The 144,179-nt window shown below is 46.0% G+C and overlaps 1 protein-coding gene across 2 annotated transcripts; it reads right to left on the bottom strand.

The window, feature by feature from the left end:
• Positions 1 to 59,037: 59,037 nt before the first annotated feature.
• On the bottom strand, positions 59,038 to 97,755 carry MELK (maternal embryonic leucine zipper kinase). Of its 2 annotated transcripts, XM_054032363.1 has the most exons (18): positions 97,664 to 97,755; positions 95,631 to 95,731; positions 95,127 to 95,212; positions 94,528 to 94,644; positions 93,126 to 93,269; positions 92,122 to 92,190; positions 90,883 to 90,975; positions 89,156 to 89,254; positions 83,857 to 83,925; positions 83,252 to 83,350; positions 82,011 to 82,097; positions 79,393 to 79,524; positions 74,723 to 74,866; positions 73,653 to 73,881; positions 69,978 to 70,074; positions 69,328 to 69,496; positions 60,670 to 60,773; positions 59,038 to 59,348 (listed from the first exon to the last, which is right to left on the bottom strand). In XM_054032363.1, exons 2-18 carry the CDS (start codon positions 95,692 to 95,694, stop codon positions 59,171 to 59,173), a joined length of 1,980 nt encoding a protein of 659 aa, XP_053888338.1. In that variant the 5' UTR covers positions 95,695 to 95,731; positions 97,664 to 97,755; the 3' UTR covers positions 59,038 to 59,170. The 2 variants fall into 2 exon arrangements, with proteins under 2 accessions (XP_053888338.1, XP_053888339.1); XM_054032364.1 differs by lacking the exon at positions 95,631 to 95,731.
• Between the last annotated feature and the right edge of the window lie 46,424 nt (positions 97,756 to 144,179).

Here is a 144,179-nt window from a genome sequence, read left to right as displayed (position 1 = left end):
GTTACCCTTTGTCTTTATTCATTGGCCCATTCCGACTTCATCCTCCACTCCCACTTCAGATCCTTTCCTGCTCTCATTGAATGCAGAGGGAGATTGGTAATTGATTTAACGTGCAGCAGGACTGGGGCTGAAATCACTGATTCTGAGGCCTTGTCTACACTGAATCGACCTATATTACGCTACTCCAGTTATGTGAATAACAAAATTTGTACAATTCCATAAAAACAAAAATTACACAAAGCAGTTTTTCCAACTCAAAAATAGGGTCACTTTAAAAAGGAAAATTCATCCAAGAAAAATTATTTTTAAAAAAGAATAAAAAGTTGATCTTTGGACTAGGAAGGAAGAGAAAAGAAAAAGAAGGGAAGAGAGGAGGCAGGGAGGGGCAGAAAGACAGAGAATTATATACAAATGCTAGGAGTTTAAATACTAGGATAGGTAAACTAGATGGCCCTGCATTAAATGAGGATATTGATATAATAGGCGTTGTGGAAACTTGGTGGAATGTGGATAATCAATGGGACACAGTGCTACCAGAGTACAAAATATATAAGAATAACAGACTAGGTTATGCTGGTGGGGGAGAGGCATTACATGTGAAAGAAAGCAGAGAGTCAAACAACATAGAAACCTTAAATGAATCAAATTGTACCATAGAATCTCTGTGGATAGAAATTCCATGCTTGAACAATAAGAGTATAGCAGGAGGAATATACTGCTAATCACCTGACCAGGATGGTGATGGTGCTTGTGAAATGCACAGGGAGATTAGAAGGGCTACAAAGGCAGAAAATACAATACTAATTGGGAATTTCAACTAACCTCATGTTAACTGGGAACATGTCACATCAGGAAGGGATGCAGACATAAAATAGCCACCATAAAATGACTGCTTTTTGGAGCAGCTTATCCTGGAACTACAAGCAGAGAGGCCATTCATGATTTAGTCCTAAAGGAAGCACAGGATCAGGTCCAAGATATGCACAAGGCTGAACAGCTTGGTAATAGCGACCATAATGTAATTAAATTTAACATCCTTGTAGAGGGGAAAATGCCAATAGCATTTAACTTCAAAAAAGGGAACACCACAAAAACAAGGAAGTTAGTTTAAACAGAAATTAAAAGGAACAGTCACAAGGGTGAAATGCCTGCAAACTGCATGGCAAGTATTTAGAAACAGCATAATAGAGGCTCAAACTAAATGTATACCCCCAAATAAAAAAAACAATAAGAGGACCAAAAAAATGCCACTATGACTAAACAGAAAGGTAAAAGAGGTAGTTACAGGCAAAAAGGCATCTTTAAAAATTGGAAGTAAAATCCTAGTGAGCAAAAGAGAAAGGAGCATAAATCCTGGCAAGTCAAGTGTAAAAGTATAATGAAGCAGGCCAAGAAAGAATTTGAAAAGCAATTAGCTAAGGACAAAAAAAATTGCTGTCAGTTTTCGTAAGTGCATCAGAAGCAGGAAGCCCGCCCCACAGTCAGAGTGGCCACTAGATGATCAATGTGATAAGGGAGCACTCAAGGAAGACAAGGCCATTGCGGAGAAACTAAATTAATTCTTTGCATTGGTCTTCACTGCAGAGGATGTGAGGGAAATCCCCACACCTGAGCCATTCTTTTTAGGTGATAAATATGAGGGACTGTCCCAGGTTGAGGTGCCAGTAGAGGAGGTTTTGGAACAAATAGATAAATTAAACAGAAATAAGTCACCATGACCAGATGGTATTCACCCAAGAGTTCTGAAGGAACTTAAATGTGAAATTGCAGAACTACTAACTGGAATGTAACTTATTACTTAAATCAGCCTACAGTGCCAGATGACTGGAAAATAGCTAATGTAACGCTGATTTTTAAAAAAGGTTCTAGAGGCTATCCTGGCAATTATGGGCTGGTAACCCTAACTTCAGTACCAGGGAAATTGGTTGAAACTACAGGAAAGAAAAAAATGATCAGACATATAGATGAAAATGATATGCTGGGGGAAGAGTCAACACGGCTTTTGTAAAGGGAATTCATGCCTCAATAAACTACTAGAATTCTTTGAGGGTGTTAACAAGCACGTAGACATGGGTGATCCAGTGGATATAGCGTACCTGGATGTTCAGAAAGCCTTTGACAAGGTTCCTCACTTGCTTAAAGGCTTTTAAGCAAAGTAACCAGTCATGGGAGAAGAGGGAAGGTTCTCTCATGGATCAGTAACTGGTTAAAAGACAGAAAATAGAGGGTCAAACAAAATAAATGGTTGGTTTTCACAGTGGAGAGAGGTAAATAGCGGAGTCCCCCAAATACCTGTACTGGAACCTGTGCTGTTCAACATATTCATAAATGATCGAAAAGAGGGTAAACAGTGAGGTGGCAAAGTTTGCAGATGATACAAATTTCCAACCGTCTCTCGTAGATGAAAGGATGCCAACAAGGTATGCAAGCACCTCCGGGGGTGGCTTCAAAGGGCTGATAGCCAGAGGAATTCTATTAACATACCCAAAGTTATACACAATCTTACAATAACGCATGAACGACTACATTTTGAACACAATGGATCCCAAAGGCGTTAGACTCGGTTCAGTAAGGTTTGTCCAGGAAATTGCAGGTTATTGTTACCACTGTCACACTGTTTGTCTGGCCCCTGGCACAATGGGGTTCTGGTCTATGCCTAGAGCACCTCGGTGCTGCTCCAATAAATAATAACTAATAACTACTGCACAGTAAATCTGATGGCCCTGATCTTCTGACATCTCGTCACCTCCCCCAAAACTTACAAAGATGTGGGATGTCTATCAGGGAAAGACTAGCCAAAGCATGAACACACAACATAGCATCATTCAGTTAGGTCCTGTCCCTGCTCCCAAGAAAGTTACTGACTGATATAAACTCACTTTGTTCTGTTACCTCTCCCCACCCAATCCCCCACCTCTGACTGTTTCATCCACCTGCTGCATCTTCTCCGACATGCCCAAAAGGACATGTGTGAATATCAGTTTGTGTAGGCTAACTCCCAGTCTCCTACATGGATAGCTTCTTTTTTAACCCCTACTCTGCATGTATTGTAGGGTGGATGCCTATTGGAGAGACTACTCACCTCCTGATGGTCTGCAAATGTTATGACATTCCGAGCTTCAGAGCTTTGGCATCTTGTTAGATTTATTGATGCCTGCATGTGAAATTTATGGTAATGGTGAATGTTACTAACGGCATGGTACAGGAAATATGGACTTCACAATTTATACATTTCTTGCTAACGCTGCAATAGTTTGTGCTGTTCTCCCAGCATTCAAATATCACATGTAAATCCAGGAATGAATCTCTTGACAAATGGAATTGTGAAGTTAAATGTAACAGGCTGGGTTTTTTTTTAATATATAGCTCAGATATGTAAAAAGCAGCCACTGAGGCCTTCACCCTGCAAACTTTTATGCACATGCTTAACTTTATGGACATGAGCAGTCCTGCTGAAGTCAATGAGGCTATTCAAATACATAAAGAGAAGCCTGGACACAAATGGTGGTGCAGGATTGGAGTGTGGGGCGGAGGGGTCTCCTTAAGCCTGTTTCCTATGGGAGGGCCCCCAGTCTGTCCTTCCCCCAGAAGCCACTGCTACCCCCAGTTCTGTGCCCCCACCCAAGAGTCACAATCCCCCCCGCCATCCCGTCTACCCCACAGCCATACAGAGTGTTCCGCATTGCCCTGTGGGACTGACTGGTCACTCTCCTGTGTCAGCCTGGCTCAGTCTTTATAAGCTCCATGCTCAGAACAGGCTCCTCCATCTCACAGCAACGGGCAACACTGTTATAAATTGGATACTCGAGTAGCTCTGTGTTTGACGAGTAGCTGATCGCTCTGAGTCCTGTGTCCTCCAGCACGCGGGAAGGTGGGACATGAGCTCATTTGCTTTGACTGAAGGGATTAAAAAGTTTGAGAACCACTGTTTTAGAGAGATCAGCCACCACCCTCGCACTGACAGCAAGCCTCCCCTGTGCTTATATTGTGGACTGCACCTTTAAAACGACAAAGAATACATGACTTGGCTTCTTTAGGACTATGTACCCATTCACATAAATCTTTATTTGTGGCTAATCTATGAATCAGAGAGATAAGGTGGGCAGTTTTCCATGTAAATTATTAGAGTGCACAGAACCAGCATATGTAGACGCAGAACCTCAGTTATGGGACATATGTTTGTGAAATGCATAACATTGGGGTAAAGGGTCACATTTTGTATACATACACACACTTGGTGCTTCAAAAGGGCCCGTTTCACAAAGCCGAAAACAATTATGAGCCAAATCAGCTGGGACGAAGAATTTAATCAGAAAAATGTGAACGATAATTCAGAATTGTTTAAGAACACTTTACTAAATGTCCAAAAAGCCAGAGTCCCACAACTGAGAAACAAGGCCACATTGTGTGGGTTTTGAGATGATAGCGTGCAGTGAAATTTTCACTTGAATTTACAGATTTTGTCAAACGCAACTAAATTATTCATTGGATCATATAGTGATTTTTATTGCTTGTGACGATAGTGACTTTTTTGGCAGGGAATATGGATTAATCTGACATGTTATTTTGTCAGATTTGTAGCATTGCGCTATTTGACTATTGCCAAATTATACTTGGTGGATCAACCAATGTTTGAGTAGGCTCTCTCCTGGGAGGTATATAAAGGGAACCATCGTGGATAGCTATTTAAAGAAAATGGCTGCATTTTGAATCATAGGATCATAGAAATGCAAGTCATTTAGTCCATCCCCTCATGCTTAGGCAGGATTAAGTGTATCTAATGTAAGATTTGTTGGAGAAAAACAGAGTTCTCACTCTCAGGTTGGGTGCAGCAAGTCAGATACTTTATTATCTCTAGCAATTGCGTGGAGGGAGAGAGCTAAACAGGTCTCTCAAAAGATAAACAATTACAGCAAGCATTTATACTTTTTGTTACAGACAATGATGAGCAACAGTTGCATTTTGTTTATGCATAGGTCATCCTGCTATCTTATTTTTCTCATCTCTATTTAGATGATAGTCTACATTCCATACTTATCTAACACAAGGTCGCAACAACTTCTCACACAGTTCTTTCCCACTCGCCTCACACAATCCTCGCTTCTACAAGTCTCGCGTTATTAGGGTTACAGCTAGCCTGACTCTTGCTCACAGAGGGGACTGTTTGCATTGAAATCCCTTCAAATCCCTGTCAGTTCTTGCTCTACTTCCACAGATTACACCAAGATTCTTTGTGACCATGGGATGTACATGGCGGGAAACCATGTTCTGGCAATAGCGTTCTTTACAACGCATTCTATGGCTGCATCAGTCATTGTGAAAGCCCACTGTAAGGATACTGACTCACCCCTGCGGTGCCCCCTACTGGTTACTCCGGGGAATCAGCTTGTCCAGCATCTGGAGCGCCCTCTGCAGGCCAGTGATCCACCTTGTCCCTACTTCTGGCCCCTGTGTCCCTCCCAGGACCCCGGTGCCCCTTGCTCTGGGTGCTGCCCCGTGGCAGTACCCCACAGATCTGGGTCTCCCCTCCCTGGGGAACCCCCAGGCACTATCCCCACCTTGCCTCAGCACTAGGCCACTGCCAGTCACCAACTAGCCCCCGCTCCCTGGGGCAGACTGCAGTATAGGCCACTCATCACTGGCAAGGAGGGTTTGGGCCTGCTGCCTTGGCCTAGCCCTGGGCTGCTCTCTGCAACCCCCAGTACCTCTTGACCCAGTACTAGGCCGCAGCCTGGGGCTTTCCAGGCTGGAGCTCCCCAGCCTTTCCCCAGCCCTGCTCCACTCAGGTACCCTGTGTCTAGTTCCCTGCAGCCAGGCTCTTCTCTCTCTAAATGCAGAGGGAGACTCTGGCCTGAGCTCCTGGCTCCCTGCCTTTATAGGGCCTGCTGAGGCTGTTTGGGGCATGGCCCCAGCTGCAGCCACTTCCCCTAATCAGCTCAGCCTTCAAGCTGCCTTCTCCCTGGGCTATCTCAGGCCCTTCCAGGCAGGAGCAGGTGTCCACCCTGCTACACCCACTTGTGGTATTGTCAGCAACAAGCTCAAACCTCTTGGAGTAAGTGGCACTATTTAGTCCAGTCGTGTTTAAGATTTCCCTTTGGCTCACGAGGCAGCATTGCCCAACACAAGGAGAAAGATAACGCCACCGCACAACCTTGGCAGGCTTTTCAACAGCCTGAGGGAATGGAGCCATTAATCTTGTTGGATGCTGCAGGAGTCAGAGACGTTCGGATAGGGTATTTTCATTGGTGTTTCTTTTGAAGAATAGGAAGCCCAACATCGGGACCTAGCATTCCAAATGAATCGAGCGATCTTTATGTGATATACTGGGCTTCCCGTTTTTTGGAAAACAATGAATATACATGTTGAGCTTTTGATTACCAAAGAGAAATTGCATAAAATTATATAAGTTGGAGATAAGGTGTATTTTGGAGGGTAAACGTATTTCCGTTCCTTTTAGACATATAGATTCATAGCCTTTAAGGCCACAAGGACCATCATGATCACCTAGTCTGACCTCCAGGCCACAGAACCTCACCCACCCACTCCCTTTGAAGCATGTACACATTGTTTTCTAGGTAGAGGTTCAGTAATGTCTTGTTATTATTTATATGGCAGTTGTGTCTAGAGACGCCAACTGAGACCAGGGCCACATTGTTGCTTAATGCACCACATACACATCGTAAGAGCCAGTCTCTGTCTCAAAGTGTTTACAGCTCAAACAGACAAGGGTGGGAGACAGGAAGTATTATCATCTCTGTTTTATAGATGGGTAATTGACACTCAGAGAGATTACGTGACATGCCAAAGGTCATACACAGTTTGTGGCAGGGCTAGGAATTGAACCTTTTCTTCCAGGCTCCCAGTTACCTGCCTCCACCACAGACCATCCTAGCTCAAGGAGTAAATGTACTTGTCACCATTGAAAGACCGGTGCCAGGAGAACCTCACTAATTCACACTGGCAGCTGATTTAAAATGAACACATTTTGCAAATAAGAGTGAGCAAACAATAAAAGCAAGGCTAAGCCTACTTTGTTCATTTATTTTTTCAGTTTTAGTTTAGCTGTAATTACAGTTGATTAAATAGTTCACAATGAATAACTTATCTGACAAATGTAGCCACTTTCTGTTTGCAGAATCTTTCCTTGAATCTATTTGACGTTAGTCGGTGATATTATTATTTTGCTATTATTTTTAACTAGGGATTGATCATGAACAGACTTCTGTGGCTATTCACTAGTCAAGCTGAGCCGTTTGTTACAATTCGTCAGGTATATAGCAAGGTATCATCTGTTTTGTAGCTGAGTGAGCATGAGGCACTTCTGGCACAAATACTTGCCTGTGCAAATCTCACATTCAGTTTCCAGGCAGGCAAATTGGAACTGAACTTTCTGCAGACATTTGTGCCAGACGGTCTGTGGAAAGTAGGGTGACCAGACAGCAAGTGAGAAAAATCGGGATAGGGGTTGGGGGGTAATAGGAGCCTATATAAGAAAAAGACCCAAAAATCGGGACTGTCCCTATAAAATCGGGACATCTGGTCACCCTAGTGGAAAACAAGCACAGGGAAAGCATCAGCGTGGCTGAAACTAGTTCTTTTAAAAGCCAATGGGAATATTTGCAAGGAAAAACAAATCACTTTCCAGGATTTATGCTAATTTTAATGATTTCTGATAATGCTCTCCAGCACACAATAGTATATTTTGTAAAAACAAAGCTAATACCAGCTCACACGGCTGCATTTTCAGCTGTACATTTTGGTTGAAAAATTGGGAGAGGAATTATGGAGCAAGTAGTTTTGTGAATTGCAACTGGAGTGAGGTTCTGCTGCAGGGCAGGTAGGTCATTAGAGACTAAGACCAGAGTCCTGTGCTGGGCTATTTTTAAAATCCCACTCCCATCCTGCCCTGCAATACCCACTCCTGCTTCTGCATTGTTTCTTGCATTTCTAGCCTGCTCCCAGCTGCAAAAATCTTAGATCCCACAAATCCTGCAAGAGAGATTCCCCCATGCTACTAAATATACACACACACACACACAATTCAGACATAATTTTTAACCACTGAATAAAACAAATCTTGCTTAAACCATTTAAAAAATACCTTCACTCCTGTTATAATAGAGAGTAAATCTCTTTCTATCCCTTGCTTAAATTTAAGCATTAAAACCTTAATTTAAAAAAAGAGAGAAAAACTTGCTTGAAGCGAACTGAAATTCTATTTATGGCAAACTGACGAGAGACTTCGTGTTTTCCCGCAAATGACCTCGGTCTGCGATAGGAGGGTTGCCCACCCAGTCCCACCCGCAACAAAGTACATTTTACCCACTCCTGCTACTATGGCAGCGGGTCTGTGGGTCCCACGGGATCCCAGTCCCGCTGCAGGGCTCTATCTCAGACCCACCAACAATGTGCAGATGCCAGCTACGCTGCAGGCACTGAGAGTGCAACATGCAGTACCACCTGCTGCCACTAGAAGGCTTTAAACGGCTCCAGCCTTTGGGAGCTGCAATCCAGCAGGCTGCCACCAGGGTGCCTGGCCCTACAGCCCATAGACGGCAGGCAGGAGTGCAGAGGCCCCTAGCAGAAATACAGGAGTCTGTGGGCCTATTGCACATAGAGGCACAGAGGGTAGGGCTGTCTGCCTGTGGATATCCACTGTTCCTCCTACGCTCATTGCCTCGGTCCTAATCTGCCTCAGGCAGAGCATTCTCCTTCATTCCTCTGGCAAGGTGTTAGCTCCTACCCTGCTTCTCTTAATGTGCATGATGTATTCCCCATCATGGACTTCCACGTGGTAGGGAAGATACGGTTACCACAAGGCTGCTGGGCTGCAAAGCTTTTCTGTCTTTATCTCTAGTACAGACTTCTCCTACTCGTCAGTACCATCTACTGGGAAAAGTTAGGTAAAGCAATTCGATCGACAGCTCCAAGCCAATGCCTCTCCAGTCAGATTACAGGAGTACTGCAGCACCTGGGAGCTCTAGTCATGGACCCCATCGCGGTCGGTGCTGTACGAACAGAACAAAGAGTATTCTTAAACTGGTAGTTTAGGTCAATCAATCCGGCCATTTTTAAATCCCACTGCACTTGGTGTTGATATAAGAAGTTGCAGGGAAAAGTGCGGCAAATTTGACTCCAGCCAGTGAGGTGTAGAAACAGCCTATTCCTTTAGATAAGTCATTGAATTATTCCAGGTCACACGTCTGGTGGGAAGGGGGAGGACATTTTGCCAATAGCGTGAGACACAGCCAAGCAACTGAAAGAACGGACGGCGAAACTAGAGGATCAGCTCAGAAGAAAACAAAAAGAAAGTGGCCTTCACGTGAAAGAAAATGGGTGGGTGGCACAGTTAATATTTTACAGAATCTGAAAAGAGAGATTAAAAATGGCACCTTCTGTCTCCCCACTTACGCACCCGCTGGTGTGTATTCAAAGTCCTACTTGCTGATTTTAGTGAACAAAGAACTCTGAGCTACATGTTGTACCTGACCCAATGTTTGTACATGGCCTAGCACATGTTGGGAGTTACTATAATGCACAAATACTCATGAAGTAAGTTTGTTTTTACTCCCCTTTGCCCTACAGCTACATCAGAGTGATCTGAACCCTGTTCCTTCTTGTGCACATGTGTCAGAATTGCTTATAGATGCTGTGTCTTCACTGCAGTATTCAACTGATCATAGAGTTAGAAGAGACCTTGGGAGGTCATCTAGTCCAACCCCCTGCTCAAAGGGGGAACTAATCCCCAACTATTTTTTTTTGCCCAAGAACCCATTAAATGACCCTCTCAAGAATTGAACTCTTAACCCTGGGTTTAACAAGCCAATGCTCAAACCACTAAACTATCCCTCCCTTATATGGGGCTCCTGGCCTGACTTCCATTGACAGACCAAAATCTCTAGCTCAAGTGTGCTGGTGCTTTCAGTGCGAGCTAGATGGCCAGGCAGGGGGTGGGTTGAAGCTCCAGTGCTAGTAATGCAGTGGAGATGCAGCTGCAGGCTACATCTGGATTAGCACCAGTTGCCAACTGGAGTGTTGTTTTGCAGTGAAGCCGCTCCCGCTCAAGTGGAGTAACTCCGTGAACTAACTCGAGCCGACTGTTATAGTGAAGACAAGCTGTTAGCTGCAGTCAGTTATACCAGTCCAAACTTACTGGAGTTTCATACGGTCATCTAGAATGGAGAAGTATGGAGATGGGCTTGCAGATGCATCCGTGAGGGTGCAACTTGGCCAGTGAATTTTCATTAATGGTGATGATGGTGCACAAGGTAGGAAAAGCCCACCTTGACTCTTAGCTTCCAGAGTGAGTTTGCAGGGCTGCATTTGATACAGCATTGAAGGGGAGGCCTTAGACATGGACCACTCGGTGCCACATGTCCAGAGTCATTTTTCAGAGGAGAGCCTCGTGCTGAAGTAACTTGGGACATGGTGAATGGAGTGGAGGTGTGCTTGGGATTTTTTTAAACTTGGAAATACCGGAAATATAAAAATCTTTTCTTTCCTCTAGGGCTGACTAGAGAACTGCAGTGGGAGCTCTCTCATTCCTTCATTGAAGGCCTGAGAGTGTTGAATATTTACTGCCTGATTCTGATCTCACTTGCACTGGTAAAGAAAGGGGATTCAGACCCTATAATTTCCCCTCGCTGTTGATCAATGTTCACTTCCTTGGTACCTGAGATGTCATCATACTGCTAGTTCTCCAGTCTTCAGAGAAAAAGAGGGCACACGGAACTTGAAATTTGAATGTAAAAAAAAAAAATTAAACAGAAAAAAAATTCCCCTTTAGAAATCATGAAGAAGCCAGAAAGAACACAAACCCAATGCTTTTCCTTTATAAATTACATTTGTCTCCATACTTCTCCATTCTAGCTGACCATATGAAATAATTGGTTAGTAGATGGATCACTGAAGCTGATGTTTACCCAACGCAGGTGTCTATTTAATTTAGGATGGGGTTTTCACTTAGCTCTGCTCCCATCGAAGTCCAGGAGAATTTGACCACTGATTTCAGAGTTAGGTCAAAGCTGAGGGCTTTTGAAAACCCGACTCTGATTCATTTATTTCGTGTTATTCAAGCATGAGAAAGTACATATCGCTAGCCTGTGCTGCTTATATTGCCTCCTAATCAGTTGTAAGCACAGTACGGTACGTGAGCATATTTTCATTAGTAATGCTGAGATTGTCTGTTGCTGCAATTAACTGTTATTCACCAGGTAGCCCTGTCCCAGAAAGGGAGTTAACGGCAAGATGGTTGGCAAGTTTCCTGGAAGAACTGTGCAGGCACCGTGGTCTTGGGAGACATGCTGCTAACGCTGGTTACAAGCTCCCCTCTTCCCTGGCACACATGGTAGGGAAGGAAGTTCTGAGCTGGGCCACCTGAATAACATCACAGGAGCAGAGACCTAGGGAGGGGTGGAGCCAGGAGAACGTAGCGAAGAAACCCATCCTCAAAATGAACAACGCATTTTACATCAATGAGCATGTTCCACTATCAGGCATAACTGGAGAGGAAGGGAGTGGCACAGAAGAGAGGGGGAATGAAGAGTATTTCAGAGCAATAGACTAAATTAATGCTGCCCTGGTGTATAGGGGGTTGTTGTACTGGAATTTGGTCCCAGGGTATCATGGAATATATGGTTATAATGGGTGAGTTGAGAGACAGAAGATGTCTGTCCCCCGTGCAGCTCTCTTGTTCTTTAAAACCCTGATAGAGATGGGCCACGGATACTGCAGCTCCCGGAGCCGATGATCAGAGCTGGTCGGGAACCGGATTTTCCATTCTGCCAAGAAAGTCAAGATTTTGAAAAAACAAAATCATTCCCAATCATGATGAAAAGCCCACATTTTTCATGAAATGCAATTCCCCCCACAATGCTTCATTCTGATCACATCAAAATGTTTCATTTTAATGTCAACCTGTTACAGGAAAGTTGTTTCAAAATGAAAAAAGAAATCAAAACAAAAAAAAATCCAACTTTTCATTCCAAAAATGTCAAAACAGGATATTGGCATTTTTTGAACTCTTTCCACCTCCCCTCCCCCAACAACGTTGTCAAAAATCGATACAATTTCACCCACACACAAAAAATCTGTTTTGTGGAAATAGCATATTTCAGCAAAAAACCTGTTTTGACTAAAAAAAATTCCAACCACCTTTTCTGATGATAGCTCATAGTCTGACGCACATAGTCTAATTTCAGCTGAAAAATATTATTGCGGTGTGTTCCCAGTCAGAGGTCTCCCCGCCTTTCACACCTATGGTAATATCTTCCTCAGTTTCCCTTCTGGTGAGCCGTAAGCTTTGTCCTGCTTTCATGTAGCCCCTTAACTTTTGCTCAGGGATGGGGGAATAGTGAGGATGAGACTGGAAAAGTTGAGTCCAAGATTTGCACATTTCAGTCCATTAAAGCATTGTGTTTCTTGAAAAGCTATTGAACGCAACGTATTATTATAGGGGTAGCTGGTAGCAACTGCTGTATTTCGGTTGCCTAATGCTTTGCATTAGAAAAGTTTCTTGTGACTTTTTTCTGCAAAGGCAACCGGGAATCTTTCAAACGCTTGCCTCTGCTAACTAAATAACTTCCTTTGTAGGCAGCTTTGTGTGTGTGCGATTACTCTCCGATCTGAGAGAAGATGGAGGGGAACGTAAAGACAGAAGGCAGGTCTACACTACCGGCCTGAATCGGCGGGTAGAAATCGATCTCTCGGGGTTCGAATTATCGTGTCTCGTCAGGCCGTGACAATCGATCCCCGAATCGACGCTTCTACTCCACCAGCGGAGGTGGGAGTAAGCACCGTCGACGGGAAGCCGCGGAGGTCGATTTGCCGCCGTCCTCACAGCGGGGTAAGTCGGCTCCGATACGTCGAATTCAGCTACGCTATTCGCGTAGCTGAATTTGCGTATCTTAAATTGATCCCCCCCCCACTCCCCCGGTAGTGAGGACGTAGCCAGAGAAAGGAACTGTTCAGTGTACCGCCCCTTGCGGCCACACATACTTTAATATTTCATACTTTGGCCCAGAGTTATAAGGGGCTGGGAAACATTTTTTTACCCTCTATTGACTTTAATTAAGCTTACTTTTGGGGCGTACAAGGCTGAAGAGTTTTTTATTGCAATCAAACTTGTTCACCAGACAGGTTTCCCCAAGCTCACCTAGCTGCACTCTGCTACTTAGCTAGTGCCACCATATGAATCTCTGCAATCAAGGCTTCTTCTGGCAAAACCTCCACAAAAGTGAAGGATGGCTTTGCTCAAGTAAGGGCTGATGGGATTGGGCCCTAGCTGTGCAGCTCTCTTTTTCCTTTGGATTTCGCAGCAGAACGCTGTGTGCCAAGTACAGATTTGTTCATGCTCCCTTGTTTTTCCAGCCATTTCTCTGAAGAGTTCTAGAGGCACCATTCTGTGGTGTTTGAACTTGAAATTTGCCAGCAGGACAGTCCTAGAGTCAAGGAAGTGCTTTTTGTGACCCCCCCAGGAAAATCCGGCCCGAGCTGACTGAATTAAAAGCCTTGGAAACTAGTCACCTGCACATGCTCAGTTGAGTTCATCAGAATCTGGCTACTAAAATCTGCAAACATGTCATGTGCACACAGTCATCCAGATCTTCTCCATGCCACAAAGGGTCCCCTGCGTGCCATCTGCATTGGTCATACTCCCAGGCCCCATTCAACCCATGACAGGTGGCTGGAGCAGCATGCCCCTCCTCTCACCCTTTGATCTAGTGAAAATTGCTCATACCCAAACCTAAAGAGGCAGTCAGGTATTCTCCCCATTATACAAATGGGGTAACTGACAAAGTGCATCGATCACTCCTAGCAAAGGATTGAACCTAGGTTGCCCAGAGAATACCACATTTAAGATTGCCTAACTCTTGAGTGCCTAACTTTGCAACCTTAATAATACTCCTTGAACATAATTTATGTATGAAATGTATATATGTGGGGGACAGTGTTAAATTCTCCTTGAGCACATCTTACATAAAGAAGTCACTCAACTGAACCCTTGTTGTTTTTAATTGATTGGTGGGCTGTTTTAGAAAAATGTTTTCAATGAAGATCATTGTTTTCTATGTACTTGGAGACATTAATTGTACTCACGTTCAAATTTATTACAAAGCTCTAAGTTTAAAAAGAAATAGATAAAGCCCTAATTTGACTACCTATTTATTGAATGGTAGAAATCCACATTTCTATTTTGCATTTTGCTAGATTAGACAACCATTGGAATAGTTAAATTTTAACTGTTTTTTTTTATTTTAAAATGTTCAACTATATGAACTGAGTAAATTCCAACTCCTCTGCTTTTCATTTTTGTTTAGCAACATATTTTCCTGCGTTAAAATCTCTCCATGGAGATTCTTTATCATCAGAACAATATTTTTGGTGGTATAAAATGTACAAAACTATGGGGAACTTGTTTCATAGGATTTGTTTCTTTAGAGAAGTTTCTGGCTCACCCAGGTTCTGATTCTGAGGTCAGAGCACTATTTATTCATTTGGAATATACAAATCTTCAGTGATTGTGGAATTTGGTTCTCACCCTTTAAAGAGATTGGTTTTGCTTTTCCTTACAGTGAAGACCAATAAGCCATACATTTCCAAAGGGCCTACTAGAGCGATGAGAGATTTAATTCAGTTTACACTAGACTTCCCCAACAAGCCTGGGTGGATCCCGATCTGAAAGTATCTGCAGTGCATTTACGGGCGCCGTCGTTCACAATGTGTGCCTTGACCTCCATCCGCTTCCCTAAAGGAGAGCTAGTCCCAAATGAGTCTGGTTGTTAAAAACAAGTTTTCTTGGTCAGGGAAAGCATTCCTGATGGTGGCAGAAATACAGGCACGGAGTGGTGCGCTGTGGACATGCTGCACTTTGGACCTCAAGACAGTTCCCCCTCCGACAGGTAACTGATTGGATTAAAAGGCCTGTCTGACAGCATGTCTGTTCAGCCACGCGGACTAATCAACCACCCCAGCCTGCCTGCTAATAAATCCTGCACCAGGGACCATTCCGCTTGATGATCTCTCCTTGGGGAGTTTTTAAGGCTTCTCTCTGAGAAAACTACTCGGAGTCTATTAAAATCGTAGCTCTGCAGTTGTCAGGTAGTCCCGGAGAGTCATGGGAGGTGCCCATCACCCAGGTGGAGGTAGCTATTACATATTCGAGCAAAAAAATAGCGGCTGCTTTGAGAAAACAGAAATTACTACTAGCAAAGCGAATAAAAGGACCTTTGTTACCTGTTCAAGCCTGTCATGTCAGAGGATGAGCCTTAGGAAAAGAAATGTGATACAATCACACACTCGCTCTACACTGGATTCAGTGCTGAAAATGTGTCCCACACCTTTACGGAAAGGATTAAGCAAAGTGTAATTGTTCCTGGGCTGTAACCAGCTCTGGTGTTTGTGCTCTTTGGATGTGTGTGTCACCAGCCAGCTTTCCAGGGTTTTAGGTACCCTATAGCAGCCTCTCCTAGCTCTCTGAATAGAGTCCGTTGGCTACAAGCTTAATAATTCAGTGATATGAGCGTTGGATTTTCCTTGCTAGGGGGACAAACTTCTGCTCTAACCCATCTGGTCGCAATACGCTCCTGAAGGACGTTGCCTGAATAAATTAGAAGCCAGCAATTGTTGGCTGTACAATATCTATACAGGAGATGGATAAATAAATTAAAGTTTTAATTATTATCTCCAATTTGCCATTGGAGAACTAACAGGAGGCAGCCTGAAGAGCCTTGAATATAGCAAGGAGATGAACAAGCTTCCAGGTTGTTTAGCTGCTGTGGATTTCTTCTCGTCCAGGGCATGAAAGGAACATAAAAACCAATTTCCTTTGTTGCTTAAGATAAAAAGTTAATGAATGTTGGTTCCTAGAGTTGCCTGTGAAATATTGTTGTGGGATTTTAGCTTTTGTTTGCAATGGGCTGACTGTAGAGACAACTTCTAAATGTATATCAGGCTTGGGAGAACCTTTAAACATCCTAACATCTAGGGTACTCCAGAAATATTCAAGCAGTTCTAGTGCTCGGCAAACTCACAATGCATTTTGAAGTGACTCAGAAGGCAATCAAATGTGCTTGTCTGATTAGCAAGATTAGATTAGATTTTGTTGCATAAAACCAAAATTATTTAAAACAGACAAGCAGGCATATTGGCTAGACAGTCTCTGCCTCCCCGAGCAAAGATCCCTCAATATCTGCTCCCCCCTCCCCCACCAACCCAACAAACAAAGTTACCTTGGGGGAGGGATAGCTCAGTGGCTTGAGAATTAGTCTGCTAAACCCAGGGTTGTGAGTTCAATCCTTGAAGGGGCCATTTGAGGATTTAGTTGGGGATTGGTCCTGCTTTGAGCAGGGAGTTAAACTAGATGACTTCCTGAGGTCCCTTCCAACCCTAATAATCTATGATTCTATATTGTTCTGCAGCTCTTAAACAGAAAGTGATTTATGAAAAAGTTGGTAATGGAAATTCATTGATGCACTGGGCCGCTATGTGCTCAGATCTAACTTGTTGCACATGGCATTCAGTTCTCAGTTTCATGGAAACGATACTGCTAACGGAGACCTCAGCGGACTCCCAAACAGTGTGCAGAGCAGAGAACCAGCGGTTGGGTTCAGCTACACGACAAGTTTGGTTCCTTATCCAAACTCTATGCTAAGCCTCTTGGAAGGCTGGAAATCTTACGCCAAGGGTGGTTCTTTAGGGAGAGCATCACTTGTCCTTCCACAACCAGGAAGAGCAGCAAACAAATGAAAAAGAACAGGGGGGTGGAGGGTGAGAACAGTCATCTAAATTCTTTTGACTCTCACAGCCGCTCCCACCTCCCTTAGAACTGAGAGGAGGGAAGAGCAAGCCACTTGCCTGTGCGAGTCAGTAAAACCCACTTGGATCCTTTCCCAGCAGGACTTATATGGGCAAACAAAATGGAACACGCTGGCAGCATTTGCCTAAAATATACCATGTATGCATTTGGCAAGGCAAGGATGAACAGACGGATACACAGAAGAACCGCTCTGCTTTCAGTTAATATGGACGGCGAGGAGTTCCTCTTGCTTTGGAGAAAAAGCTAGTAATAGGACAATCCTGGGCAAGCCTTCAAGGGCCACGCTGGCCAGCGTCTTAGTGCTTCTTTCTTGTCATGCCTCCCCTCTCCTGGTCTTCCAGTGATGCCAACCTCACCATTCATTTCCTTCTCCCACTTCTGTCTTTGTGCTGTCTTCTGTGCTTGCCCCAGGCATGGAGTAACCTCCCGCAAACAGAGCACCAGACCCCTCTCCAGAGACTTAACACCTTTCTGCCCCCCACACTGTTTAAAGGGAGCAGACAGAAGGAACGACAGAACTACGGATCCTGGATCTCGCAAGGCCTGTCTCTGTGCCCGTAAGCTCCTCAGTGAGGCTGGTGTCTCATACCAGGCCAAGCAAGTTGTTGGTTTTTCACAATAAACAGACAGTAGTCTTTGCTGTGTGATTGTTTTCAGGCTGCATGGGATTGCAGCCTGATGCTGTAGAATCAACGTTCCCCACCAACCAGGGCAGCCATGTAAGCAAGTGCAACCCAGTTTACTCAGCAAGCAGCCGAGAAGGGCGCCACACGCTGATTTTAAATGCTGCGGAGGCCCGTGAAATCCATTTTCTCCACAAATCGGGACACGTCTGCACTTCGGCAGGCTTGATGCTCTAAGTAGGATCCCATGTCCTCTCATTGTACTGGAGCGAAGAAGAGATCAGATTCAGGGAGTCCGCCACTCTGGAGTTGAAGGAATAACCCTGCACCAGATTAAAGATATGTATTGCATTTGCATCCCCCCTTCCCCCTCCCCCAACTATCTTCCTTACAGGGAGTTTCTCGGTGTTTGGACTCATGTTAACACGGCTAGCAGGCTCTACATCAACTTTAGTCTGCTTGGCAGGGTAGTTCTGCTTCCTTGTGAGCTATCAGAATGGAGCGCATGCTCCGAAAGGGGTCGAATTCACCCTGTCGCTCCATTCGCAGCACACGACAGATCAGAGGTTTCTCTGCTTACCGCACGGTAGGTTACACTGGTTTGCTTTCAAAAGACAAACACTGAACTGACTCCAGACGATGCTTCTCTTGGAATGCAGCTCCCAGCACTGGCGCATACTGAGTCACTGTATGATGCCTTACTCAACAGGTTCATTTACAGTGTTGTAAATATTACAGGCCGGATCATCAGCGGAGGTAAATCCGTTGGTGTCAGTGGAGGTCCACCAACTTACAGCAGCCAAGGAGCTGAGGCTACTTACGCCACCTGCCCACACTTCATATGATGTTGCTGAAGGGGTTTAGATGAATTTATTAACAAAGGCAATCTGAGTACTGTATGGAGACCAGAGTAAAATATAAATCTGGCTAAAATTCCCTTAATAAAACAATCTTGGTCACTCGTCAGCGTTCAGGCTAGACATTTCACCCAGCTCTGCGTAGGAAGGTGTGTATTTAACCAAGTCTGAAATAGGTTAGACTAGCGGATTTCAAGCCATGACCCACAGAGGCCTTCAGACTGTCAGATGAATGAGACACTCTGAAAGCCAAGCAGTGGGGAAATGGGGGTGCAGTGAAGGGAGGTAGGGAGTGAGTTTCGGGGCTTGGCTACACGGCAAGTTACTGCGCGGCAAGCCAAGGTGTGAATCTACAGCGCATCAGGTTGCCATACAGTAACATCCCCCGTGGACTTGGCTCCAGTGCATGGAAGGCCTGGAGGGCTGTAGCCGTGTCGGCACAGGACATGACTGCGTGGTGAGCTGTAGAGTCACACCCCGGCTGCCCCTGCGGTAGCTTGCTGCGTAGACAAGTCCTCGCTCGCTCTCACGCATCGCTGCACACAATGAGACGACTGGGGAAATCACTGTTCTCTGGGAGGTTTGGAAGTACTTTGTTACCTTCGTCCTGCAGCCCTTCTGCCCATGACTCCCACGGATGTCACCGGAAGCGCTGCGTATGAAAGAATCATCAGGCTGAGTGTAACAGGGCCGATAACACACTCCTGGCTAGAGCGGGGCAAAATGTCACATACAACTTTTTTTTTTCCCGCAAGCAAAAAATACAGGTTTGGTAACCTCCAAGTGTTTTGCGAATTCATGTCAGTTTCACCGAATTGTTTGGGTCAAGAAAAAAAGGGTTTCAAAAGGTTGAAATGTTTCATTGAAATTTTTGAAACAAACCTTTGATGTTTCAAGCTTTTCAAAATGACCTTCAATTTTGTTTAAATTAAAAAAAGAAACCACTTAAAAGCTCAAAATGAAACTTCATTTCATGTCAAATAAGAGATTTCATTCAACCCCAAATGAAAGGGTGGTGTTTTTCTTTTTGTTTTTTATTTTAACTTCCCAATTGACTGAAACATTTTCACTTTGGGTCAAGCCAAAAGAATTATTCCCTTGACATTTTGGATCTGCTGCCACACCAAAAAACCCAGCTACTCACACATCTCTCAAATAACGGACACTCCCCTACATAGTCAGCATGATGGCGCACAACTCACCCACCGCTAGTCTGGTGCCTCCTCCTGGCCGCTCCGGGGATTAGCTCATGGGATCACACCCATTTCTGCGGTCGCATGCCGTCACTCTGTCTGTCTGCTCTGCAGGCCCCCCCCAAAAAAACGCAGCCTCCTCCTCATGGCTCAGCCCTCCAGCCGGGTCACTCAGCGTTCCCCCCTTCCAGGGTATATCAAAGTCTTTCCCTCAGCAGTCCCAGACAGTCTTCCCATTTGCTGCCTCAGGTGCCACTCCTTCGGTGGCTGGTAGGAGAACCAGGCCCATCCTCTACTCTGGGCTCCAGTCCAGGGACCCTCAACCCAGCAGTTCTGGGCTTTACTCTCCCAGTCCTCACTGCTCCTCCCCTTGACTGCTTCCTACCACACCGGGTTCCCCCGGGTGCACCAGCTCCAAACCCTCTTCCCAGGGAGTGACTGCCCCTTCCCAGCAGCAGCCCCTGTCTGTTGCCAGCTTCCTAGGTTAACAGGCCCCGCCTGTTCCTGCCCAGCTGAGCCTGCTTGCAGTCAATTTCCTGCTCCCTGAATCTCCTTACAGGTGCAGCCTGGGGAGTTAATAGGCTTATCTGGCCACCTTAACCCCTTCCAGTCCTGGTGGGGGGGACACCCCCTCACAGACAGACATTGGCTTCAGTGGGATTTGAAGGATTCGAACCAAACTTTCGTGACTATTTAAAAAGCTCATTTAAACAGTGGAATGCAAAAGCTGATCTTTTCGGCCTGATTCTGCCACCTTCCCACAGAGGATTCCCGTACTGAGGAATCAATGGGACTCCTCAGGAAGTAAGCTGCTTCTCTATTCTGAGGAAGGAGGGCAGTCAGGCCCTTTAGGGTTGCCATAAATTCCTAATTTGAATCCATTAGGATGGCCTAGGACCCCTTTCCCACCACTATTACCGAAATCCCCAGGTGACAGGAACATTAGCCTGCAATTCCTTTAGCGAACGCAGTCGCTGCTAGTGGAAGACACATACAAGGGCCCCTCAGCTGACACAGTTGAAGCAAGGCAGAAACAAACTGGATTGTGGTGCCCAAGCCTAACTGTATCATAGTCAGTTACACACATTCGCTGGGCATCTTTACCCCAATTATTTATACTGCTGTTCTTTGAAAAGGAGCGGGTTCTTTTTAATCGTAGCTCTGCGGCCTAATCCCCTCCTGACCCCAGCCATAGGCCTGCTGCTTTGTTTCCTTGCCCTGCTTGAAGACGGAAAGGCTCTTTTCCTGTTTACAAATTACCACAGAGGAGAAGCGTTCAAGGTCAAGGAGAGAGAAACAGCACATCATCTTCCCTGTGAAGTTCAACCTCACGTTCACAAAGACTGGCCCAGCTTCTGAAGTCGTTACTCGGTTTTCACTTGATCTTTGCTCTGGGTCTGTACGTAATGTCAGGGAGAGTTGCCCTGAGACAGAACTGAGTAAAAACTCAATAAGGACCCCAAGAATTTGACCCTTTCATATGTACATATACATGCTCCTTTCTCCCACTTTGGCAAGAAATGCATGTATGAGCCAAGTGCTAAAGCCATCACGCTGACCACCACTGTCTCATTATGTCCCTGTACTCCCCGAGTCTATCTGTAGCCATCTGTTGTCTCTTCTCTTTTCCTTAGATTGGCAGCTCTTTGAGGCTGGGGCCATCTTTTTGTTCTGTTTGTACAGCGCCGAGCACAGTGGGGTCCTGATCCACGACTGGGATTCCTAGGCACAATACCGTGAAGAAGAAGAATACTAAAACTGAATCAATGAAGACTACTTACACCACAGAAAACCATACTCACTAAACGTGGGATTGCATAACTATTTCAAAGTTTCTTTCTTGTTTTAAACTGATTTGCATTTTTAAGCCACAGAACAGCATTGTAAATATCTTCTTAACTTTCACTGAGTTCTTTTAATCTGGCTGATGTTCTACAGAGGTTTTTCACCTTCCTCCGCAGCATGGGGCAGGGATCGCTAGCTGGAGGATTCTCTGCTAATTGAAGTCTCTAAACCACAGGATTTGGGGACTTCAACAGCAGAGTCAAGGGAAAGGGTTGGGATGGCTTTGTGGCCTGCATCATGCAGGAGGTCAGACTAGATGATCATAATGGTCCCTTCTGACCTTAAAGTCTATGAGTCTATGAGAACCCTTAAATATGCAGGCCCCACATGTCTCCCGCTATGTCCCTCCAAGCTCAAGTTGCCACAAACTTTTCACCAGCTGCTAGATCACTGCAGACAAGGAGACTCGGCCACTGGAGTCCCTCTGGATACGCCTACACTGCCTTGTAAACCCAGGTGGGTGGGACCTGGGCTCCTGGACTCAGCGTTTCCAAGCCTGCTCCTGAGTGTTCACACTACATTGTAAACCCAGCTTACAATTGCTGAGCCCAGCTCTCACAGCCCATACGGCACTGCCCAGAACTTCTGACTCAGGTGTGCGGCTTGAGCTGCGTCCGCACTGCAAAATGATACAGCTTGGTCCCCACTCACTGCAAGACTAAGCTCTGACCCAGGGCCGGCTCCAGGCACCAGCTAAAAAAGCAGGTGCTTGGGACGGCCAATACCAAGGGGCAGCACTCCGGCCGCTATTGGGACGGCACGTCCGGGTCTTCGGTGGCAATTCGGCGGCGGGTCCCTCAGTCCCTCTCGGAGCGAAGGACCTGCCACCGAATTGCTGCCGAAGAGTGGAGCGGCATGATCGCGCTGCTGCGGCTTTTTTTTTTTTTTTTGGCCGCTGGGGCGGCAGAAAACCTGGAGCCAGCCATGCTCTGACCCACCCCCAAGCAAGGTCCTAGGACTCAGTCCTGAGTGCTTGCTGACCCAAGTCAGACTGATTTGTGTGTGGATGCAAGGAGGGTGGGGGCTCAAACCTGAGTCAGAGCTTATTGTTCAGGCTAGACATACCCTCTGAGGTCCCCAAACTCCAGGTATTGCCTATCTCCGTGGACCTGGTCACCAGCACTACCCTCCTGTCGTTTTTCCTTTGCCTGTGTGTTTAGTTCGTTGGAGCAGTTACTTCTCTCTGGGCCATTGAACCAGGCTCTGTTGTTATTTTTAGTTTTGTACACAGCACAGCTACCTTGTGATGGACCCATGGCCAATGCTATGTAGATAGAGAAATAGATAAATTGGGCCCAGGGCTAGCAAGGTAGGTCAAACTTCCTTGCTTTTTAAAAAAACATTTGAGTCGCACACCAGGTGGAATTTTCTCACGCTTTGCCACAAACTTGGGACTGGAGCCTGTGAACCCTGACTAGCGTGAGTAATGCTTACTCACATGAGTAGGCCCGTTGACGAGAGCAAGGATTGGAGGGTCCAGGCATAACATCGTAAAGGTATCACGTCCCATGTTAAACGGTAGGCACTTTAGAGCTAGATTTATTTAGCTTTCGGTTGGTTAGCCCTTTTTGTCCGAGGATTAGCTCCATGCCATTTTCAAGTGCTTTGTTTATTTGATTCTAGCTGGGTAATTAACCATGCTGTTGGCTCTGATTCCTGTTCTTCTTTGTCTGGCATTTGAATGCCTTCTTCTCAGCCCTCTTAAGAGTGCTTAGCAAGATTTTACCCATTCTTCACATGAACCTGAATCCCAGTCACTACTTATTTGAAAAAGGAAAGGATAGTCACTGGACCAACTGTTGTCTATAAAGAATGGCAACATCTGGGTCACTTGAATAGTCCTCACTGAAAGGATGGACCCCGGTGAGGTGCCCCTGTTTCCCATTGTCAAACAGACTCAGTGCCTGTTGTACAGAGCGCTCAGAGAGACCAAGCATCATAGTTTTGTTTTAAAATTCACATGAAAACGTGAATCTGCCCGATGCCTGAAATCCCCCTCACTCATTGACATCCATGGGAGCCAAGGTAGGCCAATGCCTTTGAAAATCCCACCCTGGAAGTTTACTCGGGTTTTAAAACGTGACTGGTCAATTTCATTAGACGGCTACAAGCCAGTTTCTCTTTAGTACTTGGCACTCCTTCTCTTTCCCTGTTTACGTCACATGCTTCAACGTTAAAGACCAAACTGTGGATTTACACCAGTGAAACAGAGATCAGACTGTGGCATTTGGTGAAAGCCCCCTGGCTGTATGTACGAAATGCTTCACACAGTGTATAATGAATGCACGTGACAGCAGCTGCTTGGCACATGCATATCTTAGCTTGAATATAAAATGACAAAGAACCTGGGGCCTGTTACATGTCGGACAGTGTAGGCTACTCTTTATTGTGAAGAGAAGAGGTAATAACCAAGCTCTCATCATTAGTGTTATTTCAACTTTAAAATTAACATCTGTTCTCAAACATTATATCATTTCCCAGGCACCATTATACACAGTAATAGTTCTCAAGGTATATGCAGGGGAAAATAGCAATTCTTTCATTAATTCCCATGTGCCATTGTATTTCCTCGACGGTGGAAATGGAAAACATTATCATCTAGTGGGAGATGTCACCATTTAATTTAAAACCTTTATTGTGGTTTGAATAAACTGGCCACAACTTGGTTACTGCCTGATTTTTCCATTTACTGGATGTTTAATTTAAACAGATTAAAGAAATGTGAATCTAGATCTCTGCTACATGATCTCGGGAATCCACATGCTGTAATGGCTCAGGCCTATAAACCTGGGCCCAACCCTGCCAAGCCCCATTAGCTTCAATGACTATTTGGGATTATAATCTTATGGGTCTGAACCAGTCCTACTAACTCCCACGGCTGCAGAATTGTGCCTTATTCCCAAGAGTAAGTGCCTGCAGGTGCAGAAAGGAATGGTTGGGGGAGGGGGATCTCCTCAATAGAAAGCAGAGCTCATCAGAGATTTGTTGCTGAAACAATTTTCCATTGGAAAATGCCTTTTCAACAACACTGAATTTTTTTTTTCATTAAATCGTATTAATTTTGATGAAATCACCCAAGGAAAAAAATGTCACGACACATTTTTTTTAGGATTTTCCTTTTTTCAGGAAATTTCAAAACTGTTTGTTTTCTTTCGGAACAAAGCCAAAGTTCAAAATGTCGCCATTTCCCCCAAAAGCGGGGAAATTCTGAGTTGGGGCCAGCTCTGGTATAAAGCCGGTTTTTGGAAAGTGACTGAAATCAATTGCTCATTTACAAGGATTTATAAAAAGCAGGACATCTGAATTCTCAGTCACGTCCCGGTGATATTTTGTAGTGAGATGCTCGTTCTAACAAAAACTGCCATCGTTGCTAATGATTTCCATGCTTTCTTACAAGCGATCAAAATACTGATAGATACACAAGGATTAGTAGTAGTAGAATAACCATAGAATTGTGCTAAGTATTGTACACTAACATCTTCTTACTATTTAGATGTTCTGGTTGTCTCAACCCTCTTAAATATGTGAACCGGAGCTAGAACGTGGGTCTGATCCTGCCCTGCCCTGGGCGCGATATTGTCATTTACACTTGTATGAAGACAGTGGAAAATGGGGGTTAAACACTACCACGATCAGAAGGGCAACATTTTATACCCATTTTGCACATGGGTAAATAACTCCACAATGCACAGAGCACTACAGCCTCAGGCCCCTTGTATAATGTTAACATAACCTCAACATGGCTTTATTATTGTATTTCTTTGTTAGGGATTCAGTGCAGTGCTGGAGACCAGAGTCTCTGACACAGCGTTCACCACACTGCCCTAATGCTAATCTAACAGAGCCATGTTTCGGACTAGGAGTGCAATTCAGTATCTCTATGCCCATTCTGTCACTGAGAATGTCAAACTAATGCCAGTTCTGGAGGCACAGACACCTGTCTGCCTAGAACTGGACTGAAGCCACCAGATGATAATGACTTTCAGTCACTTTCAGCCCTAGGCCAGATTAGAACAAGGGATTTAGAAATTAAAGGCCTTGTAGTCTATTACCAATTCCCTGAGCATTTCAGTAATTGTTTGACTTGTGTGTTTCTCTTGGAATCACTCAGGGCTTGTCTACATGGTGGGGCAACGCGCACTACAGGAGGTGTAATTTCCACTCGCACTAACATATTGCACTTTAATTGGTCCATATAGAACCAGCTGGTGCACACAAAAGATTCCCTGGTGCACTTCAACACAGTGCTGTTTGCGACAGTACTACATTAAAGTGCACTAGGGAACCTTTAGTGCGCACCAGCTGGTTCTATATGGACCAATGAATGTGCAATATGTTAGTGCGAGTGGAAATCACACCTCCTGTAGTGCGCGTTGCCCCACCATGTTGACAAGCCCTGAGTGATTCCAAGAGAAACACACAAATCAAACAATTACTGAAGGGCTCAGGGAATTGGTAATAGACTTTAGTCTTTAGCCCTAGGTTATATCTGGGTTCCAAGCTATACCTGACATTGTACTTTCTCTCAAGGAAATCTTTATTCATAAATAAAGTCAAACACAGTTTTTGTCACATAACACACTTATGTTAGCTTTCTAAGGCTTGGTCTACACTAAACCCCCAAATCGAACTAAGGTACGCAACTTCAGCTACGTGAATAACGTAGCTGAAGTCGACATACCTTAGTTCGAACTTACCGCCGTCCAGACGCGGCAGGCAGGCTCCCCCGTCGACTCCGCGTACTCCTCGCGGCGAGCAGGATTACCGGAGTCGACGGGGAGCACTTCTGAGTTCGATTTATCGCGTCCAGACTAGACGCGATAAATCGAACCCAGAAGTTCGATTGCCTGCCGCCGAACCAGCGCGGTAAGTATAGACAAGCCCTAAGACCCCATGCGAAAGATCAGCTGGTAGCATTTAGCAACCTTTGGCCTCGGAGCCCTGGGGCTGCCTTTTTAGGACTGAAATCTCACTTTTTCTCCTTCCACGGCAGCACAAGCATGGCATGGCTTTGCACACTCAAGCATCATGCAAAAGTCTTCTCTTTCTAAAACAGGAAAGGCAGCAGGGTCTTCTGCAGTCCTTTTCCCTAGACTCTGTTTTTCCTGTACTTTGGAGTGATCTTGCTTTTCTTGTGTATTGCTTCATGTGAGCCGAGATGTTTGCTGGCATATGGTATCAAAGGCAAGGCTCATTGTATCTTGCTTAAGGGAAGGGGAAGAGGGGAAAAAAACCACGGTAGTCTGCCAGGTAGCACTAGGGGAAACAGTAAAGCTTGTGCTTCGAAACCCACTACATACCCCCTGCTCAGTGCTGGAATTAAGATGCCAAGCTACGGTTGGGATAGGGGGTGTCCCATTTAAGTCACATAAGCTGCCAACCCTCTTTCATTTGATCTCCATTAGGAGAGATCGCCGAGCTCCTTCTTGGACTACGATGTGGGGATTAACTAGCCCTTTGGAAGCAGGATTAAGCAATTCACTCTCACTACACCCTTGTGAGGTACAGTTGGCAAATCCAAGCATTGCCATTCTGCAGAGGGGAGGAAAAAGGACGGAGCGTTTAAGGCCAGTATTGTCAAGCCAGTCCACAGGCTTTGGGTGCCCCGGACTGAGGCACCAAAATGCTTCAAGTAGGGGCTCCCAATATTTGCGTAGATTTAAAATACAAAGCCACCTATGCAAGGCTAGTGCACCAGGCACCCTCACATACAATAAATACGGCTAAATTAAACCTGAGCAGCATGACAGCCATCAGCCCCACAGGAAGTCAGCCAACCAGCCAGCCAGCGACCCCTTTCGTCCTCAGGAAGCACACCCTCCCCCCCACCTCTCCCAAACCCTCTTTTTGCAGCAGGCCCCGAAAGTCACCACCTTCCAGCTATTTCAGACCAAGGAGGGGAGCAAGTTTGCTTCCACGCCTAATGGGCCCGAGAGGTTTGGTAAATCCAGAGAGCGGCCACCCTGAGATACCCAGAAATTTGGGACAGTCCTGCAGACCTGTGTAAATCGGCGTAATGCCATTGAACCCCCAGCCGATGGTCAGGCCCCGTGCCAGAACGCCTACATTTTCTGAAAAGAGCCGGCTCCCGGTGACGGCTTCCCGGCTGTGGATAGCAAGCAGAGAGAGGCACCTCCCGGCAGCCTGGACTTAGGTGTCTAACTCTGCAAGATGGGCGGGGCTTAGCACACACCCATCTCTTCAGCACCTCCCATTGGTTAGCGTAGGCAGCCCCCGCCTCGTGTGCTGGCTTTGGTGGATCCCGCACCTCTCTCCCCCCATGCATTGTACAGGGAGCCTGGGCACCTCACTGAGGCTTGGTGTTGCAGTGGTTTTCTAGGATCCAGAGTCCCTTTGTGGAGCCAAGCCCAAGAGCCTTCTCCTGCCCCAACGGAACCAGACATCAAGGTCCCCACTGACATCCGGAGCCAGCCTCAGATACTTCAGTCACGTCGGTTACATGCGGAAATCCCATCTTGGACTCTGGGTCCAGTCGTTGTGTCCTTTATGCCTGGCCTTCTTCGTGTTGTATAACTTTATAATCTCCTCTGTCACCCTAGTTTTCCAGCTGGTAACTCTTTTCACACACTAACGCTTGTCTCTCGTACCACCAGGGCCGGCTCCAGGCACCAGCTTCACAAGCAGGTGCTTGGGGCGGCCAAGGGAGAGGGGCAGCACCTGCAGCAATTCGGGAGCGGCAGGTCCCTCACTCCCTCTAGGAGCGAAGGAGCTGCCGCCGCCGATCGCGGCTTTTTTTTTGTTGTTGCTTGGGGCGGCAGAAATGCTGGAGCCGGCCCTGCGTACCACGCTGTGTAAATATTGGCGTGGGCGCTGTTTATTAGTTCGTATTAATATTCACGCTGTAAAGCATCAGCGGTGCTATTTTGATGTCATCCTTTAAGGGCTTTTTCGCTTCTGGCAGTTTGACAGAGCATCAAGCAATTTAGGCGGCTAGAATTCACTGTCCCCCCCTCCTCCCCGCACAAGGGGCGGGATGACCAGTGGGAAACAAGTGTTGCTCTTTTTTTTCTTTCCTCGCCCCCCCCCATCCCCTTCTGTAGCTCACGTGATTCTTTGCTAGTTGAAGAGAGGTACACCCCGATCCTGTCAGCCCGCCGGCTGGATCACTAATAATCTATCCCCTCTCGGGGCAGTGAACAGTCCAGTGGGTAAGGAGATCAGTAACCTTACTGAAGGCTAGGGGAGACAGACTCCAGCCTCTGGGGGTTCAGACCCCCTTGCTCCACAGATTTTCCTATTTCCCCCCCACACACACTCCACAGGCTTTCCTACCATCCTCCCCACTCCCCACCAGGCCCACCCACTCCTCTGGGTTCTGATCCAGAGACCCTCTGTAAGAAACATGGTGTGGCCCCCGACCCAGCGCCTTGGCTGGAGCACTGGAGCAGGGCAAAGGCAGAATCCGCTCCCCAGCGGGAGCTCGCGGACCGGCTTCAAACGGCCCATGGGCCATAGTTTGCCCACCCCTGATTTACTTATTCAGTTTTTCCACACCATTCATGATTTTATAGACCTCTATCAAATCCCCCCTTAGTCATATCTTTTCCAAGCTGAAAAGTCCCAGTCTTTTCAATCACTTCTCATACAAAAAGTGTTCTATACTGCTAATCATTTCTCAGAGGGGTAGCCGTGTTAGTCTGTATCCACAAAAACAACCAGGAGTCCGGTGGCATCTTAAAGATTAACAGATTTATTTGGGCATAAGCTTTCATGGGTAAAAAAACCCACTTCTTCAGATGCATGGAGTGAAAATTACAGATAGAGGCATAAATTTACTGGCACATGAAGAGAAGGGAGTTACCTCACAAGTGGAGAACCAGTGTTGACAAGGCCAATTCAGTCAGGGTGGATGTGGTCCATTCCCAATAATTGATGAGGAGGGGTCAATACCAAGAGAGGGAAAATTGCTTTTGTAGTAAGCCAGCCACTCCCAGTCCCTATTCAAGCCCAAATTAATGGTGTTAAGTTTGCAAATGAATTGTAGCTCTGCAGTTTCTCTTTGAAGTCTGTTTTTGAAGTTTTTTTGTTGAAGGATGGCTACTTTTAAATCTGTTATTGAATGTCCAGGGAGATTGAAGTGTTCTCCTACTGGCTTTTGTATGTTACCATTTCTGATGTCTGATTTGTGTCCATTTATTCTTTTACGGAGGGACTGTCCGGTTTGGCCAATGTACATGGCAGAGGGGCATTGCTGGCACATGATGGCATATATCACATTAGTAGATGTGCAGGTGAATGAGCCCCTGATGGTGTGGCTGATGTGGTTGGGTCCTATGATGGCATCGCTAGAGTAGATATGGGGACAGATTAGGCAACAGGGTTTGCTACAGGGATTGGTTCATGGGTTAGTGTTTCTGTGCTGTGGTGTGTAGTTGCTGGTGAGGATTTGCTTCAGATTTGGGGGTTGTCTGTAAGCGAAGACTGGCCTGCCTCCCAAGGTCTGTGAGAGTGAGGGATCATTTTCCAGGATAGGTTGTAGATCGTTGATGATGTGCTGGAGAGATTTTAGCTGGGGGTTGTACGTGATGGTCAATGGTGTTCTGTTATTTTCCTTATTGGGCCTGTCCTGTAGTAGGTGATTTCTGGCTACCCATCTCGCTCTGTCAATCTGTTTCCTCACTTCCCCAGGTGGATATTGTAGTTTTAAGAATGCTTGATAAAGATCTTGTAGGTGATTGTCTCTGTCTGAGGGATTGGAGCAAATGTGGTTATATCTTAGGGCTTGGATGTAGACAATGGATCGTGTGATGTGTCCTGGATGGAAGCTGGAGGCATGTAGATAAGTATAGCGGTCAGTAGGTTTCCGGTATAGCGTGGTGTTTATGTTTCGAGTATAGTGTCTCCAGCTAGTGGCCAGGTGAACAAATGAATAGACAATGGTTGCAACCTCTACGACATCAATCATTATTAGTAAAGGCAACAAGGAGCAAGCAGATGTAAGAACAAAAACCTTGTATTAGGGTTAAAGGACAGAGTTAAATTCAAGGAAGTGATGTAGGTAGGACCCAAGGATAAAAGGAAAAAGAAGGATTCAAGGGGAACAGATAGAAAAATGAATCCGATGACAATCATCCTGCTTTCCCTCCTGAAAGTCACCATCTCCCCTCTCAACAAAATATACTGAGAGACAGACTCTGACATCACATTGCGGGCAGTCCACTGACTATCAATCTAGTCAAAGCAGGCCGGACATGGTGCTGACACGCCCCTGCACCTTACTGGGTGTGCGGGTTATCCCATTCCCTCCGACCGGGTCTGAACTCACTCCAGAGCCCATCCCTTGCTCACTAACGCACAGGGCAAGCGCCCCCGGCTGTTGTGCTGGCATCTCATCAGCCAGACTAGAAGAACAGGTGGTGGTTAAAAGCGTGCGAGCGACCACCTCCCGACCAACTCATTTCTAAACGCCGGTGGAGATGAAGCTTCCCACCTTTACAAACATCTGAGCTGGTGGTGCCCACTGAAGGGGTAGTGCAAGAGGGGCTGTTGGTCCCCCCCATCCTGATCCGCCTTGAGCCCTGATTCCCATGTTCTGTCCCCATCTCTTCCTTTCCCTGCCAGACAAGTCAGGAGGCAGCACGCTGCTGCCTCCTCTCCCTCCTATAACATCCTCAGGGGCACCACACTCCTTGGACACCACCAGGGGAAGCACTGAGAGATAGTCTCTCTGCCATCAGCATCACAGCACCCCTAGCAGCCCAGAGGAGTCACTGCAGGGGGAGCCCTGCTTAATCTTCACAGCCTTGATGGGTGTGCGCGGAGGTTGAAGCTGAGAGATTTCACCTCTTTATCCTCAAGAATGTAAACAAAAGCAGACAAGCACCGTAGGCCAAATCCATACATTCCCCAGTGCCCTTCACTGGAGAAAGCCTGGTCAGTATTACCACATATTCCCCATATTCCTCCCTTCAAACTCTTTTCATGAGTTGACCCGGCTTAGCTTGAGAGAGCTACCAAGACTGCAAGCTCCAGTGGAATGGTTAAAGGGCTATTACAGAGTAGGGCAATTAAAAAAGACTTGCTATAAGTGGAACAAATTCCATAGCAACTCCTAGTGTAATGATGGACCAAAAGGGATGGAAAGAACATGGGTTTGTTTTGGATGTCCTATGCACATGAACAAGAAAAGGAACGAGTAATGAGAAAACCCTGCACAGAATGAGGTGCAAATAACACGGTCCAAACTGGTGTAACTACACTTGTGGATTCGTCTGACTATTCTTGCACCATGCAATATGAGGTACAGTCACACGTGTCATCACCCATGTCACGTCCAAAGGGAAATTGTGTCAGGTCATTCTCCTCAGGCTAACAGACATGGAAAAATCTCAGCTTGTGCATTTGTAGATAGCTTCCAAATAAACGTAGCTGATATTTAACAGATACCCGAGATGATTCGAGGTACTCCTCTTAATTGCTAAAATACACTAGGGCTTTGGAGAAGATGGGGGATTCTTGAAGGATTGCAATGCAGCATTTCAAAGCTGAATGGGGATAGATTGTACATAGGAAGAATTTAACCCAGAAAATTTAAGGAAGAACTATTCTAAATGCACATAGTAGCTTGTTGTGATGTGACCACGTTGTGAAAAACTGTATGCGGTACCACCCAAAGAGCTTTGACACAATAACGTAGAGAACCCGCTCTGCCCTTGTTAGTAACTAGAGACGTCTCAAGCGCTACTATGTTGTTTTGGACTGAGCACAAGGAACAGCGGGTGTCTGACAGGAAACGAGTGCATTTTTCATGTGTTGTCACAGTAGGTTGCCCATACCACCCATCACGTGGCACGCCGAGGTGAGTGATGATGGTGTATATCTTCTACAACAAAACCCTGTGTGGGGGTTGTTCACTTTATTATTTATTATTATTATTATCATTGCTACCCTGTTCTGGGGGCAGTGCATTTCCAGACAGCTGCAAGCAGCTTGCCTCTTGCCTTACAGCAAATAGCATTCCCATGTCTCCCAGCCGTGTCAGAGATGTTGTATTCTATGTCACTGTCCCACGGAGCGGGAATTGGGATCTGAGTTTTACAAGGCAGTAAAACTTTCAAAGAGGAGATCTGCCAGAGGATATTTGAAAATGTTTGAAAGGGACAATGTAGGGACAGATGCTGATAGTGTCACGCCCCGCTCTACAGATAGGCCCAGAGAGCTGAGTGGAAGCTGCACAGCTCACTGGGAAATGATTTTGCTTTGAAATTTTTCTTTTCCTAACCCAAGTTGTTTTCCCTGCAAGCAACACCAGACATTTTTCAGTTTAAAACCAAAACAGCTTTCTGCAACTGAAAACCCAGAATGTCACGGTCTTTGGGTTTTTCCGTTTTGATGAAAATTGACATTTTTTCCACAAAAAATTATATTTTCTCCAAAAGCCATTTCCACCGAGAAACCATTTTGACAGAAAATCTTCTAGCAGCTCGAGTTCTCAACACTTTAGACCTCCATCTGGACTCGGTCCAAGGGGGGTCCTTACCTTGGCATGCATTAAAAAGATCCTATAGGCCAAATTATGCCCTAACACCTGGCAACTCCTCATTATAATTTGGAGAGCACCGTGACATCCATAAGACCTCCTTAGCTTTTAACAGGGTTTCACAGCTGATAAATTTGGAAACAAGGGGTTACACAATGTGTCAATGGAGCATAATTTGGCCTGCAAAATCTATCATGGCTGGGGATGCTGTGTGGGAAAGAAAGAACCCAGCTTGACTCTCAGATCCCAGGCTGTTGGCAGGGCTGATGCTTAGGGAAAAAAGACATTTTTTTACTTGAGGATTTGACATAGAAGACACAATAAACAAGGAATGCCGCAGTGCCTTTTTTTTCAAAGTCACGTTTCTGAGGAGAGCTGCACCGTGAAACACCACGTTGTGATTCTTGATGTCTGTAAATGGAACTCCAGCCATCTCACGAGTGACTAGAACGCTTTGTGGTGCCCCCTTCTTTCTTGGGGCACATCTTAAATGACAAGTAGCCATAGGCGAAGAGCTGAACTGTTTGACAAGAGAACGATCAAGAGGCATGAACTAGTTATAAAACTAAACCACTGATATTTTCCGAACGGTATTTGTATCCTTCATGAGCTATGTTGCCTCTATGCTCTTCCCTAATCCTGTATATTAAGCACCCCCAGTTACAACTGATGCTGTATGAAAATAACTCATACTGTTAACAACTTGGTTTATCATTAATACAAAGAAGAACTAAGGCCCAGATGCCGAAAGGTATTTAGGTGGCTAACTCACGTTGATTTAAATGAGAATTTGGCACCTAAACATCTTTGTGGATCTGGGCCTAAATGACTAAAAAGTATGGATGAGTTACCATGTACATCATGGCCCTGATTGCGTTTCCTTACTCAGCCTGAGTAACACTAATGGACTACTCGAGGAGTAAAGTGCTATTCAGCATGGGTTGGGCAGCATCAAGCCCCATATTATCAATAAACATTTATATTGCTCCACAGATGTGTGTGGTGCTTTTTTGGTTGTGCAAGAGATATAGCCAGAGCCTGAAAGAAATTACAACTTAATGACAGCTGTAAATGTACCATTTTGATAACAATATGGTCAAAAGGGTCTGCTGTAATGTTGGTTTCCTTGCAATTCTGCTCTTGGGCTGTATATAGAATATCAAGGTTGGAAGGGACCTCAGGAGGTCATCTAGTCCAACCCCTTGCTCAAAGCAGGACCAATCCCCAGGCAGATTTTTGCCTCAGATCCCTAAATGGCTCCCTCAAGGATTGACCTCACAACCATGGGATTAGCAGGCCAATGCTCAAACCACTGAGCTATTCCCCCCTCCCCCATGTTGAGGAGGCTCACCATGGCTGCAGGGGGGACTTTTTTTCAATGGCATGAGTGCCAATTATCCGTGTTAATTCCCCAGTGCATTGCAGGGAGCATAGATGGAGAAGGCCGAAAACATGCTTTTACAGGGAGCTGAGATGCTGGACCAAGCAAGGGCTCACAACAAACAGTGCATCTATTTAGGATCCCTCACTCCCCATTATTTCTGTCCTCTCTCTGCTCTGCCTGCCCCCAATCATGTAAATTCCAAAATGACCATCATGGCAACCACACAGCCATTTCCCTGATTTTTCCCAACCCCCTCCAGCAAACACAACTGCCCCCACTGCCATCTCTGGGAGAGGGCGGAAAAAAAGGATGCAAACAAACAATGAGCGGGTTGAGACTGAACCAGTTCCACTGTTGTGAGGCTCTTTGGGATTCAGCTGCCACGCTGAGAAGCCTATTTGGTAGATCTCGTGCTAATTCTCCATGATGAAAAGCCGCCTGCCTCCTGGGAACTACCTACAGCCTTCAAGAGTGGTCAGGTCTGGCAGTTTTATCATGCACACTAAGAGAAGACATAATCAATTCCCCAGTTGGCACTCTACGCTGAATACCCACTTTTTCAGCTTGATAGCAGGCCTAAATTAGTTATTTAGCAACTAGACCCTAATTTAAAGTGAGCAAGTACCTTGACAAGGATCATTGTTCAAGGCCAGACCCCTTTGCTTTCAGACGAGAGGCCCACAAATCCCTGGAAGGTGATAAATAGACAATTAGAAAATAGATATATTTTGTTAGCTCTACAAAGCTCCCCGGTGCTGTCAAGCTCACAATAAAGGGGGCGCCAGTAAATTGGTGGGCAATGAAAGCCAGCTGTACTGTCATCACTCCAACAGACACAAAGCCATATGTGGCCATTTACAGGACATCCCGGAGAATAGATTGGGCCAATAAGACCAGAGGGAACTAAAAATACTTGACAAAGTTGGCTGCTCTTCATTTAACAAGAATAAAATATCTAATGGAGTGTAATGGAGCCCATCAATCACCTCCGGGCAAAGCTCGGCTCGAATACTTTACTTTTAACTATTAATGGAAGTTTCTTTTCTCTCTGTAATAAGTCAGAAATGAATATCCTGTGTCTGCAGCAAGATGGTGTTGTGTGAATAGTAACAAATGAGGTGTACCTGATAGCAGGGATAGAAAATGAATTCTGACTTAAATCCAGGGAGAGAGAATGAGCAAACCAGCACCCACAGACTCCAACGCCCTAAAACCAACTTACCGCCAGAGATTTGTTAGCCTGCGTTTGGAAATTAGTCCAGTCAGCCTGGCCAACTTGCTTTTATTTATTCATTTTTTTAATCGTTGGGGTTTTTTGGCAGGGGTACATGAAGGGAAGGTTTGCAGTGATCTGTTAGGAAAACATAGTTTCCGAAGCTCGGTTTTATTTTCCAAAAACGAGTCTTTGGAGGTAAGGAATGGAACGCAGGCAGAGTCTAGCATAGGATCTCTATTACCACAGCTACTGTGGGCTTAAGCTGGAAAGGCAAACGTAATCCTGGACTCCTTCACAATGATATGTCCTTTAAGAATGAAATTTTCCATTGGAGCTCGTCCTACAATACTTTGCCTTAGGGGCATGTAGGTGGTGTCTGCTTCCGGTAGCTTCTAGTCCAGATCATCCAGAAGAAATGGTAAAATCTCCACATATAAAATAGCTCTAGTTTGCCCCATCCTTTGTTTGTGTGTGTGTGAGAGAGAGAGAGAGAGACAGACAGACAGACAGACGATAGCTGTTGTAAGCACTGGAAACTGATATTTATTAACTCTGAAACACTACATTGTTTTGTGATGAATCCCTACTGAAATATCAGCTAGCAAATCATAAACCATTGTCTTAATCACTAGCATTAAGCATTAGCAGTGCGCACTAATATTAAAATTCCAAGACCCCCATAAAGTAAGAGTTTTATTATAGCAATTAAAGAGTGTACATAAGTGCAATGTCTGATCACTTACTTATTTTTAGCTGCTCTCCTATCTTAAGGCAAGAGTAACATTCTATTTTGCAGAAGACCAAATGTCACCCTCTGCATGTACTTGGTTGTACAAAAAGCAATACAGTCAGCTGGAGAAAAGTGACCTTCCATTATGGAAGTGTCCCATAGAACTAATAGAGAATGATAAACCTATAGACTTGAATAGCAAATGTAGAGAATTATATCCCTGCTACAGAATGGTTAAAAAAAAAACAGGACATCATTTTTATTACATTCTATAAGTTTATAGAGTAATTTCTTTAGAAATAAAATAAAATAAAATAAATAAAAAAAGAACAAGTTCAAAATCTCTTAGAAAAGTTAGATGCCTGCAAGTCACCAGGGCCTGATGAAATCCATCCTAGAATACTCAAGGAGCTAACAGAGGAGGTATCTGAGCCTCTAGCTATTATCTTTGGAAAATCATGGGAGACAGGAGAGATTCCAGAAGACTGGAAAAGGGCAAACATAGTGCCCATCTACAAAAAGGGAAATAAAGACAACCCAGGAAACTACAGACCAGTTAGTTTAACTTCTGTGCCAGGGCAGTTAATGAAGCAAGTAATTAAGGAAATCATCTGCAAATACTTGGAAGGTGGTAAGGTGATAGGGAATAGCCAGCATGAATTTGTAAAGAACAAATCATGTCAAACTAATCTGATAGCTTTCTTTGATAGGATGACAAGTCTTGTGGATAAGGGAGAAGTGGTGGATGTGGTATACCTAGACTTTAGTAAGGCATTTGATACGGTCTCACATGATATTCTTATAGATAAACTAGGCAAATACAATTTAGATGGGGCTACTATAAGGTGGGTGCATAACTGGCTGGATAACCGTACTCAGAGAGTAATTATTAATGGTTCCCAATTCTGCTGGAAAGGTATAACTAGTGGGGTTCTGCAGGGGTCTGTTTTGGGACCGGTTCTGTTCAATATCTTCATCAACGACTTAGATATTGGCATAGAAAGTACGCTTATTAAATTTGCAGATGATACCAAACTGGGAGGGATTGCAACTGCTTTGGAGGATAGGGTCAAAATTCAAAATGATCTGGACAAATTGGAGAAATGGTCTGAGGTAAACTGGATGAAGTTTAATAAAGACAAATGCAAAGTGCTCCACTTAGGAAGGAACAATCAGTTTCACAAATACAGAATGGGAAGAGACTGTCTAGGAAGGAGTATGGCAGAAAGGGATCTAGGGGTTATAGTTGACCACAAGCTAAATATGAGTCAACAGTGTGATGCTGCTGCAAAAAAAGCAAACGTGATTCTGGGATGTATTAACAGGTGTGTTGTGAGCAAGACATGAGAAGTCATTCTTCTGTTCTACTCTGCGCTGGTTAGGCCTCAACTGGAGTATTGTGTGCAGTTCTGGGCACCGCATTTCAAGAAAGATGTGGAGAAATTGGAGAGGGTCCAGAGAAGAGCAACAAGAATGATTAAAGGTCTAGAGAACATGACCTATGAAGGAAGGCTGAAAGAATTGGGTTTGTTTAGTTTGGAAAAGAGAAGACAGAGGGGACATGATAGCAGTTTTCAGGTATCTAAAAGGGTGTCAGACTGAGGTGGGAGACAACTTGTTCACCTTAGCCTCTAACGATAGAACAAGAAGCAATGGGCTTAACCTGCAGCAAGGGAGGTTTAGGTTGGACATTAGGAAAAAGTTCCTAACTGTCAGGGTGGTTAAACACTGGAATAGACTGCCTAGGGAGGTTGTGGAATCTCCATCTCTGGGATATTTAAGAGTAGGTTAGATAAATGTCTATCAGGGATGGTCTAGACCAGGGGTCGGCAACGTTTGGCACGCGGCTCGCCAGGGTAAGCACCCTAGTGGGCCGGGCCAGTTTATTTACCTGCCGACGCGGCAGGTTCGGCTGATCGCGGCCCCCACTGGCCACGGTTCGCCGTCCTGGGCCAATGGGGGCGGCGGGAAGCCGCAGCCAACACATCCCTCGGCCCACGCCGCTTCCCACCGCCCCCATTGGCCCGGGACGGCGAACCGCGGCCAGTGGGGGCCGCGATTGGCCGAACCTGCTGCGTCGGCAGGTAAATAAACTGGCCCGGCCCACTAGGGGTGCTTACCCTGGCGAGCCGCGTGCCAAACGTTGCCGACCCCTGATCTAGACAGTATTTGGTCCTGCCATGAGGGCAGGGGACTGGACTCGATGACCTCTCAAGGTCCCTTCCAGTCCTAGAGTCTATGAATCTATGAATAAACCCCGTTGATTTCATCCCCGTTCAATTCTAAAGGAATATTCCATAGGTGTTGTCAGGGATTGAAGGTGGAAGATTTGACCTTTTGCCTAAGATCCTAATTGTACGGCCTCATTGCTGCAATTAGTCTTTAGCAAAACATGAGATGTTCTAACTTGCCCTGGCTCACAATATATCTGCATCCAGGATTTTAGCTGGGTATTTCTAAAACTAAATCCTTTCATACTTCTACGGTGATTGCTACCCATTATAGCTCTAGAAAAGGGGTGGTCAATAGGCAGACTGCAGGCCAAATCCAGACTGCCAAATGCTTTTGAATGGACCCCGACATCTTTTTATTTACTTAGTATTATCATTATTATTATTTTCTCTGGAGTCTGCACCTTGACTATACCTGGACCAAGAAATTTGGACCTTGGCAAAAAATAATTGACTACCCCTGCTCTAGGACATCCATTCAGAGCTATCCGCAGCCATACGTGAACTTACACAGCTATTTCTTAATGAATATTTACCATTTTTAAAATTACAGTGAAATGTATTAAATTATTTACAGATATATGTGAGTGTGCACGTATAGGTAAACACTCTTTAAATACATATTTGATGTATACTCATGTACATACATATGTAGTATTTGTGTAACACCCTAGAGGCCTCAATTGAAAGCAGGTCCCATGGTGCTAGGCGCTGCCAGGGCCGGCTCTAGGCACCAGCAAAACAAGCTGGTGCTTGGGGCGGCACGTTTTTAGGGGTGGCATGGCCGGCGCCAGAATGCCGCCCCTAAAAATGTGCCCCGGCCGCCCTAGCTTACTTCCGCTGCTGCTGCAATGGCGCGCGAAACAGCTGATTCGCGCGCCACTACTCGCCCTCCCTCCCAGGCTCTCAAACCTGGGAGCGAGGGGGAGATCCCGAGTGGCCGCGGCGCGCGAAACAGCTGATTCACGCGCTGCTGCTCCCCCTCCCTCCCAGACTTGAGAGCCTGGGAGGGAGGGGGAGAATCCGAGTGGCCACGGCGCGGTGCCGCTTCTCCCCCTCCCTCCCTCCCTCCTAGGCTTGAGAGCCTGGGGGGAGGAGGCAGGGCTGGGGATTTGGGGAAGGGGCGGAGTTGAGGCGGGGCCGGGATGGGGTAATTAAATAAGGTGGGGGGGGCGGCCAAAATTGTTTTTGCTTTGGGCGGCAAAAATCCTAGAGCCAGCCCTGGGCGCTGCATGAATATATTGTAACTCTCCAGGGCAGGAATTGTTCGTTTGCTCTGTAAATGGACAAGACAGACAAAGCTGGGCGAATGATTGTATTATCTCCATTGTACAGATGGGCACAGGGAGATTAAATGACTCGCCTGAGGTCACATAGCGAGTCCAAGAATCAATCCTCAAAGGGAGTTAGGCACCTAAATATCTTTGAAGATCAGGGCTCCAGGGCGTTAGCCACCAGCTCAGCCCTTTAGCTTCAAGACCGGAATCCCTCCCACATTGGCTCAGAAAAATCACCCTTCCTTTAAGTTTGTAGTTAGATCTGGGACATGTTGTGAAGGTTGTGCTTCCTTTTCTCCAGCCTAGTGAGACCTATAAGAAGAGCAGGGCTAAATGGAGAGAGAAAAGCATCTATGAGCCGCTTTACCTATTTTTTACTATTATTATTTAGGCATAAAGATGGCCACTAATAAAGTAGTGATTAGGACCAAGCATCTGCAAAGAGAAAAATGCCTCAGCACCGAGAGCTTTTACACGCATGCCCCCAAAGTGTCTCCAGCCAGTGCAGAACAAGTAGCAGTAGTGGGTTGTAAGAGCAGTGGGTCCCCTGGGAGGTGTCACCACCGATAGCAGGAGAAGCCCCAGACACAGGGCGGTGCTGAACGTAGGCCAATGTAACATCATTAGTTGGGTTGAGCAGCCTGTTCTACTGTGGCTGCACTACCATTGTTAGTCACATTAGCTAGCTCAAAACTAGCCCAGGGATGGCTAGACACGCTGCGGTCACACCTCTGACGTACCCTGGGGCACCTAAACACTTAGACACTTTTGAAAATATTCCCCTTGGCCTCTGTGTGCCTCCTTGGGGCAGGGACCATCATTTTGTTCTGTGTTTGTACAGCGCCTAGCACATTGGGCTCCCAGTCTGTGACTAGGCTCTTCGGTGCTACATACAAATAATAAATAAGAATAAGAATAGACTTCCACTTGCACTTACAGGACCAGGTTCTCAGCTGCTGTAAATCAGTGTAGTTTTCATTGGAGCCCCACTAGTTTGTTCATACTCTGACCCAAGAGCTTCAATCATGTTTTGACAGGTTGCGCTATTATCCAAGAAACATACTTGATACAGATCAACAGTAAGAAGACCTTAAAACAGGGGTGTGTGCTATGATTGAACCGAACAAGGAGCCAGGAACTGCATGGATGCTCATGTGACACAAGGAGGAGAGCACTGAACTGTACTGCAAACAATCTACAGCTAAAGCCTGGGGCAACCAAAGCCGTGTGGTGTAAGTGGATCACGCTCAGTAGAGGAAAGGCCATTGGGTGTGTGTGGGAGGGTGTGTGTGGGAAGATATCTGTCACCACCACCAGGTTGTGTAGTTCCCAGGACCCTCGCCCTAAACCCACGTGACTCCCAAGGCTCAGAAGCCCGCTCCCCGGGTAGTTAACTCTTGCCCCTATTCCCCCTCCCCTCCCCCATTCTCACGAGCCCACCCTGCCCTCGCCCGCTCAGAAACATTCCCTGGTCTGGGCCAGGAGCAGCAGGGAGGGACCGCAGAGAGTTGGTGCACAGCAGTCTGCATGCGTCCTGCATCTGTAGCCCCTAGGGGCACATCAACACTGCACAAACCATCCCAGGCCAGCGAGTCTCAGAGCCTGGGTGTACAGACATGGGCTGGAAGGGCTCACACTACGGCACTGAAAATGTGCAGTGTAGACATACTCCTGCTCGGGTTGGACCCCGGGCTCTGAGACCCATCCCCCTCGCTGGGCTTCACACCCCATTCTGCAGCCCAAGCGGGAACGTCTACATGGCTATTTTTAGCTCCACAGAGCAAGCCCCATGAGCCAAGCGTGTAGACCCGGGCTCTGAGACTCGCTGCCTCAGGTACCCTCAGAGGTCTGTGTTCCCTGCTCTGTGCCTCTTCCCATGGACTGCAGGGCCCCCGGGCTGGCATGGAGCAGACCTAGCCCCACTGACCCTTGGTGCCTATGGTGTCTTCTGCCTGGCCACCCCAGCGCTACCATCACCTGTTCTATCAAGAGAGGGGGAAGGATAGTTCTGTCACTATCTTCACGTCAGCTCCATCGAGCACCGTGTCGAAGCTGAAATCACAGAGATCCAACTCCCTCAGGATGCTGAGGGCTTTGGAAAAGTCTGAAAGTATGGAGTAGAGCTGGGTGAAAAATAAGGGGCAGAAATATCACCATTTTTTTCATCAAATTTCCTCTTCTGCCTCCCTCCCCCCCGCCCTTTTGGAGACATTTGAAACTTTAAGGGGAAAAAACCCTCCCTCAATTTGATATTTTGGAGAGTTTCATCTAGCTCTCGTCAGCAGGAAGGGCTTGGACTCAGAGGACCTGCATTTACTTACAGCCAAAAATTATATTCAAAGCTTACCAAATTGCATGAAGCGGGGATACGACGTACCGATAAGAATCCTTTGAAGCAAGAGATGGTGGTGCTATTAGACAGATCTTTGCTAATTATTGATAAGGCACATTCTTAAAGTCCCAAGATTAAATTAACATAAATCGTATTTGTAAAAGAACAGTTCCTTGCAAATGCCTTCTGTCTGGCCATTTTCTTGTACTTTGTTTACATTTGATAGGACATAATGAGGCCATCTTGGTGCCAGTTTGCATCTCTGCTAGAAACATGATTCAAGAGCACAGCCTACCATTGTCGAATGAAATTGCCAGAGAAGTAATTGCTTTTCAGAAGGAGCCTGTGCTCATTTATATGATTATGATTTGTTGATTAATCTTTTTTCCTCCTTTCTGGACTTTGCATAGTAAGCAAGATCGTCCCCTTTGGTAGCTTTATCATTTTAATAAACCTTGGCATGGAGGCAGAAATCCGGGACCACCTGAGCACTAATTAATCAATTTACCATGGACTGTGCAAGGTATTAGGTTAACCAATGCTCCTTGGTGAACCAAGAACCCATTAACCATTCTTGTCACACTGTGTGTGAGGTGTGCTACACCTTTTACGTTTCTTAACAGAAAAGAGCTTCCCACATCAGCCAGTTGCTACATGAAAGCAGAATAAACGGATTCACTAGATCCCACTAAAAATCCTTCGGCTTGGTCCTCCAACAATACAACCATCAAAGATCACATTTTTATACCTATCTCCAGCTCAGGAACACAGCAGAAAGGGGCAAACATACAGCAACCCATCCACAAGTTTGAAAATCAATTGCAGAAACTCAGAGAAGCAGGCAGAGGAAAAGGACGAGTTGACATGCTCTGTACTCCACCCAGTAGGGCTGAAATCGGTAAGCTGCAGCACATAAAAAGAAAAGTGGGGAAGCAGAATTTCAGGGCAACAGAGAAGATGACACCTAAGGCAGATGTCTTCCTAAATGCACATGCCTCCAATACTTCACAGGGAACTCCAAAGGAAAGTGATCACACGCTGCTTCTATGCTGCAGTGATATCAAAGACTAGATCCGCCTCTTCCCCGCCTAAGCCCAAGTAGCTGGGTTTGGTGCAAGGGGATTTCCATGGGAGTAGGTGGGCTAAGACATTTGTCTCCCCACTTAGAGGCTGATTTTGCAGCTTTTCCTGATCCCTCCCACACACGCATGTGGAGATGGAAGTCAGCCCATGCAAGGCGGGCTCTGTGGCATGCAGAAGTGGGCAGAAGAGTTTGTCTAAAAGCAGGGACAGCCAGTTCTAGTGTGGTCATCTGTAGAAGGGTCCACATAGCCTGTCCCCCTCTTTGTAAAGCCCAAGTCCACAGAGCCCATGATTGTCACCCGGGTAATGCCTTGTAGCAAACCATCAGCGAAGCCAATGGGATTGCACACAGGCTGAACACTGAGCGTGTGCTTAAGTGACTTGCTGCATCCAGCTACGCTGCTCCACACCTTTGTAGGAAGGAGGCCTAAGCCAGGCGCATGTATGTGTCCGTGACTGGTTATCCAGCACCTCCCTGGCAGTGTGTTCAGGACAATGTGTGATCTGGGCATGTAGATTAGGTGCATGCGCCTAACGTTGGAAATCTAGCTCATACTTTTTTCCTACAACCTTGGACCTCACACACCTGGTGCCATATAGTGACCCAAAATGTGGATTTTAAATTTGCATACTACTCTGCTCCTGAAGGCAGAGGGCTTCCAGCTCCTGACAACCTCCTCCTGGCCCCTGCAATCCAGCACATCTCTCTTCCTGCAGATACAGGCAGGTTTCATCCCCACTACTGGGCTTAGGGTGGGGTGAAGTCCCAGAAGGGCCTGTTCCTCCCAGCTTCCCTTCCCAGGCCTGGTGTGGGAGGTAGGTTCTGTAGGGGGTCTCTGCACATATTCCCTTAGGCCTGGGGTTCCAAAGATGGAGAGGGGAGCAGCCAACACAATACTCACAAGAGGGGAGGAGGGAGCAAAGCTGCCATGAGCTGCTAGGCTCCTCCTGCTCCTTCCACCCCTGTTGTGCAAATGGTATTGGTGCTGCCTTTGCCTATCCCTATCCAAAACCTGCCTGATGTGAGAGCGTGGCCTGACACACAACACAGCTCTGATTGGCTGCCCTGCCCAAGGAGGTGGAAGCGGACAACCACTCAAGGGGGGTTTCTTCATAGGCTGATTGGTTTTCCCTGCAGGCCCTGGGGAGAGGCTGAAACCCCCTAGCCTAGCAGGGGGAACCCGGAGAGCTGGCGGCTCTGTGGTCTGTTCAGTGATGGGTGTGACATTGTCACGTTCTTGTGTATTCACACGTATTCCAAAGCACATGCTGCTCTGAGTGATAATATTTCTGAGGGAAGCATAACTTACATCTTCTAGTTTGGTCTCCACCCAGGACCTGTGGGCCAGACCCAGCTAATGCCCAGTAAGGGTCTGGCTACACCGCAGCCCGCGCAAGCAGACTTGTGCATCCACACTGCTATGTCTAGTGCACTCGTTCATGCCCTGCTAGCACGACTCTGCGAATTCAGTGTAGACATAACTTTTGGAGCAGGCCCAACACCTGTAGATAGAATTTTCCTCTCCCTTTTGCACACAGATACACCATGCGCCACTCACCCATTGCAGGTCACACTGCTCCTCGGATGTAGAACCCTATCAGGATGCAGCGAGAATGTGGGTATTCTAATAATTTTTGTTTTATTTTTTCCTTCGTTCTGTAGCTGTGTATTTTATAAGGTTTATGTAAGCTATCTTCAAAGTGTCTTTGAAAAAGAGGAGACTAAGGGGGGATATGATAGAGGTATATAAAATCATGAGTGATGTGGAGAAAGTAGATAAGGAAAAGTTATTTACTTATTCCCATAATACAAGAAGGGGCCACCAAATGAAATTAATAGGCAGCAGGTTTAAAACAAATAAAAGTAAGTTCTTCTTCACGCAGCGCACAGTCAACTTGTGGAACTCCTAACCTGAGGAGGTTGTGAAGGCTAGGACTATAACAGCGTTTAAAAAAGAACTGAATAAATTCATGGAGGTTAAGTCCATTAATGGCTATTAGCCAGGACGGGTAAGGAATGGTGTCCCTAGCCTCTGTTTGTCAGAGGGTGGAGATGGATGGCAGGAGAGAGATCACTTGATCATTGCCTGTTAGGTTCACTCCCTCTGGGGCACCTGGCATTGGCCACTGTCGGTAGACAGGATACTGGGCTAGATGGACCTTGGTCTGACCCAGTACAGCCATTCTTATGTTCTTATGTTCTCTTAGCGCAGTTACGCGACTGCATTTACTTCCACTTCATTGCTCTAAACTATTTTCAAATTAAAATGTTTTTATGTGCAGCCCAGATTCGAATGGTCAATGTATTGCTAATTTCACAAGTGAAACTAAACTGAAATCATTTAGCCCTACAATTACATTAAATATGGTGCATTTTGAACTCCTAAAAATTTAATTTTAAAAATCAAATTAAAGAGAATATTTGCATTATGAGGCATGAAAGAAGCACACCTTTTAGTGATGTAGTTGTTGAAAGAGCTCATGAAGTCTGATTGTAAACCCTTACATTTGGAAAGCCATATATCGCTCTGTGATGGGGTGTCACTCCCTCTACAAGCTGGTTGTGCCACTGTTCCTCAGTTTCCCCTCCTTCTTGGCCTCAGAGGTATACAGATGCCTCATAACAGCTGATTTAATTAAATTCTCCCCTCTTCAGGTCTGCTTTATTAAGCCAAAATCCAGAAAACAAACAATAGAGCGAGTTGGAAATTTTCCATCAAAATGTTTTTTCAATAGAAAACAGCTTTTGGAGAATGAAATTTTCATAGAAAAATTTCTGGCTTTGTCAAAATGTTTTGTTTTACTGAAAAGCTGGAAAAAAAACTCTTCTTTGAGAAAAACCTAACCAAATTTGACGAAAATTATTTTTTTTTTTAAATTGTCAACATGTTTTGCAGAAGGAAAAAAAAAGTCCTTTCCAAGCTTGTTCGGCTGCAGTTAGCTTGGCCACCTAGCATGCATTAGGTTCTTTCCCTGGTCACGAGGGTTTCGTAATCAGCCCATCTGCCCTGGCTGGAGCTTATGCTGTCCGTGCTGCTCTCAGAGAACCGCCCGGCGCTTCCTGCTCTCTGTAGGTCTCTCTCTCTCTCAGGCCTTCTTCCTGGCTGGTGGGGACAGCCTCTTGCAGGTCCTACAGTGACCCCAACCTAAGTTCCCTGTAAGCTGCATGGCAGCACAGCTGCATATTAAGTGCCGCGCAGGTGCTCAGGGCTGCGGCAGGGAGAGATGCCTCTCCCCAAACCCCAGACCTGCTGCGGTGTCCCTCCCGCGACTCCAACTCAGCCCAGCCCCGGACCTGCCGCAGCTGGGGGACAGGCACCCCTCCCCTGGCCCCGACCCAGCCCGGCCCCGGACCTGCCGCAGCCGGGGGACAGGCACCCCTCCCCTGGCCCCGACCCAGCCCGGCCCCGGACCTGCCGCAGCTGGGGGACAGGCACCCCTCCCCTGGCCCCGACCCAGCCCGGCCCCGGACCTGCCGTAGCTGGGGGACAGGCACCCCTCCTCCAGCCCAGCCCAAGCCCGGACCTGCCCCGGCCGGGGAACAGGCGCCTCTCCGCCCAGCCCAGGTGCTGCTGCTGCGGGGAGAGAGTACTGGGAGAAGTCCTCTCTCCCTACCGTAGCCCCGGGAAGCCCCACTGCACCCCAAACCCCTCATCCTCAGCCCCAGTCCAGAGCCCGCACCTCCAGCCAGAGCCCTCACCTCCCGCACTCCAACTTTCTGCCCCAGCCGTAAGCCCCTCATCCCCGGCCCCACCCCAGAGCCTGCACCCCCAGCCAGAGCCTCACCCCCCTGTACCTCAACCCTCTGCCCTAGCCCCCTCCCACACTCCGAACCCCTCAGCCCCACACATCACTGTCACACATCACCTCCATATTGGACAAATTAGAGGGGACCCTGACCCCTACCTAGTCACATGCCCCTTCTGGACAGGGCTTCACCTGGGCTGCTTAGTCCCACACTTCCGAGGAAAACCTGAACACACAGGTAGAATTAGCGCCAATCTCCCTGTTATTCCCTGACTCCACAGTTTAACTGTAATGCATCTGTGGTACTTCAAGCCAGCTTTACTCTGTACTTTGCATGTCAGTGATTTCCACATACTGATCTGTGGCCTCACTGGCATGCAGAAGTGCGTAAGGCTGTGGAATAAAGTATTGCTAGATTTGTAAGCAATTCGGGGCAGAGGCTGTCTGCTTGTTATGTGTTTGTTCAGTTCCTGGCAGAATGTGCGCCTAGCCCAGGGCTGGTGTTCCTAGCCGCTATTGAAATACAAATAAAACAACAGCATTGCATTTGAGACAGAATGTGTGATCATGTAATTACAGACTAACAGCTGTCCACAAGGAATGAAATGAGTTGCCAGTTCAAGCATCAATTACAGTAGAATTGTCAACCTTACCAACCTTACTATAGGTCAGTTACCAAGAGACGCATGCAGCTTGAATGATCACGAACCACCAGAAGAGGTTCTTTCTCTGGTAGCCCCCCAGGCCCTTTTCTCTGAGCTGCAGATTATCCTGTTTTGCCATAACTTCAGAAAGGATCAAATCCAAACTGAACGGTCACAGTTATAAGTGACTTTAGGAAATGACAGGCTGGTTTTTTGTTTTTTTTTAGCTAAATATGACAATTTACTATCCATATTACCACGATGGTTCATGCATCCGAAGAAGTGGGCTGTAGTCCACGAAAGCTTATGCTCTAATAAATTTGTTAGTCTCTAAGGTGCCACAAGTACTCCTGTTCTTCTTTTTGCGGATACAGACTAACACGGCTGCTACTCTGAAACATTTCTCAACAGTATCTCAATATTTAATTTGCTAAATGCAATTAGCAAACCCACCATTTGTAAGTGTATTTAAACAAAAGTATTTATGACTGTGCTTTTCACCTCACTAAAACACTCATTACAAAAATAATTATTTTGAATTAGTCCTGGGACTTACAATAGGCAATTTGCCTTCCCACTGTTGTATTTTATCTAACCAGTTCAGATTATTTCAGAAGAAAAGTGGCGGTGTCTTAACAAGTAACATTAACTCTTTCAAATTAATTAACGTGACATTTCTTCCTTAGACACCATCAACTTAGCCTTGAATAGAGACTGGGAATGGCTGAGCCATTACAAACATTGAATCTATTTCCCCATGTTAAGTATCCTCACATCTTCTTGTCAAACGGTCTGTAATGGGCCATCTTGATTATCACTACAAAAGTTTTTTCTCTTAATTAATTAGCCTCTTAGAGTTGGTCCCTCCTTTTCATGTTCTCTGTATGTGTATATATATCTCCTTACTATAAGTTCCATTCTATGCATCCGATGAAGGGGGCTGTAACCCACGAAAGCGTATGCTCAAATAAACTTGTTAGTCTCTATGGTGCCACAAGTACTCCTGTTCCATTTCTTCCTTTGTTATCCCCAGACAAGTCAGTGTCCTTCCAAAATACTCTGTGCTGACTTTAACACTGTGTTCCGATTAGCTTAACATGAGAAAGCATTCCTCTACAAAAGTTATCTGTAAGGCCACTTAGTTCTTTCACTCCCTTTCGCTGAAATATCTTGCCAGGGCTGGAGTCTAAGATAATCTCAAACCACTGCAGAAATATTGATTTACAAATTAAACAGCTATTACCACTTGCAGAATCTCTTGATGTAGCTACTGAGAGGGTAGTTAAGGGTGAGCTGGCCTGAGGCCATGTCGACAATCAGAAAAGAAGGTGAGACTACAAGAAGATAACTAACACAGTGTAAAATGCTAGTACAACCAGAACAAGTTGTGGTTTTAACCTCAATGTACCTGGTCCACAGGCTTGTAGAATTGGGTCTTTACGTCTAATTTTTTTTTTTGCAAGCTTATCCCAAAAATGGGCAAATGCATTACTTTCAACTTGAACAGTATACTTTGGCCTCCAGCATGTGTATCAGTTCTGTGCCCAGAGCAACCATAAACCCTTGAGGTGTTGCATAAAGAAGCCAGAGTTGCCACTTTTCACAGTTTTATGGTGAGGCCTGTGATATTTGGTTTTGGTTTCGTGGCTTCTCATCATCTCCTGCTTTTTGACCTCACACTCATGACATTTTTGCCTTTATGCAAAATGGTCCCCATCTCTCATTGTGGTCAATGGAAGTGAAACCACAGGCTGCCCTCAACCAATATGGCTGCCACTTTTCTACAGCCTTTGCAGGTGAAAGTGAGCCTGCCCCTAGTAAAAGATGGCTTCCATCTCTTATTGTTTTCAATGGGGCTGAAGCAAGACTGTGCTCAGGGAAGATGGTGGTCCCTATGTCAGCATGGGGGGCCAGGAGAATGTGGAGCAGTCAGGAATGGGACTGGGGACGAGGAGCGTGTTAGGAAACCGGACAGGAATGTATTAGTCAGAAGAGTGGTGGGAGCAAGAGGCAGCCTGAAGAGGTGCAGGGGAAGGTGGGATGTAGGCGGGAGATGAAAGAGGTGCAGCAGGAGGAACCTGAGGAGGTGAAAGCAAGGGAGTGGGTTAACAGTGAGGGAGAACCCAAGAACAGGAGACCACATGGCACAGAAAGGGAATGCAAGGACAGCGTGATGGAGAACTTGAGTGGGCAGAAAGCTTTCTGTGGTAGGAAGAAAGGATCATGATAAAGAAATGATAAAGAACTGGAGAGCCACAGGGCAACTCTCCACCCATGAGGTGCAGAGAGGTGAGTAGATCCCCCTGCTAAGTAGTCAACGAGCAGGGCAGTTTTTTAAATGTGCATTGGAGGTTGGGTTTTGAATCTGAGATGATCACATTCACGAATGGGGGCAGGCAGCTTCTCTGGAAGAGCTTAGGAATCAGGAGGCAGATAATACACAAACACACACAAAGCTCATTTAAAAAAAAACAAGTCTCGTGATTTTGCAGCCAATCTCACAATTTTGCAATGCTTGGGGTTGGCAATCCCAGGGAAATGCTGCTCTTTGTTATAGCAGTGGGAATTGTGCTGCTACGGCCCATGATACACTCAGTACCTTTCTTTTGCTAGGACAGCTTTTCTTCCCGCCTCCCACTCCCCCCCCCACAAGTTCCTTAAATTAAACTCATCTTAAAATATAAACATGCTTTATTTTCCAAACACTTGAATGGGCTTATTGTTTCCACCATTTATATGTAACATTAGAGTTTAATCATGAAGTTGTTAACCATAAAAAATATTAAATAAGTGAGTATGGAACATTTAAAAAAATTAGCGAGTGTTTCAGAATGAGCACTTGGAAAGAAAATGTATGCATCGAAACAATGGAGAATTACAATTAAGAGCTCTAGGGATCTCAGACTGATTTGTCCAGCTATTACTTAGTCATTTCAATTTAAATTAAAATTGTAACTATTTTCGAGTCTACTAAAAATATGTGGTGTCACATTAAGAGTTTTAATGGAGCTTTCTCCGGGGAATGCAAAAAAGCGAGTTGGTAGCACATAAATAACTATATATTGGAGAGTGAATAAATTCTCTGCCAAAAAACCAATGCGATAAAAACAAAAATGACAGTGGATTATTCTATATCCTCTAATGAAGCGAAGCCCGCACATTAAACCAAAGAAACAGTTCACAGGGTGTCTAATTCGACATCACTTTTTCAGAGCTGACTGATAAAAAAATAAATCTGGCGGCCTGATTTTTTTAACTTGATGAACACCGGTGTAAAGTATGCCGCATATTTTGTTCCCAAAGTAAAATAATACTTTTTAACATTACAAAAAGAAAGAAAAAAGAAAACCCACAAAACCCGAATAAGTTGATCTGTTCTATCTGATATCCCCGACTTATGGAAAATTGGATTAGTCAAGGCTTTAACAACTGCGGAACATGCTCAGAGAAATAAACAGGATTTCTAGGGAGCCAATTTATTCAAATCTACTTAAACATGCGAGGTGCAGATCTGACCAAACAAAATATATTAACGTACTATAACAAAACCAGATTTACGACGGGACTGGCTGGGACTGAAAATGGGCTATGGATCCTGGAGTGAAATGCTGTTCTCACTGAAATCAAAAGTAGTTTTGAGCAAGATCAGACCCCAACTCAACTTTACCTGGCTCACAGGAGTAGTACTCCATTGAGTGCAGTGGAGCCACCTGTGTGAGCAGCCAGGACCCCCGACTCAGCCCAGGATGCAGCCACAGGAAGTCATTATCTGGAAGCTGTTTGGTCAGTGAAGGGAGGGGAGCTGGTAGCCTCAGGCAAGTGTTCACATCACAAAAACCAGCCCCAGTATTGATGCTAGGAGGCAGGCTCAGCCCAGACTAGACCTGAATGGTCATGGAAACTGAGCCATCTTCTTCCTCCAAGGAATGGTCCCTCCTGGACAGAAGTGATGAGAAACTTGGACCCTAACCCTAGAAATAGTCATGCACAGGAGTGACTTTATGTACCCGAGGAGCCCTATTCAATTATCCGATGTGTGTTTGCAGGATTGGAGTCTTACAGTGTGAGTCTGTAACCTCACTGACCGGTGTGTGTTACATGTCCCTGTCTGTCAGAGCCTGAGACCCACCTACAGAGGGGTGAACACCTTAGATCAAGTTATAGCAGCTCATGCTTTTCACTCCAAAGGCCCCATGGTCAATCCTCAGTGCTGACTAATATGGTGCTCATCACAGATACCCAGGCAAGCTTTCAGGAGTGTAAATCTAGCATAAGCACTGAGGTTTTACCATAAATATACACATTATCTTAAAACCCAGCCGAAGAGTAGCCAGGTCAGCTTTGCGATTGTTGGGATCCAATTTGAGAGCCTGAAGGTTGGTTGGTAGACACACACTGAAGTAATGGGCAGGATATGGACCAATAACATTGACCAACTATTTTATGAGAGCCTAAATGTAGGTTCCTAAATCCACATTTAGGTGCCTCCATCAATGGCCTGAGTTTCCAAAGCAGCCAAGGACCCAACAGGTCCTTTCGTCTTCTATTTTCAGACTGATGATTATAGAAAAATCATAACTGAAGCTGTTTGCCTTTACATGTCAGGGTGGTTAGAAAGTATACTAGAGCTCATTCACATCACAGGCCGGACTTTTCCAACTGTGTCTCACTTGAGACCCCTTAAAGGGGCCTGATCATTCCAGGTAGGTTTGAAAATACACATTTCATTTCAATTCTAAAAAGTTGGTCAATCTTTACCAGTGTAGGCTGGAGTTGAGTGGGGGGGGGGGTCCTTCTCCTGAAATGGAGGTGCTTCACTTTCAAAAATGTGGAGACCTAGTCCATTCCATGACTCAGGTAGCATTTTCACTGAGCTGTTACATTAATGTATATGGGCATCTACTGCCAAGCGCCCAGGTTTCGGTCATCAAAACGATGATTCCTCAGTGCAGGAATTACTGAACGAAGTCCTCGGGTCTGTGTAATGAAGGTGGTCAGACTGGAGAGAGAATCAAAGTGGTCCTTTCTGGCCTTAACATTCTGTGACTTTAATACATTAAAACAAAACAAAAGCCTAGAGGGAAAAGGTGGAGACCTTACAATGCAACCGCCTGCTATAGAACAAAATCCCCCCAATCCCTGCTGAGTAAATCAAAGCATTTCAAGGGCTGACCAAATCAGTGAAATGTGTTTCCATTCTGAAACATGACTGTTAAACAGCACCACTTAGTTCTATATTTCTTGCGCTTCAGTTAATTTCTATCATGGTCTAGGATCTGAATCAAGCAAAAGTTCTTTCCTTTTCTTGCTTCATCATCATCATCATCAGCAACGATAATGAAGACCTTGCAGGCCAAATATGCCCTATATAACGACCCGGACAACTTCATTGCCTTCAGTGATGTTGGATCGGTCTGAAAGTCAGCAAATATGCGGTGCTTAACAGATGACAGAACAAAGCGGCGAATGTATTTAGGCATTCTGAGGTGACAAAATCCATTTTCCAGACGTTAGACAGGCTTTGATCACAGAACATTATATTGTAAGCTTTTGGGTGAAGACGTCGTCATGCTATTACATTTTTCAAGGACCAGCAGATTAAAGCTTTAGGCCCTGGCAAGTACTGCCAAAAGTATTAAAAGGAAGCAGACTCCAACCTTGTTATCTGTCTGTCCCACCAATAACGGGCTGTGGGTTTTAGACATTTGAGGAGTGCTCCATATGGCATTCTTGTTTGTTTGCTTTTTAAAATGCTACATTATTTTCATAAATTACAGATGTCAGCCCAATAATTCCCTGGGGTTAATATATTGACTTTAATTAAAGTAAAACAAAGGGCAGATAATTAGTCTAACAGTCTGAGCCCCTGATTGATTCTGAAAAACAAATTTCTGTTATGTTTTTCTCTGAGCTGCGTTCTACGTTGTTCCCATATTCCAAACTTTGTCATCATTAACAGTTACTCAGTTTGATTTTTTTTTATTATTATTAATGTGTCTGTTTCCCCTTTCCTTCAAAACACATTTTCATCTTTGTTTCAGCGTCTGTCTCTCAAGGTCAGCAGAAAACTTTGCTAACATTAGCGTAGACCAGACCCAGACTAACAATTTGGGCTTTCTGGTTCTTCACGTACTGTATAGTAACATCAGCTGATATCATGTATCACGGGGCAATCTACTCACTGAGGGGGCCCCTCCTTGGGGCCATGTCTGGGGATTAGCTCCACTCAGATCTGACATCCCCTTGCTGCACGCCCTGTCATCTCTCTCTCATCCCTGTGACCCCCCAGGGGACTACGTCCTCGTGGCTTGGGCCTCCGGCCAGGTCACTAAAGTCTTCCCCTTCAGAGGTATCAAAGTCTTCCCATACCAACGGTCTCAGGTGGCCTTCTCATGCACTTCCCTGTGGCTGGTAGTGGAACCCAGGCCTGCCCTCTGCAAAGGACCCTATCTCTAGCTACGGTGGCCTGCTCACTCCCAGACCCTGTTGTTCTTCCCCTGGACTCCTTCCTACATCTTCTTACTTCTCAGCTCTACCTTCTGGCTCTGGGTTTACCAGCCCAAACTCCTTCCTTCCCCCCAGAGTAACTGCAGGCTACCTAGCACAGTAGCCTCAAAGAAACCTACTTCCAGGGAGTGACTACAGACTACTTCCCTAGGGCCCCCTTTTGTTGCCAGCTATCCTAGCCCTGTTCCTTCTCAGCTGGGCACCATCATCATTCAGGGGATTATTTAGCCCACCTAATTCTACTCATCTATGGCCTAGCTGATTAACTGGCCCCTTCTCAGCCTCCTTAACCCCTTCTTAGGCTGGTGTGGGGTGAACACCCCATCACATCACATATAGGTCAACACATTAGCCTGGCAAATAGTTTTGGATATAGTTGTGGTGTGGGGTGTTTTTTTTTTGTTTTGTTTTTTTAAATATGCTGTAGGTCAAACAGACATTATTCTGAGGTAGTCCCATCCCATGGCCTCTGTTATACAGGAGGTCAGACTAGATGGTCACAGTGGTCCCTTCTGGCCTTAGAGTCTATGAATCTTTATTCATCTGTGTATTTAACACACTCTAACATACAAAGGACAGTAACCTGCACAAACACCTGGATAGAAGAGCAGTTACCCAAAATTAGCCCTGGTCCTCTCCAAAGGAAAGAGTCAACCACCAGGATCCTCTGTCAACAAAACCATCATCAGTGGCCTCAGAAGCTGCCACCGTATCTAAACACAGGGAATTTTGAACCAGATTCCGAGCTGCCCTGCGCTTGTTATGTGTGACACTCTGTACCTCAAAGTAGCAGCCTGGAACCCCATATTCACCACTGTGATATGATTGTTTTATACATTGCAGGCTTTGTGAGGTATCATTTTAAAATGATTGATCTGTTAAACATGAATGTCCTGGTGGATTGTATGTGCTATCACTGTACATGCAGTTATTGCTCTATGTGCTACTGAATTACGTTGTGAGGTTGGGAAACGCCCACAGCCGGCCTTTCAGTTGCAACAAAGGTAGGCCAGATAGTGATGATGGCCCATCAAGAAAAGAATTCACTATAGACTTTAAGGTCAGAAGGGACCATTATGATCGTCTAGTCCGACCTCCTGCACAACGTAGGCCACAGAATCTCACCCACCCACTCCTGTAACAAACCTGCGTCTGAGCCATTGAAGTCCTCAAATCATGGTTTAAAGAATTCAAGGTGCAGAGAATCCTCCAGCAAGTGACCCATGCCCCACGCTGCAGAGGAAGGTGAAAAACCGCCAGGGCCTCTGCCAATCTGCCCTGGAGGAAAATTCCTTCCCAACCCCAAATATGGCGATCAGTTAAACCCTGAGCATGTGGGCAAGACTCACCAGCCAGCACCCAGGAAAGAATTCTCTGTAGTAACTCAGATCCCACCCCATCTAACATCCCAGCACAGGCCATTGGGCATATTTACTGCTAATAGTCAAAGATCAATTAATTGCCAAAATTAGGCTATCCCATCCCCTCCATAAACTTATCAAGCTTAGTCTTGAAGCCAGATATGTCTTTTGCCCCATGTGCTTTCAAGGGAAACAAAGCAGTCTTTGTTTTGCACAGTAATTACCATGCAGTTCTGTTCATCACAGAGTAATGGTTTGTACACTTGGTAGTTCATTACAAGACAAGTGCAGCCCAAGTCTACAGACTTGTACTCTGGAGCCCATTGAGTATACGTGTGCAATGGGACTCCAAAGTAGGAAAAGCCACATACAGACACAGTCTGAGCTAGTGTCACATAAGTTTCTCCCTGTCATTCTGCAAGTTGGTCGCACTCCTACTTCTAAGGCCAACAGGTGTTCGTTGCCAAGAGCACTCATAACATAGCAGCTTCTGCACAAACAGCAGTGGCAACATAGACTTGTAGGACTGGAAGGGACCTCGAGAGGTCATCTGGTCCAGTCCCCTGCACTCAAGGCAGGACTAAGTATTATCTAGACCATCCCTGACAGGTGTTTGTCCAACCTGCTCTTAAAAACCTCCAATGATGGAGATTCCACAACATCTCTGGGCAATTTAGTCCAGTGCTTAACCGCCCTCAGAATTAGGAATTTTTTCCTAATGTGCAACTTAAACCACCCTTGCTTCAATGTAAGCCCATTGCTTCTTGTTCTACCATCAGAGATTAAGGAGAGCAATTTTTCTCCCACCTCTTTGTAATAACCTTTTATGTACTTGAAAAGGTATGTCCTCTCTGTGTCTTCTCTTTCTCTAGACTAAACAAATCCAATTTTTTTTCAATCTTCCCTCATAGGTCATGTTTTCTAGACCTTTAAATCATTTTTGTTACTCTTCTCTGGACTTTCTCCAATTTGTCCACATCCTTCCTGAATCACCCAGGAACTGGACACAAAATTCCAGTTGAGGCCTAATCAGCGCAGAGTACAGTGGAAGAATTACTTCTCAGGTCTTGCTTACAACATTCCTGCTAATACATCCCAGAATGATGGGGGTTTTTTTGCAACACTGTTGACTCATATTTAGCTTATGATCCACTATGACCCGGAGATCCCTTTCCGCAGTATTCCTTCCTAGGCAATCATTCCCCATTATGTATGTGTGCACATGATTGTTCCTTCCTAAGTGGAGTACTCTGCAGTTATTCTTATTGAATTTCATCCTATTTACTTTAGAGCATTTCTCCAGATCATTGTGAATTTTAATCCTATCCTCCAAAGCACTTGCAATCCCTCCCATCTTGGTATTGTCTGCAAACTTTATAAAATGTACTCTCTATGCCATTACCTAAATCATTGATGAAGATATTGAACAAAAGCAGATCAGATCCCTTCAGGCTCCACTTGATATGGGCTTCCAGCTTGACTGTGAACCATTGATTACTCTCTTGGACCAGTTTTCCAACCACTAACTTATGCCCCAAAAGTTGGCAGTCTCCATGCCAATGTGGTTGTTTTCTCCTTTGTTAAGTCTGTCCACCAGGAAGCTAGTTCATGTCCAATGACCCTGGTTTGAATTTTGTCCAATTATTTTCATTTAAAGTCCTCATGATAGTGCTGTGTTGTCACAATCAACCTCAGCTAGATCTGTACATGTGCCCAGTGTCATATGGTCATGTTTCAAAGCCACTATCCTGACCTTCAAGTCACTGAAGATTCACATGTTCTGATACCAACATGAAGTAAACCAAGTAGCTAGCTTGAGGGAGAATTACCAAAGTGCTCATCTAGAAAAACTGACTTTATCTTGGACAAATTGACTTTAGATTCATTGCCCATCTATTGCCTTGATCTTAACCTAAGTTAAAGAGTGTAAGGACCATGTATGCATGTGCAGCTCCTAGAATGGGCTTTTGGATGCTACCATGATACATGACCAACAATAGTCTGCTCAGTGTTTCAGCCAGCAGCATTCAGTGCTCAGAGGAAGTCAAGCCAGCTATTACCAGCAGGTCAGAACAGTGGTCCCCCAACTTTTTACCTCACCCCCCCCCCTTACATGTCTGCACCCCTACTCCCTGGGACTGGGAGCAGGACTGTGGCTGCGGGAAAGGGGGGTGTTATGGAGAGGGCTAAGGGGGCTAAGGCTGGGGTGGGTACAGAGCCATGGCCCTGGGCATGAAGCTGGCCTAGGCCCCGGGCATGAAGCTGGCCTAGGCCCCAGCAGCAATCCCCTCAATGTTCCTCTGCAGCCCTCAGGGGGACACACCCCAGTTTGGGGAGCTGTCATAGAAAAAAAAAAAAAATCTTGTCTGTAGGAGTGTTCTAAATTTTTGACACAGCTCTGTAGAAACCATATCTTGGTCTTGCATCCACCAGGAACACCTAGTAGCTCTAATGTTGTAATATTCTCCCTCTCCCTGCTCTGATTGGCTTAAGCTCAGGCTGCAACTGTGTAAGATATGCAGAGCCCTGCATAGTGGTGGCTTTCTTCATAGCCCAGGAAGAGTTACTGAAAATGCTTCATTACTGTAACTTTTCTGTATTTTACAAGATATTTTGGCAGAGTTCTTTGCGCTGCTCTGTGTACATTTGCAGAAATATAATCTTCCTTACCACTGCTCTTTGGATTTAAATTAGTGTCTATTTGTATCACCAGGATTCTATGTGGTATTTTACAGGGATGGGTAACAATCTGTTCACCCTTTAGCAATGATTAACGCAATGCACTGTAAAGGCAACATCTGCCTGAAGAGCTCTGGGTAAGCTCAAAAGTTTGTCTGACCAACAGGAGTTGGTCCAATCAAAGGTATTGCCTCACCCACCTTGTCTGTAATAGCACAACTTGGTCATCTCACAACTATTGAGCCAAAACAGCTACCAAAACTTTAGCCTCCTGTGGATTTGCTTAACCAGCTGTGCATGTTTGAAGTTTTATAGATCAATCCAACAATAGTAATAGCATCCGTAGACCAAGACTCCAGCAATGTCCTCACTGCCCGTTTGAATTGCTTCCGGTTACTGCCTCTGCACCCACCGGGATGGAATACCTCTAGAACGGCTTGGATTGAGAAGTTTCTGGAATCCCCGACATAGCTCTAAGCTTCGAAGTGCTATCACTCCAGGATCAGAAAGCATGCACGCAGTTGTTGCCTTCTCTAAGGCTTAGTAATGAATTACCATACGCTATAAAATTTTATATGGGTTTATCGTTTAAATCCTAGCATTGTTGGCTTAACATATTTATTGAAGTCAATCCTATTTTGTTCAACATATTGAGCATATAGTTTAACTAGTAACCACAGCTGTGACTTAGTTAACGATCTCAATAAATCCTACTTCGACAGGAAAAGAATTATGTAAATGAATTTGTTTTCTGCCCAACATGTACTTTAACTGATAAGACACTGTAAAGATTATTTTTGGTATTAGAAAACTAACCACTCTTATTTGGCCCTTAATTTTATACCCAAGAGAGGAGCCCAGTTTACTATATTTATAAAATGTTTATTTCAGAAAGAAATTACACTTACAGAATACAAATAGTTGAAAGTTCACACCCATACGAGACAGGGACATCTAGAGACAGCAGTTGATATACAAAGATACATGATTAAAAAAAAAGACAAAGGACAGATAAGTTTGTCACATTTATTCACAAATTAGTGTATTTAAAAACAGATCCGTTCTTTGAACAATTTTTAGAAGATAAAAAAATTAGTGTGAAGCAGTGTAAAAAACTGTTATTTAGGATATGAATCCTCTATTAGTTACATCTTGCAGCTAGATAGGATATCTTCCACTAGTCTCTTGTAGACCCACGCATCGCCTTTAAGCCGTTGCCTCCTGATACCCACTACTTCAGGTTTACTAAGCTGGCACACTTCTAGCTCAAATTGCATCGTCACTTTGCCAAAATCTGACTGTGTTTGACATTTCAGGGTATAGCTGCATAGACAAGACAAGAAGAAACAGAATAGTCATGGAGTTGTTTTAATACCCATCAGGAGGTTGGCAACATGAAAGCTTAAGCGGGTACAATTAATACTTCCCACACAAAGTATCCCACTGAGATTCAGCAGTGTGAGCAAACAGCTCAAACAAGGTTAGGTGAAATGAAAGCTAGTTCCCTTTTGGAAAAGGATACCTTGTCTGCAAATGCTAATGCGGAGCACAAGGTCTCCCTAGCCACAAGAACTGCTGCCTGCCTCTCCTGGGAATGGAGGTCTATGGCAAAGAATAGAAAGCGTGGGGAGGATTTTATATTTTTCTCTAGTCAGACTATCTTCTGCAGATATGACAGCAACATCCCTCTTGTGAGGCTGCCCCTAGTCTCCTGCATCAGGCTCAGATTGCAGCCATCTTCCAGATGAAGAGAAATTGAGCCATCCTGCTCTCTGCAGATGCAGCACTGCACAGGGCCAGCTACAGATCACCTCTTGCCAGCTGGAGGAGTGAAAGACCAGGCTCTGATCTTTGAATCACCAGGTCACAGAAGTTTGTCACTTTAATGCAGCTAAATGCATCTTCCTGGAACATGAAGTTGAACACTTGTACGAGGAGGCTCATCTTTTTAAATGCCTTCCCTCAAGAAGGGAAGAGCATTTTAAAAAGCCAAGCATCGACCCAAGTTATGGTCCGCATTTTACACACTAGGAAATTTCGGTAGACACACATTCAGTCTTTTGACGAGTGTCAGTTAGCAGCAGAACCAGGAATAGAGCCCAGATTGCACTCCCTAACCACCAGATCCTGCAAGTTAAACACATCTATTCAATGGCTGGCACTGTACAGACAGGTAGTAAGGCTCACATTGTGTCAGCTAGGAATTATAGTATTTTAAGTGGTATTATATGAAGGTCACCGTGATCTCCATCATGATAGCACTAAACTGCCTTATCTTGGCAAACAGGACAGTATCAGAATGAGTCTTTGCTGTCAATGAAAACCACAAGAGATAGGATTAGCTCAGTTTGCTCAGCTTCTTTAAATAAGTTGCTACAACATGTGTGACAGATCAGCACAGGAGACTGACTATTCACATTCGTATGAGAGAGTAAAGGAATTTTAGGATACATTTGTTTTGCATCAGATAGGCAATATTTACCACATGGATGTGTCTCATGTGGTCTAATAGGAGGTACAATATTTAACAAGAGGCAATGTGAGGCGAGAGAGAGAGTGTTGAATGCTTTGCTTTAGCAAAACTAGAGAACTAGCAACTTGGGCAAAGACAAGCTGGAATGAGTTTTGCTGACACTTGACTTACCCCTTCTGTACATAGTCAACCTGTTTCTTTGGGAGGATGGTCATTATTTCATTCAATAGCTGGTCTGGATTCAGTAGTTTAGTTGTGGTCACATTGTAATGAGCCTGAAAAAAAAGCATAAGCAGCTCAATCAGAAAGACAAACTTGTTTTTACTATTTACACCAAACACCAGGGATTCTGTGGCAATGGATGTCTTAAGAGGTTACTCACCTTACACAGTAACCGTGGTTCGAGGGGTGTCTGCCTAAGGACGCACCATGTGCCACAAGCCCTTGATCGGAGGAGGTTTTCCTGTTAGCAGCATACATTTGGCCTGTGCATATGCTCTATACCAGATGGTTTAAAAAAAAAAAAAAAAAATTCTAGCGACCCAGTTGAAGAAAACTGATGCCGGACCCAACGGAGCTGAGGTATGTGGGAGGGGCTTAGGGCTGGGGCAGAGGGTTGGGGTGTGGGAGTGAGGGCTGGAGGGGGGAAGGAGATGAGGGTTTGGGGACTCAGGTCTTGGGATTACCTTGGGCAGCTCCTGGTCAGCTGTGAGGAGGGGGTGCTAAGGCAGGCTTCCTGCCTGTCCTGGCACCACGGACTGCGCTGCGCCCAGAGAGCAGCCAGCAGCAGGCCCAGCTCCTAGGCAGAGGTGCGCTAGCAGCTCCGCAAGGCTCTCACCTGCAGGCACTGCCTGTCCGCCCGCCAGGCTCTCATTGCACTCATTAGCTGGGAATTGGTCAGAGCTAGTGCTCGGGGCGGGGGCAGCGCGTGGAGCCCCATGGCGTCCCCACCTGGAGCCAGACCTGCTGTTGGCCACTTCCACGGCACAGCACGGTGTCTGAACAGGTAGGAACTAGCCTGCCTAGCTGGGCAGCACTGCCGATAGGACTTTTAAACGGCCCACTCGGCGGTGCTGACCAGAGCCGTCGCAACGCAGTGCTGGGTCGCAACCCACAGTTTGAAAACCACGTGCTGTACCCCAAGGGTATATAGGGCTGCATGGGCGAACTGCCCTCAGTTCTCTGAACAGCCAACCAGCACCTGTCTGAAGCAGGAGGGAGGACAGGTAGTGGAGCACCCAAAGGTGACCATATGCAAGTTGTGAGGATACTGAGTTGTGCTCCTTATCTTCATTGTGCTCAGTGATGTGTGTTGTCAGATATTGTTGGAGCTGGGCAGACCAAACATTTCATTGATTCCCCCCCACCAGTCTAGGGAGTTCTTCACCTGCAGGAGAAAAAGTTACCTCCTTGTCCAAAGTTGTGTCTGGTTGAGCAATAGATTCTTCTGAACCACCCCCGAAAGCAGTGGAGGCATCGTCTGTCACAAAGGTGCAAGCTGCCATATGACTCAGGAGCTGCTAACAGTTCCTTACTGTAGTACGGGGCTTCCCTAATTGTCCCAACCAGATTTGACAACAGTTATGAATCTGTCTGTAGGAAAGCAGGCCCTGGCTACCAACAAATCCAAATATACCCTTATGAACTGTATTCTCTCTATAGGGGCCAAATACTGAATTCTTCATGTTTAGCTGGAGACCCAATTCCTGTAAGAGAAAGGTGTCTGGATGGAAGTGAATACTGCTTTGTAAGTTCAGCCCTTGAATAGCCAGTTGTCTAGATACAGGAAAACTAGAATTGCTTCTTGCCAAAGGTAAGCAACTACTCCCTCTAGAGCCTTTGAAAGCACCCTTGGGTCCAAAGAGAAGAACTCTGAATGTAAAATGGTTCAGGCCCATGGTGATATGTAGGTATCCATATAGCAATACAGGAGAAATAGGCATACTGTAGGTCAAGGGCTGACAGCCAAGGGCCTGCCTTTAGAGAAGGGATGATAGCTGCCAGAGTCACTATCCTGAATTTGAGACTTCAATCTTTGATCAGTCATAGTAGATCCAATTTATGGTCTCTACCCTCTGTCCTCCTTTGGCATGAGAAGAAATACTTCGGGTAAAACCTTTTACCCCTGTGAGGGATGGGGCCAGTTCTATTGCTCCTAAATAAAAGGAGGGAGTGAACTTCTTGACTCAGTACAGTCTCATGAGAGGGGCCCTGAAGAGGGATGAGGAAGGGGAGATCATGCAGAGGATTGTGTAGCCTGATAACCTCCATGACCCCCTTGTCTGCAATATGATACCAGGTCTATTGGAAATGGGGAAGGTGGACAAAAGACTGTAGTTTGCAAACTGAGGGGAGGATTCAAGCCCTTGGCCAACCCATCAAAGCTGTTTTAGTGATGACTAGGTACTTGCTGAAAGAGGTTAAGCAGCTCTTTTGCTGTGGAATTAGTCTTTCTAGCAGGTTTGGTGGTTCTGTGAAAGCCAGAGAAATGACCCAGGTGCAATCTCTGGGCAGTTTGAGATGCGCTAAATCTTTTGTTTGTAGGGGTATATAACCCCCTGCCAGGCCTCAGTGTGGTCCTGGAGTCCTTCAGCATGTGCGGGGACTCATCCCTAGTCCCCCAGAAGGAGCTGCTGACCATCAAATAGGAGGTCCTCAGCAGTATTCGGAACCTCTCCAGGGAATCAGGACAGCTGGAGCCATGGTGCCCTGCGCATGACAATAGCTGTGGTGATGGACCTTGCAGCAGCATCCAAGAATGCTTGGAGAGGGATTCTGGCTCTTCTGACCCTCCTTAATGATGGCTTGGAAGTGTTCTCTAGGCTCCTGTGGACAGTGCTCAGTAGAGGTTGCAAATTTGTTGTAATTCATGAAGTCATAGGTGATCATGGCCAAGTGATATTTGTGAACTTCCAATTTCAGATCACAAACTGATTACGCCTTTCATCCAAAAAGGGGTAACCTCTTCTGGTCCTTATGATAAAGGATAGGCTCTGAGTAATGCTGTTTACCCTGTTTGCTTACAGCATCCACCACCAGGGAATTAGGTGAGGGTGGGAAACAAGTTCTGAGTCCCTTCAGGGAACACATTTCTTATCAGGCCACTTATTAGTTAGTGGGATGGTTGCAGGAGTTTGCCTCAGTCTTTGCTAGATCCAAAAATACTTCATTAATGGGTAATGCAACCCAGATAGATGTGCTGCAATCAGCAACAGCCAGGAGCTTGTGTTGTGAGTCACCCTTTAGATACCTCTTGAGGAAGTTAGTCAGTCAGCCACCCTCTTGACAAGGTCCTGGAACTGATCAATTATTGGCCATTGATGGTGGAGGCATAACTGCATTGTCTGGAGAAGAAGACAAAATAGGGGTTTGAGAAGTGCCTTTGTTTGCCTGCCCTACCCTTCTGTTCTTCAAAGGTCTCCTTGTGTTGGGGGTTTGGTTGAGGTGACTGTCCCCCTAGTCTCCCAGTGCAATGGAGCAGGTGTCCAGCAAACTGCTACACCATCCAAAGATCCCAGTATGGACATTGGGGAGGCCCATACACGAGAGGGGTGGTACCCAGGACCAATCCCACCATCCCTGATGTGGATGAGAATCCTTGTCAAAGTATGGGTATCTATAATGATGGAGAGAGGAATCCTGCACTGACTAGGAGACTGATTTAATGTTTCCTTCAGCCTCCTTTATGGCCTCCTGCAAAATAATATTCAAAAAAAAAAAGTCAGAGGGAAGCCTGTGGCACTGGGAAGACATGGTAATCCAGAGTCATCTAGCACCCATAAGCGGTGGGAACTCTGGTTCAAACACTGAAGTCCCTGGAGTAGCAAAATTCCTGAGGTACCATTGGTACCGACAGCAGTTGAAGTGGATGGTACCATTGGTCTGGAGCATGCAGGCACCAGCAGCAAACGTCTGGTGCTTCACTTTTGTCAGTACCAATAGAGCTGAGTGGAAAGGCACTACCGGTAAGACTGATGCAGATGGTGTTGATCTAGAAGAAGTGCACATCCTGGACCTTCCTAATCCTTTAGACTATACGAGGTACCTGCTGGATCCATGCTTCTCTGAATTACTCCAGGATCTCCCTGCTCTGCTGGTACCAGAGGAAGAGTCTTGCCTGCATGGCATAGTGTGGCGATGTCAAGGTCTCTGACACAGTAGACTTAGTGGGAGATCAGCATCTCTTCCACCACAAGGAATCAGCTCCCAAGACTGAGCTCCTCTTTGGAGCCAGAGATCTTCCCCTTCTTAGGAGAGGTCAAAGGGGCACTGGATCTGTCTGGAGACAGATGTACGGGGGGGGGGGGGGGGGGGGGGTCTCCTGACTTGACTCTGAAGTGGGTTGATGGAAGTGCTTGATCACCAAGTTCAGTTTGGTTTCCTGATTCTTTCAGGCTCTAGATTTGAGAGCCAGGCAAAAAAAACACCCCTTACATTTCTGCAAGATTTGGGATTCTTGCAAGTGAACAGAAAAAGGAGAAAGTTAATAAGGAAAAGTTGTTTACTCGTTCTCATAATACAAGAACTAGGGGCCACCAAATGAAATTAATGGGCAGCAGGTTTAAAACAAATAAAAGGAAGTTCTTCACACAGTGCACAGTCAACCTGTGGAACTCCTTGCCTGAGGAGGAGGTGAGGGCTAGGACTATACCAGGGTTTAAAAGAGAACTAGATAACCTCCATGAATTTAAGTCCATTAATGGCTATTAGCCAGGATGGGCAAGGAATGGTGTCCCTAGCCTCTGTTTGTCAGAGGGAGGAGATGGTCGGCAGGAGAGAGATCACTTGATCATTGCCTGTTAGGTTCACTCCCTCTGGGGCACCTGGCATTGGCCACTGTCGGTAGACAGGATACTGGGCTAGATGGATCTTTGGTCTGACCCAGTATGGCCATTCTTATGTTCTTAAGCAACGGGTACACTTCAAGTGGCCATTGATGATTGAGATGGCCTCCCAGCAAGAGGCACTGTTTGAAACCTGGTGAGCCAGGCATGCCCAGCCATGCTGAATAAGCTTCCCAGAAAAGAGTGGGGAAATGGAAAGAAAAACAACCTCTCACTACTATAGAATTAGATAGTAACAACTAATACTAACTAGAAATACAAACTAAACACCACTACCACACCGAGGCACATTTAAGGCAGACATGCTAGTACTCTGGTTCAGGCCGAGGCGATAGAGAAGGAACTGAAGGCAGTTTGCCCAGGCAGTCCTAGGTACCCCTGGTGTGTGGCATAAGGTAGCAGAGCACATGCACAGGCTGAATGGACACTACTAATGGAAAATTTTGATCAGGGGCTTGATGTGCATGTGCACCTGAAGTGGAGCATTCATAGGGACACTACTTGAAGTAATCAAACTAAGCAACAGCAACAAGGAATGCTTAGTTCCAACAGTGCCTCAGGGTCAGACATTGTTACAAGATGGACAGAAGCTTCAGCGTTGAAGAAAAATCAACTCCCTGTTATCAGGGATAAAGGGAGAGATCTTCATCCCTACTCCGACCCTTTTACACTGGATCAAAAGGCAGAGAGGCCCAAAAAACCCTGTATATGGCCGGGGAGGATTCCCTGGTACAGGCACCATGGAAGACAGCCCTAAGGTTGTCCTAAGAAGACTTCATTGCAAGTCCTGGTGTAGGTGGCCTGTCAACTTGAAGCACTGCAGGGATTTGGAGTAGTGCTGTAGCCCATAGGACAACCCTGTGAAACGGCTGTAACTTAGACAACACGTGGGATCCAAGTCACCATGGCGGGGGTAGGACTCTTCAATCCCAGAGCAACCCAAGAGTGGGAGGGGAAAGAAAAAGTGGCTTAAAGCTACCATAGGAACCCTTCCCCTGGGCTGCAAGTTGTGTACTATGCCTCTACGCAGCACAACACAAACTCACCCTTGGAGTATTGGAGCCATTTTAGCTTACATGTTTTACCACTGTACATAAGGGACTTGTGGCCACACACACACACACACACACACACACACACACACCCTTTTCAAAGGACTCCTATAGCCACACGGTAGGCATGGAAGCTGGGTACACTGTATGCAGTATTATTCCTACCAATTGTAAGGTGGCTGTACAAGCGCTTTGTTTATGTCCTAAAAGTAGATCTTGAAAGAGTACCTTTAGATTTCCAAGAAGCAACTGGAAATTAGTCTGAACTGGGAGGCCTAGAAATGAAATTAATCTAATCCTAGCTCACTGCCAGAGCTTCTCCAGGAACTTTAAAATGGAGTATCTTGCATTGCTCTACTCCAAAGCATTCAAAGTTCACTAGCAGTTTTGCAGGTACCGCAGGCCTGAGAAGCTGACTCAATGGCAGAAGCATTTGGCGCACAACAGACTTGGCACGCACTTGCCTGCTGGTGCCCAAGTTTCTGTATTCCTAGTGCAGTGTGGACACCTATCAGATGGGTCGGCTCATAGCCCAATACATGCTGGACTTGTCAAAGGCTGACAGTATTACCAGTGCCATTTGGCAAAAGCTTTCTGGACTGGAATGTGGTGATGGCACTGGGGTTAATGCAGGCTATCAATTCTTGAGCTCCATTTTCTTGACAATAACCAGCTTTCACAGTTAGCAGGTGGGCAACAAAAAATGATTAAGGCTATAGAACAGCTTCCACATGAGGAGATTAAAAAGATGGACTGTTCAGCGTGGCAAAGAGATGACTAAGGGGATATGATCAAAAGTCTATAAAAAAGTGACTGGTGTGGAGAGAGAGAGAGAGTTATACTCTCTCACAACCCAAGAACCAGGGTCACCTAATGAAATTAATAGGCATCAGGTTTAACAGAAGGAAGTATTTCCTCACACAACGCACAGTCAACCTGTGGAACTCTCTGCCAGGGGATGTTGTGAAGGCCAAACCTATAACTGGATTCTTAGCTAAGTTAATGGAGTATAGGTCCATCAATGGCCATTGGCCATTAGCCAAGATTGTCAGGGATGCAACCCCATGCTCTGGGTGTCCCTAAACCTCGGATTACCAGATGCTGGAAGTGGATGATAGGGGATTGATCACTCGCTTTGCCCGTTTTGTTCATTCTCTCTGATGCACCTGGCACTGGCCACTGTCAGAAGACAGGATACTGGGCAAGACAGACCTTCAGTCTGACCCAGTATAGGTGTTCTTATGTTTCATTTTCTTGACAATAACCAGCTTTTAGTTAGCAGGTGCCTCAAGTAGTAGTTAGCCAGCTTAAGACATACACCACTTATTTGATTAGATTAGTTTTAGGCCTCAGAAAAAGCCTCGCCACTTCCAGAGTTATGAAGACTGAGAGGGGACATGATAGCAGTTTTCCGGTATCTAAAAGGGTGTCCTAAGGAGGAGGGAGACAACTTGTTCACCTTAGCCTCTAACGATAGAGCAAGAAGCAATGGGCTTAAACTGCAGCAAGGGAGGTTTAGGGTGGACATTAGGAAAAAGTTCCTGTCAGGGTGGTTAAATACTGGAATAAATTGCCTAGGGAGGTTGTGGAATCTCCATCTCTGGAGATATTTAAGAGTGGGTTAAATAATGTCTATCAGGGATGGTCCAGACAGTATTTGGTCCTGCCATGAGGGCAAGGGACTGGACTCTATGACCTCTCGAGGTCCCTTCAAGTCCTAGAATCAAGACAGTTTTTCCTCCATGCTCTGCTTATATGAAATTTCCAGTGTATTATAAGCTGCAGAATTTTCTGAAGCAGCAAGAACACACTTTAAACGTTTTGTACAAGTCACTGTTTAATACACTCAAGTGTCCAGTACTGCACCACTGAAATTTATGGACATTATGGTAGTTTTGTAGAATTCAACCACGTGTCCTTTAGTTTACTTTTAACATAGGGGATACTATATTAGTGCTTTATGGTAGTGTATACTGCAAGCCCTACTACCCATGTTTTGTATAAGCTCTCACGGAAAGAGTATAAGCATGCATAGGCCCAAATACCTCTGGGTCTTAAGAGCCCAAGTGGCATCCCAACAGCATTTGAGATTTATACTTTAGCATTTCTCTAGTCTCCAACCTCACTTTGTTTCCTACTTGGACACCAGTAAGAACCAGACAGGCTGCCAATATCAAGAGTTTGAGTGGACTGAAAAAAATCAGACAAGCAACTCTGAGTACGTTGGTGGCAGGCTCCTCATTTGGACTCGTAGGCAATACCTAAACAGTGACACCTAATGAACTTTTGATACATTATTAGTTGGGGATAAGATTTAAGATGTACACTTCCCATGACATTGGATTTCTATAGTGCCCTACAGCACTAGAAACCCTTCTGTAGCCTAGGGACATTCAGTTCATTAAATCCAAGTCCAAATTCTCTTGATTCTGAACAATGACAGTGACTAGAGTCTTAATTCCCTCCATCACCACTCAAGGTGAAGATCTCCCTTCGAGGATTCAAATAGCTTAGACAGAGATCAGATTTCACTGAGCTGTCATAAGCTACTTTCAGATAGGGCCACTCATATCGAGGCTTTTACATCAAGATGCTGCATTTATACCAGCTTGAGGTTTTGGTCACCATGACACTTTGCTGGCAGGAATGAATTTTGAGCAGGAGTCTGACTGCAGCTGCATCCCCTATAGGACGTGTATAGATCAGCTGGAAGGGAAGCAGACTGCAGTGATTCGCACAACCAAACCAACTGGCAATAAGTGGGGCTTTTGTAGATTTGGTGCAATACTGCAAAGGCACATGCACTTTATTGTAGAGGCAAAATGGACACAGTTCAGACAACTGAAGTTAGAAACGGTGATGTGGAGACATCATTGACTTTCCCAATAAGAATCCATCTCCTTTAAATAAAGGAGATATCCTAGCAGTCTTACCTTCAATTTCCTTGGGCCATCTCTTGCGGATCCTTTCCTTTTGCCTGGTGTAAGCATTGTGATCATTTTATCCAGGCCTCTTTCCAGACTTCCAAACATTTTGGCTCTTTTCTTCTTTTGGCCACTATCCACATGAACTTGATTAAGATCCATGTCTACTGAGCGACACCTGTCACATTAAGAGATTAAAAAAAATAGACCTTCCATTTTCTCAGTGGCTGAAAGTCAGTCATTTCAGATACATCACTAAAGTCTTACCAGACCCCAGCTCTGTATTTAGAAAGACAAGTGGAATACATTATAGCTAAACAGACTAAAAGGATGCTATGAGAATTATCATTCAATAGTCATTTGGGATTTAAGGAGAATTGTGTATAGAAAACAGCTGCCCTCTGGGGAAGTGGAATAAGGGTGAATCTGTAATTATGGAAAATAGGAATACATCCAAGACTACTGAAGTGTGTAATTTTAAACTTTTCTGCCTTTAATATTTTCTACTGTGTAGGAAAGGGGTTTAAGGAGTTTATTTTATTTTTAAACCAAGACAATGAAAGAGTAGGTGCTGTTGTAACGAGCCTTCCTAGTCTATATGAGGATTAAGGTAGTCCAGTTCTAAAATCAGCAATAGGTATGAATAACCAGATACTTACCGTCTTTCTGGGCTAATGACTGCTGCAGCCATTTCACCTGTACTTGCTGGACTTGTGGGTTTCTTAATTGGGGTGTCTTTAGGGCACTGACTTCTCTCTGTTGAAAAAGAGGAACCCAATCCAAATGGGTACATTTTTTCCCAAAGAAAAAGATGTTTGATCATGAAAATTCCTTGCTGCAGTCATTTTAAACCAACTCTCCTGAGTCCCCGCCTTAACATCTCCTCAGACTGAGTGAGGCATTTCTGCAGGGTACTAAGAATTGCTCAGACTTAGGGCAAGCAGTATAGTTTAGTTGTTAGAATATAGGGTGAGAGTTGGCTAAAACTAGCTTCTGATCCCAACTCTGCCAGTGACTCAATGTATAGCCTTTGGCAAGTCACCTCCTCCATTTCCCCATCTGTAAAATGGGCATAGATATTTAAAAGTACCAACCTCCTGAGGCTGAGGATTATGGTTTGTAGACACCAAGACCAAACATCAGTTACTTAGATCCCAGTTGTACACTCTCCCCCAGAGTCCCTTTCCCTGCCTCAAGAGTGCTTTTGCATTTCTCCATGGGGTTTGGTATTCTAGGACTGCCATTTCGATCATTCAAGATTACCACTAGTGTGCCTGGCATAGAGTCTAATCAGCATTTGTGGCAAGACAGCCATTTGTCTAGTTAAGTTTTCTGTTTGATACTTTTCACAGCCAGAGTGGGCAAATTCAAGTGCTTTCAGTACAGTGTTGTACTTCAATTTGGTTTTGAAATCCAAGCTGTTAAGATACAAGTAATGCTTCTGTTCCCTTATCCCCACCCCATTATAGATAAAGCTAAATGCCAACTATAGTGTTGCCTTTAATCCTATAGAGACAGCTCTGCAAATTCAGTCTGGGCACCAAGGCTGAAGCCAGGTTTCCCTCCATCACACATTACTGCCAATGATAAATTATGCAGGCCAACTTTGTCCCCATGGAAGGCAGTGGTTGCATAACAGTTGCCTAAGATTTTGGTAAGAGTCCTATTCATTAGGCAACAGCAGCCCAGCCAAGCCAACAGGAGCAAACATTTCTTTAAGAAAACAGGGTGATTCTAAAATACACGGTGATCTGCTGATTAAAGCAATATATGTCGCCTCTCTTCAAAGTAGAGCCACGCTGTATGTAGCTCAAATCCAATGCATTTGTGGGCAAGAAACATTTAAGTTCAGTTCAACTCAGTGATTCCCTTTGGTTGAATTGCATATCCCATTCCTTCAACAGGAGTATTGCTAGGTCATTTAAGAGTTGCACTCAGTCTACTCTTCCCATAGAGTTCTGCAGAGCACAGGTCCTGAAATGGAAATGCAGAGATGCATTTAAATAGTTCTTTAAAATTAACCAGTAAATGAATAAGGGAATTAGAAAACAATTAAATTAACCTCATTTGAATGTTTGAAACACGTTCCAGCTTGCTACAGAAATGGAGTGAGATACACAGCAGAAGTCAGGAGACCTTACTGCAGAAGTTTAGATCCAGTGTGCAGGTGAATGCAGGTCTGGTTTAGCAGGAAAGAGGAACTGCCACAACCCTGCTCAGGTCCCATTTTCTTCAGGGATGAGAGACTGTGTGGATTCTTACTTTCCTTTCCACTCTCAGTTTGGGGACAAGGGGAGGAGGACAAGGGGAGGAGAGCAAGCCCCTTCCTAGAGGGAACAGCTGATCAGTTCCCTTCCCTTCCTGTGGTGGTCCTGATCACCAGTATCCCTGCTGTGCCCAGCTGGGGTGTCAGACTGGGCAGAAGTGAGTGATTCCTACAGGGCTACTAGAGGGATCCAAGTTCTGCCGTTTGGTGGGTGCTCTGCTACTATTGCCATGTAACTGTGGCAGATGCTGGACCCCCAGCTCTTGCTATGGGGCACTATGCGCTCAGACACAAAGTACCAGTAAACGTTAACCAGAAAAAGCCTGAACAGCTTCCATCCAGAAACTGCATTATGGCCACCTCTTCAGATTTTGTTCTGAACGGGGTGGGGGGGGGAAAAAAAAAAAAGGACAAATATTTAAAACTTAAATACAGCTGTTTAAACTCAAATTTGAATTTATGGCAACCTATGATAAGGCCTAACCCTGCCATAATCAAAATCATTTAAAATAAGCATATGGCGCATTAGTGAATCCTCAATCTTTAATCAGGTAAAGGCTACTTAGTTATACATACACATAGAATCGTAGGAAACCATCTTTAACTTTTGAGGTCAAGCATTATAAATATGGTACAAGGCCATGCATGGCCTTAAATATCTACATCAGCTTCAGTCTTTATAATGGAGTGTTAGTATTTCCTTTTTCTAAAATAGAAGTATTTTCAATTTCTGCAGAAAAACCTTTAGCCTTAACATTTTGGTTTCAGGTTAGCAGAATCACCCTGGTTCTTTTCCTAGACCCTACGTCTGCCACTTATGTTTCCACAGAAAGCGCAGCCAAAAGTAAACCATATACAGATTAGTTACTATGCATCACTCTTACCTTTAGGGTACAGTCAAGTCAGTATAAAATTAAGGTCTGAACTACTCTTAAAACGAGGATGTTCTGCTTGAGCATTGAGTCAAGATCCTTTGCCAACTAGAAACCCTTGAAAGCCGGTAGAGAGTGCTACAAGAGGTTTCTGAATTGTATTCCCTTGCACAATATGGAGCAGCACATCCACCGGTTTTAAATACTGTGTTACACCTACTACAAAGGGAGTCTCATTTTTGATCTTTGCAAACAATTTGTACAGCATCAACGGGCAATAGTGCAAACGTTTCTAGTAGGTTGAAGAGGAAGGCAGGACGGCTGCAAGATCTATAATTTGTATGAATGTAATAGGAAACTGAAAGGGACCTCCTGGGTCAGAGGCCAGTTCCCTGCTCACAGGCAATCCCATCTTATAACTTGTTAAGTTATAAAGCTACATCTTAACCCTGGTTAGGTCGTTCGCTCCTATTACCCCATTGGGATGATCTGTAGCCTAGCTGGGGTGGAAAGCTTTGGGAAGATTGCTTTGAAGAAAGCCCTAGGAGTACAACTCCAGAAAGAACAGAGCTTTTAAATTGTTGACTAGTCTAATATATGAAATGTCTTCATTGTCATGTTTGGATTTCACATGCTGACATTTGCTAGTGCATAAGAATCCGAAAGGGAGACTAAATGTGGGGGAAGGAAGGAAGGAAACTGATGTATTTTTGTAACCCAAAGGAGTGATTTGAAGCCCAGGCAGAGGACTTACTGGAAATACTCCTATCTCCATTAAAAACAGTGATCCCAAGGCAACAAAGAAGGGAAGGGAGATTGCATTTCATGCTCTTCTATTATCTAAGTTGTGAGTATACACAGTGGAAACTCTTCGGCTAGTTGCTATAAAAGTGTCCAAGTACATTCAAAAAGTATGCACAATCCTGTAGTGACAAGAGGAGGAAGAGAAGGGATATACAGCAGCTCATAGTAAGCTAACAGTAGCACTAAGATGCATTAACTCTGCGTAGCGTGGTCTAACCTCTTACAGCAAGAAGAGTGGGCTGGTGAGTATTGCCTAGTCTAGGATCACAAGATGGAATAGGCCATCCAGAACTCTTGTAGGTATAAGTTTTAGCTAGAGTAGAACATTTTCAGCTATACAAACTCTAAGCATCCCGCATACATAGCTAATGGAAGTCTAGAGTAAGACACACCTGTGGAGGGAAGTGCTTGATTTGGTGTGGTTTGCATCCTCTTCTCCTTCTGGCTCTTACTAAGAGGAGTCTTCGGTGCAGGAAGCACAAACGGCTCTTCATTCTTGATAGTCAATGCCAAGTCAGAATTCTCTTTGTTTTCACTTTTCTTTGATGCTGCTCTTCTTGCCACTGGAGATGGAGGTGGTGTGAATTCTACACTATCCAATGGTGTCTGATGCTTTGAATGCTACAAGAAATTTGATCAAGTAAGGGTGAATTAACTCTGGACAATGTTAAAAATATTGCCAGTATACTGACCACACACAGTATATATTACAAGGGTCAGGTCAACATAGCTCACATGCAGCCCAGTACTCCAGACTTCTTCCTCTGGGCCCACACATCTAAGTCACTACTTATTCTCTCCCTGAACAAAAAATTAAGCCCTTTCTACCCGGTGCCTTAATCCTCCTTAGTTCTTTCAGCTTCTCACCCTAGTCTCCCAATCCCAGATCACTTCTCTTCAACCCATCCACAAAGTAGTTAAGTTTCAAGTGTAGACATGCCTTTAAGTCTACGTTAAGTCTACTTACAACCACTGCAGTGGTTGAGGTCAACACTATCCTCCTTCTGTCAGTGGTGCGTCCCCTCATTAGAAGCGCTTCCACTAACTTAAGCGTGGGGGGCTGAGACCATGGTTGCTCCCCCATCCAGTCTTTTGGCACATCCTCACTGCCAATAACGTCAGCCTCGCCATCCCTTTTGTATCCTTCCCCACTTCTGTTTCTTCTTCTGCACTGCCCCTACACACAAGGTGAGCATCAGGGCCCCGGCCTCTCCTCATCCAAGTAAATGAGGACCCACAAGCTAGGAAAAGGGGTTATAGTTTATGGTAATAGCCATCTGACAACCAAAAGACTCTTGGCTTCATCTTGCTTTGTAAGATCTTCTGGCCAGGGACTCTCTTATGCAGCACTAAGCATTGATACTTAAACATAAATGCAGTGTGCATTAAAAAGAGTCAAAGAGACAGATTCTCTTGAACTAAGAGCAACTGTTATAGGAAATCATTGTAATTCTTCAAGCACCTGCTTTGTTTTGGGTGTATATAGAGCAAAGCCTGCAAATGGAGATTCCTCGTAAAGCGCATCATCTGAAAATTCCATGGATCCAAATGCACAGGGCATTTCCTTACAGTCTTCCACATCTTCGTAAGTCAGATTCTTTTTAGACTGTTTAAAAAGAAAAAGGAGATTCCAATGAGACATTAAGTGAAAACTTTCATCAAAAAAGATCTTCATTATAGAGTTAATTTTAATAGTTACAGCATTACTCTTAATAGAGTTTCTAGTTATGGGCAGTATCTCACGGGAAGTTCTCATTCAGGTCACTTGTCATCTAAAAATCATGTTTGGAGGGCTAAGTCCACAATGAAAATTTTAATAAGCAACATCAGTAGATGTGACATTATTCTGAAAGCACTATTAAACACAAGGAGCCTATGCATCAAGGGCAGAAAAATACAATACCTGCCATTGATTTCTACATGCAAGCGCCTTAGTTTGCTGCCACACTAGCTAACACTACAGAAGTGGTCCCATGAGGAGATGCAAAATATATACAAACCAAAAAGGAAATATAGTGAAGGAATATGGGAAACAGCTGGTTAAAGCCATATTACGTATGATACCTTGGAACAAAGAGTTGTGGGAAGTCAACCATTTAAAGCGGAGTACATCAGCAAAAACCTTCACTTTCTGATGGAAATGAGACGGTTTCAACTGATGTCAAATCAGACAGGATTTTCTGCCAATTGTACGTGAGGGCTCCTTCAAACTGCCAGAGGTCAGGAAGAGTTTGCTTCCATCTTTCTGTGTGCTGCAGCCTTAGTTGTTGCTATTGGTGTAGTGATGTTATGGCCCACATCTTTTAAAGAGTGCCTGCATTTGTTTTCTCCAGGGGACTTTCCTGCTAGGCTACCTTCAGTTTAGCTAGTGGCACATGCGACGCTACTCAAGGCAGGTCTACACTCCTAGTACAGACTATGCCAATGGGAGAGAGCGCTCCTGTCGGCATAATTACTCCACCTCCCTGAGTGTGGGAGCGTGGCTCCTGGTGACATATTGCTGTCTACACCAGTGCTTAGATTGGTGTAACATGTTCTTATATTGCTGGGGGGGGGTCTTTTCCACACCCCTGAGCAACTTCAGTTATATTGAAGTAAGCACTGGTGTAGACCTGCCTTAGTTTTGTAGCAAGTCAGATGCTTACACTGCTTTTTGTCGTAAAGGGGCAGAAATAGCACCCCTCATGGTCAGAGATCAAATATTTAAGATCCATGATCAATTCTCCCTTCATTTGTTAGGGAGAAGTCAAATTCCAGTTTTACAAAGTGTGAACCACCTTTAGTGTCACATGGTAGTGTCAGGTTTAGTATCTAAACCTAAAGATAAAGTCAGTCAACCCAGAACAGCATTTTCTCCAAGCCCCTGCTGAACTTGTTTAGCTCCAAGCTTTAGGATCCCCCCCCCCAAATGAAATACTGGTAAAAGTCTCACAACAATCTACATATTTAATTTCTAATCCAGAGTGACTGGACAGGAGATGGCTTTCAATATACCCCTTTGTGGATTGCAGAAACTCATTGGAAGGCCTTGTTTTAATAATGGAGATATCCTATCTCCTAGAACTGGAAGGGACCTTGAAAGGTCATTGAGTCCAGCCCCCTGCCTTCATTAGCAGGACCAAGTACTGATTTTGCCCCAGATCTCTAAGTGGCCCCCTCAAGGATTGAACTCACAACCCTGGGTTTAGCAGGCCAATGCTCAAACCACTGAGCTATCCCTCCCCCACCACTCCAATGAAATGGCAAGCAATAAAGTCAGCCATTATAAAAAGGCATCATCATGTTTTGTCTGGAGACAGATGGCTTTTGGCCAGTGGTCAAGGATATTGCCAAGATCAGATTTTTCATTACTGTTGAAAGCCAAAGTGTAGCTTTCTGGTATATGACCAGATGTGCCACTGATGATTACTATAAAGACCTTATCAGACACCTGTTAACAACAGCCAAGAATTTAGTAGCCAGATTCTGTAATTGAAATTATGTCCCATTACTCCATGAATAGCTGAACAGGACCTGATGGACAAGGAGAAATTCACTCCATTACAGAAATACTTCTATACGTGACCAAAAAAAAAAAAAACGCACCACACACACACACACACACACACACACACACCCCCCACTATTTCCAGTTGGCAAAATTTAAAAGCATTACTAGAAAAGAGCACTGTCATTCCAGGTATGATTTAGTTAAGTCATTCTTTTGGAAAACCTGTGTACTTCAAGCTGCTTGTCATAACAGTTAATTATATTCAAGCCACTGACACCACAGACAAACAAAAATATTAAAAAAAAAATCTCTAAATTAAGAAGTCCTGCCAGCTTATTTTCACAGATAGTAGATCAGCTCCAGTTGGAGGCCTATGCTGAAATGGCTGATCACCAACAGATCTTCAGCTGGTATGTTGTAGGGCACTTATGGTGCAGAGGCACCGAGAAGTTAAGTGTATCGTACTGGGACTAATGGGCTGTGTTACAGAAGAGATATTTGAGGTATCTGGCTCATCTCGGATGGATTGCTCTTATTGTTAGTGGTGGTGTTTTGCCAAGTCTACTTTTAAATATCCCAAACAATGAGGCTTCCATAACTTATCCTAGCAAAAAGTCTCCAGGATAATAGATGTGGTCAGGAAGGTTGCCTTCTGAAGTCCATCCTCTCCCTTGCCTCATCCTAATGAATCTTACACTTGGAACATATACCTTTCAGTGACAAACTGTAAAGCCCAACTATAACCATGCAAAACATATTATACATATTTAACTCCATTATTCTTCATGATAGCCACTCTCAAGCCTGTTTGTAGCTGACCTTCTCATTTGTCAATGCAATTGTAATAATGGATGTCCTGAACACAATATTTGAGGAACAGCTGCACCCAAATTGTATAGAAAGACTGCCTCTTGCTTTTTGCTCTTGACATGATGCCTTTTCATGTGCAGTCCCAACAATCTGGAGAGGTTTTCCTAATAGTCAATTTTATATTAGAATAGATGCATGTTTTACCCTGGAGTTTAGATGTCTACTAAAAGCACCATTCCTGTCTCAAGCTGGGATTTAGTGGTTTTCAATTTACAGTAAGTCAAGGAGTGACTGACCTGGTCACGGGTATGGTATGTACATGCAAACAGGGTTAGCAATGTAGAGTTGGGCATTACAGAACAGGCCCAGAGACTTTAAGCAGAGCACAGACTGGGATGGTCTTTTAGAGGAGTTTTTAAATATATGAAATAAGTAACTGTAGGACTGACTGCTCAGGAAGAGTTCACGCAGTTACAAATGGGAGTAACAAGTGATCAGGAAGAAGTAGTTAAAACACACTTTGTTTGGGGGACACAGAAGTTGGACACAAGATTGACCAATAGGTCATAGGATTTTAAAAGTTGTAAATTTCATGATTTCAGCTATTTAAATGTGAAATTTCACAGTGTTGTAATTGTAGGGGTCCTGACCCAAAAAGGAGCAGGGGGGGGTGAGAAGAGAAATTGCAAGGTTATTGTAGGGAGGGTTGCGGCACTGCTAGCTTTACTTCTGCACAGCTGCTGGAAGCGGTGCTGCCTTCAGAGCTGGAAGGCAGTGCCTGCTGGCCAGAAACCCAGCTCTGGGGAGAGCCCCCGTCAACAGCAGCTCAGAAGTAAGGATGGCATGGTATGCTTTTGCCACCCTTTACTTCTGCGCTGCTGCTGGCGGGGTGCAACCTTCAGAGCTGGGCACCCGGCCAACAGCCACCGCTCTCCGGCCATCCAGCTCAGAAGTAAGAGGGGTTGTGGTATTGCCATCCTAAAATAACCTTGTGACCCTCTGCAACTCCCTTTTGGGTCAGGACCCCCAATCTGAGAAAGGCTGGTTTCCCCTGTGAAATCTGTATAGTATAGAGTAAAAGCATGCAAAAGACCAGATTTCATGGTCAGTGATGCATTTTTCATGGTCCTGAATTTGGTAGGGCCCTAAATTATCAGAATACAAGCGGTCAAACTCCAAGTTAAATTGAACATAGCCTTCTATCACCCTTTATACAAGGGCCTGGACAGCTACCTGAAGATGAAGTCTGTCAGATCAATAGAGAATCAAACCAAGTTAAAATAGTCACTCAAACTCCATGCCAACTTTAGACATTTAAATCTAAGGGCAACAGTTTATTTCAACAACTAAAATGGAACATAGTGAGGTGGTGGTTTCTTGGGACACACCCAGGCTTCACTAATTAGCACTGCATACTTTGAATTGCTCTCAAATACAGAAAGGCACCAGTCCAGTCTGTGGGTGGGTGCAACTGCCCACTTGCTCATGGCATTCCCCGTAGGACTGTATTATACCAGTGCCCAAACACTGAACTGGTGCCCTCTGTTTTTATGTCAGGAAGAAATTACATTTATAAATCTGTAACTATGTACCAAGAGAAACTTAGGCAGAAACTGCCTGAAACTGCTGTTAGTCAGTCACTTCCCAGCGTTATAAAGACAAGTTTTCAGTGACAGCCTTAGCTTATTTCAATTGACAAAAACACAGTTGAAAGTATGTCCTCCTATATATTAGATTTTATACAGTCCCTTTTTAATGGGATCTTATTTTTGAAGCCAGTGCAAAAGCAAACACTGCATTAACATGGTACAGTAGTGAGGCCTACAACTTACCTTCAGTTCTCTGGATGGCGTGATGCTAGCGTTTTCTACTGCTAGAGAGGGAAGCCATAGACGGACAGGCTTACCATGAGCCTTCTTGGATTGAAGCAAGAGGTATGTTGCTGATATTTGATCATATTTCCACTAAAACCAAGGAAAATGTGTCAGAATGCTGCTATTTAAGAGAGTCATGTTAAACACTGCTTTAAGTTACACTTTTAGCACCCATTCTCTTGCAAGGAGGACAATCTACTTCTTATGGACTCTTCAGGTCTGTATGCTCACCCCACTGTAATGCCATAGACTTCAATGGAGTTGCATTGTTATTACTCTGCCACCCTTCCTGCAAGCAAGTTGGAAATGTGGTCTAGAGATTATAGCAGAGGCTAAAGACAGAGCAAAACCCCTGCCCAGTTGAAATCAATGGCAAGACGCCCAGTGAATTCAATAGGGCCAGGGTTTCAGACAGAACACCTGGGTTCTTTTCCAGTGGTCACTGAATCAATGGAGGACCTCAGGCAAATTGAGTTCTTGGTCAATTTCCCCATCTGAAAGATAGGGATGTCCTTGCCAACCTCCCAGGATGGGGTGTGAGATTAGGCTTACTTTAAGTTCATTAAATCCTTTTAAAAGGATTTAAAGAGTGCTATGTCAGTGCATCATTTGTGCATCCTGGACGAAGAGAGCTACTCATTTTAATAGCCCGAGAACAATGATGTAATCTCTGAAGTTTGTTCCAGAGCTGTAGAGCAGGAGTAAGTATAGATATGTTAGCCAGCAGTTCTCATTCCCCCAGATGTGTGTCATACTAGCTGCACACCATGCACAATTTCCAACCAGGAAGTTGGTTTCTACTATAACTACTACCTGGAGAACTGGTATTCCCTCTGAAAGAGCTATTTCAGCATACCACTAGATACAGTAACATTAAGTATGAATTTGGGTTCTCAAGTTTGCCAAGTAGCTAAATTAGTTATTTATTTTCACTATTCAATAGCTTAGCATATAGTATTTACGGTCTAGTCTAACATTTTATTAAATCTTACATCAAAACTAGGAGTATCAGAACCATTATACATATGTGGAATTCTGCTAGAAGACTTACAACAAAAATGCACATTAGCCATGAATACAATCCACATTGTCATGTTGCTTGTGCTACTGAATGGAATAGCTACATTATTCCATCACTTTTTCCATTATATTTGCAAACACCAAGACATTGCTTCTCTGCCTATTCAGCATCACATTTGAGGATTCTCCTGTTTAGATAGTATTCTGAAGTGGTTCTCCATGAAATTATTGAATTGTTTTTAAAACAAATCATCCCAGCACACGGAGTCACAGCTAGTGAAGAACCACCGTAAGTTTCCCTTGATCTTCAAGGGATTCCACGTAGGACACTAGGATCCTGGTTAAAAAACTTTGATGTCAGGGATTGATTGATTCATGAGGGAAAAGGGGGGAAAATAAACAAAAATCCACAAAATGTAGTGTCAGAACTACAGCTGAGCTTCCAGTTAAAATAGTAATACTCTAAAAGAACGGTCTTGTGTAGCCCATAGAGCTAGCTTTAGCACAGGGGTCTCAAACTGGGGGTTGGGATATGGGGTGGGGGAGGTGTCATGAGCTGTCAGCCTCCACCTCAAACCCGGCTTTTCCTCCAGCATTTATAATGGTGTTAAATATAATTTTAAAAAGTGATTTTAATTTATAAGGGGGGGGGGTCACACTCAGAGGCTTGCTATGTGAAAGGGGTCACCAGTACAAAAAGTTTGAGAACCACTGCTTTTGCATTTATTTTAATTTAGCAGTAACTCAAGGAACCTACAGGCCTGTATCCTGATGGCTCAATGCTCACCCCCCAAGTTTTGGGGAACTGGGACTAGAGCATTTAAGGGGGAAGTTTGTACATAGCACCAGGCAACTACAGGAGTATGAGCTAAACACCAGCATTAGGATATTTTAGGATAAAAACATCTGCACACCACAAGAGTGCCATTGCAACAAATTGACACAAGATAATAAATTTGGATCATTAATATACTAACCTATAGGAAAGGGCACCCCAATATTAGTATGGTGAGTAAAAACAAAGAAGAGGGGAGAAACACCTACTGAATATGCATTAGGCATAGTGGCATGAGCGTAACATAACATAAAAGTTGTATCCTAGCCTGTGTGCTGAGGAGGGAGAGAAGAGACACTGGCCCTTGGGAGGTGCCAGGAGCATGGCCACTGGTGAGGAGGAAGAAAATGGCTAACATTTCAGGTTGTTCTGCAAGGGATGTTCAGATGTACATTCTGTATTATCTCCATCTACCTTGCTGGGTTAGAGTGTTTGTGACTTTGCTAAATGTATTAATAAATTACAAATACAGAAGAGTTCCTAAAGAGTGCGTTTCACAACCATGCACATCAGGGTTCCCAACTCAACAGTAATTTTAATAATCGGCTTGATCTTGGGACAAGAACCTGCCAAACCTCAGAATTGGGAATTCTTAAGTAACCAATACTCAATCCATAGATCAGACTGCAATGGACAGCTTTAAGTTTCATACTTGAACCAATGAGTATTAGAGTCTGTTAATGTTAAAGTTTAAAACTTATTCTGGTTGCAGGTTACTTACCTCTGAAATTAACTTGGTCATATTTTGCCTGCTGCATTTATGGAACACAGAAAGTTCTATTATGCAGTCATCATCAAGATGCCCAAGCTGCAAGAACAAGTTAGTAATGTGAAAGCTTCAGATTTTGTGAAATCTTTTAGATCAGCATTTGAATAGGATGTTCCCATGAAGCCAGATGGCTCTGGGCTTGACAGCCCAACATCTGCGGACAGCACTATTGTGATCATCTGGCCTGACATCCTGGCTTACAGGCCAGAGAACTTCCCCAAAAATAATTCCTAGAGCAGATCTTTTAGAAAAGCATCCAATTCTTGATTTTAAAAGTTGCCAATGATAGAAAATTCACCATGACCCTTGGTAAATAACCGACACTGCTAAAGAGATGTGATTTTGTTGGAGATAAAGCCGTGCACTTCGATTCCTCCCCTAATTAAAAAGGAACAAACAAAGCTATTAAAATGCATACAGCTGTACAACTTTGCAGTTATGAGTTAGAACTGATGTTGCATGTACAGTAAAGAAGCTCTTTGCTTAGAGAAACAATGACACCCAATGGCCAAATGTGGGTACTGGCTGTACATAACTGAATATTTTCCCTCCTGTTTAGCACCTAATCTTTGCTAGATTTTCATTTTTGTGCTGGCTTAACTTCTCTGGCTAGTGCAGTGTTTGGTGAAGGGGATATAGAGAGTTTTCAATAAAGTCTTAAGTGAGGTTTTATCCCAAACAGGAGACTACAGAAAATAAACAAAATTGCATAACAGCACTATGCAAATCACTCCATACCCTAGGTCTGAACTGTTCTTCAGCACTTAAGTGCCTGATTTTCAAAAATCTACACCTTACTGCATACAACTATCCATTTGCATCACAAGTGCTCAGAATCTAACCCGCCAGTTAGATGTGAAAATACCCACCAGGTCTGTTTTTTTTTTTTTTTTTTTTTTTTTTTTAAATTAACTAGATTGCAAATTCTGCAGCTAGCATACTGAAGTCTTTCCCCTTCATAGGGATTAAGAAATTTACAGAGAGTCATCTCGGATATGCATTCGGACAAGAAGAGACCCTTGAAGAATTCAATGTTCGCTACTTGCTGAACTAAGTAACTAGTCATCTTTAGGTCTGCCCCTTAGAAGTCTTTGCATTATCACCATATACTATCCATTAAGGCACAAATTCAGGAAGAAGTTATGCTCCAGTCACTATGTGGTCTATAGTCATCTTCTAGTTAGTGTACTCACTGGGTATTTGCTTTGCCACTGAACAGCATAGGAGTAATCCTGCATGAGCCACGGATGATTCAAGAGATGTTTAACTGTAATTCGCTTCTTTGGATCCACCTAATGGGCGGTGAGAATCTAGTCAGTCAATGTTCAAGTAGAAATTGGCAAGATATTTTAGATTCAATTTCTTTCCCCAAAAAGGTAAGTCAGGCCACAAAGGCCAGTTAAGGAAACCTGCATTAACAGTAGCTGAAGGGATGATTGACACTGTCACCATGGTTAACAGTAGCCCAGCTAATTTGTGTTTTATAAATCTAGCTTGCTATAAAAGCACACTTGGGCAGTAAGTTTATACAGCCAGGTTACAATCTCATGAATAGACATTAGATGCTGGAAGACAACTTTGAGGTTAGCAACATGACAGCGGCACCATGGTATGGAAAGTGCTTTGAGCGATGTTCTATGAACACAGCCCATTCAGCACAGGGACCAGTTATAATTTTCTTGAAAAGTTTCTGAACTAAAAGGCTGCATTTTAGGCTTTTGGGGTCAATATTTCAACCCTATTTTGAGTAGCGAAACAGTACTGTAGGGTGTGGTCTGGATAGAGCCCATTGCTTTACCTGCAGCATCTGGTGTAGAAGCAGTATACTGATAGCAGAAAGCCATTTTGGAACCTCATATTTTCCTCTCTGTATTTAAAAAAAAAAAAAAAACAAAGTTGTTTTAGAGGGAACTTTGGCCAACTAGTGCCAATAACTTCATTAAATTGCTTGGGTGCCTTACTGGTATCTATCTTCAGTCTGAAAACCCATAATAGAAGTTGGAGCTAGAGGACCTGGCATTTTCAGCCTATTTAGACTAACTTGACAAAAATGGTGTCATGATTCCTATTACTTTCACTGAAGACAAATGGGACTAGATTTTAAGTTAAAATAGATTCATGCTAGGTTAGTCCCGCGGAGAGAAGGCTGAACTTGAACTGCTATTGCAGGAACACAATTAAATGAGATTGTAGATCAACAAATTAGGTAAGAGTAACTCAACCATCAGTGTTGACACATTCGCCTCCCCAGCCTTTATCCATTCTGTTTTGTTGTGACATTCAGTCTTAAGAGTGCAAGCGCTTAGAACAGGAACTGTGGTTCTACAGCACCTAGCACAATGAGGCACCAAGCACAGAATCAGAAATGTAGGCCTAGAAAGATATCATCAAATCAAGTTCCCTGTGCCGAGTCTGGGCCAAGTAAACCTAAACCATCCCTCGCAAGGGTTTGTTCAACCTGTTTTTGAATCCTCATCATTGGAGGTTTTTTAAGAACTTCCCTTGCAAGCCTGTTCCAGAGCTTAACTACCCTAAGAGCTAGAAAGTTTTTCCTAATATCTAACAAATCTCCTTTGCTACAGATTAAGCCCATTACTACTTGTCCTACCATCAGTAGGCATGGAAAACAATTGATCACAATCATTATAACAGCCCTTAATGCAAGTCTTCATATATCAGGTCTACCCCCAGTCTCTTCTCAAGACTAAACATGCCCAGTTTAGCCTTTCTTCATAAGGTTTAGAAAACCTGACTTATTTTTGCTGCGCTCCTCTGGACTATCCAATACGCTGAACATCTTTCCTAAAAAAAGAGTGGTGCCCTGAATTGGACCGTACCTCAGCTGAGGCCTTGCTAGTGTCTAATAGGGCAGGAGAATTCGTTCCTATGCCTTGCATTCAACATTCCTGTTAATACACCCCAGAATGATATTAGCCTTTTTTGCAATTGCCTCATATGGTTGACCCATTCAGTTATTGATCCACTATACTCCTAGATCCTTCTTAGCAGTACCACCATCTAGCCAGTTATTCCCATTTGATAGTTGGGCATTTGATTTTCCTTCTTAAGTGTAGTACTTGCACTTGTCTTTCATTAGGCTCTGGGTGCTACTGTAATTGGTACTTAAAAACAGTATGAAGGTTTAAATCAACTGCTAGACAAAGTATTAAAATTTAACTGGCTCCAACATATTCTGTGCTTTTACAGTAGGGTTGGTTGTTACACCAAAAAGGTAAGCAGCCTTGCATTTAGCTGCTTTCCATTTATTTATATGTCCTAATGCTGGACAGAAGCCGTAGAGGTTGGCACTTTAACTAGAAAAACTACAGAAAATAAAAAAAAAAAAAACCACACACCCCCCCACACCCCTACCTAGAGTATATGGGTTTTTTGTTTTGTTTTTTAACCCAATGATTCATTGTTCATGTAGCATGTCTTACTAGTAGTTCAACACTAATAATTGCTTCCAAATTTTAGAAAAGGTAAACAGTAGCTATGAAAGTCAAAATTGCTATGAAATTGCTACAAAGACATCACATACACTAAAATGAAAGCAACAAGAAGTCAGTAAAGAATCATTGTGAAATGTGATTTAACTACCAAGCTGGAATTAAATGCACTAAGTATTGTGAGAGTTTCATTTCTGCAGACAACTATTTCAATTACAGTCAAGTCTGGGTAATATACAGAGATACATTTCTTTAACCCCAGTGGTTTCACATTAGAAGTCTAAATTCTAGTTACTTTTGTTTTTAAGTCAGGACTAAGGAGTTTAGAAATATTACTGTTTGATTGCTGTTATAAAGCAATCAAGCACTAGAAGTACTCTAAGGTGAAACCCATATATAAGAAGTTTTACATATTCTAAGGAGCCCTGTAATATATTGAGGTTTGGCTCTGAAATACAGCTCTGGCATATGAACATAGATGAAGTAAAAAAGATTAACACTCAATTTATTAGTAGTCATGCTAGAAATGACAGTTAAGCATTTTTGTAAAGATAGCACAATATAGTCAGAGGAAAGTCTGCCTCTTAATGAGGAGCTGTCAATTTTTTATTTGATTTTCAATCAAAGCAGGAAGCATTTAGTCAAGTGTTATTCCCAAGTGAGGAACTGTAGAGCATTCTAGGCAAAGAAACATACTGCATGCAAGTGATACAACACCCTAATTAGATTCAACCAGCAGACTGTACTATACTGTGACGCGGAACAATAGTTCTGAGCTGAGATTACAGTAAATTTCAAAATCTATAATGTGTGAAATTAAATTCCACAACAATGCATAGAAGTCCTAATTTGAATCAATTTTCCAACTTGCAAATAAATCAAAAATTGAAACTGGAATTCAGAGTGATAGAAACAAGCCTACGTTGGTAGATAATCTTTTAATTAGGAAGGTTGTATCTTGTTTCTTGTCCTCGAACATAAGTTCTTAAAGCATGTTCATCTGAATGCATTTAGACAAGTTTGGGTGGCCAATGTTCTGTGAATTCAGATCAGTCAACTCTAGCTCCAGAGCATAGGGCACAACGATGAAAGTACTATGCAAGATTCATCTCAGACTCTTGTGTTAAGCCCTTTGTATGGGTTATAGCCGCGCCATCTATAAGTTTTCTAAACTCTGATTCAAATGATTTAAAGCATTTATACACACTCTGGACCATACCAGAACATGTACCTTCAACAGAAAGTATGCAAGTGAGTACTGGTTTTTAAATAGGTTGGAGACAGTACATTAAGTTGTTCGCCAGAGCCTCTAGGTGCAAGAACATTTATCTACCAATCCCCCCATACCAAGTATTGCCAGCATTAGCACCTCCAAATAAAATTCCTCAGTTTAATATTAGGGTTCCGTGTTGGTCATGGATTCCGTGAATTTCCATGCCCCACCCCCCTTCTGACTGCCATGCCAAAGAAAGGGACCTTTGGGATGTTTCAAGCCAAATTCCTGCATCCAAGCAGGATGTTTAACTAATAAATTAAGCAGGAGCATGTAGGGAGAGACCACATACTAGCAGCCCTTCCTGACTTACCCTATTTGCTCCACTTTACTTGGTACAGAAATTTAGTCTAGCTGGTTCATGGTTTCCTTCTCACCCCTCTCCATTTTGAGGAGAGGAGTGCAATAGCAATAGGTTGGTACCACATCCTTATGCTACAGCTCAGAAGAAATTGCTATATTGGCTTTTGGAGGAGCAGGGGGGGAAAAGGATCCTATAGCGATATCTGCTAGTCAAGGTGATTTATACACATTTGTACATGAGTGGTTCAAGTACAGGATGAGGAGTATAGAGCAGCCCACCAGTCAGGTGGTACTAAGTATGCAAGCAGCATTTAGGAAGAAGCAATCAGTATGACAGACAGCCAGTCTGTGGTATCACAGGAGTCAGGGGCGGGTGGAAGTGAACAAATATACAAGAGTAGAGAGGAGACAAGGGGAAGTTGTTTGCTGCATCATCTTTTGTGTCAGTGCAATGAAACAGTGAGTCAGGCAGCATTAAATCACGGAAAGCAGGTTGGGCTACTGCTCTCATTTGACAATCCCTTCACTCTTGCTAATTCATCACTACTGATCCCACTATACAAGTTAGTTCTTAAAAAAAAAAAACCTTGAGGGACAAGATCCAAAACCAAACGCATAAATACAGAATGGGGGATAACTGGTGTGACAGCAGCACTGCTGAGAAGGATCTGGGAGTTGTGGTGGATCACAGACTCAAAAGTTAGCAACGTCATCCTGTTGCAAACAAAAGCAAATGCAATTTTATGTTGCATTAGCAGAAGCATAGCATGCGAGTCACGGGAGGTGATAGTACTTCTCTGCTCAGAGCTGGTTAGGCCTCAGCTGGAGTACTGTGTCCAATTTTGGGCCCCAGCATATAGAAAGGATGTAGAGAAACGGGAAAGGATCTAGAGGCGAGTGACAAAGATGATCAAAGGTATGGAAAGCAAACCATATGAACAAAAGCCAAAGGAACTGAGCATATTTAGTTTGGAAAAGAGGAGATTAAGGGCGGGGGGGGGCCGATAGTGATCTTCAAATACTTGAAAGGCTGCCATAAAAAAAGGTGGAGAAAGTTGTTCTTTTGCCATAGGAGGGCAGGACAAGAGGCAGTGTGTTCAAACTACAGCATAGCAGGTTTAGATTAAGCCTCCAGAAAAACTTCCTAACTGTAAGAACAGGAGGACAGTGGAACAGGGGCCTAGAGAGGTTGTAGAAGCTTCTTCACTGGAGGTTTTCCAAAGGAAGCTGGATAGCCATCTGTCTTGGATGGTTTAGATCCAACAAATCCTGCATCTTGGCAGGGGGTTAGACTAGATATCCCTTGCAGTCCCTCCTAACCCTATGATTCAAAGTTTCAGTGGTAACTCCTTGGAAAGCCATTTCATTCCATATCTGCAGTATTTACACAGCTTTCCTTGCCTCTCCAAATCTCCTAGTTTCCTCTTTTCTACTTCTGAGGCAATGCTCCTCCTTTTGTTTTAGAATCTAGTCTTCACTGGCGATTCACTACTTCTGTAGTGTAGATTTGATTTCTACAATCACTTGATCCAAAGTTCCTCTCCAACCCAAAGTTGATTTCTGCCCTGTCATTAAAAGCTAAACCTAGTTTTGTTTCTGTGGGTATTCTAAAGAGTTCTCCAACTGAAGAATTTATATTAAATCCTATTGTATCTGCATTTGCTTCACACTGATCTCTTATCACAAATCTAATAAATGAACCATTAGCCCTATTCCTCTTCCCAGGGGGGATAATAAATTGGAGGTCTTTTTAATCCTTTATTTCAGATTAAGCAAGAAACAGAAGTGTGACAGCCTAGATTATTTCACTACATGCATTTTAGAGCTACTTTCGTACTGATGTACCTATTTTGAATTTGAGAAAGTTTACTTGTGTATCACTTTCTTTAACAGTTTGTGCACATTCTGTAAACAGCACAAAACCAAAGACCAAGAAACTATTAAACATGTGACAATAGCAATACATTCAATCACCAGAAAGCAATAGGCCAAGATACAGGACATCTTGCCTATTTACTATGCAAAGTCTTAACTTATGCTTGATAGTTTGGATTTCCTAAAGCACTACGTACCATTATCTTCCTGTAGAGCGCCATGACATTCTCATCATCAAACGGGAGAAAGCCACACAGCAGAGCATACAAGAGAACCCCCATGCTCCATATGTCTGCCTAAAAGAAACAAACCAACACTATGAAGGGTCAAGTAAAAGTGAGTAGAGGTTAGAAGATCTGGCAGCTCAATACTTTCCCAGGATGTGTACAACTGCTTAATGAGAAACAATGTTCTGTCCATTCTCAATACAGGGGCCACACATCACTGAAGTAACTTTATGTTCATATGTCAAAGGATATTGGAGCTAAAGGATGTTCTCCAAAGAAGAGCACACTCAGAAGTGGCAAGTTGACCTTTCCCTGACTCAACTTTGGAGTAATTGCTACTTGCCAGAGCACTGCTAAAGCCACATCTTCTCCAAGTCTTCAAGTGCAGCCAGATTTGTTGGATTTCTACAGGGAGAGAAATTGCTGCACAGAATCTTGACGTGGAAAGTTTTAGTGCTGCAGATGAGACCAGGCAACAAAACACCTTGTTCCTACCTGCTAATATTAACTCTGACCATGAGGAGCAGCTTGGGAGGCTGCTTATTTGTCATGGCAGTTGCTGCCAGCCCAGCCACTTCTATTTTCTAAGTGAATTGAGTGCTGTAGTAGGTGCCAGTTGCCCTATAGCCGCACAAGCAGGGTGTAAATAGGATTGGCAGAATTTGGTTGTTTTTGCATGCAATTTCAATTTGCATATTACAATTGCAGGAAATTCAGAGGGGATAGGTTTGGGGTTAGGGCAGCATTGACAGCAGAGCTGCAGGGACAAGACACCCAGGAGCAAGGTGGGGGGGAAGGGGGGGGGGGGGGGGAGAGAAGAGGCTGCAGTCCTGGCCCAGTGGAGCGCAACCCTAGCAGGGTTGCAAGGCGGAAGATGAGCCAGCAGTCATTGGGAGGCCACCCTGCTGCTGAAGAGCTCTTGCCTGGGGATGGTCCCAGCACTCCTGGCTGGTGAGCTAGAGGGGTCATGACAATGACACTGGAACTCTGCAGATGCAACGGGCAGAGGCCACCAGCTAGAAGAGCAGAGAGGAGGAGCAGCAGCAAGACGATAAGCCCCTGGTCACGGAGGCCACTTCGTTGCTGAATGGCTCTCCTGCCTAGGACAGAGCCATTCAGCAGTGACGCGGCCTCCCCAGCAATTCGTCCTCCTTGTAATTCTAGCTGGGGGGGTGGGGGGAAGGAGCTTTAATGTGAGGGAAAGAGGCAAAAAACAACAGTAGGCCTTAGAAATGGAACAAACTGTGGTATTCACTTCAGAGGAGTAGCTCTGATGTGTTCTGTTTAAGTTGGCAGCACAAATTCCAAGAAGACAATAGCAGAGGAGACAATAGCAGAGGGAAGAGGAAAGCTTGGGAGTTATTAGTATAGAGGCAATTCCAGGAGTGGATGAGCTCATGAAGAGACTCAGTGTTGGAGGGAGCTCAGGATGATGTTCTGCAGGACACAACCAAGGAGCAGTCTGAGGAGAACTAGTCAAGAAGAACAATGAGAAGTGTGCTAAAGACTGTGTTGTGTGCTACTTTAGCATGAATCCACCACTGTCCAGGCTAAGCAAGACTCCTGCAGCTAAGACTTGCAGGGGCAATTATACAAGGAAGTGTTTAAAGCTAAGTCTAGTTATGCTAGTGTTTACGTATGTGATGTTCAAAGCATATTTAAGACACTATATCAGGGAAGGACATTGCATTAAATACCTCTGAGCCAATGTAAGCTTTGCCCTGAATTAACTCTGGTGCTGCATAAGCTGGGCTCCCACAACATGTGTTCAGCTGGTAATCCAGGCCACCCTATAGCAGAACAATTGAACAGACACATTAGACTTAAATTGGAAATTTAAATATTTAGTTTCAACTATACTGTAGCACAAGACTATGGGCCTCGCTCTCCACTGTGGTGTGTCTTGTGTGATCATATATACACACACCAGTGCTAAGCAGAAACCCTCTAGCTAAGCCATCAACTAGGTGCAGTTTCCAGCTCTGGTAGTTCCTGCATTACCATGGGCAGGCCACTGATTCTCTCTCTCAGCTGCTCATGTCCCCATCTAGAGAGCGAAATTAATGTTTCCCTTATGGGACCAGTTACACCTACACAGGATGTGTCAGATAGCTCTCACACCTTCTTTACAAGACACACAGCAGAGGGAAACCAGTCCATACCGATAATGTTGGCACATTAAAGCAAGCAGTGTGTTTCTTTGACAGGGATATGTTCTGGACAGCAGGACTGAAATGACATTCCAATACCTAATCAGTTATCTGCCCTGGTCTGTACTTTTAGACAGTTCATAAAGTAGAACATTTTTCTGGCCAGCTAAACCAGTGTTCTGAGCAACAGCAAACCCTCTGTTTTGGTTTTACATTGAATTCTACCCATGGGATTGCTTCCTGTTATCATCCATCTCAGTCTAGCCTGCTCTAGGTTTAGATTACTAAATGCAGAAGTCTACGGTAACCCCACAGCTTTAAATCTGAAGTTTTGAGATAAGGTTTGGAAGTCAGACCTCTGCATGCCACCTGTACACACAATTGTCTCCTGGTCCACAACCTCCTAGATAAATATCTTTGGAACACCCATAGCCTTATCTTGTTCTAGAAGACAGAATACAAATAATTGACTGGATATAACAGCACTTTGAGGTCCTGATATCTGTTGGGGCCTCTGTGTGCTAAGTGTAATACTAACAGTTGGACTCTGCCTTGAAGAACAGAAAACAAAGGGTGGAAGAGAAAAGACAAAACAACTCAAGATCAAAGTAATTCAAGCTGGAAGTAGAATCCCACCCATTGCCCGTCCATACTTTTTACAGTGAGTAGTTGGAATTCAAGTAACTGAAGTGTTGGCTGGCGACTTGAGTGCTATTAAACACCCTTTTAATATCTGAAGTATTTGGATGCACTACTACGTAGTGTAATTTACTTTTGCACACTCACCTTTGGCTTTGCACAGAGACCAAAGTCTATCAGCTTCAAGTTATGCTCCGCATCAATCAGCAAGTTCTCCTGAAGAAAAGGAGAGTGGTCGTAATGAGGGCACCTTACAGGATAACCCAACCACAGGAGGATTTAGTTTTTCCCCCTCATATCTTCTAACCATCAATCAGTGCCATCCACCATCCTCCCCGAGTCCTTACCACCATCCTTTTGGCCATAAGCCCATCTCTTCTAATGGCTACAAGCAATGCTCAGCCTCTTCCCCAGAGGATATCTTTTGAGACCAATATTTCATACATTGTCCAGTAAGCTGTCATGCACTGAAGTTCCTCCCCTAGGGATTTCATCCTCTTCAAAGTGTTCTAATCAGTCCATAAATACAAAACGAGTTCCTATAATGAGTGCTTGTTGAAGAAGTGGGTTTCCTAATAAGTCATAGGGTGAGGACAGCAGGATATTTCCCACCACACTCTTAATGTCACCAATTAGGAGATCTCAGCAGCACAAGTGCCATGTTCTGCTTCAGATGAAAACAGTGATATGGAGGGGCAGCAAGGGTATGATTTGCTATTAGAAGTGGTATACGTAACAAAGGGAAGAACAGACTGACTGGAGCTAGCTTGAAGTCTGGAGTTGAGTAGTAAGTGTGCCCTTGTTCATTGTAAGTAAACTTTCTCCCTCCTGATGCTGATCTTCAGTGATCCACTTCTGAAACAGCATTTACAGGCTCCAGAGGGAGCCATATACAACTCTCGGCCAAAATAGGTGTGCCATAGAGTAGAACTGGGCTAGGAAAAAATATACCTTGAAAAGAGGAAGCTAAAGACACAAAAGAAGAATTAAAAAACCAAAACCTTCAGTCCTTATACAGTAGCTTACTTTGGAGGAGAGGTTTAGCAGCTTAAAAAAAAAAAAAAAAAAAAAAAAGATTCCATCCCATTTGAAAGAATACTGGATAAGTACTAAAAGCAGCAGTCAGATTTTTAGAAACAAGTCAAACTTACTGGTTTGAGATCCCTGTGGGCATACCCCTGACTGTGCACATAAGCAATTGCTGAAACAATCTGACGGAAAAATATACGAGCTTCCTCTTCTGAAAGGCGATCCTTGGAGATTATATAATCAAACAGCTCTCCTCCAGGACAATACTGCAATGAGACAGGAAAACGGTATTTGAGACAAAAAATTGTGATCTACCAAGTAACCTTACACTTGTAAGGCATTGTAAAGAAGACACCTTGGCCAGCCTTGTATAGTACTGTCATTTTAGTTCTAATGCAGTAGTGCCCAAAGGTCCCCCAATCAGGAGCAGGATATTATTGTGCTAGGTGCAATACAAACAGGAAAACCTGATCCCTGTCTGAAAGGGTAAACAGATTTTTGGTAATGACAACAGCAGCATAACATGCAGTAGGAAGGTGGCAGAATTTGGTTATGCAATAACTAGGTCTAAGCATGTGTACTTCTTGATCATATTTTTAAAAAGTGAAAGAATCATAGAATGTCAGGGTTGGAAGGGACCTCAGGAGGTCATCTAGTCCAACCCCCTGCTCAAAGCAGGACCAATCCCCAGTTCCCTAAATGGCCCCCTCAAGGATTGAACTCAACCCTGGGTTTAGCAAGGCCAATGTTCAAAGCACTGAGCTATCCCTCCCCCTGTATGAGTGAATATTGACTCACTTATTGTGAGCATTGCTGGAGTGAATTTTTAGGAGCAACTTGAATGAGGGAAGGATTAGTGATTGAACAAACCACAGTAGAGAGCACTTTATCTGCCTGGGGGCAATATGAATATTGAAACTCTTGTGAGGAGCTGATAGAACAGTGGGTTTGGCATCAATGGCAGGAAAGGTGCAATAATAGGAGGTCTGAGATATACATAATATCTATCTATCTATATATGCGCACAGGTCACATTAAGTAGGGCCTTGAAAGTGAAGACAAAGTTTGAACTGAAGCAACGAAGAAAGGTGAGCCAGTTGAAAGATTAAATCAGAATGGATTAGGATTATGCAGCTGCATTTCTTGTGGGGACAAGGGGAGGCGTATGGATGTTGGATAGACTGGAAAGATGCTATCATCTTCGATTGCCAGCTAGGTTCTTATTTCACTTTATAGCTCTCTTCCTCTAGAGCAGAGCCACAATTTCAGGCTGTACACATGGCAAGTGACTATTTGAATCCTTCCAAACACACTGATTTAAATTTTGAGAGACTTTTGTAGAGAATCTACAAGCCAAGTTTTGTAAGTAACCCATTTTAAACTGGTGTCTTTTACAATGCCTGCCCTATTTGGTCATCTGTACGGAGGGATTACTGGGGACTCAAAGGTGAGCTTTTAACCATCCCACACAAAGATTGAATTATTAACATTAGATATTCCAGAAGCATCAACACTGAATCTAACCTCTAAGACCATGAATATCTTCTTGGATGTCTCTATCACATGGTATAATCGGCAAATATGCTGGTGACTCAAGTTCTTCATTGCATCAATTTCGGTTTTAACACGAGGTAAATCACCCTAAGAGATGAATGCCAGTTAGCCATATTTAGCAACTGTATATTTCCACATCCTGTGCAGTGCTCCTACTGCAACTAATGACAACATGTTCATGTGTATATAATTAAGGTCAACCCAGTATAAGGTTTGGTATAGCTATAAGAGTTCAGAATTCGGTACACAGGTCAGAGACACAGAAGTTTAATGCAATTGTTACAGTGAAAAGTTTGACTTTTTCCCCTGCAAAAGTTGTCAAGAAATTGTTAGGTCCTAAATTGGAGCAACTTTACACTATTTTAAACTGTGAAATGAGTGTCCCATCAATATCAGTGTCACCAAAAATAAGTGGTTTTTGGAGGTTAATAAAGTTCTTGCAAGTTCTAAAGTGTCTTTCTAGAACCAGCAAACAATTCTACACATTACCAACGTTTCATGAGTAAAAAAAGTGGAGGATGTCTCCCATTACAAAATGGCATCTCAAGCAGCATGCTACTTCGACTTACCCCCAAAGCCAGTTTGTCCATGATTTTGATTGCAACTTTTTCACCAGTAAGGAGATGGCGACCTAGCTTCACCTTTGCAAAGCCACCTGAATTTAGAAGTGAGGCAGTAAGAATCCAAGATGAAAGTTAATTTTCTCCTCAATAATCCTTTTATAGAGTCACACTACAGGAGCAAAAACAACAAGGAGTCTAGTGGCACCTTAAAGACTAACAGATTTATTTGGGCATAAGCTTTCGTGGGTAAAAACCTCACTTCTTCAGGCTATCCCCTGATACTTGACTATAGGAGCAAGTCTTACAGTTTACAGAAAGCTTTTTACAGCTAAAAAGTACTACAGATGATTTCTTCTGGATAAAAAAAAAAAAAACTCGATTTTATTCAGCAAATTTAGCCTGTGAAATCTGATCTCTAGACTAGTTGCTAACATAGCAATCTGCTTTTGATTTGGATGTGAAGCTGAAACCATTAAGTTTTAACTGTTTTACTTTAAGAGATAAAAGTACCTGTCCCAACTGTTTCATATAATTCATAGTACTTGAGAATTTCCTCATAGTCATCTACACCCATGTTGAGATAGGCAAAGTTTAGCGGTACTTCTGAAGTCCTGGCAATGACATAGGAGAACATGATCAGTTATGCTTTAAGATCTCTACCTAAGAAACACTATTTTCTTAACAAAATGTAGTCAAAAAATGTAACCTTGAAACTTAGCATTCACTGAAGACACAATCTACCTGAAAATCTGCTTCAATAGCCAGTTTCTGTATGCCTAGAACACGCTGAAGTTAGACTAACTGCAAACTCACTAGACTATATTTCCACACTATCCTATCAAATGTCAGTACCCAAGAGATGAATTTTACTTCTGCCATCTAACCAAGTTACAAACTAAAGTGCTCACCTGCTCCGATTGGTGGCTTTCCTTTCATCTCATTACACTTGACCTCCCCCATCAAGACTGCAATTGATACTACTGAACATTTTAATTTATTCAGAATAAGAAAGTTTGGCTGGTGTTTACTGATTACTGTAAATTAGACTTTCTGCACTTACTCTGTAGCCCAATGAAAAGCTTCAGATTTCAACCCTATGCAGAGGTCAGCACTCCAGTTTCCTAACTGCATTGCATGGCTTACAACAAACGGCAGTATTTCTGTAACAGTGCCAGCTTCCCCTTCCTGATCAGAGTAGTCTGATTGGAGTGAAGGATATTGTAACAGTTGCTATGCCAGGCCAGTCACCACAGTTACGCCCATCACAATAGGATCATAAGAGCACACATACCTGGGTCACAAAACCCGCAATTTACCTTGGCCCTAGAGGCACAGGCCTTGCCTTAGTCTAGGCTAGGAAACAGGTCAAGACCCAAGCTCAGGCTACGATTTGGTTACAGAAGTCACAGAATCTATGACTTCCAGTGACCACCATGACTGGTGGGGAGCTGCAGGGTCCCCCCAGCCTAGCGCTCCCAACCACCACAGGGGAACCCCTGCTGCCTCAGGGGGAGGGGTACCCTGCAGCCACCACTGCAGGCAGTTCCTAGCCCCTGCGTAGATGCCCCCCCTCAGGCAGTATGAGCATCTGCAGAGCCCCATTTTGTCCCAGATATTTTCAGTAAAAGTCAAACAGGTCACAGATTCTGTTAATTTTTCTTTTTTGCCCATGACCTGTCTGACACTTTTACTAAAAATATCCATGACAAAAATCTTAGCCTGACCCATAGCTGACATCAGGTTGGCAACTGCACTATCACCCTTGATGTAGACGGGTGTCAACACAGGAGCTAGTCAGGGACAATGCTGGTTCCATCAGCATAGCCACACTACCCGTTTTACTCCGAGTTAATGGCTTGCCAGGTAACTCAAGTTAGCCATCAGATTTACATAGGCTCATCTGGTCACTCCACTCACATTCGTTCCAGGACACAGGGTTGGGGTTTTACCATAGGCTAACCTGCAGAATAAACATTTAGGCAGCATCCAGAGTAACCTTCATACATCTATTGCTGCTGTGAATTCACTGGCAATCAATTAACTCCAGGTAAAACCCCTCTGCAGCGTTGCCAACTCTTAGGCTTTTATCCCAACCCGCATGCTAGGGGGTGGCTTTTCTCCAAGCTCCAGCTCCGGGAGTCCTGTGAGGACCGGAGCCTCAGCTTGCATTTCAGCCTTTTGGAGAGGAGCCCTATAGGCTCAGAGCCCAAACCACCGTCAGGCACCTGCCCGGGGATTTCTGAGCATTTGGGGTTGGCCGTGGCATAGCCCCCAGCCCAGGGTGGCCCCCAAGAGCCAGGGGCCTGGAGGAAGGGAGACTCCAGCGAACCCCCAGCACGGGGCCAGCTGATGGGAGGGGCCCAGGGAGCAGGACGATGGGGCGGGGGCGGCAGCGGAGCTGGGGGGCGAGGGAGGGGGACAGGACGGGGGGGGCAGCGGAGCGGGGGGCGGAGGGGGGTTGGGGGCCCCGCACTGACGCCCCCGATCCCAGCTCGTCCCTCGGGCTCCGCCCCCGCAGAACCCCAGCCCGGGGCCGCGCTCACCTGCCCGGCGGGAGCGGTCTCTAGGCAACGCGGCGCTTCCGAGATCGAAAACACCGAGCGCGAGCCACCGCGGCCGCTACCGCTTCCAACGTTTAAATTTCCCTGCCCACCCAGCCTCTTCCGGCCGCGGCGGCCGGCCGACCAATCAGATCGAAGCGGCGTCGCGGAAGGGGCGGGATGTGTCGGGGAGGGTCATGGGAGGAGGGTCAGAGGTGCCGGTGTGGGCTGAGCTGGGCGCCATGTTGGGGGTGGCTTTTACCCCGCCTCCTGCGTCCTGGCTAGAGTTGCCTTAGGGTCTACGCGGGCCCTGGCCGGCTCCGCCTCATCCCTGGGGTTGATTCAGAGCGTGTGGCAGGGCCCAAGGACCGGGGCCGGCTCTGCAGGGCAGTTATTTGCTTCCCCCCATCCCAGGGTCCCACCCACAGGGACGTCACAGGGAGGACTAGGGTTGCCAAACACCCTAGCCCCGCCCCCTGCCCTTCCCCTCATCAGAGGCCCCGCCCCTTCTCTGAGGCCCCGCCCCACTCACTCCATCCCCCCCTCCCTCTCTCGTTCGCTCTCCCCACCCTCACTCACGCCCTCATTGTCACTTAGGGTGACCAGACAGCAAGTGTGAAAAATCGGGACAGAGGGTGGGGGGTAATAGGAGCCTATATAAGAAAAAACTCCAAATATCAGGACTGTCCCTATAAAATCGGGACATCTGGTCACCCTATTTTCACTGGGCTGGCTCAGGGGGTTGGGATGCGGGAGGGGGTGCAGGGTGGGGCTTGAAATGAGGGGTTCAGGGTGCAGGAGGGGGCTCTGGGGTGTGGGAGGGGGTGAGGGCTCTGGGCTGGGGGGTGTAGGCTCTGGGCTGGGGCTGGGGATGAGGGGTTTGGGGTGCAGGACGGGGCTGGGGGGGTGGAGCCAAGGTGTTTGGAGTATGGGAGGGGGCTGGAGTTCAGGGTGTAGGAGGGGGCTCCGCCTGGGGCAGGGGTTTGGGGTGGAGGGGGGTGAGCCGGGCCGGCTTTATTAACTGCGGGGCCTGATTCGAATACATGGCGGCGGTCCAGGGCTTCAGCGGCACTTTGGTGGCGGTGGGGGTCTGCTCCAGGTCTTCCGTGGCACCGAAGGACCCCCCCCCCACCGCCGAAATGCCGCCAAAGACCCCGGAGCAGACCGCCACCGGGTGAGTAAAGAAAAAAATTTAAAAGGCACCTAAGGCGCAGGGCCCTGGCGCGGGGCCCGATTCCTGGGAATCGGACAAATTGGCCTAAAGCCGGCCCTGGGGATGAGGGCTGTGGGGTCGGGCCAGGGATGAAGGGTTTGAGATGCAGGAGGGGGCTCTGGGTTGGGGAGTGGAGCCAAGGGATTCAGAGTATGGAGGGGGCTCCGGGCTCAGACGGGGGTTGGGGTGAAGAAGGGGGTACAGGCTCTGGGCTCAGGGGGTGAGTTCCAGGATGAGGCCAAAATTGAGGGATTCAGGGTGCAGGAGGGGACTCTGAATTGGGGCAGGGGGATGTGGTGTGGGGGAGGGCTCCGGCTGGGGGTGCAGACTCTGGGCTGGGGATGAGGGGTTTGGTGTGTAGAAGGGGGCTCCAGGCTGGGACCGAGGGGTTAGGAGGGCAGGAGGGGAATCAGGGTTGGGTCGCGCAGGGGGGGTGAGGGTTATGGCTGGGGGTGTAGGCTCTGGGGTGGGGCTAGGGAAGAGAGGTTTGGGGTGCAGGAGGGTGCTCTGGGCTGGGACTGAGGGATTCGGAGGGCAGGAGGGGGATCAGGGCTGGGGCAGGGGGTTGGGTGAGGGCTCCAGCTGGGGGTGCGGACTCTGGGGTGGGGCTGGGGCCAGAGGTTGGGGTGCAGGCTTCGGGCAGCGCTTACCTCTGGCTCCTAGGTACGGGGCAGCCGGGCAGTGCTGTGCGCTGCCCCATCCGCAGGCGCCGCCCATGCAGCTCTCATTGGCTGCAGTTCCTGGCCAATGGGAGCTGCTGAGCCGGTGCTTGGGGTGGGGGCAGCGTGCAGAACCCCCAGCTGCCCCTACTCATAGGAGCCGGGAGGGAGTGGGGGGACGACATACCAGCTGCTTCCGGGAGCCGTGCGGAGCCAGGGCAGGCAGAGAGCCTGTCTTAGCCCCGCTACGCCCCTTTTCGACTGGGTGTTCCGGTCCAAAACTGGACACCTGGCAACTCTAAGTCCAGGCATGGGGCTGGGCTATGTGCTGGCTCAGCCAGGTCACCCCCGGCACAGCCCCACACTGAGCCGGCCTAGCACAGTGCTGCCTTCCCTAGCACAACCCCGCGCCACTGGCTCCTGCCTAAGAGCCACCCACAGCTGTCACTACACCCTTCCACGGCGTCTCCACCATTACTCCTCAATGCAAAAAGGAAGAAAGGGTTGATATTCATTTTAATTCTTTTTTTTTTTCCTTGGAAAAAAAGGCACCTTCCTGTCAGCAGTTTCCCAAAGAGAATGGGGGAAGTTCCATCACATGGGATATTAAAAACAAACTGCTTTGATTCTGTGAGCTGATGCCTTTGCCCAGTATAGCAAGTGCTTTTCTTTAACGCTGTATCCCATGGCAAGCTCAGGGGCGAGATGCACAGCTGGTGTAATGTGGATTTATACCAGATGTGAATCTGGCCCCTCACCTAATGTGCTATCCACTATCCTAGCTAGATCTTTCTCTGTGTTATTGCTTGTCAGTTGTCTCCTTCTCATTACATGGTATGCCTGTACTTTGGATTATTTTTTCTGAAATTGATTAGCTTGTATTTTTGTAGGCTGCGTGTTCATTTGATAATTCTTTCTCAGTCTTCCTATCTCTTTCTAGATTCATGTTTATGTTCCCGCTGTACTCCAGAGATTTAACACGGAGATTTCTAGTAACTGTAATCTATACACAAATACTATAGGAACGTCTGCCATTGAGAACATCACATGACACTGATTGTTGCCATTTTGGCATTCAAAAGAGGAGACTTTTTATAGGATGCATGCAAATATTTAGTTTGCACAGCCTATAGTAAATATTTCACCTAAAACATTGACATTGTTCCTAAATTGTTGTGCAGCCGTTAATTATAGTAGGTTTGAACATAGAAACAGAATCCAAATGTTGTTAATTAGGAAGACTACGGCTGCTATTAATGCAGTTTTAGTTATGAGCAGAATGTAATGATTCCATAATGAATAGGTAACTTAGGTTTATGGAGACTGGGCCATGTTAGACACATTTGATTGGTTTCTTTTTATATTAGAATGTTTTAGGAACAATTACAAAATTAGTGCACAAGAATGCAGTAAATGTCATGTATTTGATGTTTAATAAACCATTTGATCCCGTGTCTCACAAAATCTCACTTGAAAAAATAATCCAAACTGGCATGCTACGAATACTTGCATATGGATTGAAAGCTAAAAGACTGCCAACAAAGGGGAATGGTAGACAGAGATGTATTGAATTGGTGGGAAGTGTCCGGCAGGTCCTGCAAGGAGTGATGTTAGGTTGTATCTTATTCAATAAATTTACTGATGACCTGAGAGAGGGAATATGCAGCGTATTGCTAATAACATATGCAGATCCTGTTAAATTGGAAGGAGTTGCCAACGCTCATTAGGACAGGAAAATAATACAATGGTTGCGGTTTAGAAATAGGGTAAAAAATGACAACATGAAATTGCACTTGGGAAAAAACAAACTAACACAGTCAGAGAAAAATAAACTAGAACACGTTGACTGCAATGGCGGTACAGTGGAGAGACTTGTGAAGCAGTGATGCTGAAAGAGACAGGCTGAGATTTTTAAAACCACATGGGAGATTTGGATGCCCAGTAATGTCAGTGGATACTGGGTAGCCAGGTCCCTTAGGTGGCTTTGAAGACCTCAGCCCTAGTGAACAAGAAATTAGACATGAGTTCACAAAGCAATATGGCTGCCAAAAAGGTCAATGCAGTTTTGAGCTGCATAGGCAGAAGATGAGAATCAAGCCACAGTATAGGGATGCAATTCCTTCTCCCTACAGGGCTCTGGGGAGATCGCATCTAGAATATTGTGTTCATTTTGAGCACCATGAGACCGGAAGGATACCAACAAGTTGAAGGGAATTCAAAGAAGAGCAACAAAAAGATCAAGGGCCGGAGAGATTGATTTAAGAGGAAAGATTAGGAGAGAGAAATCAGTGCAGCTTGGCTAGCCAAAAGCTACCGATATGGATGAGGGGAACAAAATAGCAGTCTACAGGTGTATGATGGGTGTAAACATCAAGGATAGAGAGCAGGTATTTACTGTGGTATTCAGGGGTATAATTAGGAGCAATGGGAAGAACTTAAGAATGGGAGGCAGTGTGTCTTAGGGCTGGTCTCCACTACCACTTAAGTCGATGTAACTTACAGTGCTCGGGGTGTGAAAACGACACCCCCCCCCCAAGTGACGTAAGTTACATCCACTTAAAGTGGCGTCCACACGGCGCGATATCGGCGGGAGACGCTCTCCCACTGACGTAGCTTTCGCCTCTCGCAGAGGTGGAGTAATTGTGCCGACAGGAGAGGGCTCTGGTGAAGACGCGCTACAATGGCGCAACTACTTCGGTGCAGCTGCGCCCAGAGCCGTCCTGTCCATAGGACAGACCAGGGCAACCACCCCAGGCCCCGTGCTTTGGGGGACCCCGTGCTTCAGGGAGACATGGGGTCCAGGGCAGCCTGAGGGGTTATCGGGGGGCCTGGCATCAGCAGCAGCGAGTGACCCAGACCCAGCCCGCCCCGCTCCGCTCCACCCCACCAGCTCCCGATGTCGCTCGGGGGAGGGGGTGGAAGCCGGAAAGAGGCGGGGTGGGGGCAGGGACTTAGGATGGAATGGGGGTGGGGAGGGGTCAGAGCAGGGGTGGGAAGAGGCAGGCGGGGGTTGGGGGAAGGGGTGGAGTGGGGGTGGGGCAGGGGCGGGAAGAGGCGGGGCAGGGACTTGGAGGAAGGGGTAGAGTGGGGGCATGGCCTGGGATGGAGGTATGGCCCCACACCCCTCTAAGGATGGCCCTGGCTGTGCCAATGTAGCGTGGTAGTGTATCATAGAAGATTAGGGTTGGAAAAGACCTCAGGAGGTCATCTAGTCCAACCCCCTGCTCAAAGCAGGACCAACCCCAACTAAGTGTAGACTTGCCCTACGTGGATAGAGCTTCCACTTGGGACTCAGAAGACCAAGATTCATTCCTCAGCTTAGCCATTGCCAGGCTCTATGACTTGGGCGAGTCATGTCCCCTCTCTGTGCCTCAGTTTCCTCATCTGTAAAATGGGCAGAAAGATGCTGACCTCCTATAAAGAGTGCTATGTAAGCACCAGCTATTATTAGATTGAATATCAAGGAAATCTTGATGGTGACGCATATTAGGCTGTGGCATAATCTACCAAGGAAAGAAGTGGAAAGTTTGTCCTTCGGGACTTCTAAAGCTAGACTGGAAAAAACACTCTAAAATGTCCTCCAGGTAACAGTCCTCTCCTGGCAGGGAGATGGACTGAATGATCACATTGATAAGGCACAAATATTAAAGGCCCTTCTCTACATTAAAGAAAAATAACCTCATTTGATCCCACAGAGTAGGGCTTGAACAGTGGTTCTGTACATAGAGGTGGTCTTCCCCCATATGGAATAATATCCTAAGATTCTAAGAGAAGTATTTCTTCCCCTTCAGTGTTGCCAGTCCAGATTGTTCAACTATTGCGAATCAGGCCTTGAAACACACGGGAGTTTTAAAAGTAAGAGAGGTTGGGGTTTCTTAATTTGCCGTCTGGTTTTGGAGGCTTGGAGGGTTGCATTTTCTAGCGTTTCCCAACATTCATAAGGGTTAGAAATGTCCTGGAAAGAAAGAAAGAAAGCTGAGAGACTCCTGCAATCACAGGACTCCAGGAGCTGAGGCTTAAATTAAAACAAGACTTGTGATAAAATTATGAGGGTGGGCAACACTGTGAATCCCTAGTTTTGTTTTGTTTTGAAGGTTCCATCTGTGTTGTTTATAAAGTTAAAAAGAAACAAAATTGCCATGTGTGACTGATGTGACAGTGTGTGTCCTTTTGGCTCTTGGTTGTGATGAGTGCTGCCTTTGATTCTCATTAAAGTCACCGCCTAAATACGTCTAGACTACGTAGTTTACAAAATATTAGATAGATTTAAAAGGAAAAAAAGGCTTCCTTGTGCTAAGAAAATGATGGCAAAGCTGGAGAGCCCCTAAGGCAGTCTGATTGCTGTGTAGTTTATTTACCATAAATAACAGATATTGGGCCTGGTTCTGCAATTCTTACTCACATGAGTAATCCTTACCGAGACTATAAATCGTCCCTGTGAAATCAGTTGCAGCAATCACATATGATCCAGCTGAATAAGAGGTTCTAGTGTTCGCTTTAAAATGTGATTTTTGAGAATAAGCCAGTTTCAAATGGTGTTTTAAAGGAAACCAGAAATTTTTCAACCTCTCAGAGCAGCTGCAGTAATTCAAACTGCTGGCCACTAGTGGTTGGCACCTGTCTAAAATATGTGAAATGAGGAATTAACCTAATTTGATGTTTGTAAAAAAAGATGCGAATGTGTTAAAGTGAGAAATGAAAACTAAATTTTCCTTTTTGCATGGATCCTTACCTGCCAAAATAGCTTTCCCCATTCCTATCCTCACAATTCCTTCCTTGTACTTACGCTTACCAAAAATCGATTTTTTAATAATAATTTTGATGAATAATTATCAGTGTTTATATTTAAGCATTATGTAAGATTATCGATTTAAATATTCACAGTTGCACGGAATTATGGGAGCATCAGACAATAATTGTTTAATGACAATAGATGTTCAGATTCAAAAAGTTAACGTTTTATAACCATTAAAACACAAATTGTCAAAGTAAAGTAAATAGCCCTACATCAAACTCTAATACATCCTCAAGAAGCATTTTTCTTACTTTGCCTACTGGTAAATTTTGATAAGTATTGATAGAAATATTGTTGTTGGTTTGTGTGTAAGTTGAAATCGATGTTTACCAACATTTATTGATAAAAAGCGAATCCTTCCAAGTCAACTTATACTTAAATAAAATAAAATAATACTGCTACTCTGAAACATCTTCCATTTGATGCTTTAAAATGTGATCATCCTTCTGCAAACGTCAAATGAAGGTAGATTCCTTCTTTTTCTTTTTGATGTGTAGGTAAAGGCTTGTATCAGTGAGGATATGGAAAAGACCGGAAAGGATGAGACAATACAGTCATAGAGGTTAAGGCCAGAAGGGCCCACCCGATCATCAAGTCTGACCTCCTGTGTATCACAGGCCACCAACACCACCCAGCACCTGCACAATAATGTAGACCAAAGTATTACAACCCTGGGGAGGTTACGCTGTTGTGTGTCACAGGCAGAGAATAGGAGGGAGGAAAGTGCACCAATGCCCCAGGCCCCTGTAATGGTAAGGATTAAAGTGAGGTACACCCAGTTGATCTTGGCATGTGACCTGCACCCCATACTGCAGAGGAAGGCAAAAAAACAAACAATCCCCAGAGGTCACTGCCATTCCTTCCCAAGCCCACATAAGGTGGTCAGTTAGACCCTGAGCATGTGAGCAAGAACCAATCAGCCAAGAGAGAGACTGCTCAGTACCACCTAGGAGTTCTGGCCCGTCCAATGTCCCATCTCCAGCTGTGGACATCTCTGATGTTTCAGAGGAAGAAGACAAAAAAAACCCAAAACCAAACCCACCACACAGAATACATCGGGGGTGGAGGGAATCCCTTCCTGACCCCTGCATGTGACTGGCGGAAGCCCTAACAAGCAAAGAAAATGTGAGAGGAAGAGTGACCCTTCATGCGGTGGTTTTTACTACCACTATTTCAAAACGAATCTTGATTTTTCACCTTCCCTGGGGAAATGTGTGCGTAATAATGTGGCCATATAGGTAAGATATCATTGCTTTTTAGCTTCCTGAAGTTTGTGTTTCATGGCCTCCCAGATTAGACTTTGAAGCTATATTCACAATCCAGCCCCGGTTTCCTTTTTTGTCCGGTCAGTGTATTTATATAGTCTGTATTTCTGCTATCAGGAGAGCTGGATGATAATAAATGTGCAGGTAGTGAATATCTTCACAGTGAGAGCCCCAGATCATTTCAGTGCATTGGAATGTGCCAAGTGCAGCATTGGCTGTTGTGAAACTGCACTCGAGTGGCTAAATCCTCCCATGTGCCAGGCTCAGGCCCTTAGGCATGGTAGCTGGGGCTCTGGCACGGGCTAAGGGGAAGAAATCTTTCTCCCTTCACCATGGAGTGGTAGCAGAGCCACTGTCTGGCACCATCTGCCACTCCTTCCTTGCTCTGCATACATACAGGGCATTATAGGGCTTCTCATTTTCAGTTTTACCCCCAATAAACACTTAAAATACCCTGACACAAACACTATGAAATCAATGTTTATCCAAAAAACACCAGAAATAGTTACTTGTATCTAAGGGCTTGTGTACAGAGAGCAGTAATGTAGACTACGTGTTGTGCATTAATTGATCCATGTAGACCCTGATGTTGCCCCCTAAAGGTTCCCTAGTGCACTGCAACACTGTGCTGTTTGAAAAACTACTACGTTAAAGCGTACTAGGGAACATTACAAAATGATTACTCATTACAGTATGTACTGCTTTAATAAGCAGGGGCGGCTCCAGACACCAGCGCACCACCAGGGGCAGCCTGCTGGTCGCCGTAAGGGCGGCTGTCAGGCTGCCTTCGGCGGCATGCCTGCAGGAGGTCCGCCTGTCCCGTGGTTTTGGCGGCAAATCAGCGGTGGATACGCCGAAGGCGCGGGACCGGCGGACCTCCCGCAGGCATGCCGCCGAAAGCTGCCTGACTGCCGTGCTTGGGGCGGCAAAATACATAGAGCTGCCCCTGCTAATAAGTAATATCTATCATATACAGTACTCGTAGAGTCATAGACTTTAAGGTGAGAAGAGACCATCATGATCATCTAATCTGATCTGCTGCACATTGCAGGCCACAGAACTTCACCCACCCACACCTGTAACCAGGGCCGGCTCCAGGGTTTTGGCCGCTCCAAGCAGCCAAAAAAAAAAAAAAGCCGCGATCGCGATCTGTGGCGGCAATTCGGCGGGAGGTCCTTCACTCCGAGCGTGAGTGAGAGACCGTCCGCCAAATTGCCGCCAAATACCTGGATATGCCGCCCCTCTCCGGAGCGGCCGCCCCAAGCACCTGCTTGACAAGCTGTTGCCTGGAGCCGGCCCTGCCTGTAACAGACCCCTGACCTCTGGCTGGGTTATTGAACTCCTCAAATCATGGTTTAAAGACTTCAAGTTACAGAGAATCCACCATTTACTCTAGTTTAAACCTGTACCTTCCATGTAAATTCAATAGCAAAAGTAAAATCCCTAGTAGATGTCCTGGAGTCTCTGGCACTTCACCCTTTTTGGGGTTAAAACTGCTAACAGTAGGTTTGTGGGGGTTGCAGGAGGGTGGGGCTTTGAATTTTGAGCATCACTTATGGTAGAAAAAAGAGGAAGGCCTTGCAAAGTCTCTGAAAGGTGGTTAGACTGGGGCCTGGTCTACACTACGGGTTTAGGTCGACTTTAGCAGCGTTAAACCGAATTAAGCCTGGACACGTCCACACAACGAGGCCCTTTCTTTCGAATTAAAGGGCCCTTTAAACCGGTTTCTTTACACCACCTCCGACGAGGGGATTAGCGATAAAACCGGCCTTTGCGGGTCGGAATTGGGGTAGTGTGGACGGAATTCGATGTTATTGGCCTCCGGGAGCTATCCCACAGTGCTTCATTGTGACCGCTCTGGACAGCGCTCTCAACTCAGATGCACTGACCAGGTAGACAGGAAAAGACCCGCGAAGGTTTGAATTTCATTTCCTGTTTGCCCAGCGTGGAGAGCACAGGTGACCACGCAGAGCTCATCAGCACAGGTAACCGTCATGGAGTCCTCCCAGGATCGCAAAAGAGCTCCAGCATGGACCGAACGGGAGGTACGAGATCTGCTCGCCATATGGGGAGATGAAGCAGTGATAGCTGAACTCCGTAGCAGTAAAAGAAATGGAAAAGTATTAGAAAAGATCTCCAAGGCCATGAAGGACCGAGGCCATAACAGGGACACACAGCAGTGCCGCGTGAAAATTAAGGAGCTAAGGCAAGCCTACCACAAAGCCAGAGAAGCAAACGGAAGGTCCGGGGCAGAGCCGCAAACTTGCCGCTACTACGCGGAGCTGCATGCGATCCTAGGGGGTGCAGCCACCACTACCCCAACCGTGTGCTATGACTCTCTCACTGGAGAAACACACAGGGAAGACGGTTCGGGGAACGAGGAAGATGACGATGGAGGTACTGTAGGTAGCTCACAGCAGCAAGGAAGCGGAGAAACCGGTTTCCCCAACAGCCAGGATATGTTTGTGACCCTGGACCTGGAACCAGTAACCCCCGAACTCACCCAAGACCCTCAGGGCACACAGGAGACCTCTGGTGAGTGTAACTTTGTAAATATTTGTAAACATTACAAAAAAAAAGCAAGCAAGCAAGTCTGTTAACGTGTATGGGGATGGGGCGGAAATCCTCCAGGGACATCTCCAGAAAGCTCTCCTGGTTGAAATGGGGTGATTTTATTAAGGGGGACATTCAGAGGCGCCCGTTCCTGCTCTTCTGACCAGAAATGTTCCCCGCTGTTAACCACGCGGTGGGGGGGAGGGGTGAAGTGATCATCCCAGAGAATCGTGTGTGTGTGTGTGGGGGGGGTGGTTTACTTGTGTTTGTGCCGCATGTTAACCGGGAAACCGCAGCCCCCTCCTTTTACATTGAAACCCCATTTTAAATGGACAACCCAATTCATCCTTGATATGGGAAATGCGCTGCTGTTTGCAACCTTTCCCGCATGTTAAGAAGGTTAAAAAAGCCAAAACACTGTGGCCTACGATGGCTGCCTGCAAGCCGAAATATGCGACCTTGTAATGAAAGAGTGTACCCATTGTTCCCTAAAATGTGTCCTTTTTAACCACCTCTCCCTTCTCCTCCACCAGCTGCAAATGTTTCTCCTTCGCAGAGGCTCGTGAACATTAGAAAGAGAAAACGTAAGACGAGGGACGAGATGTTCACGGAGCTGCAGATGTCCGCCCAGGCTGATAGAGCACAGCAGAATGCGTGGAGGCAGTCAATGACGGAGATGAGAAAAGCCCAATATGAACGAGAGGAGAGGTGGCGGGCTGAATCGCGGGAAGAACAGAGCAAGTGGCGGGCTGAAGACGATAGGTGGCGTCAGCTTGCAGACAGACGGCAAGAGGCAATGCTCCGTCTGCTGGAGCATCAAAGTGATATGCTCGAGCGTATGGTTGAGTTGCAGGAAAGGCAGCAGGAGCAGAGACCGCCGCTACAGCCCCTGTGTAACCAACAGCCCTCCTCCCCAAGTTCCATAGCCTCCTCACCCAGACGCCCAAGAACACGGTGGGGGGGCCTCCGTCCACCCAGTCACTCCACCCCAGATGATCGCCAAAGCATCAGAAGGCTGGCCTTCAATAAGAGTTAAAGTTTTAAAATGCAGTGTGTCCTTTTCCATCCCTCCTCCCCCACCCATCCCAGGCTACCTTGGCAATTATCCCCCTACCTCTGTAAGGAACTAATAAAGAATGCATGAATGTGAAAAAACAATGACTTTATTGCCTCTGCAAGGGGGAGGGGAGGGTGGGGTGGGGTGGTTGGTTTACAGGGAAGTAGAGTGAACCGGGTCGGGGGGGGGGGTTGGAGGGTTCATCAAGGAGAAACAAACAGAAGTTTCACACAGTAGCCTGGCCAGTCACAAAACTCGTTTTCAAAGCTTCTCTGATGCGCACCGCGCCCTGCTGTGCTCCTCTAACCGCCCTGGTGTCTGGCTGCGCGTAATCAGCGGCCAGGCGAGTTGCCTCAACCTCCCACCCCGCCATAAAGGTCTCCCCCTTACTCTCACAGATATTGTGGAGCGCACAGCAAGCAGCAATAACAATAGGGATATTCTTTTCGCTGAGGTCTGAGCGAGTCAGTAAGCTGCGCCAGCGCGCTTTTAAACGTCCAAATGCACATTCCACCACCATTCGGCACTTGCTCAGCCTGTAGTTGAACAGGTCCTGACTCCTGTCCAGGCTGCCTGTGTACGGCTTCATGAGCCATGGCATTAAGGGGTAGGCTGGGTCCCCAAGGATCACGATAGGCATTTCAACATCCCCAATGGTCACTTTCTGGTCCGGGAAGAAAGTCCCTTCCTCCAGCTTTCGAAACAGAGCAGAGTTCCTGAAGACGCGAGCATCATGTACCTTTCCCGGCCATCCCACGTTGATGTTGGTGAAACGTCCCTTGTGATCCACCAGGGCTTGCAGCAGCATTGAAAAGTACCCCTTGCGGTTTACGTAGTCGGTGGCTTGGTGCTCCGGTGACAAGATAGGGATATGGGTTCCGTCTATGGCCCCGCCACAGTTTGGGAATCCCATTTCAGCAAAACCATCCACTATTGACTGCACGTTGCCCAGAGTCACTACCCTTGCTATCACCAGGTCTTTCATTGCCCTGGCAAATTGGATCACAGCAGCCCCCACCGTAGATTTGCCCACTCCAAATTGATTCCCGACTGACCGGTAGCTGTCTGGCGTTGCAAGCTTCCACAGGGCTATCGCCACTCGCTTCTCAACTGTGAGGGCTGCTCTCATCTTGGTATTCTGGCGCTTCAGGGCAGGGGAAAGCAAGTCACAAAGTTCCATGAAAGTGGCCTTACGCATGCGAAAGTTTCGCAGCCACTGGGAATCGTCCCATACCTGCAGCACGATGCGATCCCACCAGTCTGTGCTTGTTTCCCGGGCCCAGAATCGGCGTTCCACGGTATCAACCTGCCCCAGTGACACCATGATTTCCACATTGCTGGGGCCTGTGCCTTGTGAGAGGTCTATGGCCATGTCAATTTCCTCATCACTCTCGTCGCCGTGCTGCAATCGCCTCCTCGCCTGGTCCGGGTTTCGCCTTGGCATGTTCTGGCTCTGCATATACTCCAGGACAATGCGCGTGGTGTTCATAGTGCTCATAATTGCCGCGGTGATCTGAGCGGGCTCCATGATCCCAGTGCTAGCTATGGCGCCTGGTCAGAAAAAAGGCGCGAAAGTAGTATCTGATGGACCAGGAGAAGGAGGGCGGGAGGGAGGGAGGGAGGGAGGGAGGGCCAAGTGACGACATGGCGTACAGGTACAGGAACAGGGAGAAACACAAACAACTGTCACACAGAATGGTCCCCCCAAAGATTAAACTGGAAACCCTGGGCTTAGCAGGCCGTTGATTTCACGGAGGAAGGGGAAGCAAATGAACACAGAATAAATCTATTTTTTACATCTTAAGGTGGCAGCCGACGCTGCAGCATGAGTGACAGCCATACCAGTATGATGATGATGGGTACCAATCATAATATACCATCATCTGCCAAAAGGCAAGGGGCTGCTGCTGTGTAGCAATGCAGCCCCATGTCTGCCAGCCCCACGTCCGCCAGCACCCAGCATCGCCCTCGGCCTCTTCTGGGTGCTTAGCAGACAATATTGGGCAATTGGCAGAAAATAGTACATTATGACTGGTAACCGTCATCATCGAGACAGTAGCATGTCTGCCCAGGTGGCCATGATTGACAGCCACTCCAGTACGACGACGACGGGTACCAGTCATAATATACCATCGCCTGGAAGGGGCTGGTGCAATGCAGCCCTACGGCTGCCAGCCCCACGGCTATCACTCATGCTACACCGTCTACTGCCAAAAGGCAGTTAGCAGCTGCTGCTGTGTAGCAATGCAGTCCCACGTCTGCCGGCACCCAGAGGACATATGGTGACGGTGAGCTCAGCTGTGCTGAGCGGGCTCCATGTTGTCTGCACAGGTAACCCAGGTAACCCAGGTAAAAAGGCGCGAATCTATTGTCTGCCGTTGCTGTGACGGGGGAGGGAGGGGCCTGACGACATGTACCCAGAACCGCCCGCGACACTGTTTTGCATCATCCGGGCATTGGGATCTCAACCCAGAATTCAAAGAAAAGGCGTGAACCGCTTCGCGGCTCGAGCTGTGGCGCAAACGTAGTATCTGACGGCCTAGGGGAAGGAGGGAGGGGGGCCGAGTGACGACATGGCGTACAGGCACAGGGAATTAAAATAAAGAACGGTGGCTGTGCATCAGGGAGAGACACAAACAACTGTCACAGACTGGTCCCCCCCAAAGATTAAACTGAAAACCCTGGGTTTAGCAGGCCGTTGATTTGACGGACGGAGGGGGAAGCAAATGAATACAGAGAAAATCTATTTTTTACATCTTAAGACGACGGTGCAGCGTGACTGATAGCCCTCGGCATCTTTCTGGGTGCTTGGCAGCAAATACGGGGCGGTGTATGACGATGGTCTTCAGGCCTATTGCACGAGCTGCTGCTCAGGGAAGACTCTGCTAATGTGCGATGACCCGACTTGTAATAGGCCGGCTAACAGTCATAATACACCATTTACTGCCAAAAGGCAAGCCCCACGGCTGCCAGCACCCAGATCGCCGATGAAGGCTACCAGTCTACTGCACCGTCTACCGCCAAAAGGCAGTTAGCAGCTGCTGCTGTGTAGCAATGCAGTCCCACGTCTGCCGGCACCAAGAGGATATATGGTGACGGTGAGCTCAGCTGTGCTGAGCGGGCTCCATGTTGTCTGCACAGGTAACCCAGGTAACCCAGATAAAAAGGCGCGAATCTATTGTCTGCCGTTGCTGTGACGGGGGAGGGAGGGGCCTGACGACATGTACCCAGAACCGCCCGCGACACTGTTTTGCATCATCCGGGCATTGGGATCTCAACCCAGAATTCCAAGGGGCGGCGGAGACTGCGGGAACTGTGGGATAGCTGTGGGATAGCTACCCATAGTGCAATGCTCCGGAAGTCGACGCTAGCCTCGTACTGTGGACGCGGTCTGCCGACTAGAGCACCTAGAGCATTTTATTGTGTGGACATACACAATCGGCTGTATACAACCGATTTCAATAAAACCGGCTTCTATAAATTCGAACTAATTTCGTAGTGTAGACATACCCTAGGATTCTCCTGTTCCATAGCCAGATCCTTGACAGAAAATGCTTTGTCCCCCAGCTCCCAGATGCCTCCTCCTCCTTTGTGACCTGCATTGTCCCAGAGAAGTGCAGCGTTGTTGTTTCAGAGACTGAATTTTGGTCTTTGATGTAGCTGGGCCTTGATCCATTAATTGCTTTGAAAATTAGGACCAAGGCATTGAACTGACGGAGAGCAAGTGGAGGGATCTGAGCAGAGGCCTCATGTGCTCCCAGCAGCCAAGGAAGCTGTACTCTGTACCAGCTAGAGCTTGTGCATCATCTTCACGTTGAGCACGAAACCAAAACCAGATCGCCCTCAGAACACCCAACTCCCTGCTCTCCAACATGCTGGCCTCTCTCGCCCGGACGAGGCAGTCCACGTCTTGCAGCACATCCTGATGGTCAATAGATTTGGGCTGTGTCCTGAAAGCCGTCCCCACAGCCGAGAGCCTGTCACAGAAAACGCTCTACCGCCAGGCCACTTTCTTAATCGAGGGGCATCCAACTCAAGCGCTTCTGCTGACTACAGCTGTGGCAGTATGGCAGGCAGAGAGAGGTGGCTTCTCAAGGCCCCGTCCCTTGTAGAGGTTTATAGATCAAAACCAGCACCTTACATTCAATCCGGAAATGGAAAGGCAGCCAGTGCAGAACATGGCGCATAGACATGTGCTGCATGTGCTTGGTAGACAGGCTGCTGCCTTCAGCCTCTGACCTAAGGTGTAGCCCCACATATAGAGCACTGCAGTAGTCCACTCTCCAGGTGACATATATCTGGATCGTGGTTGTGAGGTCCCCATATGTGAAAGAAATGGTTGCAATCTCTTGGCCAGCCACAAATGATCAAAAGCCCTCCTGGACGCTGCTGCTATGTGCCAGCAGCCGTGGGAGATCTAATATGACCCCCAGATTGCGAACGCAGGTACCGAATGGTGGGCACACGCCCTCAAAAGGGAGAGATCAACATCACCATTCTAGCCTTGATGCATGTGCTTAATCTGTGTATTGGAAAGCCTAGTCCTGGGCAATGTGCGTACCATTGGCAAAGGTTTATTTGAGAGACCTGAGATAGAGATGCTTTCTATCATCACTTACTGCTCCTTCCATACCCCACCACAAGTTGGATTGTCTCAGGCTCTCACACAGTGCTTTCTTGCCCCTGCACAGGGGAGCCTAGATATTTTTCCCTCTGTGCCTGGCACCCCAAAGGAAGCAGGCCAAAGGTGGGGCCATGGTCTCCCCCAATTCTGCACTAGCCTCTGCACCAGGGGAGCAGGCAGCCCCCCCCTTCAGAGACAGTACAGCCTGGGCATTCCTCATGCACACCGGGCCACTCTTGAAGCCCAATTCCTCCCCAAGTTCCCCACAGGGCAGCACAGCTCTGCCTTGCCCCCTCCTGGGGCCAGTGGCCAAACGCCAAACTCTGGCCCGATAGCTAGTCACAATGCAATAACCAGGCTTTTCCCCACTTGAGCAGAATGTGTGAATTCTAATGGCCCCACTGGGCCAGATCCTGTGCTGAGTCTCCTGACAGGACAGCCTGGGAGGGGCAAAGAGCTATGCACCATTTTTGTGCCTCCTGAATTCTGGGCTGCTTTGGGGGATGGCACAGTCCCCTAATTCTGGGCTGCTCTAGCTTATAGCAGCCTTCTCCATCTGGAGCAGCCTGGAGCGCTTTGCATTTTGGCCACCGTCCCCTCCGGCTTAGCAGAACAGGAGGGTGGTGTGGGGCTGCCCATATCATCTCTATGCCATCCCAACACTGGGGGAAGTTTCCGGAGGCTGCTCTGGCCCGTTTATTCTGCCACAATGGGCTAAAGAGGCCAGAATCTGTCCCAGTGGCTGCAAACTTGTACCACAGTGGTTACAATTCAGTTGTCGTTTCAGAAGATGAGTTGGTTCCATGGCGGTGGCCTAAGGAAAGCCCAAGTTTTGGAGTGTCTAAAATCGCTTAGTGCTCTTTTGGTAGTATGCAGCTGGGCCTATAAGGCTCCACCGTGAGTTACTTGATAAAATTCAAACAACTTGCGTGTAAGAATCCTGTTAGGGTGTGAAAATTCCACTTGTGATGGCAAGAAAAAAATTGGTGTTCAAATTTAGAGATGTCTTGGAAACCACCCTGTGAGCCTCGCCTCTTTTCTTGTACTTCCTCCAACAACAGTTCATGCACCCTGATGTGTGTGGTTGGTTGGTGTCAGCGCCAGGGAAAGAAATATGTCAAACAGTGGCAGACCATGCAATTGGTGCTTTGTGCATGGTTCCACAAGTAATATCTGTGATAGCATGACCTCATCTACAAACTGCTTCTCCTGGGAGCGCCGCTTCCTTAATAGCGGAATAAGTTATTTTTTTAAAGCTCTGGATACTTTTATTATTATTTATTATTATTGCTGTAGTGCCTGGAGGCACTAGTTTTGTTGTGTTAATCAGTATACACACACAGAAGGTGGATAGAAAGCTGGCTAGATTGTCAGGCTCAATGGGTAGCGATCAACAGCTCGATGTCTAGTTGGCAGCCGGTATCAAGCAGAGTGCCCCAGGGATCGGTCCTGGGGCCAGTTTTGTTCAACATCTTTATTAATGATCTGGATGATGGGATGGATTGCATCGTCAGCAAGTTTGCAGATGACACTAAGCTAGGGGGAGAGGTAGATATGCTGGAGGGTATGGATAGGGTCTACAGTGACCTAGACAAATTGAGGGATTGGGCTAAAAGAAATCTGATGAGGTTCAACAAGGACAAGTGCAGAGTCCTGCACTTAGGAAGGAAGAATCCCATGCACTGCTACAGGCTGGGGACCAACTGGCTAAGTAGCAGTTCTGCCAAAAAGGACCTGGGGATTACAGTGGATGAGAAGCTGAATATGAGTCAACAGTGTGCCCTTGTTGCCAAGAAGGCTAACGGCATATTGGGCTGTATTAGTAGGAGCATAGTCAGCAGATCGAGGGAAGTGATTATTCCCCTCTATTTGCCACTGGTAAGGCCACATCTGGAGTATTGCGTCCAGTTTTGGGCCCCCCACTACAGAAAGGATGTGGACAAATTGGAGAGAGTCCAGCGGAGGGCAACAAAAATGATCAGGGGGCTGGGGCACATGACTTTCAAGGAGAGGTTGAGGGAACTGGGCTTATTTAGTTTGCAGAAAAAAAGAGTGTGGGGCGATTTGATAGCAGCAGATAGAACCTACCTGAAGGGGGGTTCCAAAGAGGATGGAGCTCGGCTGTTCTCAGTGGTGGCAGATGACAGAACAAGGAGCAATGGTCTCAAGTTGCAGTGGGGGAGGTCTAGGTTGCATATTAGGAAACACTATTTCACTAGGAGGGTGGTGAAGCACTGGAATGGGTTCCCTAGGGAGGTGGTGGAATCTCCATCCTTAGAAGTTTTTAAGGCCCGACTTGACAAAGCCCTGGCTGGGATGATTTAGTTGGTGTTGGTCCAGCTTTGAGCAGGGGGTTGGACTAGATGACCCCCTGAGGTCTCTTCCAAACCTAATCTTCTATGATTCTATGATAACCAAAGATAACCCTTGCCCCAAACAATTTACAATCTAGTAGCTTACATTCAACATACACCATTCCTGTTTTTCTTTTTATTGCGGTGACACTTGGTGTTTCCTTCATCAAAGCAAATCTCCTTCCCACTAGGCTAAGGAGATGAAAGAGCACTAATATTTAGCATGGATGAAGTACTATCTCTTAGAATAAAGTCACTGTTTTTCCATCCCAAATGTGTGTCCTTGATAAATCCAGGCATTTCAGGGAGAACAGATCACCAGATGGAAAGTATGGAATTTTTAATGATAGTACTCTGGTAAATGCAAGCACACATGATCATCCGGCCCTCTGACTACTACCCCATGCTACTCATCCATGTGGGCACTAATGATACTGCGAGGTATGACCCTCAGCAGATCAGAAGTGACTACAGGGCTCTGGGAGTATGGATGAAGGAGTTGGGAGTGCAGGTGGTGTTCTCTTCAGTCCTTCCGGTCAAGGGTAGGGGCCCTGGCAGAGACAGATGCATCCTGGAGGTGAATGCCTGGCTGCAAGGATGCTGTTGCCAGGGGGGCTTCAGTTTCCTTGACTACAGGATGCTGTTCCAGGAAGAAGGACTGCTAAGCAGAGATGGGGTCCACCTATTGAGGAAGGGGAAGAGCATATTTGGCTACAGACTAGCTAACCTAGGGAGGAGGGCTTTAAACTAGGTTCGAAGGGGACAGGTGACCAAAGCCCACAGGTAAGTAAAAAAATGGAGACCTGGGAGAAGGGTCAGAATTTGGGGGGAGCATGGGCTGTTATAGCAGGGACAAGACAGAACTGGGGGAGGGGGATCAAATCAGTATCTTAGATGTCTGTATACTAATGCGAGAAGTATGGAGAATAAGCAGGACGAACTCGAAATGCTAGTAAATGAACACCACTATGACATAGTTGGCATCACAGAGACTTGGTGGGATAATACGCATGACTGGAATATTGGTATAGAAGGGTACAGCTGCTCAGGAAGGACAGGCAGGGGAAAAAGGGAGGAGGTGTTGCCTTATACATTAAAAATGTACACACTTGGACTGAGGTTGAGATGGAAATAGGAGACAGACTTGTGGAAAGTCTCTGGGTAAGGATAAAAGGGGTAAAAAACCAAGGGTAATGTCATGGTAGGGGTCTATTCCAGACCACCTAACCAGAAAGAAGAGGTGGATGAGGCTTTTTTAAACAACTAACAAAATCATCCAAAGCACAGGACTTGGTGGTGATGGGGGACTTCAACTACTCAGACATCCATTGGGAAAATAACACAGCAAGACACAGATTATCCAGTAAGTTCTTGGAAAGTATTGGAGACAATTTTTTATTTCAGAAGGTGGAGAAAGCTACCAGGGGAGGGGTGGTTCTAGATTTGATTTTGACAAATAGGGAGGAACTGGTTGAGAATTTGAAAGTGGAAGGCAGCTTGGGTGAAAGTGGTCATGAAATGATAGAGTTCATAATTCTAAGGAATGGTAGGGGGGAGAACAGCAAAATAAAGACAAAAATGGATTTCAAGAAGGCAGACTTTAGCAAACTCAGGGAGTTGGAAGGTAAGATTCCATGGGAAGCAAGTCTAAGGGGAGAAACAATTGAAGACAGTTGGCAGTTTTTCAAAGAGACATTATTAAGGGCACAAGAGGAAACTATCCGATTGCGTAGGAAAGATAGGAAGTATGGCAAGAGACCACCCTGGCTTAACCAGGAGATCTTCAATGATCTAAAACTCAAAAAAAAGTCCTATAAAAAGTGGAAACTAGGTCAAATTACAAAGGATGAATATAAACAAATAACACAAGTATGTAGGGACAAAATAAGAAAAGCCAAGGCACAAAACAAGATCAAACTAACTAGAGACATAAAGGGTAACAAGAAAACATTCTACAAATACATTTGAAGCAAGAGGAAGACCAAGGACAGGGTAGGCCCATTACTCAATGAGGGCGGTGGGGGGGGGGAGAATAATAACAGAAAATGTGGAAATGGCAGAGGTGCTTAATGACTTCTATGTGTCAGGTTTCACCAAGAAGGTTGGTGGTGATTGGACATCTAACATAGTGAATGCCAGTGAAAATGAGGTACAATCAGAAGAGGCTAAAATAGGGAAAGAACAAGTTAAAAATTACTTGGACAAGTTAGATGTCTTGAAGTCACCAGGGCCTGATGAAATGCATCCTAGAATACTCAAGGAACTGACTGAGGAGATATCTGAGCCATTAGCAATTATTTTGAAAAGTCGTGGAAGACGGGAGAGATTCCAGAGGACTGGAAAAGGGCAAATCTAGTGCCCATCTATAAAAAGGGAAATAAGGACAACCCGGGGAATTACAGACCAGTCCTATGATTCTATGATCCTTTTAATATAGATCATGTTATCTCAGGAGTGAGCAACTGAGCATTGGTCTTTGTACAGTTCAAGTAAGGAAAATATGAAGCAATTTGACACTAAAAGGCCTGTTGCTGAGTATTATTACAGAGTACCATGTGGCCTATGTCTATGGTAACATTTTTTTCTCTGCAGTTCATGACGTTTTTAATACTCAGAATTTATATGACCAGAAGAAAGAAGAACAGGATTTATAAATTAGTTAGTCTCTAAGGTGCCACAAGTACTCCTGTTCTTCTTTTTGCGGATACAGACTAACACGGCTGTTACTCTGAAACTTATGACCAGAAGGTGGCAGCACTACATTACCTAACCATTTGAGATGTAGAATACTGTAGATAAAGAACTTAATGTACGAGAGGAGAGAGGATGTATATATGTGAACAGTACCGAGGTATACAGTATATTTCATATCATAAGAAGTTAGTGGTCCTGTTTAGTTCAGGGACCTATTTGTATCATAATAATTACACGTGGTCTCTTAATCATACCCTGCACGCTTTGCTTACACAAGCAGACCCGTTGATTTCAATGCATGAGAAGGGGAACAGGATTTCGCTCTGTGTCAGAATCCCATGATCTGTGTTTTGAAAATCCTTTTCTGCTGCAGATGTTTCTTTAAGGGAAATACAGATGCATCATTGGGTTCCAGTATACAAGTGAGAAGCTACATAAAAATCAAACACAAACTTCATGTACATTTATGGTGCTCTCTGTGCATTTGACTTCATGTCTAAGAATGTCTGCAAAATGTAGCAATATCCCAGCACGAGAGAACCTGTTATGTCTTAGACCCCAATTCAGCAAAGCACTTAAGCATGTGTTTAATGGGACTTTAGCACATACTATGTCATAGCAGTTATTCCTATACAACAGGTCTAAAATCCACCCATTCCTTTCTGTGACGGGGTGAACTCACCCACACTGGATGGGGAAGGGTTAACTCCTCATGGTGAGTGGAGGAAGCCACGCCCCCACGACCTTACTGGGCATGCTCCAGGTGTAGTACAAGTATAAGAGGGAGCAGCCCAGCTCAGTCTAGGCTGACTGTCGTAAAGGAAGGATGTTCCTTGCTGGCTCCTGCCCAGGAGCAGCTGGAGCCCCGGACCGTGGAAACCAGGGGCGCCGAGACCCAAGCAGATGTCCAGCCGCAGGAGCCGACTTTCCAAAATGCCTGAGGAACCCGGACACCCCAAAGATGCACAGGCTGCCACCACGAGTATCACTGTAGGAAGTAGCCCTGGGGGGCCTAGCCGTTGTCCCGGTGATGTCAGTGTGTTGCGGACGAATCCCCGCTGACTGAGTGGTGGACTCACTTGCCACTGACAGAGTGCTGAGCTGGGACCCGGTGGACTAGGGAGGGCCTGGGTCCCCCTACCCTGCTTAGCACCCACCCCCCGGGTGGCAGCCTACACACCCCAACGGGCTAGTAGGCCATACAGCCCCTCCCTAGAGGGCAACTGTGACGATGCAGTTCTGGCGGAACCCAACTGAGAGTGCCAACTCAGGACAAATTGCTCAAACAGGGCAGTTACAGCCCAAGGCTGGGTTTTTTTCATCTCTAAGGCAAACCAAACCAGCCAGACTAAGAGGATTTCAGTCTCACCCCACTGGCTAACTGCAAGTCTCACAAGCAATTTCCTTAGACACTCCAGTTTCCCAGTATCACCACCAGTACCACTTGTTATGGGGACAAATGGTTATGAAAACCAAAACCCAAGTAAAAGAAAAAAAGGTTCTCCTGATCCCAAAGGACCAAGCCCCAGACCCAGGTCAATATACAAATCAGATCTTAGCCACAAATCACACTGTTGCCAATTCTTTAGAATCTAAAATCTAAAGGTTTATTCATAAAAGGAAAAAGATAGAGAAGAGAGTTAGAATTGGTTAAATGGAATCAATTACATACAGTAATGGCAAAGTCCTTGGTTCAGGCTTGCAGCAGTGTTAGAATAAACTGCAGGTTCAAATCAAGTCTCTGGAACATTCCCAGCTGGGATGGGTCCTCAGTCCTTTGTTCAGAGCTTCAGTTGTAGCAAAGTCCCTTCAGAGATAAGAAGCAGGATTGAAGACAAAATGGAGATGAGGCATCAGCCTTATATAGTCTTTTCCAGGTGTAAGAACACCTCTTTGTTCTTACTGTGCAAAATTACAGCAAAATGGAGTCTGGAGTCACATGGGCCAGTCCCTGCATACTTTGTTGAGTCTCAAGGCATATTTGCCTTTTCTCAATGAGTCCATTGTATAGCTGATGGTTCTTAATGGGCCATCAAGCAGGCTAGGCAGAGCTAACACCAGCTTGTCTGGGATGTCTCCCAGAAGCATAGCATAAGTTTGAAATACAGACAGTATAGAGCCAATATTCATAACTTCAACTATAAAACTGATACACACATATAGACAGCATAATCATAACCAGTAAACCATAACCTTGTCTTAGACACCCCATTTGACCCCCTTTATACAAGATTTGGGTGCCACTACAGGGCCTTGGTTGCAATAATGATCTATATGGTCCCAGATTATATCAATAACGTCACAGCAACTCTATTGACTCTGGCCGCTAGGCCTCACTGCCCTGCGAACCCAGGGTCACTCAATGGACTCTGGCTGCTAAGCCTTGCTGCCTTGTGAACCAGGGTAACTCTATCGACACTGCCACTAGGTCTCGCTGCCCTGTGAACTAGGTAACTCTATGGACTCTGGCCATTAGGACTCGCTGCCCTGGGGAGAAGGGCTACCCCATTGACTTGGACCACAAGGCCCTACTGCCCTGCAGATCAGGACGATTATATAGACTCCGTCCACAAGGCCTTATAGCCCTGCAAATCAGGACAATTCTATTGACTTTAGCCCTTAGGTCTCACTGCCTAGAGACAGAGGGCAGCTCGAAGGACGGGGTGAATTCACCCCACACTGGATGGGTCTCTCCACCCTGTCACACTCTCCAGTCCCACCATGAAAGGCCTTGTTCAGTCCCAGATCATCTATCGTTTCAACTACTGCAGCCTCCTCTCTAGCATCCTCTCGCTGCACCTCTCAAAATGATCAGATGCATCTACCGTATCCCTGTCCATGACTGCGTCCAGCCCTTCTTCTAATCCCTGGCTGGCTCCCCTTCAGTACTGAATTCCAGCTCCATGTCCTGACCTTCAATGCCCTGCATTACCTTGCTCACACCTACCCTTCTGCTCCCCCAACCGCACAAACTGCCCAAGGCACACAAGAGACCTCCCTTTTGTGTTCCCCTCCCTACGTCAGACCTTCTCCTTGGGGATCTGGACACCTGGGATCCCATCTCTGCATCGAGCATATTCATCATTCTTCAGCCCTTTTCCCAGAAGCCTCTGAACCGTAGTCCTCGCTACAGAGATCATAACACCGAAAACATCTCTCCCCTCACTGCATGCAAATAGTGGAACTAACACGATGGGTTCTAAGCATCATTGGTCAGTAATTGCTGTTTGTTACATGCCATCCCGTCCGTGAGCCTGCTAGTCCCCCACGTGTGTGACTACTGGATTATCCAACCGGTTCATCTGCCCGCATAGGTCTCTGCTTTGTGAGCCAATGCCTTATGATGAAACTCCTGTTGCCTTTCACAGGTGGTAGTCTGAGAAACTGTGAAGGGGAACACTCACCACCGGCTCTGCCTCGTGGTCGGGAAGGGCATAGTGAGGTTGTCTTCTTCCAGGCATTCCCCTTTCTCACTACCACTTCGCCCTGTCATGGTCTGGCCTTTGGGTGACTCAGCCCTCCAGTCACGTTTTGAAGTCCACTCCTTTTGGGGTTCATATAAAGTGTCCAATAACAGGGAGATCGGCAGGACTAAGTGAGGGACTGAGAGCTTCCCTCTTAGGTCAGAGTGTCGTGGTCCAGAGCCTTGCATCTTCTTTGTTGGCTTGGTCAGGTCACTATCATTGGGCTTCGGGCAGCAAGCAGAGCTCCTTCCCAGGAGCTGAGGGTGTAGGTCAGCTCACCTCTCCAACCGCCTCCCTCTGAGCTCCCCTTTTTAAGTTCATTCTCCAGAATGTGCAGGCGTTGTGGGTGGGGTGGGGAGGGACCACCTGGGCCCTGAGCAGATCCTTAACCCCTTTCTTTCCAGTGTGGGGTTTGTATACCCCATCACAGAAGCACATGGCAAAGTTGCTCTGTGAGCATTGTCAGATACTCTGTAGGGGTTTTTGGAAGTACTGTGACAGGGAGGATTTCCAAACAAAAACACCATCAATTAGAAATCAGGTTTTCTAGGTTTATGTGAGTTGTAAGCATTTTGGGGCAGAGGCAATCTTTTTACTATGTTTGCTCAGCTTCTAGGACAGCTGGGCCTTTGGGCACCACCACAATAGAAATAAACAATAATAAAAATATCAATAGTTAATACTCCTTGGGTGTCACTAGATTGCAGTTGGGAGGTGTGAATGCAGCACATGCAGACCTAAGCTAGCTTTGATCTCAAGTAACAACAGTAGTGAAGCCACAGCAGCATGGGTGGTGGCCCATGCTAGCCACTCCAATATGTACCCAGGGTTCTGGGTGGGCAGGGCTAGCCCATGTCTCCGCCTTTTGTACTGCAGCTTCACTGCTGATACTTGAGGTCAAAGCTAGCTTGGGTATGTCTACACATGCAGCAGTCATACCTCCCTATTGCAGTGTAGACATACCCTATGTGCTTAATATCCAGGGTACCTACCTATTCTCTAACCTTTGCTCATGTGGGTCATTAGGACTAGTGAAAAAAGGACTACCTACATGGGCAAAGGCTGCAAAACTGGGTCCCAAATTCCACCGAGATGGACATGTTATAAATCCCTGAATAGACCGGAGTAGGACACTTTGTTGACATGATATGAAAATCTGATTGTGGTTTCTCTGTCACAATTCCAGAGTGTAACAAAAACTGACATGTAATACTGTATGCGAACACTTCCTTGCATTGTAACTATCGGACTATTCCACTGCCCTGCGGGAATTCCATTCCTGCCCTCTCTGCTTTATTTTCATGCCTGTGATCATGAGGCAATAGTGCACGTTCCTGTATTTGTGGTTGTGATTAATTTCCTGCTCTCATACCATGTGGCCTCTTTGTTAGAAAAGGGCGTTACCGCCATCTTCATTATTTATTGGATTTCTAAATATTTGTTCTGGCCAGATAGAAGCCTCTGGCAGTACACTGGACAGTTTGCATGTTGAATAAAAACTGTCTGCTGTGCAAAAGAAACACCCACTCACAAAACTAATAGCCAGTGATAAATTCAGCAATAGACTGCCAAATAGCCCCTTCTGACTGTGTCTCACTCGCCAGAAAGGTCCTATCGGTCATGTATTTTCACCCATTCTTGTATCCACTTAAATGTATCTAGGGACATATCTAGAGAAAAGGGTGTGTCTGAATTCCTTACCAGGGTTAAAATATATGCAAACTATTTACGGCTTGATCAGTCATCGTGCCCCTGAGTCAGGACAGCACATAAGCACTTGCTTAAAATAAGCACAAGTTTGAGTCACATTGAAGTCAAAAGGGAGTGAATGGGAATGTGCTTAAGCGCTTTCCTGAATCACTGCCTATATATTTAGTTGTAGTAGTAATATCATTCCGAAGCATGCTCAGTGCTCATAAACATAAGCAGATATCGGCATGCTCCAAAGACTCCCTTCTAATGGATTCCCATCTCATTTTTCTTTCCCCCTCTTTCTGCTTGTTTTGCTTTGTATAGAACCTTGGGCTATGTCTCATAATTGCCCAGATCAATGGCTTTGATCTTTGCCATTGACATCCCGGATGATCTACCAAGGGAAAACACTGATAACTCTCACCAGCGTATCTCTCACCAGCACTCACCAGTCAGTCATGAGATGCCGCTGCTGTGCCCGGCGTGGGTAAAAGGAAATGCCCGATGGGAGACCACAGCAAAGCTTCTGTTGGTTTCATATGATTTAAATCTTGCCTGAAATACTCATCCCAATGTATCATAGTGGGCAGTTGCACCTCCTAAGCCCTGATTTGCTTAGCAACACAAGGCCCTTTCCTCTCTCTGTGTCCTATCTGACCTGTTGGTAAAGCCATTTGGAGAGCTCATAAGAGAGTATGGATTTCAATGCCGGCAGCACACACCGATCACAAACTGCTCTGTCAAGTTTTTACATCAAATGTGAACAGCCCCGTCTCTGAGCTGAGCGAGTGTCTTGAGGAGATCGGTGCCCGGATAAAGAGCCTGTGGCTTTGGGGTAAAATGGAGGACGTGCTGGTGGGAAAAGGGGAAAACTTTGAGGACCTCGCCATCAATTTAGCATCAACTGGAAACGTAACTAATGTACTGGTTTCCAAACCAGGCCTACCAGTGATATCCTACACTGAAGCCACCGACTCATTTGAGTCATCAGTTCTCAGTCTGGCTTTTATCTATGTATTTACTATGATTTCAGACCTCTTGCAGTTGAGATGTATTGAATCTGGTCTATAAGAGCAGAGCTCTCTGCACTACCCAGATCTTCTTGGCTGCAGAGTGTCTTCTGCCAGCAGCCTGGATGGTGGATTTTCCATCTGTATTAAATTTTCAAGAGAAAGACCCTACAGAAGATCTTCATGTGATCCATGATCTGCACCATTTGGAAGTGAACACAGCGAAGATGTGCTCCTAATACTGTTCTTCTCGTCAATGTGGAAGATGAGATCTATGGCCAAAATACTGTTCCCCCTGCTGGGGATCTGAAATGTGGCTAAAGTGGTGGGTTGAGGGACAGCTGCTAAATAAAAATAAGGTGTTGACTTTTATCTTTACTGCTGTTGAAATGACTTGAGAAGTGGAAATTGACTTAGCAAGCGAGTGCTGGGAAGATATATGCAAGCAATGGCCAGGGCCAGCTCCAGGCACCAGGCACCCAAGCACATGCTTGGGGCGGCACCTGGTAAGGGGCGGCGGGGGGAGCGCGGCGCGGCATTCCGCGGGGGGGGGACGCTCCGGCGGCGCGGCGCTGGGGGGGCGGGCTCCGGCGGCGCGGCGCTCGGCGGGGGGGGCAGCGCGGGGCTTGGCGCTCGGGGGGGTTCCGGCGCGCGGCGCTCGGTGGGGGTGCGGCGTGGGCGTGGCGCTGGAGGGGGGTTCCGGTGGCGCTCGGCAGGGGGCGGGGGCGGGCTCCGGCGGCGCGGCGTGGCGCTGGGGGAGAGGGGCGGCGCGGGGCTCGGCACTCGGGGGGGGGGGTTCCGGCGGCGCTCGGCGCAGGGGGGGGCGGGCTCCGGCGCTCGGCGGAGGGGCTCGGGGGCGGTGCTTTTTTTTGCTGCTTGGGGCAGCAAAAAAGCTAGAGCCGGCCCTGGCAATGGCATTCCTAATGCTTAAATAAATACAGTCCCCAAATGCATGGCCTGGTTTCACTCGCTACAGTCCCTCTAGCCACACGCCCTGAATGCTGCTCACTTGTACGTCATTTTTCTCAGTGGACTAGGAATAAACGCCTCAGCCTCTGTGCCAAGCTAAATATAGACATCTGCCTTTTTAAAGGAGTGCAAATACATATAAATAACAGGGCTGAATAATTTGGGTTTTAAAACTCGCTAAATATGTCTGTTTTATCACTTCAGCTCAATCAGAGACCACAACTGTCTCCACAGCAACTCAGAAAGGCAAAAGCCTCTGGAATAATTGCAGGCATTTATACCGGCCAAGCCTGGGATGCCTGGCCTGCTCCTGCGCTGGAGTCCACGAACGAATGCTGCTGTGAAGATGGAGTGAATCTGTCAAGCATCTGTTGTTAAATGCTCTGCTGGGTTTCTCAATGGGCATGTGCTTGGCAAAAGCTCCATGTAGCTAACTGCTTTCATGGCAACTCTCTTGATTCAGAGGCTGGGCGAGGTGGAGTTGCAGGACTGAGCGAAGTCTGCTTGTTCCTCCCACTTAGTATGCATGGGGCAATGTGTGCTTCAAAGGGAAATGCATTCTTTCACTGTAGAAGTGCCAACATTACGAAATTGGCCCAGATCCCCATTTTAAGGCAGAGGGAGGGAGAAAGAGCTGCTGAAGCAGGGAGCTATGAATTAACCTCACCAGGAAGAGCGGGAGTGTGTTTGCAGGAGTGCGAGAGGATGGCCTTACCATAAATCGGGAAGAGTAACCAATGTGAGAGCCAGGGCCGGCTCTGGCTTTTTTGCCGCCCCGGGAGGAGGGCAGCGAGCCCAGCCGGGGCTCCGCTCTCCCCGGCGGCCAGAGCGCTGGGGGAGGGCGGCGAGCCCGCTGCGGCTCCGCTCACCCCGGCGGCTGGAGCCAGAGCGCTGCGCCGCCCCCCTCCAGGTGCCGCCCCAAGCACAAGCTTGGTGGGCTGGTGCCTGGAGCTGGCCCTGGTGAAAGCTGGTTGTAAAGAGGAGGATCCTCCCCTGTGTTTTGAAATCATGCAACTCAGGCGACTGCAATAAACCAATAAGCTGTTGTTTTTATACACGTCGTTGCTTCTTGCACGTTGTTGTGAAAAAGCCACTGATCTCGGAATAAGAGTGCCCACCTGGGAGGTAGTACCAGTGTCACTGTATCAGTTTAAATTCACAGCTGAGGTTATAAGGAAAAGTTTCTGCCCTGTAGACAAGGCCACTTATACACTAGAGCTATACCTGCAAACCCTCCCAGTGGAGATACAGCTTATACTGGCCACAGTGTTCTTTCGCCGGTATAACTCGTACGAATTCTCTTAACGAATTAAGCTATACCGGGGAAAGGACTCTCTTTTGCCGGTATAGCTGTGTGTACCCTAGGGCTTTTGTAACATAGCTATGTCAGTTTGAGGTGTGATTCTCTCCCCCAACGCCCATATTCCTAACCAGTATAGCTATCCAGCTAAACTGTTAAGTATGGACAAGGCCTAATTAGTCTCTCTTGAGTAGAAGGGAGGCCCTGCTACCCCAGAGGGAATCCATTACTATCATTCTCAGTAGCTGATTGTTTGTTTGTTTCAGGGTCCAGGCACGACTTCTCCTCTACTGTCTCAGACTGTTTTTTTCCCCAGTTGACCAGAGCATTCAGCAGGGCCTATCAGAGAGGATACCCCCATGTAGGCTGTTGCTTATGTGGGTGGCTAGACTAATGTGGTTTTAATGAGTTGTAATGGTAAGGATGGGTGAGGATGTTGACACTGTCTGAGTGGGTGGGGCTCCTTCACTCCCATCTGAGGTCTTGCCCACACTGGCAGTGACGTGTAAGGTACATGTAGCTACACACTGCAGTGGAAGGCAGGCTGCATCCACACTCACGGCGGTGTGTAGCAACATGCAGCAGTGAAAGGCTCTGGCCGAGGAGAGGCAGTGGGGAAAGGCTCCGGCAGCGGGACATTACAGTGCTACAAATAGCAGTGTCGAATGGGCAGGCACTGCTTGGGCATGTGGGTGTATACCCTCGGGTTCTGGCATGTCTCTACTTGCTTAAACAGTGCCTCACTGTCTGCATTGCTATTTATACCCATGCTAGCTGGGCATGCAGGGTCGGTACTCTACATGTTGTCGCAAGAGTAGACCTACCCTCAGTCACACACAATCTTAAAAATCAAGCGCAATCAATCACATTTTGGAGACGGATCAAATGCAATAAATACAGAGGCACTTATACCCTTTTAGTCTGTTTGTGTCGTCAGACTACAGACCTGTGGGAACAGGGATTGCTGTTTTTCTGTGTTTGTACAGGCCCCGACTGAGGTCTTTGGGCCTACCATACTCAGGGCCGGCTCCAGGCACCAGCCCACCACGCTTGTGCTTGGGGCGGCACCTGGAGGGGGGCGGCGCGGTGCTCCAGCTCCGGCCGCTGGGGAGAGCGGGGCCACGACCGGGACTCGCTGCCCTCCCCCCGGCGCTCCGGCCGCCCTCCCCTGCCGTGCTGGGGGGCGGGGGTGGGGGCGGCCGGAGGCTTTTTTGCCTGGGGCGGCAAAAAAGCCAGAGCCGGCCCTGACCATACTATCACTATTTACTAATAATTGTGCATTGGGTTTTTTTAAACAAAATCAGAGGCCTTTTTACATATGTCAATGCCAGCTTTTCTTCTTCTGACAATACTTTCTGCTAGTTTGGCATACACAATGGTAATTCTGATTGGTCAATGATAATTGTGATGCTCTGTAAAAAGGAAGATGAGCGTCTATACTGATATTATCATCATCGTTACACAATTGTGATAAGTCTCGTACAAAGTATGCCTTGTAAGGTATCATCGGAAGAGTTGTAATCTGTGGAACAGTGCTGTCCCAGTGAAATGCGTATATCATCACTGGGTATGAAGCTATGAGATTTTGCTGTATGCTTGTTACTAAATATGTCGTGTTCCTGGGTAACACTATGAGACAGATTTACATCAAGACTAGCCAGCCGTGGTTGATGGGCCAGGAAGAATCAACTCTTCCAGTGGGCCCCTCCTGAGGACGCCCCAGTCCCCCCCAAAATAAAAAGCAAGTTGCTTGACTGTCAAAGCCGTTTTAGGTTGGGCCGGTAGTACAGTGAGTGGAGGTGGAGAAAGAGGGTCAGGCTTCAGCATGTTTGCTGTGCCACCAGGGGGCTCAGGAATGCAAGCAGAGGCCAAGCTGCTATCGTTCAAACTGTGGAGTCTACTGTAATTAATAAACCTCTTTCCTTTACCTCTGCCTTCCTACTGCTTATGTATTTTACTAATGAAACAGAGACTAGATTCTCAGCCGGTGTAAACCAGTCCAGTTCCATTAAAGTCATCAGAGCTATACAAATGTACAGCACTTGAGGGTCTGGACCTAACTTTATAAACAGGGACAGTTATTGGTTTAATATATGGGCAGAAGCCTCAGCTGTAGCCAAACCCCACTGGAAACAACCGAGGGGAGCACAATGAACCCATACACACCCAGGGCCGGTGCTACCATTTAGCAAACTAGGCGGTTGCCTAGGACGCCAAGATTTGGGGGCGCCCAAAAGCGGTGCCCCCAATTTTTTTTTACAGCGTTCCTACGCCCCCTCCCTGAACGCGCGGTCGCAAGCCTGGGAGGGGAGGAGAATTAGTGCGGGGGCGGCATGCTCAGGGAGGAGGCGGAGCAGAGGTGAGCTGGGGTGGGGAGCTGCCGCACGGATCCCCGGGGGGGGAAGCTGCTGCGGGGGGGCGCCTCAGGGCGGGGGGGGGGGGGCGGGGAGCTGCCGCAGGGCTGGGGGGGGGGGGCACGGTGGAAGTTTCGCCTAGGGCACGAAACTTCCTTGCACTGGCCCTGTACACACCGCAGGCTGACACCACATCCAGATCAGTGAAAACTTCTCAGACGCATGTGACTACTCATGAAGGCTTGTGAGTTCTTCCGGGACACAGATACCAGGGGAAGGAACTGAAGAATCATTTGAGGGCTCTGCAGCATATGTATCATTGACAGTAGGGATCAGATACAAGAGAGGAAGCCATGTATTCACAGGGCTGTGTGAAACTTTGCAACGTTTTGGACTACCAGCACCATCAGTTTTGTTCGCCTCAAAGTAGATCAAGGAGAAGTGATAATTATTCATTCATTGCTGTGGGATCACTAGATTCCAAATGTATTGAGACTAGGGTGACAAGATGTCCCGATTTTATAGGGACAGTCCCAATATTCGGGGCTTTTTCTTATATGGACACCTATTACCCCCATACTCTGTCCCGATTTTTCATACTATGCTGTCTGGTCACCCTAATCGAGACTACCCAGACACCTTACTGTAAGAAATGAGGTTCATTGTTCCCTCTTCTTGGTCTGTCCCACAGCATTACTCAATAACAGACCTGCAGTCAAAAAGCCCAAATCTTGAATATGCAGTGATTTATCCTTCAAGGGTTTTAAGTTCATTTGGGGGAGGGAAGAGGTGTCTCTTCACAGTGTCTGTAGGAGCAGAGGCATTGTGCAATTCTTAATAACAAGTGGAGGTGGCTGAATATGGGGTGCAGACTGAAAAATTGCAGTCTGACTGTTTCCATTCAGTTCTCTTTGGAACTTTTCTTTGATCTTGCTACATACAGCATTTGGGAATGTTACAGCCAGAAGTGCATGCAGAACCAGACTACACAACCCTTACCTGTGCTCAGTGGAGTCATCTCATTGATGTACGTGTGCGTGAGGGTTGCAGAATCTGGCCCATGTAGGTGTTGCATTTTGGGGGGCGGTTTATATATATATATATTTCCACACAGAAGTGGACAATCAAGGCTGAGATTTTCAAAGCTGCCTGATAGACTTTGGCGTGGATACCCTACACATGCAGAGAAAGATTTCACTGAAGGCAGAACAATTAGTGCATTTGGTTGCACCTGTAGAGTGGACCAGGCCCAATTTAGGATTAGGCCCAGCAGGGGAGGAGCTGGGTGACTAATAAAGGTGACTAATACTCAAGAGAGTAGAAGGAAGGCCAGAGGGAGAGTAGATGTTGGGATCTCCTCCCGAGAAGGGAGCTCTAGCAAAGGGCCAGGAGAAGCACTGGGAAGCCACAGGCCTTGAGAGCGCACCTGTGGTGAACACTCAGAAAAGGACATGAGCCTGGGGAAGGGAGCCTGGGTGGCAGGTTTCTGAGGGAAGAGACACAGACACACCAAAAGCCTGGGGGGAGGCAGACCGAAGCTGGGCCTCCAGGCAAGACCCAGAAAGGACTCTGCAGAGCCTGGGAAGGGGGTGAAGTGTCAGTTTGGGGAGGAGTGGTCCCAGCGAAGGGCTGGGGAAAAGGGCCTAGAGACAGGAGGAGGTAGGAAGTGGCCCAGGAAAACAGCAAGGAGTTTGAGGAATCAGTCCTTTGCTGTCTGCTACAGTGTCCCTGGACAAGAACCCAGAGTAGAGGAAGAGCCTGAGGAGGGTGGTGTGAAACTCCCTGATATAAGGATGTAAGGACCACTGAGCCAGAGCAGGACCAAAGATCTGGCATGAGGTCAGTGGACTATCATGCGATGGGACTGAATGTGACCTGGCTGGCAGGCTGAGGCATGAGAAGAGGCAGGGCTGGAGCAGCTGTCAGCAGGAGATGCCAGAGGAGGAGAGTCTGCTAGGCCAGGCCCAGCCATTAGAGCCTGTGCCACCTGGTGAGTCATTTCTAGACCCTGTCTCTACAGGAAAGCTTTCTTCACTGTTTTTCTGCTATGACTACAGTGACGGAGCGTGTCCACATGGCTTTGTTTAACCTACTTCCCTTGTGAATCATTGTGTCCACATTGTTCATTCTTTGAAATAACACCCAGCATTCTGGGCACGTTGCCCGTGATACAATGTTCTGCTGCATTTGATGCAGAGGTGCCATTAATTTGAATGTGACTTGGCTGTCCAAATCCTTTCAGCCTTTCTGAAAAGTTCAGCCTAAATGTAGTTCTGTCTGGACTCCTGTAAGTTCATTTGATGTCACGCTGGGTATGTCGACACTGCAGTTGGAGATGTCATTGCAGGGTGGGCGGGCGTACACGAGCTAGCTAGCTCAGGTACCAATAGCAATAAAGCTGTGGCAGCCTGGAATTCAGTGCGAGGCTGGCTGCCCGAGTCCGCACCCGTGGCCTCATAGCTATTTTGGTACCTATGCTAGCTAGGTTAAAGCTAGCTTGGGTGTGTCGACATATGCTGTAATCACATCTCTGCAGTGTAGCTCTACCCAGTGTGACAGCTGTGGGATTTATCCAAATTAATTAATACTTATGTATTTTGTTCAGTCTCCATTCTCCTTCTACATTCTATAAATAGGTTCTTCATTTTTTTTTTTCTTTTATCCTCATAGCTTTTTCCTCCCCAGCAGGGGCTGCTATTGATTGTTGGATGAGCAGGTTTGAGGAAGTTGAAGGTTACAACCAATCCAGTTATGTCCACGTTGGTTGGCAATTTTATATCCCTAGTTTATAGTGTTATATTGGATCGACTGCTCCTTATGGAGCTAAGTCCGTATGTTTTGTCCAGTGATTTATGTATTGAGCCTCTCAGCATATCGTTAGCTGAACATGCAATGTGGTGAAATATTTGTTTTGCTTGAAGTGCAGATCTTGGATTTAATATCATAGAATATCAGGTTGGAAGGGACCTCAGGAGGTCATCTAGTCCAACCCCCTGCTCAAAGCAGGACCAACACCAACTAAATCATCCCAGCCAGGGCTTTGTCAAGCCGGGCCTTAAAAACCTCTAAGGATGGAGATTCCGCCACCTCCCTAGGTATCATAGTACTCATCTGTACTGGGAAGAGATGAGTAGCGTAAGTCTTGGTGGCGGAATTCAAGACATGGGGCTAGATCTGGCTCTGGGTTCACCTGTACAACTCCAGTGAAATCAGTGGGCTGAAATAGCACAGATAAGAGCAAATGACATGATTCTCGCGCTTGGAGTGCAGCACCAGAAGGGGGATGGCTGAGAGATTAAAAGCTGTAATTCTGAATTTAAGATCTGTAGAAGTTCCCTAGAAACTGGAATTGGGGGGCTTTGGGACAAAGAGTTCTTTAAATGCTTGGCTCAGCTTTCCAGGGCTTTCTTTGTGTAGTGAAATCTTGTCCCGTGGAAGTTCTTGACCTTTCTATGAAGAAACCTACTCCTGAACTACATGCTTTGCTAGATCAACGCCTAAACATCTGAGCAGACCCATGACTATAATGAGACTTTTCAGGTGCCTAAAGGTATACATGTGCTTGAGTACTTTGCTGGATCAGGGCCTTCAGTACTCTTAATTTGTAAGAACTTTCCATTTGTTATCCTGGTTTTAAGTGGTGTCACACTGAGAGAAAATGGCTTGTCTTCCAACTCTTTTGAAAATGAGGAAAAGATTTCCCTGGGGTAAAAAGACAGAAGATCAGATTCTGCTTTGTTATATTCCTGCATCCCTGCTGAAATCAGAGGACTTGCGTGGATGCAACTAAGAGCAGAATTTTGGCCCTGTATGTGGGAACAATATGGAATGCATAGACAGCTGTTAAACATATTACAATTCCTATAAAGTCAATCTCATAATTCTGGAGTATAATCTAATACTCTATCTGTGAATTATGAGAGTCACAAATCAATAATGTCTGAGTGACTCCTCCAGCAGCAGTGGAGAGATGCCAGAGAGGCAGGACAAAACTGCACTTGCAGTGAAGAAGAAGACTGTAGATTGCTTAGATTGTGAGGTTTTCAGGGATGGGGGCCATATTTTCATTGTGTGGGCAGCCCCTATCAAAACAGGACCCTGACCCCTGACTGGGCCTCCAGACACGACCATAATTAATGAGATGAGAGCAGCGGAGGTGTGAGTGGGACAGTGACAGAGTTCAATGGAGAAGATTGCAGCATTAAGGAGGAAATGAGGAATATAGAGTAGGAAGAGAGAAAAAACAAGGAGCAGAACATGGGCAGAAGAGGAGTCGGCAAGAAGGAGCAGTGGCCTTTCCAGAGCATGGACCTGGAATTTTGAGCCATGTTGTATGCAAATGAAAACGGGAGAACACAGAATCGTAGGACTGGAAGGGACCTCGAGGGGTCATCTAGTCCCATCCCTTGCACTCATGGCAGGACTAAGTATTATCTAGACCATCTCTGACAAGTATTTCTCTAACCTGTTCTTAAATCTCCAATGACAGAGATTCCACAACCTCCCTAGGCAATTTATTCCAGTGCTTAATTACCCTGAGAGGAAGTTTTTTCCTGATGTCCAACCTAAACCGCCCTTGCTGCAATTTAAGCCCATTGCTTCTTGTCCTATCCTCTGAGGTTAACAAGAACAATTTTTCCCCTGCTCCTTTTAACAACCGTTTATGTACTTCATGTCCCCCCTCAGTCTTCTCTTCTCCAGACTAAATAAACCCATTTTTTTCTATCTTCCCTCACAGGTCATGTTTTCTAGACCTTTAATCATTTTTGTTGCTCTCCTCTGAACTTTCTCCAATTTATCCACATCTTTGAATTAAGAGTTCTGGTGACTACAGAAACTATTTGAGCTTTGCTCTTGGGGTTTATATCACCAGAACTTTGGGGAGAATTATAGCCTCGTAAGTCACAGTTACCTGTTTCTATTTAATCCACTGTCCTGGCTCTCCGAAGGTAGAGGACAATATTGTAAATTCTGGAACCCAAAGGAGGTGATATTTTCATCAAGGGAAGAGGGAATTAATTTCTGTGAGTTTTATGCTATCCGTTTATTGAAGGTTCAGATCTGTGGCTGGTGTGAATCTATATAGCTTCATTGGCTGCAGCGAAGCTTCATTGGTTTCTGCCAGCTGAGGATCTGGTCCCAAGTTCAGAAGTTGCATGAGCAGCGGCTGAGACTGGATTCTCTTCTCTCTCTCTCCCCCTAAAGTTTGCCAGGTCTCTTCCAGTTTGTGCTCAGTTGCTGAGGGGTGAGTAACATTTAGCTGGGCAGCACAGAATGCAGTTTTCTAGAAGTGTCAAGGTCTCTCTGTGTGCAGTGACTTGTAAACACGTGGAGTAGCCATTATGCATTCACTAGCCGTTCACACACAGTGGCATCTGTTTGACTGAGTTCGGAGATGCTGTCACTTTCCAATACTCACCTTAAAAAGTCCTAGAGGAATTTTGCCTTCCTTCTGAACAGCACCCTGAGATGGGATACACGGAACTCTCACACGTGGTGTCAGCTGTGCGGCCATGTGATGATCAAGTTCATTTTCATTAATGTAGCCCTACCACTGTACAAGCTAGGTGCTGTGCCAACATATAGTAAAGGACAGGAAATGTCAGACAAAAAATGGGTGGCAAACCCGAAGCACAGAGAGCCCAATGTCCCCCAGGAAATCAGTATTAAAGTCGGACTAGACACTGTCTCCTGACTCTCAATCCTGTGTCTTATCCCCTAGATCAGGGGTGAGCAAACTTTTTGGCCTGAGGGCCACATCTGGGTATGGAAAGTGTATGGCGGACCATGAATGTCCACGAAATGGGGGGTGGGGTGCAGGGGGGGTGAGGGCTCTGGCTGGGGGTGCGGGCTCTGGGGTGGGGCTGGGGATGAGGGGTTGGGGGTACAGGAGGGTGTGACCGAGAGGACCAAGGGGTTCAGAGGGCGGGATGGGGATCAGGGCTGGGGCAGGGAGTTGGGGCATGGGAGTGGGCAAGGGTGCAGGCTCTGGGGGGAGCTTACCTCAAGCAGCTCCCAGAAGCAGTGGCATGTCCCCCCTCCGGCTCCTACACAGAGGCACAGCCAGGCGGCTCTGCGTGCTGCAGGTGCCACCCCTTCAGCTCCCATTGGCCTTGGTTCCCAGCCAATGGGAGCTGCGGGGACAGCGCTTGGAGCAGTGGCAGCATGAGGAGCCCCCTGGCTGCCCCTATGCATAGGAGCTGGAGGGGGGACATGCCGCTGCTTCCGGGAGTTGTGCAGAGCAGGGCAAGCCCCGGACCCCGCTCCCTGGCTGGAGCACTGGAGTGGCCCAAGCCCCGGACCCCGCTCCCCAGCAGGAGCTCGAGGGCTGGATGAAAACATCTGGAGAGCCGGATGCGGCCCCCGAGTCGTAGTTTGCCCACCCCTGCCCTAGAAAACATTCCTGGCTTCTTGAAAGGTACAACTGTGGCCTGTAACTATTCTTATCAGAACCTTTTAGGTTGTTACACTACTTGGCTCTCTGTAAGGGTACATCCACCCTGCAAATTGAGGTGTAATTACAGTACTTTAATCTAGCTGACATAGGTAACAGCAGTGAAGACACAGCAGCATGGACTCCAGCGTGGGCTAGCAACCATGCACCCTGGTCCCCAGGTGGGTTTGTATTGGGGCAGTTAGCCCATGCTAAAGCCTGTGCCACCATGTCTTCACTGCTATTGTTACCCACACTTGCTAGATCAAAATAGGGTATAGCCACTACAATTACACCTTCATTTGCAGTGTAGACATATTATGTACTGCAAGGAGCAATATTGCATTAGGAGGAAGGCGAATTGAATGTTCTAGTAGGTCCTTGCCTTCTCTACAATGACTTCTGTAGTTTTGTCTCTATAGTCTCCCCTTCACCTCATTCACATAATGATAATATTTGTATGAGAAGTGTGGCCTTTCGTTTTATAATGTCTCCTATAAATCCTCGGCTTTGCTTCCTGTGAGAAAGGGACATAGTCAGCCAATATGTGAGTAATGAATTATTCCCTCTCCTTCCCCTTAGTTGAACTTAACAGTTTGGCCAGTGCTTTCCCGAAGAGCATGTTTTTGGGACCCGTCTGTCTGTTGAGTTTTGCTCTGTAAGTTTTATTCATGGATTATTTTTTAAGGCCAGAAGGGATCCTTAGATCATCTGGTCTGACCTCCTCCTGTATAACTCGGGCCATAGAATTTCATTCAGTTACTCCTGGGGTGAGCCCAATAATTTGTGTTTGACTAAAATATGTCTTTCCAGAATGGCATCCAGTCCTCAAATTAAGAATCCAAGAGATGGAGAATCCACCCTTTCCCTTGGTACTTTGTTCCAGTGGTTGGTCACCCTCAATGTTAAACATTTGTGCCTTATTTCCCATGAGAATTAGTCTGGCTTAGACCTCCAGCTGTTGGTTCTTATTATGCCATTTTCCACTATATTAAAAGTCTTGAGTACCTGGTATTTTCTCTCTGTGAAGGTATTTTGACACCAGTCAAGTCACGTATTGCTCTTCTTTTTTGCTCTTTGAGTCTCTCATTGTAAGACATTTTCTCCAGCCCACTTTTGTGGTTCTTTTCTGCACCCTCTCCATTTTGCAAAGGTTGTTGAAAATTGTAGATACCACAAGTGGATGTAGTATTCCAGTGTCAATCTCCCCAATGATGTATACATAGGCAAAATCACCACTCTACTCACTACGCCATTGTTTATGCATCCAAGGATCACATTAGCCTTTTTCGCTATAGGGTAATATTGTACAAAAAGAAGAACAGGAGTACTTGTGGCACCTTAGAGACTAACAAATTTATTAGAGCATAAGCTTTCGTGGACTACAGCCCACTTCTTCGGATGCATATAGAATGGAACATATAATGAGGAGATATATATACACACATACAGAGAGCATGAACAGGTGGGAGTTGTCTTACCAACTCTGAGAGGCCAATTAATTAAGAGAAAAAAATATTATTATTATTTTTTATTATTATTATTAATATCACTAATATTGTAGTGACATTTCCTATAATTAATCTGGAGATATGTTCCCTGCTCACCTCCCTCAGGTCCAACAGACAGGCAGAAACCATAAAATACAATAAAATAAAAATGTTTAAATTCTCATTGGCTCCAAATTGCCTTTTGCTGCATATTTTATCTACATAGCATGAGAGAGATTGTCATAAAAAGGAGATATGATCCCAGATACTGGCCAGAAGCACTCCTAAGATCTCAACTATTTGTGCAATGGACTGTCTACTTTTCATTTCTTTGAAGCCACTAGGGATGCTGTGTTGGGAGCAGGAAGGGTTTGAGACCCCTTGGAAGAGAAGCTGGGCTCGGAATCCTGTAGCCTTTTTCCAGAAACCACCTCCTTTCCCTTGGCTGACCCTCTGTGAGAACTGCCTTCCCATTTTGCTGGGACCCACCTCCTCTTTCCATCCAAGAAGCACTGAGCAGGACGGCTGAGGTCAGAGACATCCTGCCATGTGGTTCATACTGGATGTGTGCTGAAGACCAAAGCTATGCTGATGGCTGAGATCAGGTGGGCACCATGAAGGAGGCTGGCTTCCTGCTGGAGGGCATGGTTGCCTTCAAAATGGCTGTACTGGCCCATTCTAGAGAGGGACAGGCCTCTGCTGGAATGGGGTGTGGATCAAGTGTGGGAGAGAGATTGCAGGGGAGCCAGGATGACTGTTTTATAGATGGAGAAACTCAGCCACAGACATGAAGTGCATCTCGCAGGCAGTCTGTGGCAGAGAATAGAATCACGATGTGTTGATCCCCATTCCAATGCCTTTAATCAGCCTTTCTCGGAGCTGTAAGGTCCAAAGTGTCAAGATAAATATAGATCTGTATCACACACCCTCATACATATTTGCAGTTCCTAATTATTCCCTGATAACTGACACACACCATGTTAGGAACAGCTGCAATTCTGTAGTTGCTCGGGGGAGGAGGGGGGGAAGCCCTTGAACATCAAATCTTGTCCTTATTGTAGCGAGACATAATAGAAAAACACAAGATTACTTAGAATATGTCTCATCCATGTACGCTTGCCAAGAACTGCAAATATTTCTGAGTGTGGAAATTAAAGCTCATTTGAAGACTTTTGTTTACAAGTTAAATGTGTGTGCTGAACGATAATCAAAGGGAACCGAATGGCTGAGTGTTTAGTTATGCTGTGAAAATCTGCTTCTGTTCCTTTCTCTCATCTAAATATTTATTGTTCTATTTTCTGAAACCAGCATATTAAAAAAAATGCACCATGGGATTTTTTGCACGAAAATGAGAAGAAAACAAGTGAAATGCCGCAGGGATGCCATAGGAGATTGTCTCCATGTCACTAAGAGTTAACGTGTTTTCAATTTGACTCTTTTGTTTTGGTTTTGGGTTGGGTTTTTTTCTTTTTTCCTCAAGAGTAAAATTAGCTGCCTCTGAAGGCACCAAAACTTGCTTGCCTACCGGAGGGTTATTGCTCTGCTGGGGCAAACGTATTGTTAGGCAGTTTCTCTCATTCTGCTCGACTCCTCAGGCCAGCTCCTCAGCTGGTATAAATTGGAGTCACTTAGTGGAGTTATGCCAGTTTATACCAACTGAGGAGCTGGTCCTGGGGTCCAGTTCACCCAAAATGGATAAGTCAACTGGATCCCATGTGTGTTTTCCATGGACGGTGCATTATTCCCTGGCTATCCAAACAAAGCTCTGTAAGGAAGGGGTTGAGATACTGGGATGTGTCTGGCAGGGTTTACAAGGGACCAGTGTGCTGAGTAACATAGAAAAAGTATATGGACACATCTTCCTTCGCCATAAAGGGACTGTGTGAATACCCTCGTGTGGGAGACATATGACTTTACTAAGGTATAAATTAAAGCTAATCCATTATGCTGACAGGCAGAATTGCACACAAGCAATAACAAGTTTGGTGACACCTTCTGAAACATATTTGTTAAAATAAACACAGCACTGATGGTGGGACAGGGAAAATTATAGTACTTTCCTGTAGAACCGCTATAATTGGAGGTCTATTCAATATTTTAATCCCCTCTACCACTGCAGATCTCTATGTATCAGTCTGGCTGTCTTGGGTATTGGTAATGCTCCCCAGTGTAACATTTAAAGGTAAAGTACCACATTTAGAAGAAACCATTGCTATCCAGGAACCGACTAGTTACTCCATTTTTCCCTTGGGGAGGCATTTTTTTAGGGGACATGCTGGGGATGATAACTAGGAAAGGGACCATCATGCCAGCCTGTTTATTTGTAAATAAAGATCTCAAAGGGCCTTTGAGGTGAACAGGTGAACATAAATCTCAATTTATAAATGGGGAAAGTGCCACGCAAGAAGGTGCAGTGACCTTGCCCAAAGCCACACAGTAGGCCAGAGTCATGAAGAGAACAAGGTCTCCCAACTGCTAAGCCAATGCTCGAACTACAGAGCCTCACTACCTTCTGCCCTGTGGGGTGTGTGGGAGGACACGAGCATTGGATTTCTCAAAGAAATCTTGTCAGTACTTGATCCCTAGAGGATGGTGTGGATTCCCACAGCTAAGCACCACTGTTGAAAACTTCCTTTTATTGTCTCTCTCAAGGAATTCACTGTGGATTCCGTCAGTCTTAATGCCCCTGTTTGGGGTATTCTTGGTAAACTGTGTAAAAAGATGCAATTCCTGAGGTAGCCATGACCCGTCCCACTGTTGGCTTACTATACGAGGAGGAAGCCCTTAAAGAGGCTCTAGTGGTCTATGGGAAGATCAAGAAGACTTGGAGCACTAGTGGGATATGTGATCTTTCCAGTGCATGCCAGCCAGGAGATACAAGCTTCAAACACAATTCCGTGTGTGGTACCCTCAAGATCAGCGCTAGAGGCAGGTCGTTGCAGTAGTCCAGGATGCATGTGCTAAATAAGAGGGATCTTAATCCAGTATATAGGGAGGGGACATGTAATGCAGAAGACCTGGCTTCACTTCATCTTTCAGCTACTGACTTGCTGTGTGGCCTTGGCCTAGTCACTCAAACTCTGTGCTTCATTTCCAGTCTGTAAATTATTCACTCCTTTGTCAAGTGCTTTGGGATCCTCAGTGTAATAGGTGCAAGATATTAGTTAATTGTTTTTTATTATAAGGGCAGACAGCTGTGGCCAGGTCAGCATCTGGGAACCACAGGGGCAGCTCTTCTTGCTTGTCCTGGATGGAAAAAGGTGTTTGAGCCTATTGCTGATCTCTGAGGGTTCATCTACACACTACTGTAACTTAAGCCAGTTTTAAAACTTTTATTTAGTTGAGAGGGTGGAGAAGGCTGAGTGGAGACTTTTTTTTTTTTTTTTTTTGAATGGTGTATTTTGGTTTAGCATAAATGAAATCCTAATCAACTTAAAGTAAAGTGAAATAAGCTTAAACCAAAAGGAGAGTGGCCACACTGCCTTTTTGCACTGATTTAACCAGCTCAGTTTAAAATCACATCTTTAATTAACCTGATGCAACCATCTTGTGTTGACAGTGCCTGACAGAGGAGTCTGGTGTTGAGGCCAGCAGGTCTCTGAGGCAGGGGCCTTGTCATGGGCTCAGTCTCTCCATGTCACCCTCTTGGGGAGTGATGGGGTCCTGGGGTCCAGCCCCTCATTGTCTGGATGCAGGCAGTGTGCTGTACAGATCCTGGGATGGGAGCTCAGCCTTCTGGCGGAGTTCTGCTGGAGTTTGCACATTCTGGAGTCCAGGAGAAAAGAAACCCAGGAAATGGAAAAACAAATGAACAGGCCCAAAGGTGCCACAGGTCTCCCTTCCTTTGGAGAGCCCCTGGCAAGCCACAGCCTGACATACTGTCCTCAGGTGAGCTACCAGCAAATGTCCTGCGGCAATCATTGGGTGTCCGGCCTACTTTCCTCCCAGGAGCTCAGATGGTCTGCAGTTGTCTGAGCAGGCTCTGTCCTCAGCCAGGTTCCCCTCAGGACCTGAGGTTAGGGGCCTTGTGGATATGACTGGGCCTTGCACTCACTCAGCCTCTAGCCCTCCCTACCCAGGCACCTATAAGTGCAGGTTTAAACCATGCCCTCTGGCTTTGGCTCACAGGAGTCTACCTCTTTGGGGGCTGTCGTAGTTCCCACAGTGCCAACAGAAAGAAAACAAATGAACTCAAGGTCCTTCCTTCAGGTCCGACGTGGCTCACGGAAGTGGCGGGGCAGGGCTGCTCTTCTTGTCCGGTGTAGGTTTGGTATGTCATCGCCCCTTTGTCAATAAGAGTAAAATGCCCTCAGAAGAGGGGTGAGTGATGGTTCTGGCTTCCCCCTTCCAACTACCAGTGTCTCAGCCTAGTCAAGCTAACCTTGAGCTAGTTGCTTTTAATCCACACGCTTATTTCTTGCAGACAGCGGGTCATCTGGCTGATGGCACTGGCCGCTCCTCAAGAAGGAACGTGTAGCCTAGTTTCACTGGCACGTGAGCCCAGGCCACTCACGATTCCCTCTGTTGGGTATGACAGAGAGATTGCATAGGACACGGGGGTTAGAACTGATGCTTGTGGGGCTCTCTGCATGTCCCAGCTTTAGGAGGGGCCCAACATGCCCCCGAGGGAGCTTGGCTTGTTTAGCCCAACCAAATGAAGGCTGAGGGGAGATAGGATTGTTCTCTATACATACATCAGGGGGATAAATGCTAGGGAGGGAGCGGAGTTATTAAAGTTAAGCACCAATGCTGACAGAAGAACAAATGGATAAAAACTGGCCATCAACAAGTTTAGGCTTGAACTTAGATGAAGGTTTCTAACCATCAGAGGAGTGAAGTTCTGGAACAGCCTTCCAAGGGGAGCAAAGGGGGCAAAAAACCTCACTGGCTTCAAGACTGAGCTTGAGAAGTTTATGGAGGGGATGGTATGAGGCGACTGCCTATAATGGCGTGTAGCCAACTTATGACTGTTAGCAGCAAACATCTCCAACGGCTGGTGATGGTCTGCTAGATGGGAAGGGCTGTGAATTCAGAGAATTCTTTCCCAGGGGTCTGGTTGTGGATCTTGCTGAAAAGCGCAGGGTCCAACTGATCACCATAGTTGGGGTCAGGAAGGAATTTTACCCCGAGTCAGATTGACAGAGACCCTGGGGTTTTTGCTTTCCTCTGCACCATGGGGCAGGGTCGCTTGCCAGTTAAACTAGAGTAAATGGTGGATTCTTTGTAAATTGAAGTCTTGACATGATTATTTCAAGACTTAAGTAACTCAGCCAGAGGTCAGGGGTCTGTTACAGGAGCAGGTGGGTGAGGTTCTGTGGCCTGCGATGTGCAGGAAGTCAGACTGGATGATCATGATGGTCCCTTCTGGTCTTAACATCCGAGTCTATGATTCCCATGTCAGATGAGGAAGAAATGGCCCAGTGGTCAGGGCACTAGCCTGGGATATGAGAGACCTGGATTTAATTCCCTGCTGTGTCAGAGGTTTCCTGTATGATCTGGGGCAAGTCGCTTAAGGCATGTCTACAGCAGCAGGTAAAGTGGACACTACACGTTCAGCTAGCATGGGTGTAAGTAGTAGTGTAGACAGTGAGGCACAGCTTAGTAAGTTGAGTGTCCTACCTGCCTGAGTCCCTAGCCTCCCTACACACCCAACCTGTGCTTCCCCTGTCTACTCTGCTGTTTTTAGCAGCGCGCTTCCCTGCTGCCAGAGCCTTTCCCTGCTGCAGTGAATGGCTCTGGAGGGGGAAAGGCTGCAGCAGCTCTCTGCTACCTCCCTGCTGATGGAGCCTTTCATTGCAACGTGCAGCTACATGTGTAGTGCCTGTCCTCTACACACTGCCCTTTGTATAGAAACAGATGTAGTCACTCTGTGCCTCAGTTTCCCCATCTGCACAGTGGGGATAAAATCCCTGTCTTGCATCCCAGAGTGTATGAAGATAAGCATGTTAAAGATTGAGGTGCTCAGATACTACAGGGATGAGATCCATATAACTCTCCAAGGTTGATAAAAACATACTCAGCTGACAGATTAAACTTTCTTTTTCTCCCTCTGCCAGTGCCCCAACTCCTGCAGGGTTGATTCTTTCTCATGAACCACAACACCAAATAAACCAAAAAGACCCCCCCGCACTTCGGTTGCTGGATTTTGTTTGCCAGCTACCAGCCCAACGCGAACTCTTAAAGCCAAATTCTAACTTCCATTATTAAACCCTTATACAGGAATTGCTGTTAATTAGAGTGAGATGAATGGAGCTGTTATAATAAAAGCTACAGGGGCCGTGGCAGTCAGACGTAGGCTGGGATGGAAAGGAATTAATGTCTCAAATGAGCCTGGGTGAGTGCTATCCATGTGCAGGCAGTGCAGTGAGCGAAGGCAGACTCTCCATGTGCACAAGTGTTAATGATACACGCAAGGATTTTTGTGCTTTCAGTAATTAGATCTGACAGGGTTTGTTAAGAAGGAAAAGTGAGCGAGGGCCAGGCAAGTCTTTGGGATGTGGCGGGAAAATCTGGTGGCTCATGCTGTGATCTGTTGAATAGGAGAGCCGCAAATCATCAGGGAGCCGCTTCATCATAAATCCCCAGGAAACGAA

The sequence above is a fragment of the Malaclemys terrapin genome, chromosome 6 (genome assembly GCF_027887155.1).
Source record: "Malaclemys terrapin pileata isolate rMalTer1 chromosome 6, rMalTer1.hap1, whole genome shotgun sequence".
In the NCBI taxonomy this organism is placed as follows: Eukaryota; Metazoa; Chordata; order Testudines; family Emydidae; genus Malaclemys; species Malaclemys terrapin.
This window is presented reverse-complemented; position numbering and strand designations above follow the sequence as displayed.

What these genes read in the sequence shown, in the direction of transcription:
- MELK (XM_054032363.1), bottom strand. Translation starts at nt 95,694, where the DNA reads ATGGGTGTAGATGACTATGAGGAAATTCTCAAGTACTATGAATTATAT. An exon ending in AGATATTCATGGTCTTAGAG is followed by an intron (nt 93,270 to 94,527) that starts GTTAGATTCAGT and finishes GTCTCATTGCAG; the next exon opens with TATTGTCCTGGAGGAGAGCT. An exon ending in CGCCATCCAGAGAACTGAAG is followed by an intron (nt 74,867 to 79,392) that starts GTAAGTTGTAGG and finishes CTTTTTAAACAG; the next exon opens with TCTAAAAAGAATCTGACTTA.